The sequence below is a fragment of the Manis javanica genome, chromosome 11 (assembly GCF_040802235.1).
Source record: "Manis javanica isolate MJ-LG chromosome 11, MJ_LKY, whole genome shotgun sequence".
Taxonomy (NCBI): domain Eukaryota; kingdom Metazoa; phylum Chordata; class Mammalia; order Pholidota; family Manidae; genus Manis; species Manis javanica.
Window position 1 is genome coordinate 24,672,723 of NC_133166.1, and position 144,179 is coordinate 24,816,901.

A 144,179-nucleotide genomic window follows, 5' to 3' on the forward strand; every position below is an offset into this window, starting at 1 on the left:
ATTCCTTTTCCTTTTTAAATTGCAAATTACATTTTGTTAACAGATAGAAGACCATCCAGCTTTTCCTTTTCTTTAAGTTCTGGAGACTAGTATTTTTCAAAGAATTTGTTCATTTCATCCAAGTTATCTGTTCTACTGTAAAAAACAATGGTTGTCTGTCATATTCATTATATCTGTTTGTAGTCATTATGTCTAATGACATAATATTTATTATGTCAGTAGGTCCTATGCTGATATTACATTTTCATTATTGCTATAAATTTTGTATTTTATCTCTTTATTCTTGATTATTATTGCTTAGTTTTTTATGGATGTTCTTAAACTTTTCACAGAACCAGAATCAGCTTTGTTAATGTTCTCTATATTTATGTCACATATGTATTTCATTGATTTCTGATTTTACCATTATTACTCCTTCCTTTATACTTTGGGCTTAATGTGTCTTTACTCTTATCCTGAAATGGAAGTTGTACCTTTAGGTTTTTCACCTATTCTTGTTTCCTAATAAAAGAACTTAACTTAAAGTTGTCTGTAGAGGACTATTTAGCTGTATCCCATGCATTTTATATGTCATATTTTGATTATCTTTCAGGGTATGGGAGCCAAAGGAAACCTGGCTGACCTCTAGTATTTTTTTCTTTTGTAGGAAAAACACTTGAAATTCATGTGACAAAGTATTAAAAATTATTATATTTATTGTATTTATATGTTCTACATTTTAATATTCTTTATATTCAAATGAAACATTTATGCATTATCTTCTACAATTAAGCTTTCAAAATATATTATGTAATGAGAAAAAGACACTCTTAATATGTAAGAATTCATTTGAATATATCCTACAATTACTAAAATGTGTCCTTTTTTCTATAGCAAACATAGCAAAATGAGAACAATAATAAAGTGAAAATAGGGCATATTTTATGATACTATTTAAAAAATGCATTCATTCATTCATTCAAAAAATATTTACTAAGCTACCATATGCCATCCACTGAGCTAGTGATTAGACATAATCAAGATTAACAGAACAGATGTACTACCTGCCCTATTTTTGCTTATTTTATATCACTGTGGAATAAATTAACTCAGCCCCCAAAGTTGGGCTCTGAGCCAAAGAATGCATTACTACATTATAGCACTAAACATAGAAAACAAACCAAGGTGTATCCTGCTAGTTCTTCAATAGAAAACCTGCAAAAATCTCATGGAGAAAGTAAGAGTGGATGGGAAAGAATTGTTGACTATATAGCCAAGGTGGATGCAAACTGAAGACCATCAGCAATTAAAAGGTAATCTAAGATTTTATGGTGGAGGTTATGGTAAAACTTTGTTGTGCTTCCTTTCTTTGGTCCATTTAATAAGAGCTCCCTTACAAAGACTATGTATTGATGGAGGTGAGTATACACTTATTTTCTCCTAAAGAATTTCCTTAATATCCCCATGTTGGCATTATTTTCTTTCTCACACAAATTTTCAACCCTAAGATTAACCATGTATCTTAAGAATGAACTAGTAAATGGTTTGGAATGCTGAAAATAACACAGAATTACAACCACCTATACAGTCTGTGACGACCCAAATACTGATCAACCTTCCTGATTGAATGCAGCATTTTAGTATTGAGAATTTGAAGATCTGAGTTCCCGCCTTACCTCTACCATAAAACTCCTACACAATCCTGGAAAGACTACTTGACCTTCTTGAGAAACATTTTCTTCATCAGCAAAATGAAGAGAATAATAATACTAATTATTATTAAATATGTTAAAGGATTCAAAACCATCATGTAATAATGAATGAATCTAAGCAAGTGGAACAATTTGAGCCTTTAATAAATGTTAGCTACTACTATGTATGAAGTATGGAACAGAAAACATTAAAGGGCTCAGGTTTTTGGCTTGTGAAATGTTAAGCATAAAAATTTATTATGATTATGAGATCCTAATAAGAACCACATGTGGGAAAGGAGAAAATGGAGTTGAATTTGGACAAGTTGATTTTAAGGGCTATTTAGTTAGTGATGTCCAAGAGTAGATGAATCTGGGAGTTGGGAGCAAAGTCTAGGCCAAAAATGTGTATAATAGGGTGTTTCTTCTGCATCACTTCTTTGAATGCACAGATTTAGCTCACAGTATCTCTCTTTTGACTGCCCAGGGCAGAGGAGTAATAGCTGAGGCAAATACCCAAGAGTGTCATAGATTTTGCTCAGTGTTTACAATGCTTCTATCATACCTGGTTATTAAGGACCTGTCTCCAACCAAAGTAGTGCTTAATTCAAGATCTAGATACTTATTTCATTTCTTTGGTATTAACCATCTTTGTGGATTTACTTCATTTGCACATGCTTTTACTCTCAAAGCAGATCTAGCCTGGCTGCAATCCCCAGAGAGCTCAGTGCTCCTCAAGCAAGCGACTGGGGAAGAAAAAACAGACAAGCTTCGTATATCAGGAGGAGATTTTAATGACTTCTGGGATTTGATGCAGAAATCCTGTAGCTACGTTCAAAAGTGTTCTGCAAAATGCCCACTCTCTGGTAAGTGCCCAGATATCCCTATCAATCTGGCTTTCCCTTTACTTCTTTTTTTTAAACAATCAACCACATAGAACTTCATATAGAGCAGGAAGAAGTCTCCAAAAGTATACATCTAGGAAGCATGTTCTTTTCAGAGACTATGTAAATAGACTATTTACCTTTAGAGGGAGCAACCTTCTTCAACAGAATTCAAATTCTCCTAAATTGTGATAATGACCACATAGGTCATTATTCTGTAAACAGCTTACAAGTGGCCACAAATTGCAGGCCAGGAGAAAAATGAGACATGATCTCTCAGTAATCTCTGCCGTGAGTTCCTTTACAAATACATAAATGATTTTAAAGTTGTAGGAATTTTTAAAGGATGTTTAAATAACCAGTTTTTCAATGGCAAAGAATAGAACTAAGAACAGTTTGGTTTTGAGAAGACCATACATTTCAAGAGTTAGGAAGAAACTGAGTCTTTATTTAGCATCATTTACTTTTATTTAGTGTCACTCTAGGAATCATGTATTTCTACCCAGTATCATATCTAAGAAGTGAAACAAAACAGTAGAGGACCCAAGGGTAATTAGCTACTGTTTACTAAAACTTTTCAGGAAAAATGAATACAGATGCATATATTAATGCAAAATAAAAATCCAATATCTTTTTAGAAAAATATGGCCAGAAGTAATTTTTCTAAGTTATAATATCTGAGGATTCTAGTCTAAAGTGGCATGTATTCTTCTCTATACGTAACCAGATAAATGCTTTACTCTGTGGAGAGAGCTGAAAAAAGACAGAAACCTCAAAAGTGCTTTTTTTCTGTGATATCTCCAGATATTCCTATTTTACAAACAGAAGAATATATGTCATTGCAGAGCTTCCTAAATGCATCATGTCCATTATCAATCAACACGTCATATGTTGAAACCACCACCTTCTTCTTGGTTGGGATGCCAGGGCTGGAATAAGCACACGTCTGGATCTCGATCCCCATCTGCAGCATGTATCTTGTTGCAATCCTGGGAAACTGCACCACCCTTTTTGTCATCAAGACAGAGCCCTCTTTGCATGAGCCTATGTACTATTTCCTTTCCATGTTGGTGCTGTCTGACATGGGCTTGTCCTTATCTTCTCTGTCCACTATGTTGATGATCTTTTCATTCAATGCTCCTGAAGTTTCTGCCAGTGCCTGCTTTGCCCAGGAATTCTTCATCCATGGATTCACAGTATTTGAGTCCTCAGTGCTCCTGATCAGGTCGTTTGACCGCTTCCTAGCCATCCACAACCCTCTGAGATACAGCTCCATTCTGACGATGGTCAGAGTTGCCCAAATAGAACTAGCATTCTCCCTTAAGAGCTTCCTCCTGGTTCTTCCCTTCCCATTCATTTTGAGAATTTTGAAATAGTGTAAGAAAAGCCAATTATCCTATTCCTACTGTCTCCACCAGGATGTCATGAAGCTGGCCTGCTCTGACAACCAAATTGATGTCATCTATGGCTTTTTGGGGCACTCTGCCTTACGGCAGACTTTATGCTCATTGTCGTGTCTTACATCCTGATCCACAAGACTGTGCTGGGAATTGCCTCCCAGAAGGAGCAGCTCAAGGCCCTCAGTACGTGTGTCTCACATGTCTGTGCAGTGATCATCTTCTATCTGCCCATCCTCAGCCTTGCCATCATCCATCGCTTAGTCAGGCACGTCTCTCCTCTCTTCAACGTTCTCATGGCAGATGTTCTCTTACTTGTGCCTCCACTGATGAACCCGACTGTGTACTGTGTCAAAACTAGACAGATTAGAGTAAGAGTCGTAGCAAAATTATGTCAGCATTAGATATAGCAGTGATGCGTAATTGGGAATATAGGGTCATATTGCTTTGGGGAATATTTTGAAGGTAAGTTTCAAAGAACCCAATATTTGACAAAAAGATGCATGAACATAATTTTTCATTATCATTATCAGGGTATAGATAGAAAGGCTAAGAGGAAGTATGTACTGAGTCTGTATAGAACTGGTCCCTCCCTCAAGGGATGTAGGAAAAAATCAGTCATCAGGGTGAAAATAGATCTTTTGATGTCATCTCTGATAAAAGCAAAATATATCCATTACATAAAAATGGTAATGTAAATCCTTCTGACAGAAGTGGATTCCTCATCCCTCATGTGCAGTCCATTTGTATTAATTTCTTCCCAAAGAGACTCAAATTAGCTCATTTTTTCTTCTCATTATCTTCATTTCAGTTATCCTACTATAAGTCACCAGCATTTCTTTAGTGAAATACTGTGATAACCTCCAAATTTCTGTTTCTTGCTACTTTCTAAATGATACTTTATGCAAAACAAGAGTCATGTCTTTAAGATAAAAACTAAATAATGCAATGCCTCTTTTAACTATGACCTCTTTTACTTTTTTGAGAATAGAATTAAAAGCAATGAAGTTCATACCGTAAAATTATACATCAGCCAGATATTTTTTACTACAACATCATCAGGTAATCATTAAACTTTGGCCCTTCTGGCCTTCTGTATATTTGTAGAACTTACAGAGCTTTCTGCTTCCTGTGACCTTCGATATCTGACCCCTTTTCTTAGAATGTTCATGACTCCAATTTCACTTATTTCTATTCATTTTTTTTGTTAAATTTAGGCTTAATTTCATCAAAGAACACTTCTCTAAACCCTCTGGCCAAATTATGACCCTCTTTTTAAAGTCTTTTTTATAGCTAGTTCACCCTTTATTCCTTATTATGCTTATTACTATTTCCAGTCATATATATAATTTATGTTTATTTTGTCTCTACTTTCTGAATAGACTGTGCTCACAAATAATGGTAAATCATGTCTATTTTACTTATCTCTGTATACTTGAGGTGTAGCATATTTTCTGATACATAGTACATGCCCAATAAATAATTGTTATTAAATGAATGTGTAAGTGAGGATATGGCTGGGAGAACTAAATCGGTTTATTAAAGAACTCTGTAATAACTGCATCCAGATGGGATATTATTTTCTTAAGTTGTGTATTACAAATGTAGGCATGTCACAGATGCTAAAAGATTTTAAAGTAGGAAAAAATAGTATGGGTTAAGGAAGAATTACTGTCTTGGTTTTGATGGGTGACAAATAGTCCAACTTACCTTACTAATATAACTTCAAAACCTTGCAGATCACAGAATAAAGTTTTAGCCTTTTCTTATGCTCACTCATTGACCCAAGTCCTCTCCATGAGCCATAATTCTTGTCTTATACATTTTTTTTTAAAGGGCATCTCTCATATTTATTGATCAAATGGTTAACAGTTAACAACAATAAAATTCTGTACAGGGGACTCAATGCACAATCATTAATCCACCCCAAACCTAATTCTCATCAGTCTCCGATCTTCTGAAGCACAACGAACAAGTTCTTACATAGTGAATAAGTTCTTACATGGTGAAGAGTACAAGGGCAGTCATCACAGAAACTCAGTTTTGATCACACATTATGAACTACAAACAATCAGGTCAGATATGAATATTTGTTTGATTTTTATACTTGATTTATATGTGAATCCCACATTTCTCCATTATTATTATTATTATTATTATTATTATTTTTAATAAAATGCTGAAGTGGTAGTAGATGCAAGATTAAGGTAGATAACATAGTTTAGTGCTGTAAGAAAGCAAATGTAGATGATCAGGTGTGTGCCTATGGACTAAGTATTAATCCAAGCTAATCTTTTACATTTTTATGTCAAGGTAAATCAAGAAACAAAGTCCCTAAGTGTCAAATGCTTAACCAACAATAATTAGCCTATACCTGGAAATACATGCATCAGAATTAATGAGAAATTTTCACAAATATCAACATTAATTTTGAACTAATACATGCGACATGTCCTTCTAGGCATTTTCAGGCATATTTTTATGATCCTCACAGTAACCTAGCTTTATATAAAAATTCCTGCCTATGTTTTCAGTTGAAGATACTGAAGTTCAGAGAAACTGATTTCATGAATTTTACACAAGAAATCAATAGCTGGGGTTCAAATCTTATCTTTTGTACACCAGGATAGTAAGTATCTTTCCCACATTTCAGATTTCACATTGAGACCTGAATCTGTTTCCACAGTGCATCCTAGAGTAGGAAATCCTGTCATCAAATCAAGCAAGAAGTCTTTCTGTGTCTTGGGTGCATAACCTACACAAAAGTATCTCAGTGTACTTGTAAAGGCCGAAAATAAGTCACCTGCTTCAAAAATACAGTGGTAGGGCAGGCATTCTCCTTCTAATAAAAATAAATTGAACAGGGTCACTGGTCCTAAGCAAGTCAAGAACCTAGCATAGAAAATTCCATCAGATGTTAAGGCTTGAGAATAACCCTCTTTTGCTTGATGTCCCATCCCAGGCCCATCAGGGTGGCATCCCTGTCTTTTTGACCCACTTGAGTATGGCCTTGTCCCTCTGTTAGGGTAGGAGGTTAGACAGACATGAGCAGAGGGGAGAGAGGAGGGCAGCAGAATGGGCATCTCCACCCAGACACCACTTGCTCCCTCAGGCCAATCCCCTTTTGTCTTCAGCACAAACAGGTAAGTAAAAGATTCAGGTCCGTGGGACTTCCCCAGTTTTGGAGCATGCACACCTTGTCTGCTAATAACCCCGAGGCCATCATATCATTAAATGTCACTCTCATTTTGGTTTTGGCCCCACCAGGGTCTCACTTAGGCTCTCACAGAAAAATGAGGAGCACAGACTTGTGCCAATAGGCTGGAGGGGAGGAACCACAGAGTATCCAAGGGTGGTGTGAGAATGACAGTGAGAGGGAGGAGACCAAAGAAACCCGGTGGAAAGGCACAGCGTGACACCTGGCGGTGCGCACTGTTTGTGGGGCATTTGGAGTGTGACTTTCTTTTCGCTCTGCTAAGTAAAAAACCTTTTGCGGCTTTAACTCTTTATTGGGTTTCTCAACTGAATTCTTTCCTTTGAGAAGACAAGAGCTGAGAAGTTCCATGGTCCACCTCCAGTAACACCTCCAGCCCTGGGGATTGGCAGCCTGTTCTGCTGAAATCAAGGAGGTGGCCCCACCCTTTGAAACCAAAGAGTAAACAGTCCTCTTCCTCAAGGCTTTGCATTTTGGGCCCATGGCAGCCTCGGCAGCCCTTCTGACCTCTGAACCACCTTTCAGATCATCTCTCCTTTTTTCCCATGACGAAGGCATGTTCCCAGCCAGATAGTCCATTTGGCCTCGCCTGTAGCTTCCCAGAAGTCTGATACCCTTCCTCCATTTCACTCTATTTATGGCTCCATCAGTATAAACTGACAGCATTTCTGCTGGTGTATGATTCTCTAAAACATTGTTGGTTTCCCAGTTCACAGGGTTCCAAGCCATGAGGCAAGGGGTCCTCTACACATCTTTTCTGGATAACCTTATCTCTATTCATGGCTTTTGCTAAAATGGTTGGTTGGATCCTTGAGTCACATCCACAATCTCTAGTGAGTGGTTGTCCAATCACACCCTTGCTGTTTTTATTTTTCTTTCATTTTTTTCAATGTTGATAAGCAAGAACTTTCCAAATCTTCAAGTTCTGGCTCTTTTTTTTCTTTGACATTTCTTTCTTTTATCTCTGTTACATCTTAGTAGAAACAGCAAGGAGAAACCAGGCCATTCTTCCAATGCTTTACTTAGAAATCCCCTCAGCTAAATATCCAAGCTCAATACTTGTAAGTTCTACTTTCCACAAAACACTGGAACACAATTAATCCAAGTTCTTTACTACTTTTAGCAGGGATTGCCTTTCCTCCAGATTCCAATAATGTTTCTCATTTCCATCTGAGACTTCACCAGAGCACCTCCAGTGTTGACATTCTACCCACAATCTGTTCATAATGATATACGTATTCTCTACGGCAATGGGAGCTTTCTCTAAAGCTTTCCTCTTTTCTTTCTGAGCTCTCACCAGAATTGCCTTTATGTCCATATTTCTATGACAAGTCCCTTAAGGCAGTTTAGGCTTTATCTTGCATGGACCTCCTCAAAACTCTTCTCATTAGCCAGTTCCAAATGTACTTCTTTATTTTTTAGGTGTTCGTTACAAGAGTGTCCCACTTCTTGATATCAAAATCTGTATTAGTTTCTTAGGATTACCGTAACAAGTACTGCAAAGTGGGTAGCTTAACCACTAGACACTTATTTTCTTACAGTTCTGAAGGCTAGAAGTTTGGGATCAAAGTGTTGGCAGGGTTTGTTCTGCCTGGTGGCCTTAGGGTAGGATCTGTTCCAGGCCATTCTTCTTGGCTTGTAGATGATCATCTTCCCCCTATATATCTTCTAAAAGAAAATATCTGCAGTAAATACTTGTTAAAAATGCAAGATAGATTTTATTCAGACTGCTACAGTAGGGGAGACAGACTCAGTATAGAAGTGAGCTTACCTCCTCTGAGACAAAAGGTGAGAGGCTTTTAAAAAATACTGGGGTGTGCTAAAGGGGAAATATTGAAGGGCATGGTAGGGAGGGAGAGTTTGGCCAATGTGCTTAGGCTGCTTGTGTTTGATTAAGGGTGTTACTGACATCAGGCTTCTACACTCCCACAGGGACTAGAAGACAGGTGCCCTATCTTTCTTGATGACTGAATGTCAAAGGGATGGTTTCCAGGTCTTTAAAGAATGCATTCTTGATTATAGACAATATTTCTTAAAGGGACAGAGGAAGGATTTACAATTGCAAGTTTTCTAAAGTGAAGACTTCAAGAAAAGGCAGATCAGCGGCCTGTAGTCAGATTTCAGTTGGAATAACCAACAAATTGTTTTGGCAGGACCAGCCTTTCTCAGGCAGGCATTTCAAGGGGAGCGGGGTCATGATCCAGAGAGATAAGCCTTGAGCGGGTAAAAGCTGGACTGGTATTTGGTCAAGGAGTGAGTCCTTGGGACTCTCTTGGGATGTCTCAGTGTCTCAAGACACACTGCCTTCCTTTTGGGTATCTCTGACCAAATTTCTTCTTATAAAGACACCAGTCATATTGGATTAGGGCCCAAACTCATTACCTTATTTTATCTTAATTACTACTTTAAAGACCCTATCTCCATATATGGTCACATTCTGACATGGTGAATGGTAGAACTTCAGCATATGAATTTGGAAGTGGGGACATGGTTAAGCCCATAACAATACGCTTTCCATTTTCTTCATTAGTTAAAGAAATACTTAATGTGTTCATCTGAAAATTAAACTGTTCATTTATCTGACAAGTGGATTGGTTTGACAGTGATCAGAAGTGACTAAAGATGACCTCTTCATTTAAAATATCTGTCTTAAGACATAGTTTTGGCCTATAAGAGTTACATCTCTGCTCTCAGAGACTGAATGTGAACTAAGATAAACATGCATGTTACCATAAAACAAAACAAAAAACAAATGTTACACAAATTTACAAACATTTCATCTGTTCATTTCTGTCTATGTTTCCCTTTGGAACATTCAAATACCATCTACTAATCTGCACAGGGTAAAGTCAGCTTTTTGTGATCCTGGTTTCTGTGGGAGTTCTACTTAATGCCATACCTAGTTGATTTGTCTCTCTTTCTTATAAAGATTTAAACCAGCTTAAAGTATACTTTTCTAATAAGGTAAAGCCATGACTCTCATACATATAAATAATAAAAACCCATTAAGGGTTTTTATTATTTATGTCATTTCACTTCTTTGTTCATGAGGGAAATTGGCTAATGTTACTGTAAGATAAATTATAACCGAAATAAGCAGGCAACGAGAGGCAACAAAGGACCAGGTAGTTTATTTGAGCGCCATCCCGGGTGATGTTCCCCAGTCTTGTTAGTTACAGGCCAGGGAAGTCGTGCTCAGCAGGGCAGGCAGTGAGTTTTTAAAGAAGGTAGGGGGAGGCAGAGCTTAGATTTACAGCAGCGCTTGCAGTGGTGCGAGGATTGGCTGGCCTAAGGCACACTTTTCAGGTCAGGAGGGGGCAGCAGCGGGGGACTTTGGCACATCATCGGTGTCTGATGTGCTCACCCCTCCCTCTGGTGCCTCCAACCTTACAGTTACAATCTGTTCAAAGGAGAACCCATAGAAAAGATTTACTTACAGATGAAAATGTTGACATGTATTTGTAAATGAGTACAAAAATACATTCAATCACAGTTGGGGGGGAAGTCAATGGAACTTTCACCAAACAAAATAGACTTGCATGCCTCCAAACATGAATTATTTTTATATTTATTAGTATCTCTAACTTACAGTTATAAAATAGCTCAGAGACAATGAAAGTCACAAAGTCCCACAAATCAGATAACCAAAAACGCTGTGTTCTAAACAATGCATAATTTCCCCCTATACTTTCCCTAATAAATAAAATATAATCTTAAAGAATGATTATTCTTGATCACAAAATGAAACTAACATTAGATTTTGTCTGATTATATTTAGAGATGCAGCAAGAATGTCAAATTACCATAAAGACCTTAAGTTTGGAATGCTAGAGATTTTCATAAGAAATCTCAGATTGAAAATTTGCTGATATTTGCTAGACCTAAAGTAAGAAGCAAGTTCAGGAAACAGAGCTCTCAGATAAGCACCAGAGTCAAACAAAAACTACCTATAGTTTTAAAATTGTTAAGATAACTTGATAGTTAAAGATGTTTTAAAGTGGCTATGGTTAATTTATTTCTGACACTTTTCATATGTCAAAGTCCCAAGGAAAGTTTGTAACAAGAATAATGCAACTGACAAGAGAATTTGGTTGATTTCTGTGAAATGCAAAGCAAGATAATGAAGTCATTACAAAAAATGAAGTTCTTAATAAATGTCTCAAAGAAAGATAAAACCTATTTTTAAGGACAGTGAATGTTACATTTGATGTATGAATATGAATAAGCATACATTTTGCTAAGGAAAATACTCGGACATGTAATAGTCATGAGTAACAATGTATATAGTATAAGAAGCAAATACCAAGACTACATCAAGAATATCAAGTAAAGAGATTTGGTGAGTCTGGAATAGGACTTAGGCATCTGTACTTTCTTAAAACTCTATGGTGAAGTCTGTGTGTATCATCAGTTAAGAACCTATGACCTTGAAAATGCTAGATGAAAATTAAGTATTTTCAAAATCTTTTCAACTTGTAAAAGGAAAATCTTGTAACTCTCAGAAAGTAAAATCTAGTGGAGAGGCAGACACAGAAAGGCATCATTATCATACACTGAGAAACTGCTCGAAGACTAGGCACATGGTGCTTTCGATCCTTGGTGAGGAGAGCATAATTCTGCCAACGGGAGTAGAGGAGATGTAAGGGGTGTTCTCCACAAGTGGTTAATTTGTACCTTCTATCGGATGTTTTATGACTCTCCTGGTCTCTGTGCCCTTTGAGGATTTGCCTACAGGGGTTTTTTTCCTCAGAGCACAGCCTGCTGAGCTGGAATACACAGAAGTTTCTAGGCCTCTGGGAAAGAATCAGGGAGGGATAAATTCTGTAAGTCAGGATAAATTGGTGTGGTGTGCCCTCACAGCAGTGGAACGTGTAACGGTGTGTCACCTCCTGTTCCTCTCTACTCTGACGTGTGGGCCAGTGACTTACCTGCCCACTTGCTGGTAAGTGTCTTGATACTCACAGGTGTCATTTTCTTTTAAACAACTCTGGTAAGCCATGCCCTTACTTTCTAACTGTAATTACTTAGTGCTTAGGATGAATGCCAGCAGTCCAACTTCCTATAAAGTTCAACAATGCCATAAATGTATAGGTGAAAGTTCATGGTCCTGCCAACCCATGGGCATTAACTTGTTGGTTGGTTCAAATCATACCTACAACAGAAATTCACAGAAGGTAACATTGACCTGGATCCTGAGTGATATGGTTTGCTGTGCGGTGGAGTTATTCCCTTATGTGCTAATCTACTGAGCTTCCAGTAGGCATTAGAGAAAAAATTGTGACCATCAGCATTATTTCTCCATAGTCTGACTTAACTCTACATACTTCTGCTTAGATGTAAACTTTGGCTTTACCTATGATTCCAACAAAAATATTATATATGGGTTCATGGTATTTAAGTAATCTTTTAAGAGTGTGTTTTGCATACATTTTATTTAATTTAAAGATATTGCCCTCTTAGATGAGATTATGACTTTTCATTCATTCACTGTTTGTCAGTACATTTCAAATTATATCTGATTACATGGAATTCTGTGAAGCTACAGAGAAGGAGTCAAAGCAGCGATATTCTCAATGGGAGCACACTATACACTGAGTTACTATTAATCCTTGACCAAGAATTTGAGGATTAATTTGTATTCACTAGATAGGCAGAGTTAAAACAAAACAAAACAATGATGACAACAAAAAATATCATTCCAAGCCTTGGGAATTACCGATGTTGCTCAAGTTTTATGATATTGAATTGTTGAATTCTGTCCTACGTTCACCTGTCTCAAATAATTTGTACCATTATATAAAAATGTGTCCTTTAAACAAATGACTGCTGTCCATTGATTAGCACAATCCTTCACTTCAGTCATCTTTTGAAGAAATAGTATGAAGTATGAAGCATTATGGTTTATGTTAAGAGAATAATAAGACCCATCTGGTTGAAATAAGAACTTAAGTTGGGGATATTCAGAGGCTGGAAATATGTATAGCTTGGTAAGGCAAAGGGCAGAGCTTTGCTTGTCAGTTAAGGAATTTGCCATCGAGGTATACTTCTGAGCTTCCTTAAGAGACTACTGAATGATCAAACTAGTGTTAGAGGCAGACACATTTGGTACCCAGCACAAAGGCATTTTATAACAACTGCGTATGCATATGACTTCCTTCAATTTTAGGGTTGATTGCCTTCCAAACTTCATATGATAACTATATTCAATCAACTTCTCATTGGTTTAAATTTTTGGTCTTTGTTAGTTGCATTCAGAAATCCCCGTGTCCTCTGCTAAGCATTCTATTATTCCCTTTCCTATTTCAAAAGTTCATTGTTGTGCATACGATTATCATTAAACTGCTTATCAGCAATCGATCTAAAGAAATACAGCAAACTGAGCAAGGAATTCAATGTAAGGAAATCAACTCATAAATTCAAGAAATATGATCACAGAAGTAACGTCTCAGAAATGCAGCATAATTGCATTGTTATTGATCAATTCCAAGTCTACAAGTAAGAGAAAATATATATGAGAGAAAGATACAATAAAAATATTATGTGCAGGAAAGATAGAAATGGCGAAAGGGATTGTGAGAGTCTAAGCATGTTTAGAAGAGAGTGGCAACAATAGAAAAGCTCTGCACCGATTATATACAAAAGGCATCTATAAGATTCTTGCAACATGTGTGAGGAAAAGAGGACAAGAAAAGAGAACAAAGTAGCATAATGTGACATTGCTAGATTCCATCTGATGTAAGAATATCATTTCTTTAGTGACCATGTATTATGAATGTAAGACATATTTTAATTTATCCTCTATCAATTTGAAATACATATAGTTTGTTTAAACAATGTGAATAATTTTCTTCAACATAATTGCTTTTGTATCAGAAGAAAACAACAGCCAAGCACTGGTTTGTTAATATGTACATATCCCACTTGACTTCTCATGTTTCCACTTGTAAATTAATCATGACTGGGGTTGATTATTCCCACAACAATGCAAAGCTGATACAAGCCAATGTTTGGACCACAGAGTTTGTGCCAGGAACGAGACTGTCAACCATCTGCCAGTGATTACCCTTATTTATTTTATTTCTGTTCTCTATTTCTTTAGCCTCTCTGCAAGAGTTTGCGTTTGATAGTTCCAGCAAATATTTGATGAGAACCAAATGTACCACAGAATCAAGTGACAGTGAGACAAATATAAAATATTGTCTGCTTTCAAAGAGATAAGTGAAGTCAGAGGAACAATGTCAAATAAAAGAACCATAGTTAGCAAGATAAACATGCAAAGTTACTGAGGCGGCCCCAGACCAAAGCATTTGCCATCATGCAGTGGGAAGTAGGTCAGGTTTTCTTAATATGACACCTGATCTAGGTAGGATGTGAAAAGAGACAGACAAGGAAAAAAAAAATGTTTCTCACAAACATTGGTAGCATTTGCAAGACATTTGAAAAAACATTGTATTCTGAAAATTTTTAAAAAATGGCTGGAACATAAAGAGGTGAACTGGTCATGAAGAGACAGGAGGTTGGTGATATCCTGCCTCTCTGGCCAGGGTACATTAATAACACTATTATAGGTGATTAGTCCCATATTTTCTCTATTTCTGTTCACTACATAGAGAAAAAAACCACATCATTTTCCTAAAGAAATTCAATGGTTTGTTTTGTAGAAAGCAAACTTCCTTGTGATCTAATGCTATTCTACCAGGACCATATCAGAAGAGGTATTCTATAATTGTAAAATTACATGAAATTTAAATTCTCAATTTTTGGCCCAGTTTGAATAAACATGGACAGCACTATATTCATTACCCTACACACTAAATATAATCAAGCAAACATAAAATATTCATTGTGGTTCTGCTGTAAATTTTCAATCTTTTTTCTCAAAGTGACTCATCAAACAAGATTTAAACAACTAAAGATGCAGATCTCCATCCTGCTGTCATTTAGAAATTCTTCAGTAGTAAGACTCCAGAAATAGCAGGAACCATGGGTTTTAATAAAAAAATACATGTTTATTATGTTGTCTTTTGTCAATTCTTAACTTTTAAAGTGTAGGTGGCACTTGCCTGGCTCTTTGCAGGAACTGGGCAGCTATCCTGACATTTCAGCTAAATCTTAGGTAATAGAAAGTCTTGAGGTTCACTTTAATTCTAATAAGACAATTAAAAAATTACAGCATTCAATTCACCACTTCCATCTTTAGTCAAAAGTAAGATTTCCCTCCTTTCCCAGGTTAATGTAGCTAGCACCTTCCCCAGTTGGGAAGAGGATGTGTTTATACTCCTAATTCTTCTGCCTTACCATCTCCCCTTGTCCCAGTTAGTCATCTGCTCCTTAGAGAGGGGGGTGCTGGAGCAGGACAAGAGAGAAAAGGAGGCAGAGAAGTTCCTATTTGACCATCTGGTCACAAAATGGCTTCAGATTTTCCAAGTTGGGAATACTTTTAACATCGAGTCTTTCTCTTCAGGGCACCTTAGCAATCTTCACAGACAACCCTTGCTGCTGCCTCTATATGAGCTCTGCTTCTTCACCAGCTGGAGAGGAGAGCTGAGTCCCACTGCCTCGGCTCTCCTACTGCATATCTTCACATTTGGCACCTGGCTCATGTACCCTGGGCCCTAAAGCAGCTGGGCCACCATTTCACTTTACTATGAAATTTTTCAGAATTTCCTGTATAGCAGTCAGACACTACACGATGTTGCACCTCAGTTATAGGGAAGATATTACAGTTTCCAGGTGAGTTTTCTTAATGTAAGTGACTATTTCATATTACAAATATGGTACTTAAGAGAAGCATAAAGGGAAGTATACTAGGATGCAGTTCCTTTTTTATATGTAAATGATTTACTCATATATAATCCTCATAACATGAAATTCACCCCATTACTTGTTTTTCATTTAAAAAATGTTATATTGGGGTAATACAATAAAATACACAAATTTTAGTGTACAACTCAGTGATTTTGACATGTGTATACACTGTTATAACCATCACCCAGATCAAGACATTGAACATTCTCACTAGTTTTTTTCCTCCTGCACCTATTTTACCCATCCCTCAACCCCTCTCCCCTATGTCAACCAAAATCACCCTTTTAAAGTGTATAATTCACTTTTTTTTTAGTGTATTCACAGAGTTGAGCTATCACCACTATCTAAGTTTAGAATAACTGGATCACACCAAAAATAAGTCTCATGTCCATTAACTGCCACGCTCCATTCTCCCCTCCCTTCAGCATTAATATATATTAGGTCAACATGGATTTGTGTTATGTTGGATATTTCACATAAATGGAATCATGCAATGTGTGGTCTGTTGTGTCTGGTTTCTCTTTTTTAGGGTGTTTTCAATTTTCATTCATTTGTACCATGATCAGTATTACATTACTTTTTATGACTGAATGATATTCCATGGTATGGATATATCATGTTTTGTTTATCCATTCATCAGTGATGAGTATTTGGATCGTTTTCATGTTTGGATACTATGAATTATGCTGATAGGACTATTTCTTTTCATGAGTATAGTCTTTAATGTCTCTTAGTTTTAGATCTAGGGGTGGAAATGCTAGAGCATATTGGTACTCTTATGTTTAACATTTTGAGGAACTACCAAATTGTTTCCCAAAGTGGTTGCATTTATTTTACAATCTCAGCTGTAATGTGTCAGGATTTCAAGTATTTCACATCCTTGCCAATACTAGTTATTGCCTTTCTTTTTAATTTGGTCACCATATGGATATGAAGTAGTTTATTTTTGTGGTTTGAATTTACAACCTTAATGATTAATGATGCTGAGATTCTTTTCATGTGCTTATTGACCATATATGTATCTTCTTAGGATAAATGTCTTTTTGAATCCTTTACGCATTTTTAAACAGGTTTCTTTTTGCTGTTGAGTTTGAGTATTTATATATTCTATATACAAATTCTATATAAGATACATGATTTTCAAATACTTCTCCTTTACTGTGGGTCCATTATTATGTTGACTTTTTGATGAAAAGTTTAAATATTGCTGAACTCCAAATTACAATCCTTTTTTTCTTATATTGCATGTGCTTTGGTGTAATATCAAAGAAGCTATTAATTAGTTCAATTAGTTAACTGAAGGTTATGCAGATTTCTCCCATTTTCACTGCCTTGCCAAAAAGTTTTCTCCAGTTATTAGGGTCATCTAAGGGTATTGGATTTTAGCTCTTCCATGGAAGTTTGTCTCCCATTTTCAGTTAGGAAGACAAATTGATATCCAATACTCACATTAACATTTTATGAAAAGGTTGCAGTTACTTAAAGGTTAAAATTCTTAACTAACTGCAATTCTAAATGTACTAAGTGATGTTTCTATTTTCATCTTACACTAATCTATAAAATCTAAAAACTTACAGAGCTTCTGAAATGTAAGGTAATGTACTATTGGAAACAGAGGATGAAGGATTTGCTGCTTCCTTTCTCATGGAGGAGCACCCCTGCAGGTTGCTCTTTTAGGACCCATGAACTGATTCCCTCACGTTCCTGCGATGCCAGCCCTTAACACCTCTGAAGTGGAAATCTCTACCTTCTTCCTCATTGGGATCCCAGGGATGGAGCATGCTCACATTTGGATCTCCATCCCCATTTGCCTCATGTACCTCATTGCCATCCTGGGAAACTGCACCATCCTCTTTTTCATAAAAACAGAGACCTCTCTGCATGAGCCCATGTACTATTTCCTCTCCATGCTGGCCGTTTCTGACCTGGGCCTGTCCATCTCCTCCCTTCCCACCACGCTGAGAGTCTTCCTGTTCAATGCCACTGGAATTTCCCCTGATGCCTGCTTTGCCCAAGAGTTTTTCATTCACGGATTCTCAGCTATGGAGTCATCGGTTCTTCTTATCATGTCTATTGATCGCTTTATAGCCATCTATAACCCTCTTAGATACACCTCCATCCTGACTAGTGCCAGGGTTATTAACATAGGCCTTGTATGTGCTACATTCTGTATTTTGCTTGTCCTGCCTTTCCCCTTTACTCTAAAGAGACTGAGATACTGTAAGAAAAGCTTTCTATCCCACTCCTACTGCCTCCACCAAGATGTCATGAAGCTGGCCTGTTCTGACAACAAAGTTAACATCATTTATGGACTGTGTGTGGCCCTAACGGCTATGTTAAACTTGGTCTGCATTTCTGTGTCATATATGCTGATCCTGAAAGTTGTTCTGGGCATCGCCTCTCACAAGGGCCGCCTCAAGGTCCTCAACACTTGCATCTCCCACTTCTGCGCTGTGCTCATCTTCTATGTGCCTGTTGTCACCTTGGCTATTATTCACCGTCTTGCCAAAAAGGTCTCTCCAGTTATTAGAGTCATCATAGCTGATACCTTTCTTCTGGTTCCCCCTCTAATGAACCCCATTGTGTACTCTGTGAAGAGCCAGCAGATTAGAAATCAGATCCTGGCAAAATTTTGTGAGAAACAAGGTTTATGAAAATTTCAGCTTCAATGAATGCCCAACACACTAGGCAGTTTTTGAACAAATGCACAGATCCAAGAAGGAAAAGTAAGTAATAGATTGATGCAAGTATATACTCAACAGGTTCATAATATTCAAATTACTGGTTTAGTTTACCATCAACAGCATAGTAGATGGCGTGGTATTATGGTTCCTTGATAACTACGTCATCACCTCTGTTCTGCCTCTCCACACAACCAGCTATTTAACTGTATCAACAGCCACAGAAGCACTACCATAATTTGATTAAATAAATTCTCAATGTATAATTCTAAAAAAATAAAATAAATATGTTCATTTAGGAAAGGCCTCTAACTCAGGCATGATTAGCAATGACTAAATGGACTGAAAGATGAATCACACACAAACACAGACACATAGAATGTATAGTTTTAACATAATTAAACTAATTTAAGATAATTAACCTATCTTAAAATGGTCATGCTTAATTTTATTACTAATACTATCAAATGTAAAATGTCTGACAAAGGAGGATAGCATGAATAATGCAACTGACAAGAAAACTTGTTTGATTTTATGGCATACTGCAGAAGACAATAATGGCATTTTTTACAAAAGAGTTTTTGACAAAGTATCTGTAAAAATAGTGATAAAATCTATTTTCGAGACAGTGAATTTTATATCTCATGTACCAAAATGGTTAAGCATAATTTTTCAGTAGAAAAACTATTAAAGTGTAACACGGTTATTATATATAATAATATACGTAATATACTAAGAAATATTAAGAATACCCCCAAGAATATGTAGTAAAGAGATCAGCGATTCTGGAGCAGGCCTAGAAATCTAGATTTTTATAGAACTTCATAGTGAAGTCTGATGTGCATCCCTTGTTGAAAACTACTGGCCTTGAGGATGTTAGATGAAAATGAATTTTCAAAACTTTCTCTGTTTGTAGAAGGAAACACCTACCAGTTTCAGGGAATAAAGGCTAGAGGAGGAGGCAGCCGCATAAAGGCATAGTTATCATATGCTGTGTAACTGCTCTCAGATGCTTCACGTGGTGCTCTCAGTGATAGGACAGAAGAACATAATTCTTCCTGAGGGAGCAGAAGGGGACTAAGGGACGTTTTCCTCAGAGGATTAGTTCTTCCCATTTGCAGGAGGTTGGATGAGTCTCCTTGGCTCCATCCCCTTTGAGGGCTCACCTACAGGGAATTTTCTGTTTTCCCCTGAGTACCACCTGCTGAGCTGGAATCCCCAAAGTTCTCTGGGCCAATAGGAAAGCATCAGGGAGTCAGGACTAGGTCCTGCAGGTCAGGATAAATGATTGTGCCTTCGCAGCAGGGAATTCTGGTGACTACATGTCACCTCCGTGCCTTCTTTTCTGGGATATGTGGGCCCAGTGACTTACCAACTTACTGTAAGTTCCCTGATGTTAATAGCTCCACTTGCCTTTGTACCAGTTCAAGCAAAAATTCACATAGTTCCTGTGAGCTGTGGTTGCCAGGTGATTAAGCTGGCCATGTAAGAAGCCCAGCAATTCTGTAAATGCGTGGTAGAAGCCCAGGGTCCTGCCACACAATGGCAATCAACCAAGCGTGCGGCCAAAAGCACTGACCGACACAGAAAGAAATTCAAACACAGTCAGGTACTTGGGCCGGGCTCTTGAGTGGCATGTTCGCTGAATGGTAGAATTATTGCCTTAGTGTTAGCGTAAATCATTCCTGGGTGCAGATAGCAAGACCGCTGGTTTGCAGCAGGTATCAGTGAGAAGGCAATGGTGACACACAGGAGTTCCTTTTCCATAGTCTGTCCTAACTCAGGATGCTTCTTATTAGGCTTAAGTCTTTGCTTTATGGTTTTCCTCTTTTGGTAAATAAGAACTCAACCTTATGATTTCTAACAAAAAGCCAAGAGTTCATGGATTTTAAGTAATGGTGTGAATGTGGGTTTTTTATAAATTCCATTTAATCATTTAATTTCCATGTAGAGGCTTCCAAAGTGAGGGTATAACTTTTCATTAATCCAGTGATGTTAGTGTATATCAAATGGCATCTGTTTATATGAAATACCATGAAGCTAGAGGCACCACTAAAAGTAACAATTATATCACGGAGAGCCCACTAAGCATTCAGTTACCAGAACTCTCATTCCTAAGTTAGGCTTTGACTGAGGTTTTCAGGGTTAATCTGCATTTACCATGTAGACAGAGCAGAAATAAACAATAATAAAAATAAATAAAACAGCATTCCAAGCAACTGAAACAACAGGTGTCGCCTGTGTGGTAAATATTGCGAAAGTCCAACCTGTCTTATGTTCCCCTTTATTAAAGGAAAATAATTTATGCTATTATTATAAGGTATATATCCTTCAAACACATTACTGCTTTCCACTGATGAATGTGCACTTCATTTCAGATAAAATTCTGAAATAACAGAATGGGAGCAGAATGCTATATGGTGCAGGTGTTAAGGGGCTAATACACCCTTCTGTTAGAAACCGATGACTTAAATGGGGGAATAAAGAAGTTCTGGAGGCTGAAAGTGTGCATATCCTTACAGAGGAGAGGGTGCAGATTTGTATTTCAGTCAAGGTGTTGGACAGGGGGGCATCTTTCTGATATCTCTTAAGAGAAGACAAATACTTAAGTTAATTTTACAGACAGACAAATCTTACACCTGGCACAAAAGCATTTTTTAACAAGTGAGTACACATATGGTGTCTTTTGATACAAGTGGTGAATGACTTCCAAGGTTGAATATAGTGGCTAACCAATCAACTGCTAGTAAGCTTTTTATTTTTCTTAAATATGCATCCAGAAATTCCCATATATTCTGTTAGTTATCCTATTATTTCATGTCATCGATTTCAAACTTTATTTTACTGTAGATATGTTTATCACTATGCTCCTTAGAATCAACTCAGAGACAGAAAACAAGCTAAGCAAAGAAATTAACTGATAGGGAAGGGTTTAACATAGGGAAATCAATTCAAAATCTCAACAGAGGAATGGCCACAGTAGCAGCAGCTCAGAAACACAATGGCAACCATTTATGGATTGAAAATTAGATACACGTCAAAGCATGCAAGAGAAAAAAGATTCAATCAAACAAAAATATATAACTATATATCTATTCAACATATAGTTTTTGTTATATATATAGTTTGTTTCACATATATAAGAGGAATGGAGGAAACTATTATGAACATTAAAAATGTTGTGAAAAGAATCAACAGTAGAAGAAATATGAACTAATTGTATACAAAATAAATGAATAATATATGAGGTGACAAAAGAGATCAAGGCAGTATAATGAGCAATTGACTTGAATGCCACTTTAGAGAATAATATCAATTTCCTAATATTCAGTAATTGGTATGAAAACAAAACATATTTTTTAACTTTATATTTATTTGCAGTATGTGTTTTTAACACTTTGAAATATTTATAGTTTTTTAATGATATGAAAACATTATCTTCAGTAATATTTCTTTTATGGCAGGACATGTCCAGACATACGACTTGGAAATACTGTCATTCTTGGGTTGTCTTTCCCATCACCATATCTTTGTGGTGATGCCATTTGAATCACAGAAGTTTTAAGTTTTTATGAAATCCGATTTACACATATATTTTTCTGTTTGACCTTTGGTGTCATCTAAGTATTCATTGCTTAACTCTGGGTCACAAATATTTACCACCTTGTTTCCTGCTAAGGCCTTTATTGTTAGCTCTTGACCACAGGTCTGTGATATATTTTGAGATGATTTTGGTGTAAGGTGTTAGTAGGCATCTGACTTCATTCTTTTGGATGTAGATATCCAGCTCCTTACCCCAATTTTTAAAAGAATAGTGTTTCTTAAAGGTTAACAATCTTTAAAAACAACAAATGCAAGCATAATAAGAGATATTTTTATTTGATTCCATATTTGTTCACATAAGTTTCCATCTTAAGGGCACCACACTTTAAAAAATATAGGAAATAGACATTGTGATATTGACTGGTTTCTTTTTATATGACACGTCCCAGACAAGCTTTTAAGATATATCCTTTTCCTGCTGATTACTTGTGAAGATTAATGTGCTTCCATGTTACACTTTATGTCCTACTTAAGTGGGTCCGATATTACTGCTATTTATATACTATAAAATATATTGCTTTAGACCTAAGAATTATTGTAGGAAAATAGCTACAATCCCAAGATACTTACCAACGAGATTACTAAAGTATGCACATGTAGTTACCCTATGCCATTGCAGGTATGTTCTTCTGAGACCCACGTCCTGATTTCCTCACATTCCTGCGATGCCAGTCCTGAACACCTCTGAAGTGGAAATCTCTACCTTCTTCCTCATTGGGATCCCAGGGATGGAGCATGCTCACATTTGGATCTCCATCCCCATTTGCCTCATGTACCTCATTGCCATCCTGGGAAACTGCACCATCCTCTTTTTCATAAAAACAGAGACCTCTCTGCATGAGCCCATGTACTATTTCCTCTCCATGCTGGCCGTTTCTGACCTGGGCCTGTCCATCTCCTCCCTTCCAACCACATTGAGAGTCTTCCTGTTCAATGCCACTGGAATTTCCCCTGATGCCTGCTTTGCCCAAGAGTTTTTCATTCACGGGTTCATAGGTATGGAGTCATTAGTTCTGCTTATCATGTCTATCGATCGCTTTATAGCCATCTACAACCCTCTTAGATACACCTCCATCCTGACTAGTGCCAGAATTATTAAAATCGGCCTTGCATTTGCTATACTGTGTCTTTTGCTTATCCTTCCTTTCCCCTTTACTCTAAAGAGACTGAGATACTGTAAGAAAAGCCTTCTATCCCACTCCTACTGCCTCCACCAGGATGTCATGAAGCTGGCCTGCTCTGACAACAGGCTCAATGTTATATATGGACTGTTTGTGGCTCTAATGGGTATGTTAAACTTTTTGTGCATTTCTGTGTCATATATGCTGATCCTGAAAGTTGTTCTGGGCATCACCTCTCACAAGGGCCGCCTCAAGGTCCTCAACACTTGTATCTCCCACTTCTGTGCTGTGCTCATCTTCTATGTGCCTATGATCACCTCTTCCGCCCTGCACCGCCGTGCCAAAAAGGTCTCTCCAGTTACTAAAGCCATCACAGCTGACACCTTCCTTCTGGTTCCCCCTCTGATGAACCCCATTGTGTACTCTATGAAGAGCCAGCAGATTAAAGATAGGATCTGGGCAAAATTTTGTGAGAAACAAGTTTGATGGGTAATTTCAACTTCAAGGAAAGCTTGAGTCATTTCTGACAGTTGTAGGAATCTGAAGATGGTAATGAGAGGACCGGGACGGAACACAAAAATGCACTGCATAGGCTCAATAGGCTCATCGAATGTCAAGTTACTGACTTCATTTAAAAGGAACAACAATCTAGATTAGATGGTTTAGGAGTTTGGTTTGGGATTATAATCTTCCTATAGTTAAGTTTCCCAGTTCTTCTGATTTGATCTCTATGAAACCAGCATATATCAACCTTAAAAGCAGAATCCTGCCTAATTAGGATTAAAGAAATGTTCAAAATATTAGTGTTGACAAAAATGGAAAAGAATAAAATGTTCATTTAGAGAAGAGCAATGATGGCTCTAATTTGTTCAGGCATGATCAGCAGTGACAGAGCGCGCTGAGAGGTGCAGCACGCACACTCACCCATGCACAGACTTAGCACCTCCTAGACACCCTGTGTGTGTGTGTGTGTGTGTGTGTGTGTGTGTGTGTGTGTGTGTCAGTCATCAGCAGCTCATATAAAATATTAAAAATTCCCTTGTTCAAAAATGCTGTGAAACATGTTTGGAAATACAAAGATCACATATATAAAATAAAATTAAATGTAAAAGTAATACAGAAGCAAATATTCATTTATATTTTCAATTGTTTACCATAGATTACATAAATAATCTGCTTTAAATGTTAGTATTTTGTATCCAAGTCTGTACAAAACTCTTTATTTGCCACTGTTATAATCCTAAACAACACTTTATGTTTTACAGTATGAGTGTGGTTTAAGAAGCAGATTTTAACTTCTGTTTGTCAGTACCTGGCAAAGCACTAAAATATTGATTGTTCATTGTATATTTATTAAAAACATGATGATTTTAATTAATTTTGAAGATATGAATAAAATGTGTGATAGTAAAGCCAAAAAACCAATTATGCTATGTCTAGGAAATCCTGTGTAAGTAGAGCTCACTTATTCTAGAAATTAATTGCTTTGGGTAGAAAAGAAAAGAAAATCAAGTGAAAATAGCACTTGGAAATCATTAAAAAATGCAGTGATCTCATGAATGTATAGGATCTGATCAGACTGGCACTGAAAGTTCCCTGACTGAATATATGGTCTAGAATCATAATCTACATTCACATCTGAAAACCAAAAAGTCTGTTTTAGTAAGATACATACTCCATTACAACAAGCCAAGTAATATTATCTTAAAAAACATTCTTAGTTATGATACTACAACGGTTCACAGATACAAGCTAAACTCTGTAGAGACCTTGGAGTGACAGGACATGGAGGTGCTGTGAAGAGGTCACAGCACCATCAACTCTCCTGTCTTCACCTGTCTTCCTACTTCCTCTGTATTCTGCATGATGATCACCCACATAGTGTACTAAATGACCACAGGCTGGATAAGTAGGCAGTGGGGACACTTTTTACATCTTACCTAACAGAGGAGAGAGAACTTTGACTATGAGCTCCACTTAGAGACCTAGTGAAATGACTGTATACACCTTTCTTAATATCCTAGAGCAGAACCGATCACTACCCCCAGGGATATGAATTTACTGTGATTGGCAAAATGGATCATGTGCAAATCCCTATGCCTCTACCTCAGCTATTGTGACAGCAATATATAAAGTAAGGGGATTCTCTTTCCAGAAAGATTAGTGAAATGGCATTGCGCAGGCATTGGGCAACCCCACAAAGATCAATAAATGAAAATAAAGCCAAACAATCCCAGTAGTTGTCTAAAGAAAGCAATGGAGGAATATTTTTAAATCATGAAGGAGAGAAAAGAGTTCATTATACTTTGTAACCATGTTGAGAACATGAGCTCAAGTCTGCAGACTCCTCCCTGTGTTGAGAACCACAGGTCAAGGTTTAGGGGTAGAGAAAGGGATTTAAATGACATCCTCCTGTTCTTACTAAAAAATCTAGTGAGGTTCTATCTGACATCATGGGTGATATCTGATTGCTTATTACAATTGCACAGAACTTCAGACTGAGGAAGTGTCAGTTGAAAGACAGATCCAGAAATCAGTTGAGACACACTAGAGACAGGGAGGCATCAAGAGACACTGACCTGCACACATCGCCCTGGAAGACCAAAAGAAAAGGTTTATAGGTCAGACAAAAAACACCATGGAAGAAAATATTGAATAATAAATAATATTAATAATTCTTGTATTATATTAATTTGTTATTAATGTATCACAAATAAATCAATACTATGTTATGTTATATATAATCAATAACATATTAATACTATTAAAATAAATAATACAAATATTATTTAATGTTTATTAATCTCTGGAAAACAGAATGCTTTTCCATGTTTGGAAGGAGCAGGAAAGTAAAAGAAAAAGATTTATATAATTTACTGCTTAAAATTGAATTTCAAAGCATAATGACTATAGAGAAAATTATAAGAAACAATATTAAAAATGGGTTAACTGGACTAGACCAGTACTTTTTATAATTTAGTGAACAAATATAACTAATCATCACTTAAAAAGTATGAGAAGACAGTTCACAAAAGAATGCAGGTAAGTAATCATTGTGTGAAAGAATGGTCTATTTAGCTTTAAATAAATCAAGCTGGCTTTTTTCTTTGAGGAAAAAGGGCTGAAAATAAAATTCAGTAATACCTAGAGACAATCACATATCTAAGTCAAACATGCACTGACATTGGAAAGACAGAGTGAATTCCTGGCTGATCTACTTACAAGATGTGTGATCTTGGACACATACCTCGATTCTTCTGTGTTTTCGTTTCTCTGTTTTTATTATGTTACTGTAAGTAAAATTAGATGAAGTACATATGCTCAGCAGAGGGACCAGTGCAACATTATTCAAGAAAACGTAGTTGATTTAAACACAGTATTACTATTTTATTTACATTGGTCAATAACAATCAGTACAGACTAGATGTTATTATTTGAGTCAGTGTACCTGTTTATGAAAATCCATGCTGAAGAAGCAACTTGAAATGAACAAATATTATTCACATGAAGATATTCATACATGTAAGGTGCAAAAATAATGTTCTTGAAGATGATTAAAGAGCATAGAGGCGTTACATTAGAGAAAATGTCGAAAGAGTGATATAATATTTACAGAGGTCAACAACTATATAAGCAAATAAACATACATTGGCAAATAATGTATTTGTCAAAATGAGTATAAGGCAGTGCATATCCTCCCGATTATCCATTCCACTTGGGTACAGTTTTGGAATATCAGAATTTATATTCTAGTATACCAATTCAAATTTATTGGAGAATTAAAAAAATTAATTTGGAGATTGATAAAAAAACTTGTTTATGTCAGTTGGATAACAAATAGAAAAGCTTAGTAAATTATTGCCAAATATTGGGAAACAAACAAAATTGAGAGAAAAAAATCCTGACTTAAAAATTTAATCCAACAATTATTAACATTAGATAAGGGAGAAATGTATAAGATAGGTTATTTTTGTGTGCTTTGGGCATATATAGGACTACTCAAGTCCTTGGAAAATGAAATAAATAAATGATGAATTAGAAATGAAAATTGTTTGATTTGCAGGTAGAAGAACAAGTCACTTAAATTATTTGATTTACCTGAGCATAAGTGTTTATAAATGTGAGCAATCTTTTTAAAACTGAAAAGCATTATGAACCAAGGAATGGTAAAAACAATAAAAATATTATAAATCATTATTCATATTACTAATTAAATATGCCACTAGTATTTTGTTTAATGTTAGGTTTGAATGATTGGATGCACACTTAAAGAGATTTCCATTGTAACCTTATTCCCTGAATTTTCTTTCCACGTGATGATTTACGAAATCAGTCATGGCTTCTGCTCCCACTGGAGTTTCCACGCATTGCAAAATTTCAAAAAACAGAAAGGTATCAAAATGTTAAAATTACACATAATGAATTGTTTCTCACACTCTGTGTTGCATTTTCATAGAACATGCACATAACTTTTGAAAAAGAGAAAAGTATACTGAAATCATGAGATTTAAGATATAAATGTAAATTTGAAGAACAAAAATAAAATTTAGAAATAATACACAGGCAAATTTGGAGACCAATGCAGCCCTCCTTACCTTCATTTAGATTTTGTCATATTGATGTACATAGTTACCTAAAGGTTTATGTTTCTCTGTTTTACATGTACATTAAATTTTGCCAGGAAGGCTGTGATGTAACCCTGACAGCATCCTAGGAGAGACAGTTGTGACCAGATTTCACATTCTATAAACTGTTCCTGAACTGCTGATTCAGATGCCTGGAAGTCTTTCCTCATGCCTTTCTTTGTTTTATTATTTGAAAAACACTAAAAACCGATTTTGCATGAATGTGATTAGAATTTGCTCATCAATCTGAATTGCCGTAGCACAACTTGTGACTTTGTAGGCTCTATCTCCCCGCTCACAGCAGAGGGGCTTGTGAAAGGCCGCCATGTCAGTGTGGAATCACAACGATGCTCTGGAGCCCATTTTCCTCTTGGGGGGTCTCCATGGGCTGAATTCAGGTCATGTTTGGCTCTCATTTCCATTCTGCCTTGTATACTTGGTGGCGCTTACAGGCAACGTCACCATCCTCTGTTATCTGGAGTGAGTCTTCACTCTACCAGCCCATGTATTATCTGCTGTCCATCCTGGCAGTAACTGACCTGGGCATGTTCATGTCCACACTCCCCACAGTCCTGGCCGTGTTATGGTGGAAAGCCCAGGAAATCAAAACAGGAGCTTGTTTTGCTCAGCTCTTCTTCATCCACACCTTCACATTCATGGAGTCCTCAGTGCTGTTGGCCATGGCTTTTGACCACTTCATTGCTATATGACGTCCCCTGCACTACTCAGGCATCCTCTCCCAGGACATCATAGGCAGGATCTGCTTGGGCTGCTTGCTGCAAAGTGCAGGACTGGTGATGCCTACACCCATATTACTAAGGCGCTATCGTTACTGCTGTGCCAATGTCCTCAGCCACCCTTTTTGCCTGCATCAAGATATTCTGAAATTATTCTGCTCTGATGCCAGTGTCAACAACATCTATGGATTGTGTGTGGTCATTATCACACTGGGCACAGACTCAGTCCTCATACTCCTCTCCTCTGTCCTGATTCTGCGTGCTGTGCTGCGCCTTGGATCTCGTGAGGAGCAGCTGAAGGCACTCAACACCTGTTTATCCCACGTGTGTGTGGTGCTCATCTTCTTTGTGCCTCTCATAGATGTATGCATGGTTCATCGCTCTGGGAAGCACCTGCCTTCCATTGTCCACATCCTCATGGCTGACACTTACCTGCTTCTCCCACCAGTACTTAATCCTGTCATCTACAGTGTCAGGACCAAGCAGATTCATCTAAAAATTTTCCACATGTTTGGGCTACATAGGAGACTTTAGGAAACAAAGGGCTGTCATCAATTAGCATTGATTTGGAGGAAAATCTTCTCCATCAGATGGATTCTTAACTCTGAAACTTCTTTAACATGTGATTTTGGAGAATTCCCTAAATCTTTTTCATTTCTAAGTTTCTTCTATATAAACTTGGAATTTTCTCATGCTCTGATTCTCTCCCTGAATTATATGAAGGCTATTGTAGAAAATACATTAGGAGGATTTTAATACAACAGTGCAAACATATTAATCACACTTTTTATGTTTCTGAAATACTAATATAATGGAGATGCTTAATAATCCAAAGACCCAAATCAATTTATCTTTACTTGCCCATAATTAGTTTCTAACTACCTAGTGGAACAGTTTTATGGAAACATTTGTTTTAAAAAACTAAGATTTCTTGTATTGGGCCTAAAATTTAAAGACTGCCAACCCAATCTTTACTCTGCCAAATATCTTCACTATAACGGACATCTTAACCTTATTCTTTGCCATTTACCTCAGTGTTCTCCTCACTTAATTCCTCATATAGCTATTGGAAATCATATTCACTTGCCAGTGTTTAGGTAACAAATAGGCTATGATAACTCACCCAAGGTCAACATGTAATAAATGGAAAAACTGAAGCAGGTATGTAACTACCTCACTAAGATCAAGAGGATGAGACAAAATCTGGGACATAGATAAGGTTTTAGAGTATGTTCACCCACACATGCAGATCATAACTTAGGATAAAAACAAGCATTCAAACAATTAAGACAAAGCAAACATATTATTTTGGTTTATTCCATGATAGAGTAAAAGGGATCAGATTTAGTCTCTCACCTTAAACAACCTAAACAATGGAGAAGTATATCCTAAATAGTGCTAAGAAACAGGGTCAAAGGCAGGAAAGATTGTGAACTCTAAGAGAATGGGAAATGTGAGGTGAGCCCAATTATTGCCTTAACTTACTTGCTAGAAATTGATCAAGTCACATGATATGGAGGAGAACCCAAATAGAGTCTGGTGGTGTCCCTGAATGACACAGCGGAGTACCTGTGAGGAGAGAGTTGCACGGGACAGAGGTACATGGTCTGCAGGACGTTCCTTGGAAGTTCTCAGTTTTGTTCTGATCCATGTGTGGATGTGAAGAGCCTCTGAGGCCAGAGAAAGAACCACAGGGAGGAGGAACTGAAACAATATCCAGGCCTTATGTATAAGTGAGGGGTGTTCATATTTTTACCAGCCAGAGTGGAGAAACCTGCTAATACACTGCCATCTGATTTATGCTTAAAAGATTATTGCCGTAGTGAGGCAAATTATTCCTAGGCTAACAACTGTATTTGGTCTTTCCTAATAGAACATAAAGAAAAGGCTTGAAAGGGTTGATGTATTTTGATGTGACTTTATGACACACAAGAATAAGGCTAAAATGCATATATGGAAATGTACAAATAATTTCACACAATAGCGTCCAATTCACAATTATGAAGTCCAATAAAAAATTATTTGACATAAAAAGATGTGCAAAAGTGTAACCTGCAATGAGGAGGAAATTCAGTTAATAGCAACACAGCAATAAATTATTCAAATGACAGAATAATTGGACAAATACATTAAGAAAAACTTGTAAATGTGGCCTAAATATTTAAGATGGTAAAAAACAGAATGAGCATATTAAGGAAAACAGGCTTCTTTAGAAACAGTCACAAGTCAAAAGATCAAAATGAAAATTACTCTATTTGAGGTGAAAAACATACTAAATGGAATTAATAACATTACACCCTGCATTAGGAAAGGTTAATAAAGTTAAAGACAGAGCAAAAATACATATCTAAATTTCTAACAAGAGACAATAGACCAGAAAATGAACAAAGCATTTGAGGAATGTTGGGCATCATCAAATAATCTACTGTATGCATACTTGGAATCTCAAAAAGAGGGGAATAGAAAAAAATTATATAAATGATGGCTGTTTTCCTGAATTTAATGATACTAAGCCCACAATCCAAGAAGCTCAATAAACACAGGCGGAAAAACAATATGAAGAAAACTACAGAAAGCACATCTTAATCACTTTGCTTAAAATCAGTGCTAATGGAATACTTGAAAGCAGGCAGAAAAAAGATATATTTACTATGGAACAAAGATAGGAATGAAAACAACCTTCTTGCCTGAAACCATGCATCTAAGGAGACAGTTGAGTAATACCATTAAAGTACTACAAAAACAGCCACAACAGCCAATCAACCTGAATATCTATACTTGATAAAAGTCTCTAAACTAAGGTAAAGATAAAGAAATATTAGACATATAAATGCTGAAATAATAAGTAAGTGATTTAATGGAATCATAACCATACTCAATCCAACAGAAATGAAAAAAAAAGTAGAAAAAGGGAAAAAGAACAAAAGAGAGAAACATAAAACAAACAGTGAAGTGGGTAACATATCTTTTGATATTACATTTAGAGGTTTTAAACACAGTGATTGAAAGTAAAACATTTCAGTGTCAATCAAAAAGGAAGACATGGGTGGAGCCAAGATGGCGGCGTGAGTAGAGCAGTGGAAATCTCCTCCCAAAACCATATATATTTTTGAAAATACGACAAATACAACTATTCCTAAAAGAGAGACTAGAAGACACAGGACAACAGTCAGACTACATCTACACCTGCGAGAATACAACGCCTCATGAAGGGGGTAAGATACAAACCGCAGCATGGCAGGACCCAAGTGCCCTTCACTCCAGCTCCCAGTGGGAGGAGAGGAGTGGGAGTTGGGAGGGAGAGGGAGCCCAGGACTGCTAAACACCCTGCCCCAGCCATCCGCACAGAAAGCGCACACACAGTGCGTGGTGTGCTGGATACTAGGGAAACAGGACAGTAAGAACTGTGAGTGGCTCCCCACAGACAGTGCCCCTGGGACAAGAAAAACGAGTGACCTTTGAAAATCTCAAAGGCACAGGGGCCTCATAGATGGACAGAAGCCCCCCCGTGCAATCAGCCCAGTAACTGGGAATCCTGGGGAACTCCGGGCACCCCAACCCCCTAGGTGGCAGCACAGCTCGGAGGCCCCTCACTGTGATAAACAGCCTCCTGACCATTCCCCCTCTGGCACGACTCTGCCACAGTGGCAGTGGCCACGCCCAAACCAGGCAGAGCCTATTCCACAGCGGCCGGGCAAGAATCAGACACCTTGTCTGCGCGCGGCTACCCAGAACAAGGCGCTAGGGGTCACTGTTCTCCCAGGAGAGGAAGGCCACAAACTAGCAAGAAGAAGGAACATTCTCCCAGCCAACACACGCGTCAGCTCCCCACAACTAGCTCTATTGCCATGAAAAGGCAGAAGAATTTGATCCAGACCAAAACCACAGAGTCAACCCCTTAGAAGGACATAAACCTAACGAATCTTCCTGAAAAAGAATTCAAAATAAAGGTCATACTCATGGCAAGAGCTAAAAGATGAAGTCTGGAGGGAGACTACAGAAATGAAACAATCTCTGGAAGGACTTAAGAGAAGACTGGATGAGGTGCAAAAGGCTGTTAATGGAATAAAAGTCAGAGAACAGGAACATAGAGAAGCTGATGCAGAGAGAGATAAAAGGATCTCCAGGAATGAAACAATATTAAGAGAAATGTGTGACCAATCCAAAAGGAACAATATCCGCATTGTAGAGGTACCAGAAGAAGAAGGGAGAGAAAAAGGGATAGAAAGTGTATGTGAAGAAATAATTGCTGAAAACTTCCCTAATATGGGGGAGGAAATAGTTGCTCAGACCACAGAAGTACACAGAACTCCCAACAGAAGAGACCCAAGGAGGACAATGCCAAGACACATAATAATTAAAATGGCAAAGATCAAGGATAAAGACAGAGTTTTAAAGGCAGCTAGAGAGAGGAAAAAGGTCTCCTACAAAGGAAAACCCATCAGGCTATCACCAGACTTCTCAACAGAAACCTTACAGGCCAGAAGAGAATGGCATGATATATTTAATGCAATGAAACAGAAGGGCCTTGAACCAAGGATACTGTATCCAGAACGATTATCATTTAAATATGAAGGAGGGATTAAACAATTCCCAGACAAGCAAAAGTTGAGGGAATTTGCCTCCCACAAACCATCTCTACATGGCATTTTAGAGGGACTGCTCTAGATGGGAGCACTCCTAAGACTAAATAGATGTCACTAGAGAAAATAAAAACACAGCAAAGAAAGCAGACCAACAAAATACTAACTAAAGGCAAGAAATAAAATCAACTACCAACAAAAGCAGTTAAAGGAAACACAAAAGAGCACAGAACAAAACAACCACCATATAAAGAATGGAGGAGGAGGAATAAGAAGGGGGAGAAATAAAGAATCACCAGACAGTGTTTATAATAGCCCAATAAGTGAATTAAGTTAGACAGTAAGATACTTAAGAAGCTAACCTTGAACCATTGGTAACCATGAATCTAAAGCCTGCAATGGCAATAAGTAAATACCTTTCAATAATCACCCTAAATGTAAACAGACTGAATGTACCAGTCAAATATACAGAGTACTAGAATGGATAAAAAAGCAAGACCCATCTATATGCTGCTTACAAGAGACACATTTCAAACACAAAGACATGCACTAACTAAAAGTCAAGGGATGGAAAAAGATATTTCATGCAAAAAACATGAAGAAAAAAAGCAGGTGTTGCAGTACCAGTATCAGACAAAATAGACTTCAAAACAAAGAAAGTAACGAGATAAAGAAGTACATTACATAATGATAAAGGGCTCAGTCCAAGCAAGAGGATATAACCATTCTAAATATATATGCAACCATCACAGGAGCACCAGCATATGTGAAACAAATTGTAACAAAACTAAAGGAGGAAACAGACTGCAATGCATTCATTTTAGGAGACTTCAACACACCACTCACTCCAAAGGATAGATCCACTCTACGGAAAATAAGAAAGGACAAGGAGGCACTGAACAACACACTAGAACAAATGGACCTAGTAGACATCTATAGAACTCTAAATCCAAAAGCAACAGGATATACATTCTTCTCAAGTGCACATGGAACATTCTCCAGAATAGACCACATACTAAGCCACAAAAAGAGCCTCAGTAAATTAAAAAGATTGAAATTCTACCAACCAAATTCTCAGACCACAGAGGTATAAAACTAGAACTAAACTGTACAAAGAAAGCAAAAAGGCCCACAAACACATGGAGGCTTAACAACATGCTCTTAAATAATCAATGGTACAATGACCACATTAAAATAGAGATCAAGCAATATATGGAAACAAATGACAACAACAACATAAAGCTCCAACTTCTGTGGGATGCAGCAAAAGCAGTCTTAAGAGGAAAGTATATAGCAATCCAGGCACACTTAAAGAAGGATGAACAATCCCAAATGAATAGTCCAACATCACAATTATCAAAATTGGAAAAAGAAGAACAAATGAGGCCTAAAGTCAGCAGAAGGAGGGACATAATAAAGATCAGAGAAAAAATAAACAAAATTGAGAAGAATAAACGATAGAAAAAATCAGTGAAACCAAGAGATGGTCCTTTGAGAAAATAAACAAAATATATAAGCCTCTAGCCAAACTTATTAAGAGAAAAAGAGAATCAACACACATCAACAGAATCAGAAATGAGGAAGGAAAAATCACAATGGACCCCATAGAAATACAAAGATTTATTAGAGAATACAATGAAAACCTGTATGCTAACAAGCTGAAAAACCTAGAAGAAATGGACAACTTCCTAGAAAAATACAACCTTCCAAGACTGACAAAGGAAGAAACACAAAATTTAAACAAACCAATTATGAACAAAGTAATTGAAGCGGTAATCAAAAAACTACCCAAGAACAAAACCTCTGGGCCAATTGGATTTACCTCAGAAATTATCAGACATACAGAGAAGACATAATACCCATTCTCCTTAAGGTTTTCCAAAAAATAGAAGGGGAGGGAATACTCCCAAACTCATTCTATGAAGCCAACATCACCCTAATACCAAAACCAGGCAAAGACCCCACCAAAAAAGAAAATTACAGACCAATATCCCTGATGAAAGTAGATGCGAAAATACTCAACAAAATATTAGCAAACCGAATTCAAAAACACGTCAAAAGGATCATACACCATGACCAAGTGGGATTCATCCCAGGGATGCAAGGATGGTACATTTGAAAAGCCATCAACATCATTCACCACATGAACAAAAAGAAGGACAAAAACCACATGATCATCTCCATAGATGCTGAAAAAGCATTTGACAAAATTCAACATCCATTCATGATAAAAACTCTCAGCAAAATGGGTATAGAGGGCAAGTACCTCAACATAATAAAGGCCATTTATGATAAACCCACAGCCAACATTATACTTAACAGCGAGAAGCTGAAAGCTTTTCCTCTGAGATCGGGAACTAGACAGGGATGCCCACTCTCCCTACTGTTATTTAAAATAGTACTGGAGGTCCTAGCCATGGCAATCAGACAAAACAAAGAAATACAAGGAATCCAGATTGGTAAAGAAGAAGTCAAACTGTCACTATTTGCAGATGACATGATATTGTACATAAAAAATCCTAAAGACTCCACTAAAAAACTACCAGAACTGATATCGGAATACAGCAAATTGCAGGATACAAAATTAACACACAGAAATCTGTGACTTTCCTATACACTAACAATGAACCAATAGACAGAGAAATCAGGAAAACAATTCCATTCACAATTGCATCAAAAGGAATAAAATACCTAGGAACAAACCTAACCAAAGAGGTGAAAGACCTATACCCTGAAAACTATAAGACACTCTTAAGAGAAATTAAAGAGGACACTAACAAATGGAAACTCATCCCATGCTCTTGGCTAGGAAGAATCAATATAGTCAAAATGGCCATCCTGCCCAAAGCAATATACAGATTTGATGTAATTAATCCCTATCAAATTACCAACAACATTCTTCAATGAACTGCAACAAATAGTTCAAAAATTCATATGGAAACACCAAAGACCCCAAATAGCCAAAGCAATCCTGAGAAGGAAGAATAAAGTGGGGGGATTTGACTCCCCAAATTCAAGCTCTACTACAAAGCCATAGTAATGAAGACAATTGGGTACTGGCACAAGAACATAGCCACAGACCAGTGAAACAGATTAGACACTCAAGACATTAACCCAAACATATATGGTCAATTAATATACGATAAAGGAGCCATGGATGTACAATGGGGAAATGACAGTCTCTTCAACAGATGGTGCTGGCAAAACTGGACAGCTACATATAAGAGAATGAAACTGGATCACTGTCTAACCCCATACATAAAAGTAAATTCAAAATGGATCAAAGACCTGAATGTAAGTCATGAAACCATAAAACTCTTAGAAAAAAACATAGGCAAAAATCTCTTGGACATAATCATGGGCGACTTCTTCATGAACATATCTCCCTGGGCAAGGAAAACAAAAGCAAAAATGAACAAGTGGGACTATATGAAGCTGAAAAGATTCTGTACAGCAAAGGACACCATCAATAGAACAAAAAGGCATCCTACAGTATGGGAGAATATATTCTTAAATGACAGAGCCGATAAAGGCTTGACATCTAGAATATATAAAGAGCTCATGAACCTCAACAAACAAAAACAAATAATCCAATTAAAAAATTGGAAGAGGAGCTCAACAGACAGTTCTCCAAAGAAGAAATTCAGATGGCCAACAGACACATGAAAAGATGCTGCACTTCGCTAGTTATCAGGGAAATGCAAATTAAAACCACAATGAGATATCACCTCACACCAGTAAGGATGGCTACCATCCAAAAGACAAACAAAAACAAATGTTGTCAAGGTTGTGGAGAGAGGGACCCCCCTACACTGCTGGTGGGAATGTAAATTAGTTCAACCACTATGGAAAGCATTATGGAGGTTCCTCAAAAAGCTCAAAATAGGAATATCATTTGACCCAGGAATTCCACTTCTAAGAATTTACCCTAAGAATGCAGCAGCCCAGTTTGAAAAAGACAGATACACCCCTATGTTTATCACAGCACTTTTTACAATAGCCAAGAAATGGAAGCTACCTAAGTGTCCATCAGTAGATGAATGGATAAAGAAGATGTGGTACATATACACAATGGAATATTATTCAGCCATAAGAAGAAAGAAAATCCTACCATTTGCAACAATATAGATGGAGCTAGAGTGTATTATGCTCAGTGAAATAAGCCAGGCAGAGAAAGACAAATACCAAATGATTTCACTCATATGTAGAGTATAAGAACAAAGGAAAACTGAAGGAACAAAACAGCAGCAGACTGACAAAAGCCAAGAATGGACTAACAGTTACCAAAGGGAAAGGGACTGGGGAGGATGAGAGGGAAGGGAGGGAAAAGGGTGGAGAAAAAGAAAGAGCGTATTACGATTAGCATGTATAATGTGGGGGACGCATAGGGAGGTCTGAACAACACAGAGAAGACAGAGAAGACAAGTAGTGATTCTACAACATCTTCTATGCTGATGGACAGTGACTGTAATGGGGTTTGTGGGGGGGACTTGGTGAAAGGGGGACCCTAGGAAACATAATTTTCTTCATGTAATTGTAGATTAATGATAACAAAATAAAAAAAAGGAACACATGACGTCAGGCTGTCTTTAAGGAACACATGGCAAATATAAGGATATAGGTAGATAAAAGTAAAAATTAAAATTAAAATGGTATAACCTGCCAATAATAATCAAAAGTAAGCTGAGTAGATATATTAATGTCATAAATAGTTAAATGTCATATATAATGATGAAAGAATGAATGCCTTTCCCCTAAAATCAGGAACCAGGCAAAGGTGTCTTCTTCCAAATTCTACTATCCAGGTGCTATAGACTGAATGTTTATGTTCTCCCCAAAATTTGCATGCTGAAACCTAATCCCCAATGTGATGGCATTTGAGAGATGAATAGGATTAGTGTCCTTATAAAATCAATCCCAGAGAGCTCCCTCGCCCCTTCTGTCATGGGAAGATACAGGGAGAAGGTGGCATTTATGAACCGGAAAATTAGTCTTCCCCAAACACTGAATCTACAGTGCCTTGATGTTGGACTTCTAGTCGCCAGAATTGTGAGAAATCAATTTCTGTTTTCAAACCACTCAGTCTATGATATTCTGGTATAGCAGCCCAAATAGGCTAAGGCACTACTGTAACAAAGGTCCAGGTAAGGTCAATAAGGCAAAGATACTAAAGGCATACAGTTTGGAATGAAGTTTCCAAGGTTTATCATAAAGTTACCATAATCAAAACAGTGCAGTATTGGATAAACATAGAACACAGTGCCCAGAAATAGATCTATATGGTCAGTTGGTTTAGGACAGATATGTCAAAGAAATTAATGCCAAAAGATAACAGTTTCAACAAATTTTTCTGGAAGATTAGATCATTATCATGCAAGAAACTGCACTTTGACTCTGATCATGCACCATATGCAGAACATTAACTCAAAATGAATCATAAAACTTTAATGTAAGAGCTAAAATTATAAAACTTCTAGAAAATGTAAGATAAATATTGAACCTGAGCTTGGCAAAGATTTCCACAAGTATTAGACAAATATGAAAAAATGTAAAAAAATTAACAGATCACACATAACCGATTTTAAATGTTCTGTTCTTCAAAAGTCACTTATGCAAATGAAAGGCATGCTAGTGTCAGAGACAAAAATCTTACAAAAATTATCTCCATCAGAGGACTTGAATCTAGTATATACAAAAACCTTTACAACTCAGTCATTCAGTTGGAAGTGAAACAAAATAGATTTGGGCAAAATATTTCAATATTTCAATTGTGTTTTCATCAAGAAAGATAAAAAGATATCAGATAAGCACATGAAAGGATGTTCACCATCAACAGTTATTAGGTATATGAACATTTAGAAAACAATGTGGTAAGAGTGCACACACCTAGGAGGGTGGCTAACATGAGAGAGACTGAACATACCAAGTGTTGGCAACCATGTGGAGGATCTGGGGCTCTCATTCACTGTATGTAGGAGTGTAATATGACACAGCTACTTTGGAAAACAGATGAACTGTAAGTTCAAAAGTTAAATATATAGCCCAGCCATTCCACCTCTCAGTATTTATCCAAGAAAATGAAAACATATATCCACATACAGAAAAAATACAAATGACTTTGGTAGCTTTGTGAGTGGAAACAAAGTAAGTAGACAACAACAGGTAAATGGTTAAGTAAGTAGTGGTATGTCCATGTACTGGAGTACAGGTCATCAGGAAAACGGGATGGTGTACTGATGCACATGCCAGCATAGATAAATATAAAAGTAGTTATCCTGAGTAAAAGAAGCCAGATGACAAAAACAAAATTTATATAAAACCCAAGAAATTGCAAACCAACTTATGGTGACATGCAAATCAGTGATTGGCTGATGATAGGGAAAGGGCAAGGAAACATGAAAAGTGAATATATGAGATTAATAAGGTATTAGGAAACTGAGGAAATTGCTGTCCTTTGCCTCCTGCCTTGTTTTTGGTGTTTTGCTTCCACTCTTGGGCACTCCTTTGCTTCTAGAACCATCATCTCAATTTCTGCCGTTATCTTCACACAGTGCTATCCCCATGCACACGTCTGTTTCTTTGATATCATTTTTTGTAAGGACACTAGTCAGATTGGATAAGGGGCCCACCCTATTCCACCATGACCTAATTCTTACTTAATTTATCACATCTGCAATGACTCTGTTTCCAAATAAGTTCACATTCTGAGGTACAGGAGACTAGGACTTCAGCATAATTTTGGGTGACACAATTCATCTGAGAATGACTAAACCCAAAATGTCATTCATAGTTGAGGGCAGAGAATTTTTCAGTCATATGAAGATTTTGAAACTATACTGCTTACTCATCCTACCTTTAGAACTTAAAATGGACGTGTTCCAGGAAAACTATGGCTCTATCTGAAATGGGAAGACTTGAGGAATGAGGAATAGTGTATCCCAAACAGGAGAGTAGTAAAAAGTATTCTCAGTGAGGCACAGGAAAAACAACCAGTTCAGATAGGAGATGCAAAGTTGGAGCCACTGGGAGGGAGGTCTCCTGGAAAAGTAATTAAATCTGTATCTGTTGTGATATTTTACATAGAACATTGCTGAAAAGATAATCCAATGTCTTAGTTATTAAAGGGCATTTGCTGCCTCTTACAGCAATAAAAATATTGGTTTGGTTTTATAAGAGTTGTTAAAAGAGTGTCACTAAAGACAAAGTTTGTTTTTATATTTGCTGTTGAGATTTGTGTCTCATCTTGACCCTAAACCCTCCATACACCTAAGATATCTTTTTGCAGTTCTCAAGGTCAGATGTGTCCTGGTTCATAATCACAGACAACGAAAGGTGTCTTTAAGCAAATGTCTTAAGACTGAAATAGATTATGTGTAAAGACCTGATTGGACCAAAGGGAATATTTCATTGTACATGTACAGGGAAACAAAAACTGTGAATCTGCAGGAAATAGCTTTAATGATTGTTTACAATGATGGAGAAGATTGGCAAGGCCACATGAAAAAGGCCACTATTTCTCATACTTTGTATTCAATGCTTCATTTCTTAAACCTAACTGCTGTCTTCAGGAAGTTTCAGAAAACTTCACACTGTAGTAAAGTAATAAAATTCTTACAATCCAAAAATAATCACATTCTTATAGAATCCATATGACATATGCATTATTGATTATAAAATTAGTGACAAGACTATTATACATCATTAGTGATTTCAGAAGAAAAATAGCCATAGAGTTGGTAGTGATTGGTGATTCATAAATCTGCTTTGCATGAGTATCTATGGAGTTATTCTTGTGAGCTGAATCTAAATAGTAATAATAAGAAAACAAGCTATAATTGACTACTTACTATGTACAAGACAGTGTTCTAAATGCCTCAGAGACCTTCAATTTACATTTCGAATCTACCCAATAAGGAAAGTCCTACTTTGATTCCCATTTTATAGTTAAGGAAACTGAAGCATAGAAATGACACCGTAAGTCACCCAGTCACACAGCTAGCATGTGGCAAAGCCAGGACTTTGAACACAAGAAGTCTGACTGAAGAACTGAAATTTAGTCACTCATCAACAGGACTGAAAATTTGGACATGTGAAATTGTGGTGCTGGTGGTAGGGAATTCACTTACAAAATGTACAAAACTGTGTGCAAAAAGGGTCCTGGATCTATGTCCTTTGTACTAATCAGGGGTCATAGCAAGTATATGTTTTGAAACTTGCATTTGAACAATTATTGAGTAGCTGATAACCAACTAGCCTCTTGATAGAAATGTCTAAACAACTAAACAAAATACTCCCTTGGGATTTTTCTGTTTCTGGAGTAGAATCTAAAAGTTTGTGAGCAGTCTCTGAGGACTCAATCCTAGAGCTCTGTGTAAATTGAGATTAAAGTGGAATGTATTCTTAGAAATATCCCTGAGGTACTCGAGCCTAATATAAACGTGCCCTCTGTGCACTGCTCAGAAACAGGAATAGGTGCTGCTCTGCTTGATGCTATGTGTGCATCTTGATTCCTGTGGAAGAAAGAGGTGAATTAGCTGCTGATTTCTGCTGGAGAGGTGTGGCATACAATGGAGAGAAACACGGACAGAGCAGGCTGACAGCTGGACCATGTGGCCAGCCTGCAACATTCAGGAAAAAGAAGTATGTTTTAAAATGGTGATTAGGTTATCTTTAAAATCTCTCAGAAAGATCCAAGGCATTTAATATCATCCTGTCCATTACATTGGATGAAATAAGTTTCTGTGGCAGTAGGAAGGAATGAGGTAGCTGAGACCTACTACTGAGACTGGGCTCCTAGTGTTACTCCAAAATAGGTGCCAGGGACTCTGCAGGCTTGGCACCGGCCATCAGCTTTCTACTAGGCAACGTTTTTTTTTTTTTTAGCTGGACAGGGCATCTATGTTTTTCTAGAACACAAATAAATGCACCTTGTAGACATTGTCCCCTCTCTTGGACTGAACTCACAAACAATAGAGTTCATTTTTTTCATCTTGGTATGTTTTCTATAGTGGAAGGTAAAGATAATTTAAAAATGGTAAGAAACTGAAGCTAAGACAAGGACAAAACCAGGATTTCTGTGCTTTAGATTTTATCACCACTGCTGTACCACCAACCCCACGGTAAGTGTCTTTACCTCATCCTGCATGTTTTGATCCATTCTGTAGCATTTTGAAGGCATTCCCTAGGTATCTTTCTCCATTCCCTTTATATCAGTAGAAAAGTCTCTATTGAGACACTGCTATCCCAGACAGCTATAAAAATACTCTCTAGTTCCAAAACCATCTGAGGCTTTTAGGGTTTCCTACCTAGATTTCCTGTGTCTTGAACTGGTAGGAGGAGTAACCAAGCAAGTGCTGGCTCCATAGCAGTGGTAAAATTAACTCGGGTGAATTAACAGGTGATCTGAGAATACCTGATGTGCTGTGAAAAGTGAACAAAAGTGTGTTTTAAACATTATGATTGTCTAAGTACGCATTAGACAACTCTCTTTTTCCCTTTCCCAATGGATGCTCTATGCAGCCTGTAAAACATGAACAGTGGCTGTTTCTGCTCCTGGCCAGGCACCTCCAGGGGCCAATGCTTGTCTGGAACACGTGACTCTGCCTGATAATCTTATTTGGTGTCTGTGAGAAGCTACTGAGCTTAGTCAGAGCTTTTACATACTTATGGCTAAGTCAGTGAATTAGTCAGAAGAATTCAGGATTTGATTGTGATTGCTTGTGCACCTGCCTCTATGATTTATTCTCATGGATTTCCTAATGGTAGTTCTGACTGCCTCTGTAGTATATCATCTTTATCCCATGTGTAATCTGGACGTTTCCACATCACTCCCCAGAGAGTGTATGAACTTGGCTTGGTCAAACTCTGAGTGTGACGTTGGTTTGGTCTATCAAATGGTATAGTGATGATTCAATATATGTCCCTCAATAACAGGTGCCCTCATTAGCAAACATGATATCAACTCTGATGGAACATAGAACTAGCAGCTGACATACCATCTCCTCCCTGACATCTCTTCTGAGCACCCCCTGCCCCTCTCTCACTCTTCACTCTACAGGAGAAGCAGCTTCACTTCATTTGACCAGTGACAGGATGATACACCACAACAGGAGCAGTTTACACCCAACCACGTTTTTCCTCATTGGAATCCCAGGTCTGGAACGTATCCACGCCTGGATCTCCCTGCCTTTCTGCTCTGTTTACCTTGTGGCTTTAGTGGGAAATGCCACAATTCTGCTAGTCATCAAGACGGAGCAGACCCTCCGGGAGCCCATGTTCTACTTTCTGGCCCTCCTTTCCACGACTGATCTGGCCCTTTGTACAACCGCTGTGCCCCGCATGCTGGGCATCCTCTGGTTTGATGCCCATGAGATTAACTTTGGAGCTTGTGTGGCCCAGATGTTTCTGATCCATGCGTTCACTGGCATGGAGGCTGAGGTCTTACTGGCCATGGCTTTTGACCGGTATGTGGCCATCTGCGCTCCTCTCCACTACACGACTATCTTGACGTCCCGGGTGCTGTTGGGCGTCACCATGTGCATTGTAATTCGTCCAGTCCTGCTTACATTTCCCATGATTTATCTCATCTACCGGCTACCCTTCTGCCAGGCTCGCATAATAGCTCATTCTTACTGTGAGCACATGGGCATTGCAAAACTGTCCTGTGGAAACATCCGTATCAATGCCATCTATGGGCTCTTTGTGGTCTCTCTCTTCCTTCTGAATCTGGTCTTTATCGGCATCTCCTACATTTACATTCTCTGCTCTGTCTTTCGCCTCCCGTCGTGGGAAGCCCGGCTCAAAGCCCTGAACACGTGTGGCTCCCATGTTGGGGTCATGTGTGTTTTCTATGTTCCCTCGGTCTTCTCCTTCCTCACCCACCGATTTGGGCACAACATACCACGCTATATTCACATTCTTGTCGCCAACCTGTACCTGGTGATCCCCCCTTCACTGAACCCCGTCATTTATGGTGTACGGACCAAGCAGATACAAGAGCAAGTGCTCCGTGTCTTTTCTAAAAAATAAGACACCTACCCTATTCTTTATTCAGGATTTTGATCCATCTAGGAAGACTGGTGTGTTCTTGCCTTTACAAATATCTTGTGGTCCTAACCTGTTGCTGCCAGATTGCAATGCAAGTGTATTTGTTCCAAGCTCCTAGGTAATGGATTTGGATTTGGGGACTTGGGGCAACATCTTTGGATCTCAAGTTCAAAGGCTGTTGGCCTGTACTGCAAGGGGTTTGTGTGACCTGTGTCTGCCTGTCTGCATTCAGAATCCTTGATAGCATTAGGCTGTTTCTTTTCTGGTGAAAGAATATATTATATTGGGTCTGTGTGCTAGGCAATTTAAAAAAATGTGGTACTGGTTTTGGACCCTGTACTTCAGGCATTCATTCACTCATTCACATATTCATTTAAATATTCATTTAATTTATTTTGTGTTTATTGTATGTCTTAAGTCATTCTAATTGTTAAGGATAAATCACTGAATCAAACTGACACAAATGTCTGGCCTAGCAGAGCTTGCATTCTGTTGTGCTCTTAAAAATGAGCTAAGCTCATGCATTCAAAAAAATCATTGTCAAATCTGTCACTTGAAGTGAATAACTGCCAAACATGTAAGAGTCAGTGGAATGATGGCCAAAAGAAACATATGATTTCAAAACTCTTTCTCACTAACACTGATAGTTCTCATTTTCAGGCCCACAGGATAAGTATGGTCTGTTATTGAATCACAGATAGTATACGTGATGCATGCTGGCCTTTGCCTATCACATTACTGAGTTTTGTTTTCTCAAAGTACATTTGACCCTAAAATACTCCATCCCCAAACCCAAGCTTCTCACCCTAAACCCATGATCTATCCCTAATTCCTCCACTGACTTTAATGTACAAGCTGTCAACCGACCTATAAATAGTCACGTTTTCACCTGTGACTGAAGGCTTTCAATCCGTTCAACAATGAGATTTTCCCAAAGACCAAGCAATGACCTTTTGCATCATAAAAACGGTCACATTGCTTTATGTTAAATAGTACATATTTTCTTTTTCAGACTTAAAGAAAAAAGTAAAAATATAACAAATATCTTTGTTCTACAACTCATGAATTAATGAGTTTAAACATTGTACTCATCTCACAGAGAGTGCTTAATAAAAATATGTATTAAATTAAAGTTGAAGTTATCTTCAACACTGCACCAACAGTTTCTCTTTTATTTTTCCAGGGGCAAAAATACATCATGTATTTTTCTGACATTACAGTATAGAAATTTTTATTTTACAGCCAATTGCAGTATTTTATTTAAATAACTTGTTATTAATTTGTATGGATTGACATGTTTTATATTTTATTTTATAATATTGATCATATTAGGTATTCATTTATTAATAGATTTTCATGTTATTTTTTTTAATTAGAATATTTGCTGCATAGCTCCATTTATTTCTTGGTATGTTTTTAGGTAATTTATCCTGGTTTTATAATTTGAGGTAGAATTTTTGGGTAGCAGGATTTTAATAAATCAGAACACACTTCTTGCTTTTTGATCTTTGTTTTTGATTACTTTAAAAATTTTTCACATTTACTAATATTTCCTTTTTTCTAAGTTGCATGATTTCATAACTTTACTTTGTTTCCTAACATTAGTTAGTGGAATATTAGTTTTCTAATTATACTAATTTGTAACTATCCTACTTTAAGCAAAACAACATTTTAGTCCTATTTTGCCTTTCCTTGTTTTTCTTGGACAGCTTGAGAGCAAGATGGAATTGTCTGGAACTGTATTTCAAGGTTAAAAAATTTTTTTGAAATGACCATGTTTATTTGATCATATGTATTTTCTATCATTTATTTCTGCAACAAATCTTTATGAATGTCTTCTTGCTCTGGGGTTAGCAATCTTCATGGAGAATATATGTATTCAGCCCATCCTGATGGTGACCACAACCTCATATGTTCTGGTAATAATTATATTTCATGCCTACATATGTCTTCATTTGCCCTCTTGTTTGAATATTAGATTTAAAAAATTATGGAATTTTTGGAATAGTACTGTTAATGAGCTTTCTGAACTTGTCCAGTTTTTTTTCTTGCCACTAATACTGTTAATAAAACACATGATGCCATTCATGCTTTCAATCTTTCGAAAGGAATTTTTTCTCTGTTTCTTGGAAATGGTCTTAACTTGGATATTCTGAAATTTCATTATATTGAGTCTAGTCTTATAAATTTTTTGAAAAGTCATGTTCAGCATTCAGTCAGTCCCTATATTCTTATGCTATGTATATAGACTATGCATTTATTACTTCTAGATTACAGACTTATTTCTTTAAATATTTCTCTAAAATTTTTTCCATATTCTTTTGTAAATACTTTATTGTATTTTAATTATCTTTTCTTCCATCACCTTATCTACTTTGCTGTGGTCTTGAAAATACATCCATCTATTCTTAAAAGTCACAATTTTTTATTTTCAGTAGTTTTTAGTCTATTCTTCAGTTCGCACATCTTTCAACACTTAAATTTTCAATGTTCAATCTTTTTCAAAGAAGAAAACTGTTTTCTTCATGATTGTAATTATTTCTTTCTCTTTCTCCCCTTCTCTCTCATGACTCATCTCTTTAAAGTTGCTAACTACATGTATTTATAACCCTAAAGTGGTTTAGTTTTAACTCTATTTCACGCAGTTTCTTTTTATATCATGAACTCTTTTTTTAATTTTGTAGATAATCTGAAAGTTTGGTGACTTTTTACTGTGAGTTTTTCTTTCCATTGTGATTTCTTGCTGAGCTTGTCAAAGATCCTGGCCAAGCAGCCTTTGCAGAAAGGGTTTCTTAGGCAGCACATTCTCACGTGGAGATTTGCATGCAGGAAGCTTACTCAGGTATTTATGGTAGGCAGAATAATACCTCCTTAAAGATGTCCAAATCCTAATCTCCAGAATTTGTGAATATGTTAAGTTTCTTGGCAAAGAGGAATTAAGGTTGCAGATGGAGTTAAGGTTGTTCATCACCTGACTAAGTTAGGGAGAGTATCCTGGATTATCCAGATGGGTCCAATGTAATAATAAGGGGTCCATAAGCATGGACAATGGAAGCAGAAGAATTTGAGTCAGAGTGAGGCAGGTGATAGTAGGATAGGACTCAGGCAGATAAAGTTCAGGACCCATGTAAGTTTCAAAAGCCCAGGTCCAACTCAGCCATTTAAATAGACATCAGATGCTCTGACTGGTTTTGCCCTATGGAAACGAAGCATTGTATTTCCAGCCAGTCAAAAGTGTGTTGTGATGTCATTCGTTCAGTTCTCTATTAGGTCCAAGGGAGGTAGGATTGGGATTTCTCCTCTCAGGAGTCAAAATAAACTCCAGACACCAGAGCCTTGATGGTGTCCTCTCTTGGAGCCCTTCCTGAATAGCAGTAGCTTTGTCTTTTCACTCATTAAAAGAGCTTTGCTGGTTGCTCTGTACTCTTGTCTGCTGGCTTCATTCTTCTTTGCCTCAGAAACACACAATCCTGAGAACTGTGTTCCGGCTGGTAACAAGAGAAGGAGATACGACAACAAAAACAAGGTCAGAGAAATACCATGTGAGAAGGACTCAACACTTTATTGCTGAAAATGAATGGCTTTGAAAATGAAGAGACCAAGAAGTTAAGGAAAGTGGATAGCCTATCAAAGATAGACATTCTTCCCCAGTGTCTCCAGAAAGGAATGCTGATCTGTTGGCAACTTGATTCTAGCCAGTGAAAAATTCATCAGTCTCTAATAAACATAACTGTAAGATAATAATTTTATGTTGATTTAAGGCACTAAATTTCTGGTAATTTGCTACAGCAGCATTAGAAAATTGATACAGCTTTACTCTCAAGATCCACACATGGGTGAAGTGGATGAAGAAAGGGGGAGAAAATGACTTATGGTGAAATGGCAACAAAAGTGTCAGCCAGATGTTTATACAGAGCTCTCTAGAGCTGCAGTGGCCCTTCACAGTTGTCCTGAATTGGGGTGAATTGGGTAGCTTTTATAGTGTTTCACCAACCTGTCATAATGGGGCCTTCCCCGGGCTACTGGTGGCTCATTAGGCAAGAGAAGAGCCAAAGAGGGACTCAGCTAAGGGCCTCAGTCACATTCCCAGTAGCTGGAGTAATGAGTACTTCAGATCTGAAAGGATGATATAGATGACACGCTGGCATTCACTATAAAACCCAACGAGGTTTGGAGTTTGTGTAGCGGAGACACTACTGTGTAATTCCACCTAATTCTTTAGGAATTTGCCTTCTGTTTCTCCTTGCCTCTGGCTGGAAAACCTCAAGACAGAGAAACATTCTTATCCCTTCCTGTCTTTGAAATTTAACTACCCTTTGTGTTCAGAGGCATATGCGAGGTTGCTTGTTCTTGCCCTTAAATAATTGTTCCTATTGAAGTTACATATATGTTAGTTGCTTATTTCCAATATCAATTTTAATATATCTAAAGCTTCTTTGGGGGACTGAAAATAATTACACAGACTGCCATCTTGAAAACAGAGACTGTCAACATTATTTTTTAAAAGCATGAGGAACCAAGTTTTTAGCATATCCTATTTGACGATAAATCTCTGAGGTAAATTTTTTTTGGTAAGAATTCCCTTATGATAGTTGCAACTGTTAAATTGTTGTATGGTCATTATTTAAACATGTTAAGCTCCATAAATTAGAATGAGAGGAAATAATGTTATCTGTAGTACAATGACCCCAAAACATTTTGACACTATGATGCTATTTCAAAACATGTTCTGTATGAGTACTTATTTTGTTAGACTTTTATTTTGTTTTATACATTTCATGTACATTTGTAAATAAAACTATGCACATTATGAATAGATTACTAATGCACTTTTATTGCAATGGAGCATAATAATATCTTTGAGTAAATAGACTGTTTTGTCCATTTAAGTGTTTATTTTGCTTTTGCAATCATGCAAAGCAGTTTAATACAAATGTTTGTACACAAAGCTCATTCTATGCTTTGAAAGAGATAATATAATTATTAAACATTTCCAACTATCTTTCTTCATTTAAATCCATTTAAAAATTTCTGTCATTTTCTATCAGTTCCTAATAATCCTTTAACATTTCTTGTTGTACAAGTCAGCTAACAATGAAATTTGTCAGTTTTTGTTTATCTTGAAATATTTTCTGAATAGACATTAAAAATGTAAAGAAATTGAACTACTAACCAGATATTTCCCACAGTGAATCCAGTTCCAAATATCCTCTTGTCAAATATCTTTAAAGAGGAATTCATATCTCACAACACTGCACATAAGCTTCCAAATCATATGAGTAGGAAATATGTCCCAGTTCATTTTATGAGGCTGATATTAAGCTGATATCCAAACTAGACAAAGATACTACACAAAAGATAACTATAAAGCAATTCCTCTTATGAATACAGACACAAAATACTCAATATAATACCAGCAAACTTAATCTAGCAGTGTACAGAGAATATTACATCATAATTAAGTGGAATTTATCTAAGAATTTCATCATTGATTTAACATGGTAAAATCAAGGTATTACACCAAATTAATTTTAAATAAAGGATTAAAACATGTGATCATCTTCACAGAGGCCAGGAAAAGGTTTAACAAAAATGATATGCTTTCATGATAAAACTCAGAAACTAAAATTAAAATGGACTTCCTCAACCTGAGAAAGACCATCTACAAAAATCCCAAACTTGTAGTACAATTGATGGTTGAAGATTGAATGTTTCCTCTCTTAGATTAGGGACAAGACAAGAATGTATGCTTTTGCCACTTCTATTCAACGTTGTAGCCAGGGAAAGAGATAAGAAAAAAGAAAACAAAATGAAGAGCATTCATATTGGAAAGGAATACATATAAATATATCCACTAGCATATAACATAGTTCTGTATGTAGGAGAACCCTAAAAGCCCACAATAAAACTGTTACAACTAATTAATGACATCACCAAGTTATAAGATACAAGGATAATATATAAAAATGAGCTGTATTGCTATACACTATCAGTACAATCTGAAGTTTAAATTTAAGAAAACATTTCCATTAACAGTAGAATAAAAGCAATAAAATGTTTTAAAATAAGTTTAAATAGATAAACTTAAGAATTTATCTTAAGAATTTATCTTAGGATAAACTTAAGAATTTCACACTGAAAACTACAAAGTATTATTGAAAGAAATGTAAAAGGATTTAAATAAATAGATATTCCATGTTTATAGATACGAAGGCTTAAGATTGTTAAGACTGCAATACTCACCAAACTGATCCACATAGCCAAATACAGTTCTACCTGCTATTTGTGTGTGTGTGTGTGTGTGTGTGTGTGTGTGTGTGTGTGTGTGTGTGTTTAGAAACTACAAGCTAAATCTAAAATCCATATCGAAATTTCAGGAACTAAGAGTAGCCAAACAATGTTGAAAAATAATAAAGTTGAGGGATTAACTGTCTGATCTCAAAACTTAATCCAAATCTACAATAACCAGGACATAAGTGTACTACTTACATAAGGATACTCATAGATAAAGTGTAAAATAACTGACATTCAAGAAATAAATCCTCATATTTATGGCCAATTGATTTTTGATGAGTGTGTCAAGACAGTTCAATGGAGAAAGAATAGTCTTTTCAACAAATGGTGCTGGGACAACTGAATATCCACATGTAAAGAATAAAGTTGGACCTTTACATCACATGAAAAATTGATTAAGAACTGATTAAAGTGTCATATCTTAGAGCTAACATTGTGAAATTTGTAGGAAATGAAGTAAGAGTAATCTTCATGATTCAGGAGTACACCCAAGGTGTTCCTGCTTTGCTTTGTTTTGTTTCCGGATATGACACAGAAACCACAACTAATAAAAGGAAAGCTTTGATTAATTAAACTTTTTCTAAATTGAAAGATTTCATGTTTCAAAGGACACCATTATGACACTGAAAATAGAGTACACATAATGGGAGAAGATACTTGCACATCATGTATCTGATAAGGGATTTATTAAGAATATTAATAAAGAACCTTTACAACCCAATATTTAAAAGACAAATAATCCAACTAAAATGGCCAAAGGACTTAAGCAGATATTTCTCCAAAGAACACATAAAATGGCACAGAAGCATATGAAAATACTTTCAATATCATTAGACATTAGGGGATTGCAAATACAAGTCACCATGAGATAACATTTCAAAAACACTGGACTGGCCAAGTATTTTAAAAAGCAGCCAATCACGTGTTGGTGAGGATGTGGAGAACTGGAATCCTCAACTATTTGTGGTGGGATTATAACATGGTGCAGGCACTTTGGAAAAGAGTTTGTTCCCCAAAATGTTTCAAATAGACTCACCATACTGTTACCAGGCAGCGGATTGTGGAGCTCCTCAGTTCTTGCCTTCTCAAAGGAAAGAATTCAGTTGAGAGGCCCAATAAAGAGTTAAAGCTGCAGAAGGTTTTTTATTTAGCAGAGCGAAAGGGAAGCCTCACTCCAAATGCCCCACAGACAGCGGAGTGGCTGACCCTGAGGGTGCACAGCAGCCCCCCACTCCCACACCCCCGGTGTTACGCTGTGTCTTTCCATGGGTTTATTTTGTTTCCTCCCTCTCACTTTGTCATTCTCACACCACCCTTTGGACCCTCCGTGGTTCCTCCCCTCCAGCCTCTTTGTGCAAGTTTGTGCTCCTTATTTTTCCATGAACCCCTAAGTGAGACCCTGGTGGGGCCCAAACTGCAAGGCGAATGATATGATGGCCTCAGGGTTATTAGTGGATAAGATTTTCCTTAAGTACTCATGCTCCAAAATTGGGACTGTCCCAGTGACCTGTATCTTTTGCTTATAAGTTTGTGCTGAACTGCAGAAGTGGATTCGTTTAAGAGACACAGGGCTGTCTCTGAGCCGAGACTGGGTGGTCCGACTTCTTCCTTTCTCCCCTCCTACTCAAGTCTATCTAACTGCCCGCTCCAACACTATGATCTAGCAGTTCCTCCATGAGATATGTACCCAAGAGAATTTCAAACATACTTCCAGAAAAACTTGTACATAGCATAATAGTCCATAATAGTTCCCAAATGGAAACAACCCAAATGCCCATTACTGATGAATGCATAAATGAAACACATCATATTCACACAATGGAATATCACTTGGGCATAAAAGGGATTAAGTACTGATATATGCTGCAAACTGAATGGACATTGAAAACAGTATGCTGTGTGAGAGAAATCAGACACCAAAGGCAATGTATTTTGTGATTCCATTTGTATGAAATGTCCAGGATAGGCAAATCACAGGGACAGAATGTAGATTAGTGGTTTCCATTGACTATAGGGATGGGGCACGAGGGAATGGGCAAGGGGCAAAAGGTTCCTTGGCAGCAACGAAACATTTCAGAATCATACAGTGTAATTAATGGTGTCACACCTGTATGAACATGCTGAAAATCATTGAATTGTGTACTTTAAATGGGTAATTTTCATTGTATGTGAATTCTATCTTGATAAAGCTGTTATTTAAAAAATAATACATAGTGTATGATTTTATTCACACAAATCATCTAGAATCTAAACTCATGTGTAATGACAGGAAGCAGATGACTGACTGGATATTGGGCAGGAATGGACAGGAGGGGAGGGTCACAAGTGGCATCAGAATACGCTTGTGTGTGATGGATCATCCCAACTGTGGTGATGGCTGCATAGGTATATACATACGCCAAAACTTCTCAAATTGAACAAATTATTGTATGTCAATGACACATCAGAAAGTCATTGAAAATTTCAAATATAAAAGTTTAAAAATTATTTTAAAATAAAAACACTCAGAAGAGGAAGTGCCAACTCCTCATCTATGCATTTTCAGGTACGTATGTAGTTACCTGTGTATGTATTATAATACATACCTACAAGAGGCTTATAAGAGGCTTCTGGAACCTTCAATAGGCTTGTTGAAACATAGGATAAGATCAAGATCCAAGCACAGAAAAAGACCCAAAGGAGAAAAGTCTATTTATATCATAGACTTGGAACCAGAGGTTTGGGTTCAAAATCCATCTTCGGTACTTTCTAGATGCATTGCCTTTGGGAAGTTGCTACATTTTTCAGTAGCTCAAGTTTTGCATCTGTATTATGGAAATCAGCAAAGTATCTATATCATTGGGCTGTTCTGAAGATAAAGTAGTTTAAGATGCAGGAAGACCTTTGAACTTCACCTGTGTATTCCTACTTTCATTAGCCTCTTAAAATGTGCCAGGTATTGGTTGTACTGAGTACCTGGTCGTCACTCACCTAATTTATTCCTCCAGATAGCTATGCTATTGGTACTGTTAGCATCCCTAACCTTCCAACTGAGAAAACAGAGACAGAGATGGTTAGTAAATCACTCAAGGTGGCAAAGCTAGTACATGGCAAATCCAGTATTTGAACTGTCAGGTCAACTCCAGGATTAGGTATTTTTTTACCATTTCTCCCTATGGAACTCTGGGATATAGACATGAAACACTGTCAAGAGAGATGATTGAATGGAACAACCATGGACAGAGGACAGTGGGATCAAAGACTCACAGATGTGAATTGTTACAGCTGAGGATTCAATGAACCTGGAACACATGGTCAGGGAAGGGGGACCCTGAGAGCTATGCCTCAAAATGGAGTCTCCAATGCCAGGTTATTTTTTGTTTGAATTTAAGGTACAGATTAAGTTCTATTTTGTCTTACAAAAAAACTCCACAGAATTTGACTGCAAAATTATTGAGAGGAAGATTAAATATATCTATCTTCATGCCATATACATGATGATATTTTTGTGTATTTGCCCCATCTTTGTATATTCCCTATATAAATTCCCATCCATGTCACTTTTTCTTTGGCTTCTGTTTCTCCAAATTAGAGTCTAGGGTTTTGCCAGCAGTCTCAGAGGGCTCAATCCCAGGGCACCATTTATAATAGAAAATTGATTAACTTATATTTTCCAGTGTTACCTGCAGCTAGAGCCTTAATAAAAACTGACTCTCCTTGGACTATAGTAAAAAGGACATAGAGCTTTGCTGCTTGGAGGTTTCCTCATGTCCCTGGGCTGGAGAGGAGAGAAGCACCAAGGATGAATTTTCTTTTGGTTTAGGAGCAAACTGCGGTCAAGTGAGAGAGGGATGATCAAAGGTGGCTGAGAACTGCTGGCCGGAAACCGTACACACCACGCAGCTCAGTTTCTGAATCTAAGGGGGTAGAGACCTTGCAATTTTCAACTGCAGACTGAGTATCCTTAAACACACCTAGAAGGTCCAGGCATTTCAGAGCTACCTGCCAACTGACCATGAAGTTGGTTGATAAACTATAAATTCTGCTTCTGCTGGGGTCTACAGGGAATGAACAAAATGGATTTCTGAAGTGCTGTGAAGGTTTGAGGTGAGTAGTGGCATATTACTGAGAGTTTATTTCCAGATATGAACACAAGGTAGACATCAGGGTGTTTAGGAGTCTTACTCCTGGCCAACATCCTGTTTCTGGGCACGGGTTCTCACCTGCACATTAGCCTTTTTAAAAAATCACAAATAAGGGAGGGATTGCAAAACACAGCTCTGCCCCCTCTCTCTATATATATCTGTGTCTCTTTCACCTAATCTTAGAATGTATGTAACATTTACTTCATTTTTACATCCTGGTATATTTCACATAGCAACGTGGAGCTACACAAAGGATAAAACAGGAGAACGGTGCTCTACCCTAATCTTGATCCTCTCTGCCTCAGGTTGGAGACCCAGAGAAAGGCACTTAATTTCACTAGAGTTTGTGAGTGACTCGTTGCTTCTCCATCATTTTGAAGACATTGCAAAAGCATCCTTCTCTACTTCCTCAGGCAAATACAGAAAGTAATTCTTTCTCCAATTAGAGTGTGTCATTCCATCCAGTTTTGTGCTGCTGACAACTGCCTTCCCCAGTACCATGACCACCTGAACCTTCTGGGTTGCCCTCACCCATATTTCTAGTAACCTGATCACCCAGTACATGTTAGCTCTGTAGCAGTCATAAAAGGAGCAGGTTTCCTCAGAGGCACGGATGTGGAGTGGAGAGGGAATGAAGAATCTTGCAAGTACCAGAGAAACCACCTACACCCCGACACCTAAAAGGAGCTGCTCTGAAATGGGAGATCTTGGGAGAAAAGAGATGTCAATGGAAATATACATAAAGTTTATTATTACCAATATTAATATTATTGTTATTATTGTCTCTTTCAAGCATAGAGGTATGTGACCAATCATATGTGTCCTCCTGGGCAGACATCCTGGGGTGTCTGTGCTTTTGCTTGTGATAATATGTGCCTCTGACATTAGGCTTTATCTTGGCATTTTTTCCAAGTCAATAAATGATGAGTTAAATCATCAGATAATTTCTGCATTTTATAGTTATGTAAATGTCTTGTCCACCTGTGCTTGTGACTTTAGTTTCTATCTTACCTGTCTCCTTGTCCTTTATGACTGAATTTCCACGTGCAAATCTCTGATTTTTCATTTTGCCTCTTCAAACACAAGCTTCATGAAAGGTACAAGACGTACCACTCCTCCTTAATATGAACTTCTCTGTCTTCTAACCCTGCTATGGTCTTAACAAAAAGCAATTCATTTAAAAAAAAATGAGCATTTAATCTGTATAAGAATTAAATTCTACGAAACTTGCTCATTGAAATGTTCATGCCTCAATTTCTTATTTAAAAAATACAATAGTAGGCCATTTCAAATAGCAAAGCTTATCATTTTCACTATATATGGAAATGTTTTTTTTTCTTTATATTTTTATAACCACCTCTTATTCAATATTGTTTTCTCTTTCTACCTCTAGGAATGACACATGCTCCTCTTCTCTCATTTGGAAGGATGCTTTATCAAAATGACAGCAGTTTACACCCAGCCACGTTTTTCCTCATCGGAATCCCAGGTCTGGAAGGTATCCACGCCTGGATCTCCCTGCCTTTCTGCTCTGTTTACCTTGTGGCTTTAGTGGGAAATGCCACAATTCTGCTAGTCATCAAGATGGAGCAGACCCTCCGGGAGCCCATGTTCTACTTTCTGGCCCTCCTTTCCACGACTGATCTGGCCCTTTGTACAACCGCTGTGCCCCGCATGCTGGGCATCCTCTGGTTTGATGCCCATGAGATTAACTTTGGAGCTTGTGTGGCCCAGATGTTTCTGATCCATGCGTTTACTGGCATGGAGGCTGAGGTCCTGGTGGCCATGGCTTTTGACCGTTACGTGGCCATCTGCGCTCCTCTCCACTATATGACCATCATGACGTCCCGGGTGCTGGTGGGCATCAGCTTATACATTGTAATTCGTCCAGTAGTGCTTATACTTCCTATGATTTTTCTCATCTACCGCCTACCCTTCTGCCAGGCTCATATAATAATAGCTCATTCCTACTGTGAGCACATGGGCATTGCAAAACTGTCCTGTGGAAACATCCATATCAATGCCATCTATGGGCTCTTTGTGGTCTCTCTCTTCCTTCTGAACCTGGTCCTTATCGGCATCTCCTATGTTTACATTCTACGCTCTGTCTTCCGCCTCCCGTCGCGGGACGCCCGGCTCAAAGCCCTGAACACATGTGGCTCCCATGTTGGGGTCATGTGTGTTTTCTATGTTCCCTCGGTCTTCTCCTTCCTCACTCACCGATTTGGGCACAACATACCACGCTATATTCACATTCTTGTTGCCAACCTGTACCTGGTGATCCCCCCTTCCCTTAACCCCATCATTTACGGTGTGAGGACCAAGCAGATACGCGAGCGAGTGCTCCGTGTCTTTTCTGCACAGTAGGGCTCTTGCTGGGTTTTTTTACAAAGTACTTTGATCCAGCAAGGAAGATGTGTGTTCTTTCCAGGAAGACTTTTCTCTCTCTAAATTTAGTGCTGTCTCATCACATTCCAGGGGATTTGATCTTGGCTCCTCACTGTTTCTATGATTTGAATCACCTTTGACATAGTTCACGTTCAAGGACTAATTCTCATTTTGTATGTGAGAACTGTGTGTTTTTCTGAGTGACTGGGAATGACCAAGCAATAAGCTTTCCTATAATTACATTGGTTAACATTGCTTTTTACTCCCCATTATAAGTTCTCTGTTTTCTCTCCATTTAACAAAAGCAAGACCAAGGATCATATACCAAATACATTTATTCCCACTACATGGAATTAAATACCATGATTATAATGATGAATTTACCTTAAATGTTATTCTTATTCAAACATATGAGCCATTTAAGTAGAAATGACCTGGAGCTACCATCTCAATCCACTTCCAGTTTTTCTTATCCTCAGATTTAGTAGCTCATGTTCTTGCTTTCTTATATTATGTTTCCTATTTACTGTAATTTCCTCACACCTTCTGAAATTTTCAGTCACATTATCAAAGTCTGATTACCTAAGTTATCTGAGTAATATGAAACATTAACACTTTCCAGTAAGCTCTTTATATATATATTAATTTTTTAAATCACTACTTGTCTTCTCTGTTGTACAGCCCTCCCCTTTCCCCCACACTCCACATTATACATGCTAATCATAGTACCCCCTTTCTTCTTCCCTGCCCTTATCCCTCCCTACCCTCCCATTCTTCCCAGTCTCTTTCCCTTTGGTAACTCTTAGTCCATTCTTGGGTTCTGTGGTTCTGCTGCTGTTTTGTTCCTTCAGCTTTTCTTTTGTTCTTATACTCCACAGATGAGTGAAATCATTTGGTATTTGTCTTCCTCCACTTGGCTTATTTCACTGAGCATAATACCCTCTAGCTCCATCCATGTTGTTGCAAATTGTAGGATTTGTTTTCTTCTTATGGCTGAATAATATTCCATTGTGTATATGTACCACATCTTCTTTATCCATTCATCTACTGATGGACACTTAGGTTGCTTCCATTTCTTGGCTATTGTAAATAGTGGTGTGATAAACATAGGGGTGCATCTGTCTTTTTCAAACTGGAGTGCTGCATCCTTAGGGTACATTCCTAGAAGTGGAATTCCTGGGTGAAATGGTAAGTCTATTTTGAGCATTTTGAGGAACCTCCATACTGCTTTCCACAATGGTTGAATAAATTTACATTCCCACCATCAGTGTAGGACGGTTCCCCTTTCTCCACAACCTCACAAACATTTGTTGCTGTTTGTCTTTTGGATGGCAGCCATCCTTACTGGTGTGAGGTGATATCTCATTGTGGTTTTAATTTCCATTTCTCTGATGACAAGTGATGTGGAGCATCTTTTCATGTGTCTTTTGGCCATCTGAATTTCTTCTTTAGAGAACTGTCTACTCTGCTCCTCTGCCCATTTTTTAATGGGATTATTTGCTTTTTGTTTGTTGAGGTGCATGAGCTCTTTATATATTTTGGATGTCAAGCCTTTATCGGATCTGTCATTTAAGAATATATTCTCCCATACCGTAGGATACCTTTTTGTTCTATTGATGGTGTCCTTTGCTGTACAGAAGGTTTTCAGCTTGATATAGTCTCACTTGTTCATTTTTGCTTTTGTTTTCCTTGCCCGGGGAGATATGTTCATGAAGAAGTCACTAATGTTTATGTTGAAGAGATTTTTGCCTATGTTTTTTTCTAAGAGTTTTATGGTTTCATGACTTACATTCAGGTCTTTGATCGATTTTGAATTTACTTTTGTGTATGGGATTAGACAGTGATCCCGTTTCATTCTCTTACATGTAGCTCTCCAGTTTTGCCAGCACCATCTGTTGAAGAGACTGTCATTTCCCCATTGTATTTCCATGGCTCCTTTATCGATTATTAATTGACCATATATGTTTGGGTTAATGTCTGGAGTCTCTAATCTGTTCCACTGGTCTGTGGCTCTGTTCTTGTGCCAGTACCAAATTGTCTTGATTACTATGGCTTTGTAGTAGAGCTTGAAGTTGGGAAGTGAGATCCCCCCCACTTTACTCTTCTTTCTCAGGATTTCTTTGGCTGTTCAGGGTCTTTGGTGTTTCCATGTGAATTTTTGAACTATTTGTGGCAGTTCATTGAAGAATGTTGCTGGTAATTTGATAGGGATTGCATCAAATCTGTATATTGCTTTGGGCAGGATGGCCATTTTGACGATATTAATTCTTCCTAGCCAAGAGCATGGGATGAGTTTCCATTTGTTAGTGTCCTCTTTAATTTCTCTTGAGAGTCTTATAGTTTTCATGGTATAAGTCTTTCACTTCTTTGGTGAGGTTTTATTCCTAGGTATTTTATTTCTTTTGATGCAATTGTGAATGGAATTGTTTTCCTGATTTCTTTTTCTATTGGGTCATTGTTAGTGTATAGGAAAGCCACAGATTTCCGTGTGTTAGTTTTATATCCTGCAATTTTGTTGAATTCTGATATCAGTTCTAGTAGTTTCGGAGTGGAGTCTTTAGGGTTTTTTATGTACAATATTATGTCATCCGCAAATACTGACAGTTTAACTTCTTCTTTATCAATCTAGATTCCTTGCATTTCTTTGTTTTGTCTAATTGCCATTTCTAGGACCTCCAGTACTATGTTAAATAACAGTGGGGAGAGTGGACATCCCTGTATTGTACCAGAATCAGAGGAAAAGCTTTCCATGTCTCTCTGTTCCGTATGATGTTGGCTGAGGGTTTATCATAAATGGCCTTTATTAAGTTGAGGTACTTGCCCTCTATACCCATTTTGCTGGGAGTTTTTGTCATGAATGGATATTGAATTTTGTCGTATGCTTTTTCAGCATCTATGGAGATAATCATGTGGTTTTTGTCCTTCTTTTTGTTGATGTGGTGGATGATGTTGATGGATTTTCGAATGTTGTACCATCCTTGCATCCCTGGGATGAATCCCACTTGGTCGTGGTGTATGGTCCTTTTGATATATTTTTGAATTTGGTTTGTTAATATTTTATTGAGTATATTTGCATCTATGTTCATCAAGGATATTGGTCTGTCAGTTTCTTTTTTGGTGGAGTCTTTGCCTGGTTTTGGTATTAGGGTGATGTTGGCTTCATAGAATGAGTTTGAGAGTATTCCCTCCTCTTCTATTTTTTGGAAAACTTTAAGGAGAATGGGTATTATATCTTCTCTGTATGTCTAATAAAATTCCGAGGTAAATCCATCTGGCCCGGGGGTTTTGTTCTTGGGTATTTTTTTGATTACTGCTTCAATTTCTCTGCTGGTAATTGGTTTGTTTAGGTTTTGTGTTTCTTCCTTGATCAGTCTTGGAAGGTTGTATTTTTCTAGGAAGTTGTCCATTTCTTCTAGGTTTTCCAGCTTCTTAGCATATACATTTTCATAGTATTTCTAATAATTCTTTGTATTTCTGTTGGGTCCATAGTGATGTTTCCTTTCACGTTTCTGATTCTGTTGATGTGTGTTGATTCTCTTTTTCTCTTAATAAGTCTGGCTAGAGGCTTGTCTATATCATTTATTTTCTCAAAGAACCACTCTTGGTTTCATTGATTTTTTCTATTGTTTTATTCTTCTCAATTTTGTTTATTTCCTCTCTGGTCTTTATTATGTCCCTCTTTCTGCTGGCTTTAGTCCTCATTAGTTTTTCTTTTTCCAATTTTGATAATTGTGACGTTAGACTATTCATTTGGGTTTGTTCTTCCTTCTTTAAATATGCCTGGATTACTATATACTTTCTTCTTAAGACTGCTTTTGCTGTGTCCCACAGAAGTTGGGACTTTGTGTGGTTGTTGTCATTTATTTTCATATATTGCTGGATATCCATTTTAATTTGGTCGTTGATCCATTGACTGTTTAGAAGCGTGTTGTTAAGCCTCCATGTGTTCGTGAGCCTTTTTGCTTTCTTTCTACAATTTACTTCCAGTTTTATACCTTTGTGGTCTGGAAAGTTGTTTGGTAGAATTTCAATCTTTTTGAATTTACAGAGGATCTTTTTGTGGCCCAGTATGTGGTCTATTCTGGAGAATGTTCCATGTGCACTTGAAAAGAATGTGCATCCTGTTGCTTTGGGATGTAGAGTTCTATAGATGTCTATTAGGTCCATCTTTTCTAGTGTGTTGTTCAGTGCCTCTGTGTCCTTACTTATTTTCTGTCTAGTGGATCTGTCCTTTGGAGTGAATTGTGTGTTGAAGTCTCCAAAAATGAATGCATTGCATTCTATTTCCTCCTTTAGTTCTGTTAGTATTTGTTTCACATGTGCTGGTGCTCCTGTGTTGGCTCCATATATATTTATATTGGTTATATTCTCTTGTTGGACTGACTCCTTTATCATTATGTAATGTCCTTCTTTGTGAATTTCTTTGTTTTGAAGTCTATTTTGTCTGATACTAGTACTGCAACACCTGCTTTTTTCTCCCTATTGTTTGCATGAAATATCTTTTTCCATCCCTTAAATTTTAGTCTGTGCATGTCTTTGGATTTGAGGCGAGTCTCTTGTAAGCAGCATATAGATGGGTCTTGTTTTTTATCCATTCAGTGACTCTATGTCTTTTGATTGGTGCATTCAGTCCATTTACATTTAGGGTGATCATCGATAGGTATGTAATTATTGCTATTTCAGGCTTTAGATTTGTGGTTACCAAAGATTCCAGGTTACTTTCCTTACTATCTAAGAGTCTAACTTAACTCACTTGGTATGCTGTTACAAACACAATCTAAAGGTTCTTTTCTCTTTCTCCTCCTTTTTCTTCTTCCTCCATTCTTTACATATTAGGTATCACATTCTGTACTTTTTGTCTATCCCTTGATTGACTTTGGGGATAGTCAATTTAATTTTGCATTTTCCTCGCAATCAGCTGCTCAACCCTCCCTACCATGGTTTTATACCTCTGGTGACAGACAGCTATTCAACCCTAGGAACACTTCCATCTATAGCAGTTCCTCCAAAATAGACTGCAGAGATGGTTTGTGGGAGGTAAACTCTCTCAGCTTTTGTCTATCTGGAAATTGTTTAATCCCTCCTTCAACTTTAAATGATAATCTCACCAGATAAAGTAATGTTGGTTTCAGGCCTTTCTGCTTCATGGCATTAAATACATCATGCCACTCCCTTCTGGCCTGTAAGTTTCTGCTGAGAAGTCTGATGTTAGCCTGATGGGCTTTCTTTTGTATGTGATCTTATTTCTGCCTCTGGCTGCTTTTAACAGTCTGTCCTTATTCTTCATCTTTCCCATTTTAATTACTATGTTTCTTGGTGTTGTCTTCCTTGGGTCCCTTGTGTTGGGAGATCTGTGGATCTCCATGGCCTGAGAGACTATCTCCTTCCCCAGATTGGGAAGTTTTCAGCAACTATATTCTCAAAGACACTTTCTATCCCTTTCTCTCTGTCTCCTTCTTCTGGTATCCCTGTAATGCCAATATTGTTCCGCTTGCATTGGTCACACAGTTCTCTTAATATTCTTTCATTTTTAGAGATCCTTTTTCCTGTCTGTGCCTCAGCTTTTTTGTATTCCCCTTCTCTAGTTTCTATTTCATTAATTGTTTCCTCCACCATATCCAACCTGCTTTTAATACCCTCCATTGTGTTCTTCAACAATTGGATATCTGACCTGAATTCATTCCTGAGTTATTGGATGTCTTTCCGTACCTCCATTAGAATGTTGATGATTTTTATTTTGAACTCCCTTTTAGGAGGAGTCATGAGGTCCATATCATTTAAATCTTTCTTGGGAATTGTATTAACAATTTTACTCTGGACAAGGTTCCTTTGGCATTTCATGTTTGTATATGGTGCCCTCTAGTCTCCAGAGGCTGTATTCTTGAGCTGCTCAGCCCCTGAAGCAATGTCTGGGGTGGCAGGGGAGTGGTACTGGTGCCTGGGGGGAGGAAGGAGCTGTTCCCTGCCTCCTGGCTGCTGTGCCTGTCTCCACTGCTTGAGCCAGTGCACCAGTCACACAGGTATGTTTTTGTCCCAGAACAGCCTGATATGAATCCCTGTTTTCCACAAAGAGCCGGAATCCCAGTCTCCCCAGGAACTCTGCCTGTATTAACTTTCCGACCCGGTAGTCATGTGAGTCTCATGAAAGCACCATGAAATGTAGGTTTGTGCTCCCAGTGCAGATCTCTGGAGCTAGGTATTCAGCAGTCCCAAGCCTTCCACTCCCTCCCTGCTCCTCCCACAGGTGAGCTGTGGTGGGGTAGGGGCTCGGTCCCACAGAGCCACAGCTCTGGTGTGTTACCCCATTCAGTGAGTTGTGCTCTTTTCTCCATGTGTGTGCAGTCTCACACCGTCCTCTTTCCTGTTGCTCTCTCAGGATTAGTTGCACCAATTAAATGTTCTAATTGTATCCAGTTTTAGGAGGAAGCTTCTGTCTCTCCTCTCATGCTGTCATCTTTCAAGCTCTTTATATTTTATATTCTTTCTTCATTTGGTATATTAGAGTTTTGAATGAAACCAATACTGATTATATTACCTATGGCACAACATTCTGCCTCTTCATACTCAGAGCTTGTACATAGCTTTTTGCATGTAGCAGCTCTCCACACCCACTAGCCTGCTGACCAACAGGGATCACAAGTCTACCATGTGATATTTTACTGCAAATACAGAGATGCTGTAACCTGAATGATTTTTCTATACCCACTCCTGATTCCATTGTAGAAGCTGAGTGCACCTAGTTTTCTAGAAACACCCACTTGTTCACGTGTGCCTAATTGAGTAAGTAAATTTGTTTACAGATATTTTTTTGTCTAGATCCCCCCAGAATTGTATCCAATGCTTGCAATCATTCCTTTATTCTTTCATTCTTAGAGTAATTCTGAACCTAACTGACACAAGTGTATATGTACCAATACAGATTCCTGGGTAAGAAGTCCTTAAGAAAAGGAATTTGGAATTAGTTCCTTATCTGATTAGTTTAAGAATATTAAGGGCTCGCATTATTGGTAATGGGGACACTGGTGGTGTCTAGAAGGTAGTGGCAACTGTTATGAATATTATCACCTCTAGATTTCTGGAACCATCTGCTTAAGGAAGGCAAGGATTTTAGTGTTCATGTATTTCTTCAAATGTTTCATTTAAACTTAACATATGACCCAACATTTCCACACTGAGGTATGTATCCAAGAGAATTGAGAACACACATCTACAAAACAAATTTGTCCATGAATGTTCATAGAATCATCATTCACAATCATTCCAAAGTGGGAAGATCGCAAATGTACATCACCTGAGGACTGAATAAACGGCATGCGTTATATTCACACAATGGAATATTATCTGGGTGTAAAACAGATTAAGTACTACTAACACATGATATCAAATGAATGGACTTTGAAAACATTATGCTACATGAGAGAAACCAGACACCAAAGGGCACATACTGTTTGGTTCTATTTATATGAAATGCTCGGAATAGGCAAATCCACAGTGATAGAATGTTCTGCTCCCTTTGGTTATAGAGTTGGGACACAGTTCAGTGACCAACAAAGGGCAAAGGCTTTCCTTTGTGGTGATTAAAACAGTTCAATATTGTGTTTTGAAACATGAAACATTTGAAGCCTTTCAAAATTAGTGTAATGGTTTTACGTCTGTAAAAATATGGTGAAAATCTCTCAGTTATACACTTTGTATGGGTGCCTTTCATAGTACATGAATACAATCTCAATAAAGCTGTTATTTAAAAAATAATACATGCTGTGTAGTTTTATTTATACAAATCATCTAGAAATCTAAACTCGTATAATGACAGAAAGCAGATGACTGACTGGAAATTAGGCAGAGATGGACTGGTGGGGAGGTTTATAAAGTGATATCAGAATACACTTGTGTGTGATACATCATCTTAATTGTGGTGTTGGTTGCAGAGGTACATACATATGTCAGAACTTCTCAAATTGGACTAATTATTGTACATTAAGGATACCTAAAAAATCTTTTGGTAATTTTAAATATAAAATTTTTAAAAATGAATTCAAAATAAAAACATTCAGAAAAGGCAGGGTCAGCTACCTATTTATACATTTTCAGGTGAATATGTAGTTCCATGTGAATGTATTATAAGGGAAGAACTTTCAACAGGCTTCTGGTATCTTCAAAACACTTGTGGAAACATAGCATAGGATCAAGATCCAAATTAGAAAAAGATTCCAAGCAAAAAAGTCTATTTGTATCATAGATTTTGGCAAAAGACATTTGGGTTCCAAATCCATCTTTGGCATTTTCTAGAAGCACAGCCTTTGGGAAGGTGCTATACTTTTCTATGGCTCAAATTTTCCCTCTGTATAATGCAAATCAGCAAAGTATCTAAGTCATTGGGCTGTTCTGAAGATTGAAGAGGTTAACATGCATGAAGCAATTTGAAAATAGCCTGCATATTCCTATTTTCATTAAGCACTTAAGATGTGCCAGGTATTGTATTAAGTACCTGAAAGTTATTAACTTAATTTATTCCTCCAAATATTTATGCTGTTGGTACTCTTAGCATCCCTAATTTTACAACTGAGAAAATGGAGACAGAGATGGTTAGTAAATCACTCAAGGTGACAAAGCTGGTATATAGCAAATCCAGTATTTGAACTGAGTAAGGTTAACTTCGGGATTAGATATTTTTTACCACTTCTCTCTATGGCCTTTGTGATAGAGATATGAAAAATTATCAAGAGAGATGATTTAAAGAAAAAATCATGGACAGAGGACAGTGGGACCAAAGACTCACAGATACGAACTGTCACAGCTGAGGATTCAATGATCCTGGAACACAATGTCAGTGTAGGGACACCATAAGAGCTGTGCCTCAAACTGGGGTCTCCTATGCCAGATTATTTTGTTTGACCTTACAGTGTGGATTAAATCCTATTTTATCTTAAAAACATCCCACAGAATTTAACTCCAAAATACGACTTAGAGGGAGATGAAATGTATCTCTGTTCATGCCATATACATGATAATATTTTTGTGTATTTGCCTCATCTTTGTAGTTTCCTCAACATAAATTCCCATCCATGTCACTTTTACTTTGGATTCTGTTTCTCTAAATCACAGTCTAGGGTTCTGTCAGTAATCTCAGAAGACTCAATCCCAGGGCACCATTTATAGTAGAAAACTGATTAACTCATACTTTCCAATGTCACATGTAGCTAGAGCCTTAATAAAAACTGACTCACCTTGGACTGTAGTTAAAGAAACAGAGCTTTGGTTCTTGGTGTTTTTACCATGTTCCTAATTCTGTGGAGGAATGAATCCCCAGGGATGAATTTTCTTTTGGTTTAGGTATGTACTATAGTCAAATGAAAGAGGCATGAATAAAGGTGGCCGAGAGCTGCTGGCTGAAGGTAATACTCACCATGCAGTCCAGTGTCCAAATCTACTAGAGAGTAGAAACCTTGCAATTTTTAACTGCAGACTGACTATATTAAAAAATATCTAGAAGATCTATTGCATTTTAAAGCTACCTGCCAAGTGACCATACAGTTGTTTGATAAACTATAAATTATGCTTCTGCCGGAGTCTATAGGAAATGAATGAAATGGATGTCTGAAGCACTGTGAAAGTTTGAGATGAGCAGTGGCTGCATTATTGAGTTTATATCCAGGAATGAACCTAAGCTAGGCATCAGGGTGTTTAGGAAGCTTGCTCCTGGACAGCTTCCTGCTACTAAGCAGTAGTTCTAACCTAGATGTTTACACTCTGAAAAAAAATTAGACACAGAGAAGGGAGGCATTACAAACTACTGTTCTGCCCACCCCCATCTTTCTCTCAATATATAATCTTAGAATGTATGTAACATTTATTTTATTTTTTCATCCTCACATACTTCACACAGCAATGTGGAGCTACATAAAGGATAAAACAGGAGACTGATGCTTAATCCTCATCTTGAACAACTCTGTCTCAGGTTGGAGACACAAAGAAAGTCCCTTAATTTCACTAGAGTTTATGAGCAACTCATTGCTCATACATCATTTTGAAGGCATTGCAAAAGTACCCTCCACTACTTCCTCAGGCAAATACAGAAAGTAATTCTCCAATTAGACTGTGTCATTCTGTTCAGTTTTGTGCTGCTGACAACTGCCTTCCCCAGTTCCATTATCACCTGAAGCCTTCTGGGTTGCCCTCACCCATATTTCCAGTTACCTGATCACCCAGTACATGTTAGCTCTGTAGCAGTCATAAAAGGAGCAGGTTTCCTTAGAGGCACGGATGTGGAGTGGAGAGGGAATGAAGAAGCTTGTAAGGACCAGAGAAACCACCTCCACCCTGACACCTAAAAGGAGTTTCTCTGAAATGGAGGGGGGGTCTTGGAAAAATAGAGACGTCAATGGAAATCTACTTTAGGTTTAGTATTATCATTCTTTCTGGGCTCCTTCAAACATAGAGGTATGTAACCCAGCTTGTGTGTCCTCCTGGGCAGGCGTCGCAGAGTGTCTGTGTTTTTTTTTTTTGTGATAATGTATACCTCTGACGTTAGGCTTGATCTTGGTGTTTTGTCTATGTCGATAGATGGTGAGTAAATCATTAGAAAATTTCTGCAATTTCTAACTATGGAGGTGTCTTGTCCACTGTGCCACTGACATTAGTTTCTATCTGACCTGTCTCCTTGATCATTATGGTTGCATTTCCATCTGCGAATCCTTCATTATTCGTTTGTTCCCCTTTTCACTGGGGCTTCACGAAGCTACAAGACACAATAATTATTCCTTCCTTACTATCAAGTTCTATATCTTATAGTTCTGCCATGGGTTTGACTGTTACCCCATCCAAGCCTGTGCCACTATCTGCATGACATGCCATTAAGTCGAGAGACGAGGTGTTGGGGCAAGGAAATCTACTTTCCTTAGAAAGCCAGCTGACAGAGAAGATGGGGACTCATGTCCAAAAGAACTATGTTAACTAAGTTGTTTACAAGCTTCATTTATGTTATGGGAAGGGGGAACAGGAGGTGGAGTAGGTTAAGGGGTGACTGAAGGCTGAAGACATTTGGGCATCTGCCAGGGTCCAAGGAGAACTGAGAAACTCCATATCCTTGGGTAGTTGACACTCACCATCCCAGGTCTGGTCACAGTGTTCCTTAAACTCTTTGACCAGGCACTCAGTATTTCTGTACATAAGATTCCCCTATCTCCTGGAAGAGGCAAGGTTTGGGTAAAGAGCTATTTGAGGAAATCTCAAACTAACAGTAAAATTCCTTGTGATGATCAGCAAGGCAGAATGCAGGGCTGCTGGCTGAGCAGAAGCCTCATCACTCTCCTCCATTTTGGCTCAAAGATTAGGCAGGAAAACAATACCATATTAAGGCCGAGAAAGTAATGTTTTTACTGTTACATCATGATAAGCCATTCATGTTACATGATATCCCACGTACTGGTGGACATCAGCTTATACATTTCGTCCAGTAGTGCTTATACTTCCTATGATTTTTCTCATGTTACATGATGATACCCATACAATAAGGGTAAAATCTGCATATGTATTAAGATATTTAACATTTGTTCAATTGAATGAATATGGTTCAATATAACATAAAAATGCAATAAGTCCTTCAAAATAGCAAAGCTTCTCATTTTCACTACATATGGAGGCACTAAGTTAATTATTTTTATAACCACCTCTTATTCAATATCTTTTTCTCTTTCTACCTCTAGGAGAGACACACGCTCCTCCTCCCTCATTTGGAAAAATGCTTTATCAAAATGACAGCAGTTTACACCCAGCCACGTTTTTCCTCATCGGAATCCCAGGTCTGGAAGGTATCCACGCCTGGATCTCCCTGCCTTTCTGCTCTGTTTACCTTGTGGCTTTAGTGGGAAATGCCACAATTCTGCTAGTCATCAAGACGGAGCAGACCTTCCGGGAGCCCATGTTCTACTTTCTGGCCCTCCTTTCCACGACTGATCTGGCCCTTTGTACAACCGCTGTGCCCCGCATGCTGGGCATCCTCTGGTTTGATGCCCATGAGATTAACTTTGGAGCTTGTGTGGCCCAGATGTTTCTGATCCATGCGTTCACTGGCATGGAGGATGAGGTCCTGGTGGCCATGGCATTTGACCGTTACGTGGCGATCTGTACTCCTCTCCACTACAAGTCCATCATGACATCCCGGGTGCTGGTGGGCATCAGCTTATACATTGTAATTCGTCCAGTAGTGCTTATATTTCCTATGATTTTTCTCATCTACCGCCTACCCTTCTGCCAGGCTCGTATAATAGCTCATTCCTACTGTGAGCACATGGGCATTGCAAAACTGTCCTGTGGAAACATCCGTATCAATGCCATCTATGGGCTCTTTGTGGTCTCTCTCTTCCTTATGAACCTGGTCCTTATCGGCATCTCCTATGTTTACATTCTCCGCTCTGTCTTCCGCCTCCCGTCGCGGGACGCCCGGCTCAAAGCCCTGAACACATGTGGCTCCCATGTTGGGGTCATGTGTGTTTTCTATGTCCCCTCGGTCTTCTCCTTCCTCACTCACCGATTTGGGCACAACATACCACGCTATATTCACATTCTTGTGGCCAATCTGTATCTGGTGATCCCCCCTTCCCTTAACCCCATCATTTACGGTGTGAGGACCAAGCAGATACGCGAGCGAGTGCTCCGTGTTTTTTCTGCACAGTAGGGCTCTTGCTGGGTTTTTTTACAAAGTACTTTGATCCAGCAAGGAAGACTTGTGTGTTCTTTCCAGGAAGACTTTTCTCTCTCTAAATTTAGTGCTGTCTCATCACATTCCAGGGGATTTGATCTTGGCTCCTCACTGTTTCTATGATTTGAATCACCTTTGACATAGTTCACGTTCAAGGACTAATTCTCATTTTGTATGTGAGAACTGTGTGTTTTTCTGAGTGACTGGGAATGACCAAGCGATAAGCTTTCCTATCATTACATTGGTTAACATTGCTTTTTACTCCTCCATTATATGTTCTCTTTTTTCCTTCATTATAGCAAAAGCAAAAACAAGAGAAAATGTACCAAAAGCTTTGTTCCCTCAAGTTGGAATTAAAAACCATGACTGTAATGAATTTACCTTGTATGTGATTCTTAACCAACCATAAGAGTCATTTAAGTAGAAATCTCCTGTAACTACCATCCCAATCCAGTTCCTGTTTTTTCTTATCCTCAGAGACAGGAATGACTACCACATGCCCTTTTTCTTAGAACCTAAATTTATAATTTTATATTCAGTAATTTCTGTGGGGTTTGGAATTGTAATTGTTATTTCTTGTAAGTAGTGATGCACTGTGTATCATTTCATGGACAACTATTTCATTAGTGCTATATTTAGAAATGTATCTATGTTAGTACATATGGCTATAGAAAACATTTTTATATGCAGTAGAATCTTTCATTTTATTTATCTCTTTCTCTACTGTTAATATGTATAATATTTTAGTTATTTTAAATTTACAATAAGTGTTGTAAGTATTTATGAGTAGTTTTTGTGCATATTTGGAAAATAAAGGTTCTACACTTAGAAGTAGAATTCTTGGGAACTACAATGCTGATTGAATAGATCATGTTCTTGCTTTCATGTATTATGTGTTTTATTTACTGTAAATTCCTCACTCCACTCCCCAGATTATTTGCCTTGCTATGGGAATTCTCATTGCATATGTTATCTTAGTACACATGACACATTAACACTTTCCAATAAGCCCTTTATATTTTATATTCCTTCCTCATTCGATAGATTAAAGTTTTGAATGAAACGGATACTAATTATATTATCTTAAGCACGCCATTCTATCACTTCAGGCTTAGGGCTTGTGCATAGCTTTCTGTATGTATAGCTTTCCACACTTACTAGCTTGTTGACCAACAGGGGTCACAAGTCTTCCACCACATTATTTTACTGCAAATACACAATACACAAATGCTGTAGACTGAATAATTTTTCTATACTCATTCATGTTATAATTCCTTCACAGATGCTGAATGCACCTACTTTTCTACAAACACCCATTTATTCACGCATGCCTCATTGAGTTAGTAAATTTGTTTATAGAGGAGTTATTCTAACTCCTCCCAGAATTGTACCTAATCTTGCAATAATTTTTTTATTCTTTCACACTTTGAGTAATTCTGAACCTGACATAAGTGTATGTTCCAATAGAGGTTCCTGCCTAACAAGTACTTAAGAAAAGGAATTTGGGATTAGTTCCTTATCTGATTAGCCTTAAGATACCAAGGGCTTGCATTAACAGGTAGTTGGGAAAGAAGGTTTCTAGAAGGTAGTGTCAAAATATTATGAATATTATCACCTCTAGATCTCTGCAACCACGTTCCTGAAGAAGGATTTCAGTGGTCTCATATTTCATGAAATGTTTCACATAACCTAACCATAAGATCCAACATTTCCACAATGACATATGTGTCCAAGAGATTTTAAAACACACATACATAAAAAAAAAAGTCCACGAATGTTCATGGCATCATTATTCAAGTAAGAACAACCCAAATGTACATTACGTGAGAACTGGATAAACAGCATGCATTATATTCACACAATGAAATATTACTTGGGCGTAAATCAACTAAAGTACTAACACATGATACCACATGAATGGACTTTGAAAACATTATGCTACATGAGGGAAACCAGACACCAAAGGGCACATACTGTATGGTTCTATTTGTATGAAATGCTCAGTATAGGCAAATCCACAGTGATGGAATGTTCTGCTCCCTTTGGTTATAGAGTTGGGACACAGTTCAGTGACCAACAAAGGGCAAAGGATTTCCCTTGTGGTGATGAAAACAGTTCAAAATTGTGTTTTGAAACATTTCCAATGTCATGTAATAGTTTCATGTCTGTATGAATATGGACAAATCAGTGTATAATTTGTATGGGTGACGTTCACTGTATGCGGATAATATCTCAATGAAGATGTTACTTAAAAAATAATACATACTGAATGGTTTTACTCATACAAATTATCTAGAATTTAAGATAATGTATTAATGACAAAAAACAAATCTCTGGTTTGGGTATTGGGCAGGAATGAACAGGAGGGGAGGGTTACAAAGTGACATGAGAATATACTTGTGTGTGATACATCATCTTAACTGTAGTGACAGTGGCTTAGGTTTAGTTATATTTCAAAACTTCTCAAAAGGGAAAATTTAAATTTGTATAAATTATAGTACATCAATGTTACCTCAAAAATCTATTGGGAATTTTTAATGTTAAAATTTTTTAACGAATTAAAAATAAAAATACTCAGAGGAGGTAACGCCAACCCTCATCTATGCATTTCCAAGTGTGTATATAGTTACATATGTATGTATTATAAGGAAAGACCTTACAACAGGCTTTTGGGACCTTCAATAGACTTGTTGAAACAGCATAGGCTCAACATCCAAAAACAAAAAAAGATTCCAAAGCAGAAAATTCTATTTATATCAAAGATTTTCAAACCAAACATTTGGGTTAAAAATACATCTTTAATACTTCCTAGATGCACAGCCATTGGGAACTTGCTACATTTTTCTGTGGCTCTAGTTTTCCACCTATATAATGCAGGTCAGCCAAGTATCTATTTTATTAGTTATTCTGAAGATTAAAGAGGTTAACAAGTAGAAAACCTTTGGAACACAGCCAGCATATCCTTATTTTCACTAACCACTTAAAATATGCCAGGTATTGTACTGAGTGCCTGAGAGTTACTACCTAATTTATTCCTCCAAATATTTATGCTCTTGGTACTCTTAGCATCCCTAACTTTCCAAATGAGCAAACAGAGACAGAGATGACTAGTAAATCAATCAAGGTGATAAAGCTGAAGTATGGCAAGTCCAGTATTTTAATTCAGTCAGAGCAACTACAGGATTAGATATTTTTTATCACTTCTATCAATGGCCTTTGTGATACAGAAATGAAAAACTGTAAAGAGAGATGATTGAAAGAAACAACCATGGACAGAGGACAGTGAGACCAAAGACTCACAGATGTGAATTATCACAGCTGGGATCCAATGAACCTAGAACACACGGTCCATGCAGGTACACCATGAGAGCGATGGCTCAAATTGGGTCTCTTAAGCCAGGTCATTTTGTTTGAGCTTAAAATATGTATTAAGCCCTTTTTGTCTTAAAAAAAGAAACTCTACAGAATTTGACTGTAAAATATTACTGAGAGGAAGATGAAATATATCCCTTTTCATGCCACACATATGAGAGATAATAGTTTTGTGTATTTGCTGCATCTTTGCAGTTTTCTCTACAAAAGTTTCCATCCACATCACTTTTTCTCTGGCTTCTGTTTCTACAAATTAGAGTCTAAGGTTTTGTCAATAACCTCAGAGGACTCGATCCCAGGGCACCATTTATATTAGAAAATGGAATTAACTCATTTCTTCCAATGTTACATGCAGCTAGAGCCTTAATAAAAACCAAATCTCCTTGGATTGTCGTGAAAAAGGGTGTAGAGCTTTGCTGCTTGGAGATTTCCTCATGTCCCTGGGCTGTAGAGGAGCGAAGCACCAAGGATGAATTTTCTTTTGGTTTAGGTGCAAACTGCGGTCAAGTGAAAGAGGGATGATCAAAGGTGGCTGAGAACTGCTGGCCGGAAACCATACACACCCCACAGCCCAGTTTCTGAATCTAAGGGGGTAGAAACCTTGCAATTTTTAATTGCAGACTGAGTATCCTTAAACACACCTAGAAGATCCAGGCATTTCAAAGCTACCCGCCAATTAACTGTATAGTTGGTTGATAAACTATAAATTCTGCTTCTACTGGGGCCTATAGAGAATGATCGAAATGGATTTCTGAAGTGCTGTGAAGGTTTGAGGTGAGCAGTGGGGTGTTATTGAGAGTTTATTTCCAGATATGAACCCAAGGTAGACATCAGGTGGTTAGGGGTCTTGCTCCTGGTCAACATCCTGTTTCTGGGCAGTGGTCCTCAATGGGACATTTGCCTTCCTAAAAAATCACACAAAAGCGATGCATTGCAAAATGCAGCTCCGCCCCTCCCATCCCTCTCTGTCTCATCTAGTCTTAGAGTGTATATAATATTTATGTGATTTTTTCATCTTGGTATATTTTATACAGCAATGTGGAGCTTTATAAAGGATAAAACAGGAGACTAGTTCTCTACCCTCAACTTGAAGTACTCTGCCTCAGGTTGGAGACACAAAGAAAGTCTGTTATTTTATTAGAGTTTATGAGTGACTGGCTGCTTCTCCATCATTTTGAAGACATTGCAAGGCATCCTTCTCTACTTTTTCAGGCAAATACAGAAAGTAATTCTCTCTCCAAATTCCATTCAGTTTTGTGCTGCTGACAACTGCCTTCCCCAGTTCCATTATCACCTGAAGCCTTCTGGGTTGCCCTCACCCATATTTCCAGTTACCTGATCACCCAGTACATGTTAGCTCTGTAGCAGTCATAAAAGGAGCAGGTTTCCTTAGAGGCACGGATGTGGAGTGGAGAGGGAATGAAGAAGCTTGTAAGGACCAGAGAAACCACCTCCACCCTGACACCTAAAAGGAGCTGCTCTGAAATGGGGGGGTCTTGGGAGAATAGAGATGTTAATGGAAATCTACCTTAGGTTTAGTATTATCATTCTCTCTGAGCTCCTTCAAACATAGAGGTATGTAAACCAGCTGGGTGTCCTCCTGGGAAGGCGTCCCCGAGTGTCCGTGCTTTTGTTTGTGATAATGTATGCCTGTGACACTTGGCTTGATCTTGGTGTTTTGTCTATGTCAGTAAATGGTGAGTAAATCATTAGATAATTTCTGCAATTTCTTACCATGGATGTGTCTTGTCCACTGTGCCAGTGACTTTAGTTTCTATCTGACCTGTCTCCTTGATCATTATGGTTGCATTTCCATCTGCGACTCCTTGATTTTTTGTTTGTTCCCCTTTTCACTGTGGCTTCACAAAGCTACAGGATACAATAATTATTCCTTCCTTACTATCAACTTCTATATTTTGTAGGTCTGCCATGGGCTTGACTGTTACCCAGTCCAAGCCCGTGCCACTTGCTGCATGACATGCCATTAAGTTGATAGATGAGATGTTGGGGCAAGGAAGTCTAATTTCCTCAGAAAGCCAGCTGACAGAGAAGATGGGGACTCACGTCCAAAAAAACTATGTTAACTAAGTTGTTTACAAGCTTCATTTATTTTATGGGAAGGGGGAACAGGAGGTGGAGTAGGTTAAGGGGTGACTGAAGGCTGAAGACATTTGGGCATCTGCCAGGGTCTGAGGAGAACTGAGAAACTCCATATCCTTGGGGAGTTGACTCTCACTAGCCCAGGTCTGGTCACAGTGTTCCTTAAACTCTTTGACCAGGCACTCAGTATTTCTGAACTTAAGATTCCCCTATCTCCTGGAAGAGGCAAGGTTTGTGTAAAGAGCTATTTGAGGAAATCTCAAACTGTCAGCAAAGTTCCTTTTGATATTCAACAAGGCAGAATGCAGGGCTGCTGGCTGAGCAGAAGCCTGTTTCCTTTCCTTTTCATTTCTGCCCGAGGATAGGCAGGAAACAAATACCATATGAAGACCGAGATGCCAACGTTTTCACCAGGTTACATGACAATATGTCTTTTATGTAAAATTATTAGGTTATTTAAAGCTGACATTTGTTCAACTGAATGAGCATGGCTGAATTTAACATAAAAAATGCATTAATAGGTCATTCCAAATAGCAAACTTTACTATTTTCACTACATATAGAGGCATTAAGTTAATTATTTTTATAACCACCTCTTATTCAATATGTTTTTCTCTTTCTACATCTAGGAGTGACACATCCTCTTCCTCTCTCATTTGGAAGGATGCTTTATCAAAATGGCAGCAGTTTACACCCAGCCACGTTTTTCCTCATCGGAATCCCAGGTCTGGAAGGTATCCACACCTGGATCTCCCTGCCTTTCTGCTCTGTTTACCTTGTGGCTTTAGTGGGAAATGCCACAATTCTGCTAGTCATCAAGACAGAGCAGACCCTCCGGGAGCCCATGTTCTACTTTCTGGCCCTCCTTTCCATGACTGATTTGGCCCTTTGTACAACCGCTGTGCCCCGCATGCTGGGCATCCTCTGGTTTGATGCCCATGAGATTAACTTTGGAGCTTGTGTGGCCCAGATGTTTCTGATCCATGCGTTCACTGGCATGGAGGATGATGTCCTTGTGGCCATGGCATTTGACCGTTACGTGGCGATCTGTACTCCTCTCCACTACAAGTCCATCATGACATTCCGGGTGCTGGTGGCCATCACCATGTGCATTGTAATTCATCCAGTCCTGCTCGTACTTCCAATGGTTTATCTCATCTACCGCCTACCCTTCTGCCAGGCTCGTATAATAGCTCATTCCTACTGTGAGCACATGGGCATTGCAAAACTGTCCTGTGGAAACATCCGTATCAATGCCATCTATGGGCTCTTTGTGGTCTCTCTCTTCATTCTGAACCTGGTCCTTATTGGCATCTCCTACGTTTACATTCTCCGCTCTGTCTTCTGTCTTCGGTCGCGGGACGCCCGGCTCAAAGCCCTGAACACGTGCGGCTCTCATGTTGGGGTCATCTGTGTTTTCTATGTCCCCTCGGTTTTCTCCTTCCTCACTCACCGATTTGGGCACAACATACCACGCTATATTCACATTCTTGTCGCCAACCTGTACCTGGTGATCCCCCCTTCTCTCAACCCCATCATTTACGGCGTGAGGACCAAGCAGATACGAGAGCGAGTGCTCCGTGTCTTTTCTGCACAGTAGGGCTCTTGCTGGGTTTCTTTACCAAGTACTTTGATACAACTAGGAAGACTGGTGTGTTCTTTCCAGAAAGATTATTTTCTCTCCAAATTTAGTGTTGCCAAATTATATTCCATAGAATTTGATCTTGGCTCCTCACTGTTTCTATGATTTGAATAATCTTTGACAAAGTTCAAGGAGTAATTCTCATTTTGTATGTGAGAACTGTTTGTTTGTTTTTCTGAGTGAGTGGGAATGACCAAGTAATAAGCTGTCCTATCATTAGGTTGGTTAACATTTTACTCCCCCGTTATATGTTCTCTTCTCTCCTTTCTTATAGCAAAAGCAAAAACAAGAGAACATATACCAAAAGCTTTTTTCCCTCAATTTGTAGTTTAAAACCATGACTACAATGATGAATTTACCTTGAATGTAATTTTTAACCAGCCATAAGAGTCATTTAAGTAGAAATCACTTGCAACTACCACCCCAATCCAGTTTCTGTTTTCTCTTATTGTCAGAAACCGGAGTGACTACCACATGCCCTTTTTCTTTCTTAGAACCTATATTTATCATTTTAAATTCAATAATTTCTGTGGGGTTTGGAATTGTAGTTGTTATTTCTTCTAAGTGCTAATGCACTGTGTATCATTGCATGGACAACTAAATTTAATGCTAAATTTAGAAATGTATCGATGTTAGTACATACTGCTATAGAAAATCATTTTTAAATGCAGTAGAATCTTTCATTTTATTTATCTCTTTCTCTTTCGATAATATGTATAGTATTTTAGTTATTTTAAATTTACAATCAGTGTTGTAAGTATTTATGAGTAGTTTTGTGCATATTTGTAAAATAAAGGTTCTACACTTAGAAGTAGAATTCTTGGAAACTACAATGCTGATTGAATAGATCATGTTCTTGCTTTCATGTATTATGTGTTCTATTTACTGCAATTTCCTCACTCCACTCCCCAAATTATCTGCCTTGCTATGGGAATTCTCATTGCATATGTTATCTTAGTACACATGACACATTAACACTTTCCAATAAGCCCTTTATATTTTATATTCTTTCCTCATTCGGTAGATTAAAGTTTTGAATGAAACCGATACTGATTATATTATCTCTCGCACAACATTCTATCACTTCAGACTTAGGACTTGTGCATAACTTTCTGTATGTATAGCTTTCCACACTTACTAGCTTGCTGACCAACAGGGGTCACAAGTCGGCCACCACAGTATTTTACTGCAAATACACAAATGCTGTAGCCTGAGTAATTTTTCTATACTCATTCATGTTATAATTCCTTCACAGATGCTGAATGCACCTAGTTTTCTACAAACACCCATTTATTCACGCATGCCTCATTGAGTTAGTAAATTTGTTTATAGAGGAGTTATTCTAACTCCTCCCAGAATTGTACCTAATCTTGCAATAAATTTTTTATTCTTTCACACTTTGAGTAATTCTGAACCTGACATAAGTGTATGTTCCAATAGAGGTTCCTGCCTAACAAGTACTTAAGAAAAGGAATTTGGGATTAGTTCCTTATCTGATTAGCCTTAAGATACCAAGGGCTTGCATTAACAGGTAGTTGGGAAAGAAGGTTTCTAGAAGGTAGTGTCAAAATATTATGAATATTATCACCTCTAGATCTCTGCAACCACGTTCCTGAAGAAGGATTTCAGTGGTCTCATATTTCATGAAATGTTTCACATAACCTAACCATAAGATCCAACATTTCCACAATGACATATGTGTCCAAGAGATTTTAAAACACACATACATAAAAAAAAAAGTCCACGAATGTTCATGGCATCATTATTCAAGTAAGAACAACCCAAATGTACATTACGTGAGAACTGGATAAACAGCATGCATTATATTCACACAATGAAATATTACTTGGGCGTAAATCAACTAAAGTACTAACACATGATACCACATGAATGGACTTTGAAAACATTATGCTACATGAGGGAAACCAGACACCAAAGGGCACATACTGTATGGTTCTATTTGTATGAAATGCTCAGTATAGGCAAATCCACAGTGATGGAATGTTCTGCTCCCTTTGGTTATAGAGTTGGGACACAGTTCAGTGACCAACAAAGGGCAAAGGATTTCCCTTGTGGTGATGAAAACAGTTCAAAATTGTGTTTTGAAACATTTCCAATGTCATGTAATAGTTTCATGTCTGTATGAATATGGACAAATCAGTGTATAATTTGTATGGGTGACGTTCACTGTATGCGGATAATATCTCAATGAAGATGTTACTTAAAAAATAATACATACTGAATGGTTTTACTCATACAAATTATCTAGAATTTAAGATAATGTATTAATGACAAAAAACAAATCTCTGGTTTGGGTATTGGGCAGGGATGAACAGGAGGGGAGGGTTACAAAGTGACATGAGAATATACTTGTGTGTGATACATCATCTTAACTGTAGTGACAGTGGGGCTTAGGTTTAGTTATATTTCAAAACTTCTCAAAAGGGAAAATTTAAATTTGTATAAATTATAGTACATCAATGTTACCTCAAAAATCTATTGGGAATTTTTAATGTTAAATTTTTTTAACGAATTAAAAATAAAAATACTCAGAGGAGGTAACGCCAACCCTCATCTATGCATTTCCAAGTGTGTATATAGTTACATATGTATGTATTATAAGGAAAGACCTTACAACAGGCTTTTGGGACCTTCAATAGACTTGTTGAAACAGCATAGGCTCAACATCCAAAAACAAAAAAAGATTCCAAAGCAGAAAATTCTATTTATATCAAAGATTTTCAAACCAAACATTTGGGTTAAAAATACATCTTTAATACTTCCTAGATGCACAGCCATTGGGAACTTGCTACATTTTTCTGTGGCTCTAGTTTTCCACCTATATAATGCAGATCAGCCAAGTATCTATTTTATTAGTTATTCTGAAGATTAAAGAGGTTAACAAGTAGAAAACCTTTGGAACACAGCCAGCATATCCTTATTTTCACTAACCACTTAAAATATGTCAGGTATTGTACTGAGTGCCTGAGAGTTACTACCTAATTTATTCCTCCAAATATTTATGCTCTTGGTACTCTTAGCATCCCTAACTTTCCAAATGAGCAAACAGAGACAGATATGACTAGTAAATCAATCAAGGTGATAAAGCTGAAGTATGGCAAGTCCAGTATTTTAATTCAGTCAGAGCAACTACAGGATTAGATATTTTTTATCACTTCTATCAATGGCCTTTGTGATACAGAAATGAAAAACTGTAAAGAGAGATGATTGAAAGAAACAACCATGGACAGAGGACAGTGAGACCAAAGACTCACAGATGTGAATTATCACAGCTGGGATCCAATGAACCTAGAACACACGGTCCATGCAGGTACACCATGAGAGCGATGGCTCAAATTGGGTCTCTTAAGCCAGGTCATTTTGTTTGAGCTTAAAATATGTATTAAGCCCTTTTTGTCTTAAAAAAAGAAACTCTACAGAATTTGACTGTAAAATATTACTGAGAGGAAGATGAAATATATCCCTTTTCATGCCACACATATGAGAGATAATAGTTTTGTGTATTTGCTGCATCTTTGCAGTTTTCTCTACAAAAGTTTCCATCCACATCACTTTTTCTCTGGCTTCTGTTTCTACAAATTAGAGTCTAAGGTTTTGTCAATAACCTCAGAGGACTCGATCCCAGGGCACCATTTATATTAGAAAATGGAATTAACTCATTTCTTCCAATGTTACATGCAGCTAGAGCCTTAATAAAAACCAAATCTCCTTGGATTGTCGTGAAAAAGGGTGTAGAGCTTTGCTGCTTGGAGATTTCCTCATGTCCCTGGGCTGTAGAGGAGCGAAGCACCAAGGATGAATTTTCTTTTGGTTTAGGTGCAAACTGCGGTCAAGTGAAAGAGGGATGATCAAAGGTGGCTGAGAACTGCTGGCCGGAAACCATACACACCCCACAGCCCAGTTTCTGAATCTAAGGGGGTAGAAACCTTGCAATTTTTAATTGCAGACTGAGTATCCTTAAACACACCTAGAAGATCCAGGCATTTCAAAGCTACCCGCCAATTAACTGTATAGTTGGTTGATAAACTATAAATTCTGCTTCTACTGGGGCCTATAGAGAATGATCGAAATGGATTTCTGAAGTGCTGTGAAGGTTTGAGGTGAGCAGTGGGGTGTTATTGAGAGTTTATTTCCAGATATGAACCCAAGGTAGACATCAGGTGGTTAGGGGTCTTGCTCCTGGTCAACATCCTGTTTCTGGGCAGTGGTCCTCAATGGGACATTTGCCTTCCTAAAAAATCACACAAAAGCGATGCATTGCAAAATGCAGCTCCGCCCCTCCCATCCCTCTCTGTCTCATCTAGTCTTAGAGTGTATATAATATTTATGTGATTTTTTCATCTTGGTATATTTTATACAGCAATGTGGAGCTTTATAAAGGATAAAACAGGAGACTAGTTCTCTACCCTCAACTTGAAGTACTCTGCCTCAGGTTGGAGACACAAAGAAAGTCTGTTATTTTATTAGAGTTTATGAGTGACTGGCTGCTTCTCCATCATTTTGAAGACATTGCAAGGCATCCTTCTCTACTTTTTCAGGCAAATACAGAAAGTAATTCTCTCTCCAAATTCCATTCAGTTTTGTGCTGCTGACAACTGCCTTCCCCAGTTCCATTATCACCTGAAGCCTTCTGGGTTGCCCTCACCCATATTTCCAGTTACCTGATCACCCAGTACATGTTAGCTCTGTAGCAGTCATAAAAGGAGCAGGTTTCCTTAGAGGCACGGATGTGGAGTGGAGAGGGAATGAAGAAGCTTGTAAGGACCAGAGAAACCACCTCCACCCTGACACCTAAAAGGAGCTGCTCTGAAATGGGGGGGTCTTGGGAGAATAGTGATGTTAATGGAAATCTACCTTAGGTTTAGTATTATCATTCTCTCTGAGCTCCTTCAAACATAGAGGTATGTAAACCAGCTGGGTGTCCTCCTGGGAAGGCGTCCCCGAGTGTCCGTGCTTTTGTTTGTGATAATGTATGCCTGTGACACTTGGCTTGATCTTGCTGTTTTGTCTATGTCAGTAAATGGTGAGTAAATCATTAGATAATTTCTGCAATTTCTTACCATGGATGTGTCTTGTCCACTGTGCCAGTGACTTTAGTTTCTATCTGACCTGTCTCCTTGATCATTATGGTTGCATTTCCATCTGCGAATCCTTGATTTTTGTTTGTTCCCCTTTTCACTGTGGCTTCACAAAGCTACAGGATACAATAATTATTCCTTCCTTACTATCAACTTCTATATTTTGTAGGTCTGCCATGGGCTTGACTGTTACCCAGTCCAAGCCCGTGCCACTTGCTGCATGACATGCCATTAAGTTGATAGATGAGATGTTGGGGCAAGGAAGTCTAATTTCCTCAGAAATCCAGCTGACAGAGAAGATGGGGACTCACGTCCAAAAAAACTATGTTAACTAAGTTGTTTACAAGCTTCATTTATTTTATGGGAAGGGGGAACAGGAGGTGGAGTAGGTTAAGGGGTGACTGAAGGCTGAAGACATTTGGGCATCTGCCAGGGTCTGAGGAGAACTGAGAAACTCCATATCCTTGGGGAGTTGACTCTCACCAGCCCAGGTCTGGTCACAGTGTTCCTTAAACTCTTTGACCAGGCACTCAGTATTTCTGAACTTAAGATTCCCCTATCTCCTGGAAGAGGCAAGGTTTGGGTAAAGAGCTATTTGAGGAAATCTCAAACTGTCAGCAAAGTTCGTTTTGATATTCAACAAGGCAGAATGCAGGGCTGCTGGCTGAGCAGAAGCCTGTTTCCTTTCCTTTTCATTTCTGCCCGAGGATAGGCAGGAAACAAATACCATATGAAGACCGAGATGCCAACGTTTTCACCAGGTTACATGACAATATGTCTTTTATGTAAAATTATTAGGTTATTTAAAGCTGACATTTGTTCAACTGAATGAGCATGGCTGAATTTAACATAAAAAATGCATTAATAGGTCATTCCAAATAGCAAACTTTACTATTTTCACTACATATAGAGGCATTAAGTTAATTATTTTTATAACCACCTCTTATTCAATATCTCTTTCTCTTTCTACCTCTAGGAGTGACACATCCTCTTCCTCTCTCATTTGGAAGGATGCTTTATCAAAATGGCAGCAGTTTACACCCAGCCACGTTTTTCCTCATCGGAATCCCAGGTCTGGAAGGTATCCACACCTGGATCTCCCTGCCTTTCTGCTCTGTTTACCTTGTGGCTTTAGTGGGAAATGCCACAATTCTGCTAGTCATCAAGACAGAGCAGACCCTCCGGGAGCCCATGTTCTACTTTCTGGCCCTCCTTTCCATGACTGATTTGGCCCTTTGTACAACCGCTGTGCCCCGCATGCTGGGCATCCTCTGGTTTGATGCCCATGAGATTAACTTTGGAGCTTGTGTGGCCCAGATGTTTCTGATCCATGCGTTCACTGGCATGGAGGATGATGTCCTTGTGGCCATGGCATTTGACCGTTACGTGGCGATCTGTACTCCTCTCCACTACAAGTCCATCATGACATTCCGGGTGCTGGTGGCCATCACCATGTGCATTGTAATTCATCCAGTCCTGCTCGTACTTCCAATGGTTTATCTCATCTACCGCCTACCCTTCTGCCAGGCTCGTATAATAGCTCATTCCTACTGTGAGCACATGGGCATTGCAAAACTGTCCTGTGGAAACATCCGTATCAATGCCATCTATGGGCTCTTTGTGGTCTCTCTCTTCATTCTGAACCTGGTCCTTATTGGCATCTCCTACGTTTACATTCTCCGCTCTGTCTTCTGTCTTCGGTCGCGGGACGCCCGGCTCAAAGCCCTGAACACGTGCGGCTCTCATGTTGGGGTCATCTGTGTTTTCTATGTCCCCTCGGTTTTCTCCTTCCTCACTCACCGATTTGGGCACAACATACCACGCTATATTCACATTCTTGTCGCCAACCTGTACCTGGTGATCCCCCCTTCTCTCAACCCCATCATTTACGGCGTGAGGACCAAGCAGATACGAGAGCGAGTGCTCCGTGTCTTTTCTGCACAGTAGGGCTCTTTGTGGGTTTCTTTACCAAGTACTTTGATACAACTAGGAAGACTGCTGTGTTCTTTCCAGAAAGATTATTTTCTCTCCAAATTTAGTGTTGCCAAATTATATTCCATAGAATTTGATCTTGGCTCCTCACTGTTTCTATGATTTGAATAATCTTTGACAAAGTTCAAGGAGTAATTCTCATTTTGTATGTGAGAACTGTTTGTTTGTTTTTCTGAGTGAGTGGGAATGACCAAGTAATAAGCTGTCCTATCATTAGGTTGGTTAACATTTTACTCCCCCGTTATATGTTCTCTTCTCTCCTTTCTTATAGCAAAAGCAAAAACAAGAGAACATATACCAAAAGCTTTTTTCCCTCAATTTGTAGTTTAAAACCATGACTACAATGATGAATTTACCTTGAATGTAATTTTTAACCAGCCATAAGAGTCATTTAAGTAGAAATCACTTGCAACTACCACCCCAATCCAGTTTCTGTTTTCTCTTATTGTCAGAAACCGGAGTGACTACCACATGCCCTTTTTCTTTCTTAGAACCTATATTTATCATTTTAAATTCAATAATTTCTGTGGGGTTTGGAATTGTAGTTGTTATTTCTTCTAAGTGCTAATGCACTGTGTATCATTGCATGGACAACTAAATTTAATGCTAAATTTAGAAATGTATCGATGTTAGTACATACTGCTATAGAAAATCATTTTTAAATGCAGTAGAATCTTTCATTTTATTTATCTCTTTCTCTTTCGATAATATGTATAGTATTTTAGTTATTTTAAATTTACAATCAGTGTTGTAAGTATTTATGAGTAGTTTTGTGCATATTTGTAAAATAAAGGTTCTACACTTAGAAGTAGAATTCTTGGAAACTACAATGCTGATTGAATAGATCATGTTCTTGCTTTCATGTATTATGTGTTCTATTTACTGCAATTTCCTCACTCCACTCCCCAAATTATCTGCCTTGCTATGGGAATTCTCATTGCATATGTTATCTTAGTACACATGACACATTAACACTTTCCAATAAGCCCTTTATATTTTATATTCTTTCCTCATTCGGTAGATTAAAGTTTTGAATGAAACCGATACTGATTATATTATCTCTCGCACAACATTCTATCACTTCAGACTTAGGACTTGTGCATAACTTTCTGTATGTATAGCTTTCCACACTTACTAGCTTGCTGACCAACAGGGGTCACAAGTCGGCCACCACAGTATTTTACTGCAAATACACAAATGCTGTAGCCTGAGTAATTTTTCTATACTCATTCATGTTATAATTCCTTCACAGATGCTGAATGCACCTAGTTTTCTACAAACACCCATTTATTCACGCATGCCTCATTGAGTTAGTAAATTTGTTTATAGAGGAGTTATTCTAACTCCTCCCAGAATTGTACCTAATCTTGCAATAAATTTTTTATTCTTTCACACTTTGAGTAATTCTGAACCTGACATAAGTGTATGTTCCAATAGAGGTTCCTGCCTAACAAGTACTTAAGAAAAGGAATTTGGGATTAGTTCCTTATCTGATTAGCCTTAAGATACCAAGGGCTTGCATTAACAGGTAGTTGGGAAAGAAGATTTCTAGAAGGTAGTGTCAAAATATTATGAATATTATCACCTCTAGATATCTGCAACCATGTGCCTGAAGAAGGCAAGGATCTCAGTGGTCTCATATTTCATGAAATGATTCACATAAACTAACCGTATTATCCAACATCTCCACAATGAAATATGTGTCCAAGAGATTTTAAAACCCACAAACATACAAAAAATGTCAATGATGTTCATGGTATCATTATTCAAGTAGGAACAACCCAAATGTACATTACCTGAGGACTGGATAAACAGCATGCATATTATTCACACAATGGAATATTACTTGGGCATAGATCAACTAAAGTACTAACACATGATACCACGTGAATGGACTTTGAAAACATTATGCTACATGAGGGAAACCAGACACCAAATGGCATATACTGTATGGTTCTATTTGTATGAAATGGTCAGTATAGGCAAATCCACAGTGATGGAATGTTCTGCTCCCTTTGGTTATAGAGTTGGGACACAGTTCAGTGACCAACTAAGGGCAAAGGCTTTCCCTTGTGGTGATGAAAACAGTTCAAAATTGTGTTTTGAAATATATGAAACATTTCAAATGTCATGTAATGGTTTCATGTCTGTATGTATATGGTCAAATCAGTGTATAATTTGTATGGGTGATAATATGTGTATAATACTTTCACTGTATGTGGATAATAACTTAATAAAGTTATCACTTAAAAATAATACATACTGCATGGTTTTACTCATACAAATTATCTAGAATTTAACATAATGTATCAATGACAGAAAACAGATCTCTAGTTGTGGAATTGGGCAGGGATGAACAGGAGGGGAGGGTTACAAAGTGACATCTGAATACACTTGTGTGTGATACATCATCTTAACTGTGGTGATAGTTGCTTAGGTTAAATTATATTTCAAAACTTCTCAAAAGGGAAAATTTAAGTTTGTATAAATTACAGTACATCAGTGGAACCTCAAAAAAGCTATTGGGAATTTTCTTTTTTTTTTTTTGACGTTACCAAAATGTTGTCTTTGCTATATATATATGTGTGTATATATATATATACACTTTTTACATTTTTTTATTTTTTATTTTTTATTTTGTTATCATTAATGTACAATTACATGAAGAACATTATGTTTAATAGGCTCTCCCCTACCCCAAGTCCCCCCCACAAGCTCCATTACTGTCACTGTCCATCAGCATAGGAAGATGCTGTAGAATCACTACTTGTCTTCTCTGTGTTGTACAGACCTCCCTATGCACCCCCCACATTATACATGCTAATCGTAATACCCCCTTTCTTTTCCACACCCTTATCCCTCCCTTCCCTCCCATCCTCCCCAGTCCCTTGCCCTTTGGTAATTGTTAGTCCATTCTTGGGTTCTGTGTTTCTGCTGCTGTTTTGTTCCTTCAGTTTTTCAATCTTTTTGAATTTACTGAGGCTCTTTTTGTGGCCTAGTGTGTGGTCTATTCTGGAGAATGTTCCATGTGCACTTGAGAGGAATGTGTATCCTGTTCTTATACTCCACAGATGAGTGAAATCATTTCGTATTTGTTTTTCTCTTCTTGGCTTATTTCACTGAGCATAATACCCTCTAGCTACATCCATGTTGTTGCAAATTGTAGGATTTGTTTTCTTCTTATGACTGAATAATATTCCATTGTGTATATGTACCACATCTTCCTTATCCATTCATCTACTGATGGACACTTCGGTTGCTTCTGTTTCTTGGCTGTAGTATAATAGTGCTGCGATAAACATAGGGGTGCATCTGTCTTTTTCAAATGAGTGCTGCATCCTTAGGGTAAATTCCTAGAAGTGGAATTCCTGGGTGAAATGCTCTATTTTTGAGCATTTTGAGGAACCTCCATATTGCTTTTCACAATGGTTGAACTAATTTACATTCCCACCAGCAGTGTAGGAGGGTTCCCCTTTCTTCACAACCTTACCAACATTTGTTTTTGTTTGTCTTTTGGATGGTGGCCATCTTTACTGGTGTGAGGTGATATCTCATTGTGGTTTTAATTTTCATTTCTCTGGTCACTAGCAATGTGCAGCATCTTTTCATGTGTCTGTTGGCCATCTGAATTTCTTCTTTGGAGAACTGTCTGTTCCGCTCCTCTGCCCATTTTTTAATTGGATTATTTGCTCTTTGTTTGTTGAGGTGCATGAGCTCTTCATACATTTTGGATGTCAAGCCTTTATCAGATCTGTCATTTACGAATATATTCTCCCACACTGTAGGGTGCCTTTTTGTTCTACTGATGGTGTCCTTTGCTGTACAGAAGCTTTTCAGCTTGATATAGTCTCACTTGTTCATTTTTGCTTTTGTTTTCCTTGCCCGGGAGATATGTTCAAGAAGAAGTCACTAATGTTTATGTCGAAGAGATTTTTGCCTATGTTTTTTTCTAAGAGTTTTATGGTGTCATGACTTACATTCAGGTCTTTGATCCATTTTGAATTTACTTTTGTGTATGGGGTTAGACAGTGATACAGTTTCATTCTCTTACATGTAGCTCTCCAGTTCTGCCAGTGCCATCTGTTGAAGAGACTGTCATTTCCCCATTGTATGTCCATGGCTCCTTTATCGTATATTAATTGACCATATATGTTTGGGTTAATGTCTGGAGTCTCTAATCTGTTCCACTGGTCTGTGGCTCTGTTCTTGTGCCAGTACCAAATTGTCTTGATTACTATGGCTTTGTAGAACAGCTTGAAGTTGGGGAATGAGATCCCCCCCACTTTACTCTTCTTTCTCAGGATTGCTTTGGCTATTCGGGGTCTTTGGTGTTTCCATATGAATTTTTGAACTATTTGTTCCAGTTCATTGAAGAATGTTGTTGGTAATTAGAGATTGCTTCAAATCTGTATATTACTTTGGGCAGGATGGCCATTTTGATGATATTAATTCTTCCTAGCCACGAGCATGGGATGAGTTTCCATTTGTTAGTGTCTTCTTTAATTTCTTTTAAGAGTGTCTTATAGTTTTCAGGGTATAAGTCTTTCACTTCTTTGGCGAAGTTTATTCCTAGGTATTTTATTCTTTTTGATGCAATTTGAATGGAATTGTTTTCCTGATTTCTCTATTAGTTAATTGTTAGTATATAGGAAAGCCACAGATTTCTGTGTGTTAATTTTGTATCCTGCAACATTACTGTATTCCGATATCAGTTCTAGTAGTTTTGGAGTGGAGTCTTTAGGGTTTTTTATGTACAATATCATGTCATCTGCAAATAGTGACAGTTTAACTTCTTCTTTACTGGTCTGGATTCCTTGTATTTCTTTGTTTTGTGTAATTGCCACAGCTAGGACTTCCAGTACTATTTTAAATAGCAGTGGGGAGAGTGGGCATCCCTGTCTTGTCCCGATCTCAGACGAAAAGCTTTCAGTGTCTCGTTGTTCAATATGATGTTGACTGAGGGTACATCATAAATGGCCTTTATTATGTTGAGGTACTTGCCCTCTATACCCATTTTGCTAGGAGTTTTTGTCATGAATGGATGCTGAATTTTGTCGAATGCTTTTTCAGCGTCTATGGAGATGATCATGTGGTTTTTGTCCTTCCTTTTGTTGATGTGGTGGCTGATGTTGATGGATTTTCGAATGTTGTACCATCCTTGCATCCCTGGGATGAATCCCATTTGGTCGTGGTGTATGATCCATCCTTTTGATATATTTTTGAATTGCTAATATTTTTTGAGTATTTTTGCATCTATGTTCATTAGGAATATTGGTCTGTCATTTAGTTTTTTTGGTGGGGTGTTTGCCTGATTTTGGTATTAGGGTGATGTTGGCTTCATAGAATGAGTTTCGGTGTATTCCCTCTTTTTCTATTTTTTGGAAATCTTTAAGGAGAATGGGTATTATATCTTCTCTGTATGTCTGATAAAATTCTGAGGTAAATCCGTCTGGCCTGGGGTTTTTTTTCTTGGGTAGTTTTTTTATTACCACTTCAATTTCTTTGCTGGTAATTGGTTTGTTTCGATTTTGTGTTTCTTCCTTGGTCAGTCTTAGAAGGTTGTGTTTTTCTAGGAAGTTGTCCATTTCTTCTACGTTTTCCAGATTCTTAGCATATAGGTTTTCATAGTAGTCTCTATTAATTCTTTGTATTTTTATTGGGTCTGTCATAATGTTTCCTTTCTCATTTCTGATTCTGTTGATGTGTGTTGATTCTTTTTGTCTCTTTGTAAGTCTGGCTAGAGGTTTATCTATTTTTATTTTCTCAAAGAACCAGCTCTTGGTTTCATTGATTTTTTCTATGGCTTTATTCTTCTCAATCTTGTTTATTTCTTCTCTGATCTTTATTACGTCCCTCCTTCTGCTGGCTTTAGTCCTCATTTGATCTTCTTTTTCCAATTTTGATAATTGTGACATTAGACTATTCATTTGGGTTTGTTCTTCCTTCTTTAAATATGCCTGAATTGCTGTATACTTTCCTCTTAAGACTGCTTTCACTGTGTCCCACAGAAGGTGGGGCTTTGTGTTGTTGTTGTCACTTATTTTCATATATTGCTGGATCCCGATTTTAATTTGGTCATTGATCCATTGACTGCTTAGAAGCATGTTGTTAAGCCCTCATATGTTCGTCAGCCTTTTTGCTTTCTTCGTACAATTTACTTCTAGTTTTATACCTTTGTTGTCTGGAAAGTTGTTTGGAAGAATTTCAATCTTTTTGAATTTACTGATGCTCTTTTTGTGGCCTAGTATGTGGTCTATTCTGGAGAATGTTCCATGTGCACTTGAAAAGAATGTGTATCCTGTTGCTTTGGGATGTAGAGTTCTATAGATGAGTGTTAGGTCCATCTGTTCTAGTGTGTTGTTCAGTGCCTCTGTATCCTTACTTATTTCTGTCTGGTGGATCTGTCCTTTGGAGTGAATTGTGTGTTGAAGTCTCCTAAAATGAATGCATTGCCTTCTGTTTCCTCCTTTAGTTCTGTTAGTATTTGTTTCACATATGCTGGTGTTCCTGTGTATTTATTTTTAATATTTATAATGGTTTATAATGTGTAATATTTATCATGTATAATATTTATAATACATATATATTTGTAATGGTTATATCCTCTTGTTGGTCTGACCCCTTTATCATTATGTAATGTCCTTCTTTGTGACTTTCTTTGTTTTGAAATCTATTTCGTCCAATACAAGTACTGCAACACCTGCTTTTTTCTCCCTATTGTTTGCATGAAATATCTTTTTCCATTCCTTAAATTTTAGTCCTTGAAGAGCTTTGGGTTTGAGGTGAGTCTCTTGTAAGCAGCATACAGAAGGGTCTTGCTTTTTTATCCATTCAGTGACTCTTTGTCTTTTGATTGGTCCATTCAGTCCATTTACATTTAGGGTGATTATCGATAGGTATGTGATTATTGCTATTTCAGGCTTTAGATTCGTGGTTACCAAAGATTCCAGGTTACTTTCCTTACTATCTAAGAATCTAACTTAACTCACTTGGTATGCTGTTACAAACACAATCTAAAGGTTCTTTTCTCTTTCTCCTCCTTTTTCTTCTTCCTCCATTCTTTATATATTACATATCACATTCTGTACTTTTTGTCTATCCCTTGATTGACTTTGGGGATAGTCAATTTAATTTTGCATTTTCCTCGCAATCAGCTGCTCAACCCTCCCTACCATGGTTTTACTACCTCTGGTGACAGACAGCTATTCAACCCTAGGAACACTTCCATCTATAGCAGTTCCTCCAAAATAGACTGCAGAGATGGTTTGTGGGAGGTAAACTCTCTCAGCTTTTGTTTACCTGGAAATTGTTTAATCCCTCCTTCAGCTGTAAATGATAATCTTACCAGGTAAAGTAATGTCGGTTCCAGGCCCTTCTACTTCATGGCATTCAATACATCATGCCACTCCCTTCTGGCCTGTAACTTTCTGCTGAGAAGTCTGATGTTAGCCTGATGGACTTTCCTTTGTATGTGATCTTATTTCTGCCTCTGGCTGCTTTTAACAGTCTGTCCTTATCCTTCGTCTTTCCCATTTTAATTACTATGTTTCTTGGTGTTGTCTTCCTTGGGTCCCTTGTGTTGGGAGATCTGTGGATCTCCATGGCCTGAGAGACTATCTCCTTCCCCAGACTGGGGAAGTTTTCAGCAACTACCTCCTCAAAGACACCTTCTATCCCTTTCTCTCTGTGTCCTTCTTCTGTTATCCCTTTAATGCCAATATTGTTCTGCTTGCATTGGTCACACAGTTCTCTTAATATTCTTTCATTTTTAGAGATCCTTTTTCCTGTCTGTGCCTCAGCTTTTTTGTATTCCTCTTCTCTAGTTTCTATTTCATTTATTGTCACCTCCACCGTATCCAACCTGCTTTTAATACCCTCCATTGTGTTCTTCAACGATTGGATATCTGACCTGAATTCATTCCTGAGTTCTTGGATGTCTTTCCGTACCTCCATTAGAATGTTGATGATTTTTATTTTGAACTCCCTTTCAGGAAGAGTCATGAGGTCCATATCATTAAATCTTTCTCGGGAGTTGTATCAACAATTTTACTCTGGACAAAGTTCCTTTGGCATTTCATGTTTGTATATGGCACCCTCTAGTCTCCAGAAGCTCTATTCTGGAGCTGCTCAGCCCCTGAAGCAATGTCTGGGGTTGCAGGAGAGGGGTACCAGTGCATGAGGGGAGGAAGGAGCTGTTCCCCGCCTCCCGGCTGCTGTCCGTATCTCCACTGCCTGAGCCAGTGGACCAGTCACACAGGTATGTTTTTGTCCCACAACAGCCTGATATGAATCCCTGTTTTCCACAAGGAGCTGAAATCCCAGTCTCCCCAGGAACTCTGCCTGTATTAACTTTCCAACCCGGTAGTCATGCGAGTCTCATGAAAGCACCATGAAATGTAGGTTTGTGCTCCCAGAGTAGATCTCTGGAGCCAGGTATTCAGCAGTCCCAAGCCTTCCACTCCCTCCCTGCTCTGTTTCTCTTCCTCCCTCCGGTGAGCTGGGGTGGAGGAAGGGCTCAGGTCCCACAAAACCACAGCTCTGGTATGTTACCCCTTTCAGTGAGGTCTGCTCTTTTCTTCAGGTGTGTGCAGTCTGATGCCATCCTGTTTCCTGTTTCTCTCTCAGGATTAGTTCTGCCACTTAAATTTTCTAATTGTATCCAGTTTAACAGGAAGCCTCTGTCTCTTCTCTCAGCCCACCAGCTTTAATCCTTTCAATCAGCTATTGGGAATTTTAAATGTATAAATGTATAAATTTTCTAAGGAATTAAAAATAAAAACACACAGAGAACGTAGTGCCAACCCTCATCTATGCATTTCCTGGTGTGTATATAGTTACATATGTATGTGTTATAAGGGAATACGTTACAACAGGCTTTTGGGACCTTCAATAGACTTGTTGAAACAGCATAGGTTCAACATCCAAAAACAAAAAAAGATTCCAAAGCAGAAAATTCTATTTATATCATAGATTTCCAAACCAGATATTTAGGTTTAAAATTCATCTTTGATACCTCCTAGACGCACAGCCATTGGGAAGTTGCTACATTTTTCTGTGGCTCTAGTTTTCCACCTATATAATGCAGATCAGCCAAGCATCTATTTTATTAGCTGTTCCGATGACTAAAGAGGTTAACAAGTAGAAAACCTTTGGAACACAGCCAGCATATCCTTATTTTCACTAACCACTTAAAATGTGCCAGGTATTGTACTGAGTGCCTGAGAGTTACTACCTAATTTATTCCTCCAAATATTTATGCTCTTGGTACTCTTAGCATCCCTAACTTTCCAAATGAGCAAACAGAGACAGAGATGACTAGTAAATCAATCAAGGTGATAAAGCTGATGTATGGCAAGTCCAGTATTTTAATTCAGTCAGAGCAACTACAGGATTAGATATTTTTTATCACTTCTATCAATATCCTTTGTGATACAGACATGAAAAAACTGTAAAGAGAGATGATTGAAAGAAACAACCACAGACAGAGGACAGTGGAACCAAAGACTCACAGATGTGAATTATCACAGCTGGGGATCCAATGAACCTAGAACACACGGTCTGTGAAGGTGCACCATGAGAGCCATGGCTCAAATTGGGTCTCTTAAGCCAGGTTAGTTTGTTTGAGCATAAAATATGTATTAAGTACTATTTTGTCTTAAAAAAAGAAACACTTCAGAATTTGACTGCAAAATATTACAGAGAAGAAGATGAAATATATCTCTTTTCATGCCACACATATGAGAGATAATAGTTTTGTGTATTTGCTGCATCTTTGCAGTTTTCTCTACCAAAGTTTCCATCCACTCACTTTTTCTCCGGCTTTTTGCTTCTTCAAATTAGATTCTAAGTTTTGTCAATAATCTCAGAGGACTCAATCCCAGGGCACCATTTATATTAGAAACTGGAATTAACTCATTTCTTCCAATGTTACATGCAGCTAGAGCCTTAATAAAAACCAAATCTCCTTGGTAGTAAAAAAGGGTGTAGAGCTTTGCTGCTTGGAGATTTCCTCATGTCCCTGGGCTGTAGAGGAGCCAAGCACCAAGGATGAATTTTCTTTTGGTTTAGGTGCAAACTGCAGTCAAGTGAGAGAGGGATGATCAAAGGTGGCTGAGAACTGCTGGCCGGAAACCATACACACCCCACAGCCCAGTTTCTGAATCTAAGGGGGTAGAAACCTTGCAATTTTTAATTGCAGACTGAGTATCCTTAAACACACCTAGAAGGTCCAGGCATTTCAAAGCTATCTGCCAATTAACCGTATAGTTGGTTGATAAACTATAAATTCTGCTTCTACTGGGGCCTATAGAGAATGACCGAAATGGACTTCTGAAGTGCTGTGAAGGTTTGAGGTGAGCAGTGGGGTGTTATTGAGAGTTTATTTCCAGATACGAACCCAAGGTAGACATCAGGTGGTTAGGGGTCTTGCTCCTGGTCAACATCCTGTTTCTGGGCAGTGGTCCTCAATGGGACATTTGCCTTCCTAAAAAATCACACAAAAGCGATGCATTGCAAAATGCAGCTCCGCCCCTTCCATCCCTCTCTGTCTCATCTAGTCTTAGAGTGTATATAATATGATTTTTCATCTTGGTATATTTTATACAGCAATGTGGAGCTTTATAAAGGATAAAACAGGAGACTAGTTCTCTACCCTCAACTTGAAGTACTCTGCCTCAGGTTGGAGACACAAAGAAAGTCTGTTATTTTATTAGAGTTTATGAGTGACTGGCTGCTTCTCCATCATTTTGAAGACATTGCAAAGCATCCTTCTCTACTTTTTCAGGCAAATACAGAAAGTAATTCTCTTTCCAAATAGACTGTGTCATTCCATTCAGTTTTGTGCTGCTGACAACTGCCTTCCCCAGTTCCATTATCACCTGAAGCCTTCTGGGTTGCCCTCACCCATATTTCCAGTTACCTGATCACCCAGTACATTTTAGCTCTGTAGCAGTCATAAAAGGAGCAGGTTTCCTTAGAGGCACGGATGTGGAGTGGAGAGGGAATGAAGAAGCTTGTAAGGACCAGAGAAACCACCTCCACCCTGACACCTAAAAGGAGCTGCTCTGAAATGGGGGGGTCTTGGGAGAACAGAGATGTCAATGGAAATCTACTTTAGGTTTAGTATTATCATTCTCTCTGAGCTCCTTCAAACATAGAGGTATGTAAACCAGCTGTGTGTCCTCCACGGCAGGTGTCCTGGAGTGTCTGTGCTTTTGTTTGTGATAATGTATGCCTGTGACACTTGGCTTGATCTTGGTGCTTTGTCTATGTCAATAAATGGTGAGTAAATCATTAGATAATTTCTGCAATTCCTTACCATGGAGGTGTCTTGTCCATTGTGCCAGTGACTTTAATTTCTATCTGACCTGTCTCCTGGCTGCATTTCCATCTGCGAATCCTTGGATTTTTGTTTGTTCCCCTTTTCACTGTGGACACAATAATTATTTCTTCCTTACTATCAACTTCTATATTTTGTAGTTCTGCCATGGGCTTGACTGTTACCCCATCCAAGCCCGTGACACTCGCTGCATGACATGCCATTAAGTCGAGAGACGAGGTGTTGGGGCAAGGAAATCTAATTTCCTCAGAAAGCCAGCTGACAGAGAAGATGGTGATTCACGTCCAAAAGAACTATGTTAACTAAATTGTTTACAAGCTTCATTTATGTTATGGGAAGGGGGAACAGGAGGTGAAGTAGTTTAAGGGGTGACTGAAGGCTGAAGACATTTGGGCATCTGCCAGGGTCTGAGGAGAACTGAGAAACTCCATATCCTTGGGGAGTTGACTCATACCATCCCAGGTCTGTTCACAGTGTTCCTTAAACTCTTTGACCAGGCACTCACTATTTCTGTACATAATATTCCCCTATCTCCTGGAAGAGGCAAGGTTTGGGTAAAGAGCTATTTGAGGAAATCTCAAACTAACAGCAAAATTCCTTGTGATGATCAACAAGGCAGAATGCAGGGCTGCTGGCTGAGCAGAAGCCTGTTTCCTTTCCTTTCCAGTTCTGTCCGAGGAAAGGCAGGAAACAAATACCATATGAAGACAGAGATGCTAACATTTTCACCAGGTTACATGACAATATGTACTTCATGTAAAATAATTAGGTTTAAAGCTCACATTTGTTCAACTGAATGAGCATGGCTCAATTTAACATAAAAAATGCATTAATAGGCCATTCCAAATAGCAAACTTTATCATTCTCAGTACATATGGAAGCACAAAGTTAATTATTTTTATAACCACCTCTTATTCAACTTCTTTTTCTTTTTATACCTCTAGGAGTGACACATCCTCTTCCTCTCTCATTTGGAAGGATGCTTTATCAAAATGGCAGCAGTTTACACCCAGCCACGTTTTTCCTCATCGGAATCCCAGGTCTGGAAGGTATCCACACCTGGATCTCCCTGCCTTTCTGCTCTGTTTACCTTGTGGCTTTAGTGGGAAATGCCACAATTCTGCTAGTCATCAAGACGGAGCAGACCCTCCGGGAGCCCATGTTCTACTTTCTGGCCCTCCTTTCCATAACTGATTTGGCCCTTTGTACAAGCTCTGTGCCCCGCATGCTGGGCATCCTCTGGTTTGATGCCCATGAGATTAACTTTGGAGCTTGTGTGGCCCAGATGTTTCTGATCCATGCGTTCACTGGCATGGAGGATGATGTCCTTGTGGCCATGGCATTTGACCGTTACGTGGCGATCTGTACTCCTCTCCACTACAAGTCCATCATGACATCCCGAGTGCTGGTGGGCATCACCATGGGCATTGTAGTTCGTCCAATCCTGCTCATACTTCCCATGGTTTATCTCATCTACCGCCTACCCTTCTGCCAGGCTCGTGTAATAGCTCATTCCTACTGTGAGCACATGGGCATTGCAAAACTGTCCTGTGGAAACATCCGTATCAATGCCATCTATGGGCTCTTTGTGGTCTCTCTCTTCCTTCTGAACCTGGTCCTTATCGGCATCTCCTATGTTTACATTCTCCGCTCTGTCTTTCATCTCCCATCGCGGGATGCTAGACTGAAAGCCCTGAACACATGTGGCTCGCATGTTGGAGTCATCTGTGTTTTCTATGTCCCCTCGGTTTTCTCCTTCCTCACTCACCGATTTGGGCACAACATACCACGCTATATTCACATTCTTGTCGCCAACCTGTACCTGGTGATCCCCCCTTCCCTCATCCCCATTATTTATGGTGTGAGGACCAAGCAGATACGAGAGCAAGTGCTCCGTGTCTTTTCTGCACACTAGGGCTCTTGCTCAGTTTCTTTACCAAGTACTTTGATCCAGCAAGGAAGACTGGTTTGTTCTCTCCAGGAAGACTTTTCTCTCTCTAAATTTAGTGCTGCATCATCGCATTCCAGGGGATTTTAGCATGGCTCCTCATTGTTTCTACAATTTGAATAATCTTCAACATAGTTCAATTTCAAAGACTAATTCTCCTTATGGACGTGAGAACTGTTTGCATTACTTCTGATTGAGAGTGAATAGTCAAGGAATGACCTTTCTTTCATTGCACTGGTTAGCACTGTTTTTTTCTCCCCGATTTTTCAGTTCTTTATTTTTCTCTCAGGAAAGCAAGACAAGGGAAGTATACTAAATACCTTTGTTCCCATACTTTGGAAATAAAAACCATTACTATAATGGTGAATTTAACTTAAATGTTCTTCTTATCCAACCATATGAGACATTTAAGTAGAAATGACCTGTAACTACCCCTCAATCTTGTTCCAGTTTTTTCTTATGCTCTGTGACAGGAATGACTACAACATGCTCTTTGTCTTTCTTAGAATCTAAATTCATCTTTTAAATTCAATAATTTCTGTTGGGTTTATAAGTTAATTGTTAATAGTTGTAAATTATGCACTGTGTATCATTTCATGGACAACTGCTTCACTTAATGCTAAGTTTAGAGAAGTATCTATGTGGTACATGTGGCCTATAATATCATTTATAAATGTAATAGAATCTTTCATTTTCTCTCTCCCTCTTTTGGTGATATGTATAATATTTTAATTATTTTAAATTTACAATCAATGTTGTGATAATTTATGAATAGTTTTTGTGCATATTTGGAAAATACCTTAATGTTTCTACACTAAGAAGTAGAATTTTTATGTACTACATTGCTGATTGAGTAGGTCATGTTTGTGCTTTCTTGTATTATGTGTTCTACTTTCTGTAATTTCTGCATTCCCCTCCCCAAATTATCTGCCTTGCTATGAAAAGTTTCATTGCATAAGTTATTTGAGTACACATGACACATTAACACCTTCCAATAAACCCTTGTATTTTATATTCTTGCTTCACTCAGTAGATTAGTTTTGAATGAAATCAGTACTGATTATTTACCTCCAGTACAACATTCTATCTTGTCAGACTGAGTGCTTCTGGATAGCTTTCTGCACATAGCAGCTCTCCACACCTACGAGCCTGCTGACCAACAGCAATCACAAGTCCACCACCAGATATTGTACTGCAAATTCGCAAAGACTGTTGCCCTAAATAATAGCATTCATTTCTATACCCACTCCTGTTATGATTCCATTGCAGAAGCTGAATGCACCTGGTTATCTGCAAATACTCGCTTATTCATACATGCCTAATCAAGTTAGTAAATTTGTTTGCATTTCTTTGTCTAGCTCCTCCCAGAATTGTATCTAATTCTTGCAAAAATTCTTTATTCTTTTATAGTAATTCTGCATAAGTACATGCACCAATACATGTTCCTGTGTAACAAATTCTTAAGAAAAGGAATTTGGAATTAGTTTTTTATCTATTTAACTTTAAGAATATTAAGGGCCCACATTGCACAGTAAAATGGACACTGGTGTATACAAAAGGCAGTGTCAAAATGTTAGAATATTATCTCCTCTAGAACTCTGTAGCCACATGCTTATAGAAAGCATAGGTTTCAGTGGTCAAGTATTTCATCCAAAGATGATTCTAATGAAATAAAGAGTTGGAATTTTGGCATAATTAACCTGGAGAACCTGAGTAAAAGTAATAATGAGCTGAGGGCTTTAAATACCCAGTACAAGGACCAGGTAAGGAAATGGAAATCATTTTTTATTCTCCCAAAGAAATATTCATCTCCTACTAAGCCTTTTATTGGCCTGAAAATGAAATTCTAAAACTTTGAATGAGGTTATGTGAGTAGACTCCAGTGAAACAAATTCTGAGTTCTCCCAAGTTTCCATTACTCTTAGAGAAGCTCTTCTCTTGTCTGAGTAGAAAGTCTTCTCTTGCCATAGAAAATCTAATACCCCTCAACTAGCCAACTTAAACTGGCTTCCTGGTCTACCCCTTGAGTGATTCCCACCACTTTGGAAGAATGGTGTTTAATAGAAATAATGTGGGTTATCTAAGTAACTGAAATTTTCTAGTAACCATATATGGAAGCTAAAAAGAAACAGTGACGTTAATTTAGTTCGATATTTATCTAAGTTAATGTATTCAAATTTATCTAAACATAAAACCAACAAATGATCAATTAAATATTTTATATCCTTTAAATGGTCAGAGTTCTCCTAATGGAGTATCTTAAGCTACAAACACATCTCATTTTGTGTACTAAATCTTAAATAATTTCAATGGCTGAAATGAACGCAGCTTTCCAAAAAACCAAAACAAATCATTGGGTTGAACTGAAAAATATTTTATACTGCTTCAAAATTTAAACTTAAATAAATTAAAATAAATATCAAAATTCATTTCCTCAGTGGCATTAGCTACACTTCAGATGTCCAATAGTTGTGCATGGGTAGTGTCTACTGCACAGTAAAGTAAAATTCTAGATCTGTGACTGAACTCACATGCCAGCAGGCTCCAGTGGGTAAAATATACTAACAAAACAATTGCAAGATTTTGCCACTTTATCCAGATGGAGTGGAACAAGTGTAATATGAAATTCTAAGAGTACTGGATATGAGTTTGAGGAAGATGACCGTGATGAGGCTAAATCTGAGCTTGAAGATAGTAAAGAGGGATTCTGGACTCCATGTTGGTTGGTTGACTGAATCTGGGACTTAAAGGTGGCCTTCAATAAATGAAACTAAAGTGCCAGAATTTTCTTGCAAAAACTGTAAAGGAATATTTCCAAAGACTTCACAGAGCAAAAAATATTACCATGGATTTATCATGACAAACCTGCTCAGTCAGCCCAAACTCTATCCTTAAGGGAATCTGGAAAATACTCCCTTCTTCATGGCTGATACATATTTGGTGAGGAGAACCTAGGAAGCCAGAGAAAGATCCATTTTGGCTATTCTCTGTAGACCAGGGATGATGTCAGGAATGTGTGCTGTCCATCTGTGTTTCCTGAATTCGGTCTTGACACTATTCTGCAACCTAGAGCCCACTGAGGTTCCTTGAGGCAGGATTCTGCTAAACAGCCAAATATATACTGGTCTTCCAGAAAGGAACGTGAGATCACTTATCATCAAGACTATGCTTTGGGAAAAGGAAGAGCTAATTTGGGGGGATTAGAGGACAGCAGTTCTGGACCAACATTAATATCTGGAGAAACAAAATGCTGCTGTGATTCAGTAGTCAGTGTAGGGGCAGGTTAAGGTCAGAAGTAATGGAGTTTGGACATTTGTCTATGTCCAGTTGGCCCTTAGGGTCTCTGAACCTATCACAGAAAGCAATGTCACATTCATGGAATAATTGCAGAGATTAGCTCTACCATTAAGAACAGATTTGTTCCTACCACATCTCCACTGACCTTTCCTCTATGTGGAGGACAGACTGATCTTGGGTACTGACTGCATCATCATAAACTTAATCTAGTATTTTTCCATTTGTGATTTTTGCAGGTGTTTTTCAGAGATGGATCAGATTAATATATTCCAATTACCACCAAAAAACAGATACAAAATCTAGTTGGCCCCCTTTTTATTTCTAAGACAAAATATAGTTGCCTGTACTCAGTCTGGATGAAAAACAGGATGGTGAAGTTTCCTATGAGTGCAATCAGATACACAATACAACAGAGAAAGCCAATCCAGATGTACACAATTAGTTACATTCACCACACAATTTAGTGAAGACATAAAATTTATCATATATCCTTTTACATAGTAAGCTTGTCATTCTATCAAGTCATATACAGGAATTATGCCGTGTAAACTGGGAGGATGATAGAAAGATTCCTGAAAGGACTGGATATAAAATTTTTCATGAATAATACATATGATAAATGAAAAAGGGCCAGATTTCTTGGCCTTTTCTTCCCTGTAAATGTAAATTCTAACACGCAGATTACATGACATCTTGCCAATGTTATCAGAAGATCAAAAAAGTGGTTGAATTCCCATCCACCAATTAGAGAACATGCCCTCAGATGGCTCTCCTCCTTCCCCTTGTCTTTCCCTTGTCCTTCACTCATGCTTCCTGGGGTTTTGCTTCATGGAATTTTACTGACTTAGGACTTGTCTTCTGGACAAACTCCTACTAAGGCACTTGGGGTCATAGTGGCCCAGGGAAGTGAGCCCTCAGAATGAGGCTTTGCTTTTAGCAGCCAGGACCCTATTGCTGGTGGCAAGATGGACAGTGATAACCACTGGTCTGCAACAGCATCATACTTGCTAAGGGTTCCCTGTGGCTAATTGGGAAAAGGTGTAGGTTAACAAGGAGACTTTAATATATATATTTTTGAAGTGGATGTTCACAATAACGATTCTAACAATCATGAGTGGTCTAGTTTCTTCAAACTGCATTATAAGGCATTATGAACAATAAAATTTGAAACAGTAAAGGACAACAACAGTTAATTCAAGGCATTTTGTGAGAATAAGTTTGCCATTATAATAGGTTTTATAAGATTATCTCTTTAACCTCAACAGACTTCTAATGAGGAAACATCATTATTGCTTTGGGGTAAAAGAATTAAACAGAAAAGTATTTCACACTAAGTTAATGTTTACTGAAAGGAGGAAAGAAAGTATATATCAATGTTGTGGTGTCATGAAAGACTGATGAAATACAAGGATTAATATTGGATAATTTGTTACCAACATTTGAAATTTCAGGTTCTTTTGAAGATGATCACATAATTTGTTTAACACCATCTTAGAATAACTGAAACAGCTGCATATTAGAAATTAAAATCACATTTGAAGGGATCAGAAAGCTTGCAAGGCTGTGAAAGTGATACAGGACAAAGGCTGAAGAGAAAGCAGAATCTAAAAATACTGCTTGGCATATATGCTCACTTTCCTTAAAAAGGCCTGCTGACTCTTGAATAAGATTACTAAGAAGAAGAGATTTTCTTCAGATTGCTCTGCCAGTTGTGCAGGATTTTGCTGGAGTTTGGTGTTTAGAGCATATTAACATGGACTAGTCAATGCCCAGCAATGACTGCCACTTCTTAATTAAATAAAGAATGCATAATCAAGTTAAGCAAGAAGGCTGATAATGGAAAACACTAAAGTCAAGATGTAGCTGTCACATTTGATGAGGGCACAAGAGATAGAAGTAGGCAGGTACATGCTTCAGCTGAAATCCATGTTTTATTATCTGTGCTGAGGAGTGAGCGTGCTGCTTTTTATTTGTATCACATACCATGTAAGAAATATTTTGTAGCAAGAATTATTAAATACCAACATTTTACAGAAAGGTGAGCACACTTATGATGAGTCCATTAGATGCTGGAGATTATGAAGGCCCTGATAAGGAGTACAAGATGAAGTGCACGCTAAACGGAGAGGGCAGCAAGGAAGTACTTGGCGGGACCTTAAGCTACATTTGGGAGCACAAGTCTGTTTTGATTCTGTGAAGAAACATGAGAGAATTCATTTGAAATAATGTAAATGAGCAGCACCCACAAAGTGAGTGGAGTTTACTGGTTATTAACATGTGTGAAACACTCACTGAGTAAAAGACATACTATCAGGGAGACTATATGCTAGCTCTCATTTAAACTCTACCTGAAGCATATGATAGAGACACTATTTTGTTTTCTCTTTTTCCTATAATAATATGAGGTCTTGATGAAGTAAGTATTGCTCAACATCACAGAGCGAGTAAGTGGAGGAGCTGGTGTCGGGACACAGGCAGTTAGGATCCACTGTGCTTGGGCTCAGTCCATTTAGCATCCTGGCCTTGAGGGAGTTAGGAATTTTGTGCAGGGGCCTATCTGTCAGGCAAGGGGTGCAGTGGGTTCACATAGGCTCAGCGCACATCACTGCTTCTGAGAAGTGGGCCTCCTTGTCCCTGGAGGAGGGCAGAACTCCCCAGTGGATTTCCTACCTGACATAGTACCCAGCTCAGAAGAGCGATCAGGGGTCCTTCTGTCCTGTGCAAACATGGTCCTAAGGGAGTTTCATTTGCAGGCTCTCTTCTGGGGAGTTTCGCATAAAGGATAAAACCTCCATTCCATGTTTGAGTTTGCAAGAAATCACAGAGATCAAGACAGGCTCAGAAGTTCTTATGGTGTACAGTTCGGTGAGTCTACCACACCTTTCCCAGCTGCAGACAGGATGGCAGACAGAGGGGAGGAGAGGAGAAAGGGTAGAAGGGTCATGTGGCTGAGAGGAGCAGGGGGTAGCTCCTGGTGCGGGGCCTGGGGACATTCCTCTTACATGTAATAGGAGAACTATCGCCACTGACTCCTGTGGGTCACCTGTTCACTCAGTGTAAGGTCAGATGTCTTAACCTAGGAAGATTTGCCCTGTATTTCTTATCAGGGTGATGTTAACAAAATAAAATAAAATGAATCCTACATGTGTCCTCTCACATCCCAAGTCTAGGATGATTACAAGTAAAAGCACACAGTGGTTCAGATTTTTAATTCACCAGCAGATATCGATTGTCATTTGTATATATGGGGGAAGCTGAAAGAGAAGGTTACTAAGCACTAGGGGACTGTTTCAGATTTATAATCCCAGTTATGTGGAAAAGGAGTAGAAAGAAGCTGATGAAGAATGTAATGAGTGTTTGTGTTTGTGTATATACATATGCGTGTGTGTGTATTATCTTCATTCTGTCATTACACTCTACGTTTATGTGTGTAAATATACATGTATGCATACATTTCTGCATGTACATATATATTTCTATATCTGTATGTATATATATAAACATGTATATATATAAATAAATACATACAGTAATACATGGCTGTGCATAGAATAAATAAAATGCATTGTGAAACAAATATTTAGAGTAATAATATGTACCAGTTTCTGTAACTAAATTGCAGTTATAAAAGTTTGACTAAGAAAGAGGATTTCATTATTCTGGCAACAGGCTATTGATGATGTTTTTGATAAGGGGATGCACAGGTTAAGATATCTGCTTTTTTTGCAGCACCAAAAAACATGGTAACAGACTGGTGCCTCCTGATACATGTCAGCACACATCTGCAATGAACATGTTGATAGGAAATCACAAGCAAGATGCCATTTTCCAATGACACCCAACTCCATCCCTCCTCCTTCCTGCTGCTGGGAATCCCAGGACTGGAAAACATGCACATGTGGACTGGCTTTCCCTTTTGTGCTGTGTATCTGATTGCCCTCGTGGGAAACCTCACTATCCTGTTTGTCATCCTGACTGAGCACAGCCTCCACCAACCCATGTTCTACTTCCTGGCTATGTTGGCTACCACCGACCTGGGACTGTCCACAGCCACCATCCCTAAGATGCTGGCTATATTCTGGTTCAGCCTCAGGGAGATCAGTTTTGGTGCCTGCCTCACCCAGATGTTTTTCATTCACATCTTTACTGGCATGGAGTCAGTACTGCTCCTTGCCATGGCTTATGACCGCTATGTGGCTATCTGTAACCCTCTCCATTATAACATAATCCTTACTAAGAAGACAGTGTTTATTATTGGTTTTGGGGTGGTTGGGAGATCTTTCCTCTGTGTATTCCCCTTTGTATTCCTCATCCTGCGGCTGCCCTTCTGTGGACACCATGACATCCCCCACACATACTGCGAACACATGGGTCTTGCTCGTCTGGCCTGTGCAAGCATCAAGGCCAACATCATATATGGTCTGGGGACCATAGCCATCCTGGGATTTGACATCATGGCCGTTGCTCTCTCCTACATCCAAATTCTCCGGGCTGTTTTCCAGCTACCATCCCGTGAGGCCAGGCTCAAGACTCTCAGCACCTGTGGTTCCCACGTCTGTGTAATTTTGGCCTTTTACACTCCAGCCCTCTTCTCTTTTATGACACATCGCTTTGGCCGAAATGTTCCTCGCTACATCCATATTCTCCTGGCCAATCTGTATGTGGTTATTCCACCAATGCTCAACCCCGTCATCTACGGAGTTAGGACCAAGCAGATCCGTGAACAGGTGCTCAGAATATTCACCCAGAAATAATTAGTGGGCGAATGCCTCCAGTTTTGTCCAAAGGGTTAAATGTTACCATGTATGCATCTGACAAGTGAGGCAGATCCTTGAGTGTGGTAAGGTCAGGGTCACGTGATGGGAAGGATGTTTTCCTCGGTGAACATCCATTATTCAAGATACAAGAATGGAAGCTTTGAATTCAAGTATCAAGGTGGGTGAGCAACTACTCTACATAATTGTTTTGAAGATGATTATGAGATATGCCCATGATTCCCAGGGACCTAAGTTGTCTAGCTACAGAAGGCATTGTTCCACCTCCACTGTGGGTGCTGGGTCTTCCCTCTCCTTTCTCTGTCTTTCTCCCTCTCTCTCTCTCTCCCTCTCCTTTGCCTCCTCTTCCTCCTCTTCATCTGCATCCTCTCCCTTGTTCGGTTACTCACCCTTTTCCTGTCTCTTGCTCTCCCCTCCACAAGTCTGGCAGCTTCTTGTGTCTTATTATGGCTTCCTGTGCCTCCTGCCCTCCTCTCTGCCCACCCTCATTAGTACTCCATATGATTTAGCCTCGAAGTGCACACACCTTCCTTCTTATCGGTTTTACTGAGTAGTGAGTTACTTCATGAATGAAGGGAAGGGATTAAGTCTCCGAGGTAGTGAGCCTGCCACAGACCCAGCATGTGGCAGGGGGAAAGGAGACATTTCATGAAAAAGTATTAATCCAAGAGCCTCATCAGGAGCAATTAAGAACAGGGAAGTATAAGTAAATGCAGGAGGCCAGGGAATAGCAGAAGTAAAATGAATTCTTACAGATACTAGAAAATCATTTGCCTAAAACTAAATACATAACCATCTCACTAAAAATGTCCCCCATATGGCTTATAGAAGCACTGCTCATTCAGAGCCAATGATGGATTTACTTTGGTGGTATCAAATATGTCTCTTGCTCCTCTTTAAGGACAACTTCTTAATTGCCTGATACTATTTGTACACTTTGTCTATTAAAAAAAACATGCTTTACAAAACTGGCTTTGTGTTTGCTGAGAAAACCTAGGATCTCCACAGCAAAGTATGTGGAGACAGAAACATGTAGTGCCAGAGACAGAAACATGTAGTGCCACAGACTCTTACTAAGTCTCTAAACAGGAAGAGATTATTTCTATTCAGGAAGTGAACACACACTCATTATCATGTATAAGGTACCAGCTGGTATGGGCTCTCAGGGAGATTTTCTTATGAGGTACACGCAGGCATTTCAAGATAACAGCATGTGGAACATCACAGAGATTGATCAAGCCTAAGTTTTGCAGATTCATGGGTCAGGTACAGCAATATTGTTGACACAAGGAGTGAAACAGGGACCAAGCCTCGTAGGGTAAAACTTACATCAGATCATGGGACACCTATTTTCTATGTTGAAGGGCTCTCATTTAACTTATAATAACTATCTCTATAGCACTGGATGTTTTTGCTTGTGTAAGCTGGTGACAAATTATATTGTTTATGGGAAAAAGAGATGATATGGACAACAAGTTAACACTGGGTTTGACACATACCATGGACTTAAATAATAAGAGATATCATTATTTTAATTGTCTCTGACCACTGCTATTTTGGGACTTGATTTAAAATGATTGTTTTCACATTATTCTCAAAAGCAATTAGAAAATCTATTTTTGCTGTATTTTTATTTATGACCGTAAGTACGTACTCCAAGGGACTCAGAATGATGTACCTGAAGGTTACTGTTCAAGAGTAAAAGAGAAGTGTCCACAAATATGCGTATGGGCATCAAGTTTTAGTATGAAATCAGTATGATCTTAAACATAGAAATATAATAAAGAAACAAATAAATTACTGAAGATCATATAGCTACTTCATCAAAAGCTGCTATTGTGCATGAGATATATTTTCACATAGTTTACACATATTATTTGCTTCTATTTTTACAGCAATGCTATTTTTCTAGTGTAATTTTTACCCTTCAACAACAAAAGGAAATGAGACATTACTCTGCCAAAGGTCTCACAACTAGTATGACATGGAACCTGGATTCCGAATGAGCCAGTGTGAGTCTGCAGTTCCATTTTTATAACTCTGCTGCAATGTAATGATATGCATAATATATAATGAATTACTTTAAGATATTTTATTTGCATTGGACTCTTTCACTGAGTCAGTGTTAAGGAATCAAATACAAGTTATAAAATTGCATACAGTATACAAAATATCAAAAAAATATAATTTTCACAAAGAAATTTACCAGATTTTAAGTTATTTAGTCCTAAACAATAAGATTTATTCTTGGGGAAGTTCTGTTAATTATACGAAATGTTTTATGTTGCATTTTTATTATCATAACATACTATTGAGCCATGAAAAAATAAAGGAAGAAGGTTAAAAGGAGTAAAATTGAGTATCTACTGTGTAACCATTTCTTCTACTCCACACTGGTCTGGTCACTTTTTAACTTCACTTTTAAATGAAAGCCTTTCATTGACAATGTCCTTAAAAACACATAACACTCCTGTAGTTCACATCTTAACTACTGATCATTACTATTTCATTTCTAATGTCCTAAGAAAAATAAAACATGGATTCATCCTTGGCCCCTGTCTCTCTCTCACAATCTGCATGTTCCATCAAGTTCAGGATTGTGGTTATACCTAGAAAAGAAGGGAGCGTTATGGGTATAGAAATGGTCCTGATTTTGCAAGCAATTCTTTTTTTTTTATGTTGGCTGGAAGGTACACAAGTTTTCACATATTCTTCTATGATTTTCTGAACTTAAAAATGTTTTCAGTAATATAATAAACATATGCAAGATATCATAGGTTGTTCATTATGATAAATGTAGTAGGGGCTGTCCTTCCTGGTTACAGGAAATGAATAAAGCATCACAGGCAATAGAAGTAATTATTGTATAAATCCCTGACACATGAGTTTGGATTTCAATGCGGTTTTCCTGTGTGAGAAGGGGAGAACGTGGGGCAAGACAACTGTGGTTTTGAATTTATAATGATCAGAACCACTGTTTACTGACTTCTTGTTTTGTTTATACAGGCTTTATATCTCTTTGTTACATGTAAAAGCAATATTCAAAACAACTCAGTGATGTGGCAGATACCACAACCCTCTTTACTGGATTGCTTAGGTAGGTTCAGTAAGTGGTTTGACCTTCTATAGGTTAAGTGGCTTGTGCAGAGACACATAGCTAGGAATAGGCAGAGACTGGTGTGGAACACCAGCATCCCAACTCCACTGTGCTTAGTCGTAATCTCTTCACTATAATAGCTTTGGTACAGGCATTATGGAAAATAATATGGAGTTTCTTCCAAAAAATTTAAAATAGAACTACCATATGATCCAGAAATCTCACTGTTGGTCAAAGGATATGAAATCAGTAGCTGCAAGAAATACATACCCTCCAATCTTCATTGCATCATATCTCACACATCAGATATGGAAACAACCTAAGTGTCATTGACAGATGAATGGATAAAGAAAATGTGTTATATATAAATAATGAAATATTGTTCAGTCATAAAAAGAAGTTAATCCTTTCTAGGGGTCATTATATTGTATAACATAAGCCAGAATCAGAATGACAAATACTGTAAGATCTTACGTTTATGTGGATTTTGGAAAAGTCAAACTCATAGAACCGAAGAGTAGAATGGTGGCTGGAGAGTGGGGTAAATGGGAGATGTCAGTAAGGGGTACAAACTTTTAATTATAAGATGAATAAGTTCTGGTGATCTAACTACAACATGGTGATTATATTTAATAACATTGTTTCGTACACTTGAAATTTACTGAAAAGAGTAGATCTTAAGTGTTCTCACCACAAAAAAGCAAAAGATAAACTATGTGAGGTGATGAATGTGTTAATTAGCTTGACTGTGGTAATCATTTCATAATGCATATTAAATCATCACATGTACACCTTTAAAAAAACATTGTACAAGTTAGCTATAGACAACTGTTATTTGTCAATCATACTTCCACATGGATTTTAAAGCTGGAAAAGCCTCAATTATTTTAAAATTCTATATTCCTTAAGTAATCTTAAAATGAAGATGAAACAAAATTATTTTGGGCAAAGAAATACAGAAAACTCACCACCAACATAATTGCATCAAGGAAATAGTTAAGTTTATTCTTCAAACATGAGTAAAATCATGTGTGAGAAGTGTAGAACATGGAGCAAGACAAATGTGGTTTTGAATTTATAATGATCAGAACCACAGTTTACTGATTTCTCATTTTGTTTATACAGGCTTTATATCTCTTTGTTACATGTAAAAGCAACATTCAAAACAACTCAGTGAATTTATATCTCTTTGTTACATGTAAAAGCAATATTCAAAACAACTCAGGTGGAATTTTGAAGATGCGAGGAGGGATGAATAGCAATAGAAATAGCATGTATTTGAGGACATTTAAAAAATATTGACTACCAAAACCAGTAACCATATGTGTATAAGTTTTAGAATTTATAAGATGTAAATTAAACCAACAATAGCATGTAAGTCAGAAAACAGGCAAACTGACTACAATTTTTCTAAGATCCTTTATTAACAGAAAACAGTAAGACAATGCTAATTTATATTAAAATTTGAGAAGTTGTATGGGTGCCTGTAGGCCAATGGCTAAAGTAATTATAAAATTATGTATAAAATCAAAGCAAATGGGACTTAAGTAATAATGAAAATTTTAAAAGAAGAAAATCTTCATTGTGAAACATGTATAGCTCAGGTTGAAGGAAAAGATCATAAAGTAAAATAGTACATTTAATAGAAAAAATAACAATAGTTTTGCTAAATGTTGCATGTAATTAGTCATGTATATAAATTATTAAAATTGTCAGATTGCATTAAGTATAAATTATTTGATGCTTGTAAATGAAGGCAAATTTAATTATCAAGATATTAAAAGGTTGAAAGAAAAAGGATGGATGTTTATAAGTTGAGTTTGCTGAGTAATTTTAAACTTTATAAATTCCACAGTCAGGGAGAGTGGTATAGCCACCATTTTATACCCAAAATTCTGAAGTCATGAAAATGCACACTCAGAAAATAATTATAATTGTATTTGTAGAAAAAGAATCTCCATGAAACATCAGTTAGTCTGGCAAAAGTGGAAGCATTCAAAAATTTTGATATAAAATTGTCAAACAGATTTTGAAACCAAAAGAAAAATGACATAATCTGCTAAATGAAATTATAAAGGACAAAGAAATGTAGCAATCGATAATAACAAGTGCTCTGAAAAGCAGGTGGAAATTCAACGAATTTGAATACTTACAGAGAAGGTCAATACAGATACACAATTTACATAATTTTTATGAGAAGGCATTTTTCTTAAGTTTCATAAATTGCATATTGAACCTTATATGTATGTATTAGGTGTCATTGTTTTTCCTTTTCTTGTATTTGTAATAACATTTCCTTCACATGGTCATAGATCTGCTTGGTTCTGATTCCATATATGACAGGGTTGAACATTGGTGGCACTACAACATAAAGATTAGCTAAAAGTATGTGGATATAGTGGGGGACATTTCGGCCAAAGCGATGTGTCATAAAGGAAAAGAGGGCTGGTGTGTAGAAGGCAAGGATCACACAAACATGAGAACCACAGGTGCTGAGGGACTTGAATCGGGCTTCATAGGAAGGAAGACGGAAAACAGCACTGAGTATCTGAACATAAGAAAGGGCAATGGCTATGATGTCAAAAACGAGATTACAAATTGCACATAAACCATAGATTATATTGACCTTGATGCTGGCACAAGATAGGCGAGCAATACCCATGTGTTCACAGTAGGTGTGGGGAATGACTTGATTCCCACAGAAGGGCAATCGCAAAACAAGAAATACAAATGGAATCACAAAAGTAAAAGCCCTCACTGACACACCAAGTCCGATCACAGAAACCATCTTGTTGGTGAGAATGGTGCTATACTGGAGTGGGTTGCAGATAGCCACATAGCGGTCATAAGCCATTGCCAGCAGGACTGCTGACTCCATGAGTGTGAATTTGTGGATGAAAAACATCTGTGTGAGGCAAGCTTCAAAGAGGATCTCTCTGAGATTGAACCAGAAGATCCCAAGCATCTTGGGGATGGTAGCTGTGGAAAGACCTAAGTCAATGGTGGCCAACATAGCCAGGAAGTAGAACATGGGCTGGTGTAGGCTTCTCTCAGCAAAGATCACAAACAGAATAGCGAGGTTCCCTATGAGAGCAATCATATACACAACACAGAAGGGGAAACCAATCCAGATCTGGAGTGTTTCCAATCCTGGGATTCCCACCAGCAGAAAGGAGGAGGGGTGAAACTGGGTATCATTGGGAAAGAACATCCTATTTGGTAAAGCATTAGTCTTCAGAAGTGGATGCTTATGCAATCTACTGGTCACCAGACTTTGGAGTCCTAAAGATAATGTGAGAACACTCAATTAACTACTTTCATTATCACCACCATCATCAACTGAACCCTTCTTCAATTTTGACCAATTTAGGATATATGGTTTTGGCAATTAATTTCAGTTAATTGAAAGGTAACACACACAGGGATTAACACACAGAATGGATAATAACTGTTCAATTAACACATAGATTAATCAAAGTGCATGCCAAAATATTTAAAAACTGCTTTAAAATGTTAAAACTGGTTCGTCTGTTAGTATTTAGTCATTATCATCACAAAATAAGATAAAGAGTGAAAATAGCAACATCAACTACCAATTATTGGGGTTCTGCTTATTTGCCAGGCTCTTCTTTTTAGACTCTTGCCAAAAATCATCTCTAATATTCAAAAAAATCCTTTAAGGAGAATAATAATTTTACATATTGTACATATAATCCAAGGATCAAGAGTTTACGAGCCTTACTAGAAGTTTAAAATGCTTTCAATGGAATGTCTGGGAAATTCAGCTAGGGAGGAAAGTAGTGAATGGACATGGGAAGAAAATATAAATAAAAGAAAAGACAGTGTGCACTTTGCCTATGTTATATATACAGGTACTGCACACACATACACATACACAATCTTGTTTAAAACTCAGAACATCCATCTGAATAAAATATGTTAGTATTTCTAGTTATGGCTGAGGCAATTGTGACTTTAGGAGTTTTAAGATATGTCAAAATGTCAGTAAAAGACTAGAGAAAGGCAAAAACTTAGGGGTACTGGTGGGACAGGGACCACAGGCTTAGACAGAGTAGGGTGAGGGCCTCTGGAAAAAAACAAAGCAAGATAATCCATTGTGGGATTTGCTTTGGCCTGCTGGGGGACCCAGCTTATTTTTCTAACTTTACCCAGGTGCTGCTTTTCTTCCTCCAGCCCTAAACAAATGATTTGCAACTTGAGCAATGTAGCAAGCAAGCCCAAAACAACATAGTAAAAACAGGAAGGATTCCATCTTGAAAATAAGATTGCATCTTAAAACCCAATTAGTTAAAAAGTAAGTTTCTTAACAAAATAACTCAGCCCACCTTGGGAGCAAAGTAGGCAGTCTTAAGTGATATGTTCCCACATGGGAAGCTACTATCCTGGGAGGAAATCAGATCGGTAAATTTCTTGTAAATAAACAGGAAAACTAATAAGAAACTTAATAATGTCTCTTCAAAGATAAACATTTTGGGACCACTTAGCAGGTGTACATCCCTAGCCCTTTGTCTCTCAACCACCTATAAAACCCCTCCTACACAGCACCCCTATGTTTAGTGCAGCACTATTTACAATATCCAAGAAATGGAAGCAACCTAAGTGTCCATCAGTAGGTGAATGGATAAAGAAGGTGTGGTACACATACACAATGGAATGCTATTCAGCCATAAGAAGAAAACAAATTCTACCATTTGCAACAACATGGATGGAGCTAGAGGGTATTAAGCTCAGTGAAATAAGCCAGGCGGAGAAAGACAAGTATCAAATGTTTCACTCTTCTGTGGAGTATAAGAACAAAGAAAAACTAAAGGAACAAAACAGCAGCACAATCACAGAACCCAAGAATGGACTAACAGTTACCAAAGGGAAAGGGACTGTGGAGGATGGGTGGGAAGGGAGGGATAAGGGGAAAAAAAGGGGCATTACTATTAGCAGACATAATGTAGGGGGGAGCACAGGGTGGGCTGTACAACACAGAGAAGACAAGTAGTGATTCTATAGCATCTTACTACACTGATGGACGGTGACTGTAATGGGGCATGTAGGAGGGACATGAGAATAGGAGGAGTCTAGTAACCATAATGTTGTTAAAGTAATTGTACATTAATGACACCAAAATAAAAATAAAATAAAATGAAATAAACCTAGACAATGCACCACCCTGGGACTCTCTTGTCCCTTCCTGGCATGAGCCAGGAGCTCTGTCCTCTCACTTTATCTCTAAGTAAAATCTCTCACTTGCTCTCCCACCTTGAGTGTTTGTGAAGTTCATTCTTTGACTCTGCAAACAAGAACCCTGGCATCCCTGGGAAATTAGGGGCATGATAATTTAATTGCTTTCAAAGTTCCCTAAGCCCTTATTACATGTCATCATGTAGTTTGCTTATAACATTTCATATGGGAGTATTTCCACAGCATTTACTCCTTCCCATGTGCAGTTATTGTGTAGTAAAAAGTCTCTCTTCTGATCATTTAAAGATTCCATGGCAGCAATTCTAATTATGACCTCATTTTCAGAAAGAAAATCAGGGTATTATCTACACATTGATATAAGAAGGAAAAACACCAAGAAGCATGTGATAAATAGGTTATAGAAGCTAGGAGCAGGAGACACTGTAGCAGGAGACATTCTGTGGCAGTTCTGATAGGAATGGAGGCTATTTCCATAAGGTTCTGTCATTGCAATGGAACTGTGAGTACTTTTAAAAGGTATGACAATGGATAACAAGAGGGTGGAAATAGAATTCAGTCATGGAGGCAAGTTCTTCTGTGAATCCCATGGGTGGAAATCAGCAAAAAACCATCAGTTTGCCATTTTCCAGACATATATACACCAGTTTCTCAGTTAATGGGCAATTTACTTTAAGTACTAATTGCATATTAGTACTTAAAGTACTAAAAGTACTTTTTACTGCTAAAGAGTAAAAAGAAGCTGCTTCTCTGTCTTTTCTAAGTGGGAGAGATTGGTATATTCTGTGATTACAAATAAAGTAAGTGGAGATTTTGTCTCTGTGGTCACACAATCATTTTATACAATGAAGGAGAGGGTAAATATGCACTATGTAAATGGCCAGAAAGTGGTATGAATAAACCAAGTGGAAGGTAAATATAGACAGAACAAAAAAATTAGAGTGGAAATAGGGAATACGAAGAAAGGAACAAAATCTGATTTTTCAGATAGATAAAACTTCATGACAGTAAAGATTTTCTTAGATGACTGTTAAAGAGCAAAATATGTAAAAATCCCAAGACCAGCATATAACCTCTACAGATATATGAAGGTGGGAAGGAATGGTAAGGACAGCCTCACACCTACAACAACGCCCGCAGGAATTACAGGTTAGAGGGGCCAAAGCTGCAGTGAGAGGATGTCTTAAAGGAAGGGTTGTCAGTAACCTTGGTTCTTGACTTCTAAGTCAGGGATCCCTACAGTCTTGTGCTTAAAACATCCTCACCTTTACTCCCTTTACTCCTTCCCAGAGATATTCTATCCACTTAATGTTCCCACAGAGGCACTCTGATATTTTCTCCTTGACTTCCTTGTGTTTGAATTAGTAAAAATAGCGGTGTTATGTCCAAGCTTCTAATGGACAAAATTGTGTGAACAGTAATGTTCATCAAACAGGAAAGTTCCATCAAACAAAAATTTTAAAGCATCTTTTAGCACATAAGTCAGACATATACATAAGGCACTGGTAAGTATTTCATGCATGTATGCATTACTTCACTCATTAAATAAATATTACTGAATGTGTTCCATGTGTCAGAAACTGTTCTGAGACATTTAAAATTGTGGCCTGTACAACTACGTAAAATAAAAAATGTTATGTATAATCTGAGGGAGTGTTTATCAGCAAGGATATTCAAGAAAAACAAATTTCTAAAAATAAATTGATGGAATAAACCATCAATAGTGAAATAAGAGCTATATCAGTATTTGAATTTAATCATGCAAACTATTCTTAAAATTAATAAAGAATAGAATTTCTAACAGTTATAAGATATTTTGATTCATACATACTTCTCAATAACAAGATCAAATGCTTCCCTATGAATGTCATCATTGCCTTGTATCCTAGCAACTGTAACTGTAAAATGTTTTTCTAATAACTGCATTTTGTAAGCTCTAGCAGAATAAATTCTATGATATTCAACATTTCTGATTATCTTTCCATCTGTCTGGTTTCACCTTCTCATTCTCCTTTAAAGACAATTAGTTCTTTTGACCATTCATTAAATGTTGGTGATTCTTAATCCTCAGCTTCAGTTCCCATTATTTCTCATTCAATTTAGACTCTGAACCATCTCATCCACATCCATTGCTTTAATAGCTGTCTTTATAATGAAGACCCCTAAAGGTCACCAGCCCTTAGAGTTGTAACAAATTCATATTCACATAAACAAATTCCTGTGTAATTATGTTCATTACAAATAAAACATTTCTGAAACTGATCCCCAACTCTGCTTTTACCAAACTCCAAATGTAGCTTATTTGTCTATCCCAAAATATGTCATTACCTTTCAGTGATTTGGCCAATTCAGAAATATGATCATCATCACTTTCTCTTCTCCAACTATTTAAAGAAAAACACTTGACTCATTTCCAAAAATATCATTAAAATCAGTACACTTGTCTCCATCTTAACTGGGATGGTTCAAACCATCATCATTTCTTGGCTTAAATACACTGCATTGTTTTCCACTGCTTATGAACATGAGCTCGGCAGTCAGACTAGTTGTGTTAACACATTGAATGGATTCAGGCTGAAATTCAAATGCTTTCCCTAGAATTGTAAGGCCCTTCCTAATTATGATGCTATTCTTTCCCTAAGCTTCATCATTAGTATTTCCACAAAACTAATTCTGTGTCATCTTTTCCTCTCCTATTCCCCTTCCTTCCCTTTGCCTGTCCTGGGAAGTAAGTATGCCCTGGGATCTGGGGGAGAGAAAGACTCACCACACTGAGCACCAGGATGGAATTCTGTCCCCGTTTGTGTCAGTCGGTTCAGTCTTTATTAGGGCACTGTTTTGTTTGTTTGTTTGTTTTCTCCTGGAAGAAGCTTGTCATAGGAAATCCCCTAGAACCAATTTTGTAAAGGACACCAGGTCTCTGAGGATTCTAGTTTCTGATCTGGCACTCAGTCAGGAATAGAAAGCCTTGACTTCTATGGAAATGAAGGCAGGAAAAAGTGATTTTTTTTTTATTACCTTGTGAGTTTCCATTAACCTTTTATTACCTTGCTCTGTATTAGAGTACACAATGATTAATAGAGCTCATTATCTCTCCATCTCAGATTATAATTTAGGGAGACAGTATAACTTTGTGTTCAAGAACAGGGGATCTCAAGTCAGAATATTTCTGTTCTACTTGTAGCTGTATAAGTTTTCCAAGAAAAGTAACATTGGACACTCTATTGTTTTTTCAATTGCTCTATTTTACTGCACCAACCCATTTCTCATTCACAGTTCATCTTAAATGGAATCATTTACTCTTTCAGTTCTATTTGTTGATATTTAACATTGTGAAAGTTGTATCCAATAGGCAAAGTCAACATAAAATTTTGTAATGGAACCCTGTAAACTTAGCAATGACTAAGCAGATGCTAATATTATGTCTTAGATATTTCAAGTAAGTCTACTTATTCTATGAAAAATAAAATCTATATTGGTACAGGTAGTAGTCCTACACACTTCTTTTGCCTTCTTTCTTCCCCCAAAATACTAACCAATATATCTCAAAAGTTGGACTTGTAGATGCTCAGTTAATGTCAATAGACTCATGAGTGTGTGATCAGTGCAGTACTTAGGCCTCTGCTTTCAAAAGAAAGCTCTATTCCTGGGATTTAATGCTGTGTTGTACTTGGGGTTCAGTGCTATCTTGAATTTTTTAAAATAATTTTACCCTTGAATTTATGTTCTGTAATTGAAATCTGATAGGAAAACGGGCAGGTGTTGAAGATTGGAGCCCAACTCTATATTTGAGCCTAACGCGTGTATTCACATGTGCTGTACCCTCCACATTTCCCCGGGATGATTTCTTGGCTGCTTGCTATACAATCCTGCCCAGAGATTGCTGTCCCTGCTTGGTGGGGCAGGGGAAGCCTTCAAGCCTGTGCTCAGTGAGGCATCCCCAGGTCCAGGCCGGGCTTGTTAGGCCGCCATTCCTCTCTGCCCCACCCCGCAGCACCCCCGCCTGTGCCTGCTTTGTACCCCCTTTGCTTGAACTGCAGTGTCTCTGCATGACCTTCCCTTTTGTCTTCACCCCATCTTTTGTTCTCCCACCCCAGCACCTATGGGGGCTTGGCTCCAAGGCTGTGAACTCCTTGGGGGCAGGCATGAAATGTGTAATGCCTCTGCACACCCATACTACCAAAAAGGCTTCTTGAAGGAAATAACAGCCATGGGCTCTCCTGATTGCTGGCCACAATGTGAGGATCGCCTTTGGTGTTTTCTCTGTTGGAAAAACCATCTGAGTTGTAAGTTTGTGGAAGTCTGAGGGTTCCCAATTCTGCCCCACCTTTGAGGCTGTGATTTTGTGGGAGCCTGCTTTTTCCTGACCACCCCACACGTGCTTCAGTTTGTTGTGTTTACATTTGCTGTTCTCTCTGCCCGGAACACTCTCCCCAGCCTTCCCTCCCAACTCCCACTTCCACAAGGCTTGTTCCCTCATCCCCTAACCTTTACTTAAACATCACATTCTTAGTGATAGTTCCCATGACAATGTCAGAATTGCTGACCTTTACCGAAACCATCTCCCCCATCCCCAGCTCTGTGTTTCCACAAAGTCCGTGTGGTCCTCTATGCACCTCCTCATGTGCGTGTGGTCCTGCTCTTCCTAGAGGGAAGGCATTTTGCATCTTCTGTTTGCTATTATATGGACAGTGCCTAAAACAGTGCTTGTTTTAGGAGATGGTCAGTATATATTTGTTGAATTTATCAGTGAATGAATTATGAAATTTATGTGTCCTTCTGAATATCCAACATCAGTCCCATCACTCATGGAAAAGCTTAAAAACTCAGCTCACCCCACTACGTGAACTTCCCTTCTCTATTCCTGTCTCTTTATTAGTAAAATGAGAAAGTATCCACACATAATGTTAGGACTAAAGGAGACTAAAACTCTCTTGACAAACATCATCACTTTACAGATTTCAAATTGAGATCTGTAAGAGGGTAAGGCAATCTGTGCATGGTTTATACAGATGGTCAGTGGGAGACTGAGAACAAAATAATAGTCTCTGCCCTCGGATTTTCATCACTGCTTTCCAGCCTGACAGGAAACGCCTGTTGAATGGCATCATAGAGTTCAGTATGATGCAAACCTGTGGCATTTCTTCAATTCAACGTAGTGTTATTATGCTATATAGTGAGTCATTATGATGAAATTTTAGTATACTTCTATACTGTTTAGCACTTCAATTATACTAAATATCAAGTCAATATGATAGTTGCACAATACCAAGAACATACTCAGATTAAATACAGAGTGTGTTTATATATGTTTGGGGCCTGGACTAGCCCACTCCCTTACAGGAGTTCAAAATTAGGAGTTCAGAACTAATTCCAGGAACCCTGTTGAAAAAAAATATTTAACGATTTTATAAGATTAAAAAAGTAATAATTTTTCCCCTAGAAATACACTAATCCTAAATTTGGGAGTCTGGGTGCAAAGTCAGGACATGGGTTATCTGTGTCTGCAGACATCCTACTGTCTTAGAAAGGGAGTTAATTCAGATTTCAGGGCTTTGTAGCTCCCAGTCTCCCCAGGGTATTCCAAGACATGCAAAGTTCTCACTCTGCAGCCTGTAGCAACAGGATAAAAAATCCTCCCATCTAAGCAAATGGAGCTCAGCAGGATGCTAAGAGAGATTTGCTAATTTCTCCAGGTATCCCTGCTAGTAAGTAATATTTTAGAAGTATGGATCCTTTTCTGTGGTGAGCTGAGCACAAGAAAAAGAGTGGTAGGTGACAAGGAAGGTAGGAAGAAAAGGAAACTAACTTCCTGATGAAGGGAAGAGGAGAGGGGACTGACTGTGAGAACATGTCAGCATCATTTCATACACACTTGAACTACTGCTGCCTTCATTCTTTCTACTCTACTCTTATACAGTCTCTGTGTGCAACTTGGGACATCTTTGCTCTTCTTTCCCTGTATAGAGCTCGTCACTGACCCAGGTCTGGTCTTTTCATTGAACTATCAAAGTTCTTTCACTGCATGATTTCTGCGTCTTTCTCATTACTATTTCTTCTTCAATCTTTTCTAATCTAATTTAAAGGTTGGATAAGTGCTCCCTCTTGAGCCCTCTTATTCTACACAGAGGGAGAACAATAACTGAAATTACTTTAAACTATTCCGGAATTAATGTGGGGGAGGGCACGGGGAGGGCTGTACATAACAGAGAAGACAAGTAGTAATTCTACAGCATTTTACTATGCTGATGGACAGTGACTGTAATGGGGATTGTTGGGGGGGGGATCTTGGTGAAGGGGGGAGCCTAGAATTAATGTTCTGCATGTAATTGTAGATTAATGATAACAACAACAAAAAAAACTATTCAGGAATTATCTCTGACCAATCACAACCTAGTAAAATATAACCAAAGCACATGTTACTTTCCTCCAACCAGAAGATAGCCCTGATCATTTTGGAACAGTTTAGTCTCCAAGTGTGTAATACAAATGTCTGTGAAAACATCTAAGAATAAGGTACTCCAATATACTTGATTATAAACTCCATAAAAATATTTATATGCATATAAAGTGAGGATCAGAATAATCAAGTTCACGCTATGGCTCTCCACTTTATCATGTTCTTATGAGCAGGTTTACCAGCAACTGTTACCCCTCCACTTTTTTTGATGACCCAGCTTGGGTCACACAAACCTTGCAAGAATCCTTCTGCATAGGCATTTGTGCCTCTTTTCATGGGTGAGGAATCTGAGGCTCAATAAAGGGAAATCATTTTAGCAAAATCACATGGCAATGAGCAACAGACTTTGGCTTCAATTCCTAGTGTCTGCTTCTAAACATGATGCCATTTTACATTACACTAAACTCTAAACCAGCTGAACCCAAGTCACAAAAAGGAAATCTGATAAGATTCTAATTCATCCCCTCCCCAAATCCTCTCTATTTAAATGTCATTCCTTGCATAAGTCATTCCTGCTCAAACTAAGGATAGTTTTCCACATAGTTCTTGTTTCTTTCTTGAAATACCTCTTATTTTTTCCCAATAGTAAGTTGTTTGCCTTTGATTAATTATCTTAACTAAGGTGTGTTGTCTCCTTCCTGTATCTGTGGTCAAATTCTTCTTTCTAGGACTTCTTAAACAGTTTGTCTAAGCCCCAAGCTGCAATGTACCCTTCCAAGACAACCACACACACATGCACTTTCTTCCTTAGAAATACGGTTCTAATACAGTTTATCTGTTTCATACAGCTTATTCCTGCTTTGCATAGTACTGTGAAATCTCAGAATGCTGAGCAAAGGAACAAAGAAAAACCCTTTTTCTATCTGTAAGGGAATAGAAGATGACATTGAAGATGACATCACAGTGACATATTGTACTTCGGCCCTCCCTGTGAATTCTTCTAATCTCATGTCAGTAAGGAGATAGCCTGGTGGTATGAATTAGATTTACTTTCCTGATTGTGGTAATTCTCCCCAAATTGGTAATTATATATTATATCTACTGAGCACTTCTAAGTGTCAGATGCTCTTTTACAACTGTGTAGATAATCTATAAATATTACATAGATACATATATACGTACATCTACATACATACCTATAGAAATGTCTATCAATCTGTATCTATCTATTCATCTACTGAGTATATGAAAGAGAAAGAGCTCTTGGTCACAATGTTTTTAGAGTTATTAAAGTGCTACACATTGGTGACAGCTTAGAGAGGAAAAGGGATTCAGTTTCAAGGAGTGGTGTGTATAAATTAAGTCATTTTACCTGACACTACTGCAGTATTTTATAAACTTGAACATTAATATTTATGGGCCCATGTGCAAATCTGTGTTTCCTTCTGGATCGTCATCAGCAGGGAGACACTTCAATGGCAAGGGGTATTTGCCTATCATCAGAACAGAAATGAAGAGAGGTAAGTGCATTCCATTCTAAGCAGACCCAGATTAAGAGCATTATCCTGAGACGAATGTTGGCTTCATTAATAAAACCTCAAGGCAGATATGATGTCAGCACCAGCAGGAAAAGAGTGGGTCAGAAGATGACTAAGGCCTGAGAAACGGTTCTTGGGGACTTAAGCAGTAGGGAGCCTGCACAGATACAAAACTGTCTTGGGAAGTTGGTTTGCTGCCTTAACAGTTTCCTTGAAGACTGTTATACATGTTCAGCTCAGTGTGTGCAGAATCATAGTGGCTGTCATGTTAAGTCATGTTCTTACTTTGCACATACAGTATAGTGTAATAAATCAAATTTTTATCTATAAAATAATGAGGAACAATTTTTCAGGAAAATATTTGTGTACTCAATTAACAAGGGGACAACTTTATTATAACTATTATTTTATTAATTTCAATGGATGATTCATGTAACTGTTTCAACCACTAAAACTTTAAGTTCCCTGAGGAAAAGAACCTTCTTTAACTCATCTTTTGCAATTTAGCACAGAACTTGGCACATATAGAGTAAAAAATCAGTGTTGTTTGGACAAAAATATTCAATTGAATTGAATGGATCTGATAAAGTACATTGAAATCAAGTGGTTTAATTTTTCCATTCAGTTTTGCATACTAGCCTCTAAGATGCAGTTAATATGGGTGGACATGATAGACATTTCTCTGATTTCTTCATTTTCTTTGTATCTTAAGCAAGAATCATACCTACACAATGAATAAGAGATACTTGGTCTATGAAATATTTCACTATAAGAATGTCTCAAAGGATGGCCTCAGTTAGTATCACCTTGTTATATCCCTATTCTTTCTTCCTTCAGGAGATTCCCTGGGCTGGAACATAGGCTTATCTAGATTGCTTTGCCTTTCTTGGCTGTGTACCTGACAGCTGTACTTGGGAATAGCAGCATCCTTTCTTTGATTAAGAGTGAGAGTAGCCTCCATCAGCCCATGTTCTACTTCCTGGCTATTCTGTTGTCTATTGACCTGGGTCTGTCCATATCCATGATCCCCAAGATGCTTGGTATCTTCTGCTTCAACCTGAGAGAAATTTCCTTTGAGGGGTGTCTCATCCAGACGTTCTTCATCCTCTTATGCACTGGCATGGAGTCATCTGTGCTCATGGACATAGCCTATAGTCACTATATGGCCATCTGTAACCCTCTCTGCTGTACATTGGTGCTGAAAAACAAGGCAATATTCATCATTGCACTGGTAATCCTATAGAGATCTTTGTTTTTTGCTATGCCATTTGTTCTACTCATCCTACAGTTACCATTTTGTGGACAGCAAATTATCCCTCACACTTATTGTGAGCACATGGGCACTGCCTGCCTGGCTTGTGCCAACATCAGAGTCAACATGATTTTTGGCTTATGTTCCATTTCTATCCTAGTCCTTGACATCATAGCTATTGTCATTTCCTAACTCCAGATGCTTTGAATTGTCTTTTGACTCCCTTCACATGACACCTGGCTCAAAGCACTCAGCACCTGTGGCTCTCATGTGCATGTCATGCTCACTTTTTACACCCCTGTGTTTTTTTCATTCATGGTCCACGGGTTTGGCCAGAATATACCACGCTACATCCACATCCTTCTGGCCAGTGTCTATGCAGTCATTCCACCTGCTCTCAACCCTCTAATCTATGGTGTTACAACCAAACAGATTAGAGAATGGGTGCTGAAAGAATTTTCCAAGGAAAATACATAGCTGATACAGAATCTGATACAGAATTTAAGAAGGGAGTGGCACTAATTTTCTATGTTCAGAATGGAAAGAGGATTTTTTGGATGGTGTGCAGGCCTATCTCAGGGGAGGCCTGTCAGCCTCCTTTTCAAACAAGAAATAGAAAGTTAGGCCCATGTCAAATGCATGAATAAGAGTGTTTTATAATTTTCTATTGTTTGGAATTCAGATCCCTCACAGGGAAGAAGACCGACACTTGGTTCTACCTCCATTATCGCTGGTGAATCACACTTCACAGTCAGTTTAAAGAAAAACAATAGAAACGGTCAAAAACTATCAAGCCCCTCGTATCCTGATTTAAAAAAATAGTGTTGATCCCCACAATAATGGATGCTGCAGTACTTCCCATATGCCTACATTTGCTAGCAAAAAGGATGTTATTCTTGACTTTGCCATATTAATGTCAGGAGACATGAAACTGATGCTATGAATATGATAATCATGTGAGAAGGGAGGAGATTTTCCATCATGAAAAGAACTGCAGAAAGTTGGCAATCTGGGTAAATGGGTCAACCTTTTTGTTTTCAAGCTGTGTTGTGTTATTTGTTTGATGAAAGAGTTCTTATAGGGTCTGACATACTGATACCTCTTTTCAAACAAACAATTCTTTTTCTGAAAGTTTTGTCTCTGTGCCTTCTTTGGCCACTCCACAGAAGGGTTTCACAGCTCTGGAATGTTGAAAGTCTTGTGATATCCCAAGTCCAGCATTGCCCAAGTGTTTGTTTTTGGTTTTGTTTTTTAAGGTAGGACCCTAATTCCATATGAGATCACTCAGTGTTCTCTAGTTCTACGTGACATTATTGACATTTTTCTGTGTAGAATTATCTACAATTCTGTGCAGACAGAATTCAAGGGAAAGTATGTTTGTAAATCCTGGCTAAGAAAACTCAATTTTTAACTATATTTTTATTGCAGGGATTGTCAGAGCTCTTAAATAACAATTATTTATTTGGTGCTTTAAGATATTAGTTTAAGAATGCTTCTTAGACCATCCCATGACATTGATATTCTGTATAAGGCACCTTAGAAAAAAATCCCATTTATTCTTATTGCAATAGAATACACTATGTTATAAATTCTTAGAGGAAGTTTGTATTAACATCACACTCTGAACTTGAAATTGTTTGAAAATAATCAGTTTTTTCCTATAATGCTGTGTTATTATAGGCACAGGTGGCTCTTTCCCAGAGCTCTGTTAGGAGATGGAACTCATCCCTTATCTATCCATTTATTCCACTCATGAATGTCCTCTAATATAAATGGCCCTAATTGTGTCTTGCATGAGCTGGCAAGTGTTCACTCTTTCTTTATGTTTTGGCTTATTTGTGGAGAATTGATATTTAGCCTCTTAAAAGTTTGGTACAATTCACCAAAGCAGCATCTGGGCATGGAATTTTCTGTGTTAGAAGGTTGCTAACTACAGATTCAAGTTCTCTAATAGGTAGAAGGCTCTTCAGGTCATCTGTTTCTTTTCACTGTTGCTGTGAATGTCCCCAGTGAACGCAGCACAGCCCTCACATTTCTCTATCTTTGCCCAGTGTTCCAGGCATGGGCTAATGAGTCAGAGAATGTTTCTCAGTGCTACCTCACTATCAGCCCGAGCTCTTCCCTTTGTTCCTGTGCCACAGATGAGGTCCCTTTCCATGATTTCCATACTCCCTCAGGAGCAGAACACTGTATGTGTTACTTGAACCCTGCAAGTATGGTGGTGGGAACTGGTGGATATACTCTAACTGTGCTGGTTCAGCCTCAAACTTAGGCAGGTGTTGTGTTCTTGGGTCTTGAAAGCGGAGCCTTTTTAGTGAATCTGCTCCTCCCCTGGTACAGCAGGAGGCTTCTGTTGCACCTGCCTTACTAGGTGAGGTGTTGCTCCCACCTTCTAGTAGCTGCTGCTCCCCTCTAGCAGGTGCTCCCCTCTCCGTGATGGAGTCCTTCTCTCAGGCTTTCTCAAGTACCTGCTCCAAAACCCCAAGTGGGTATGAATTCCCCTTTGTGTCATACAGATGATTCCCAGCCATTCAGCATTCTGATACAGGCGCACACTCAGCTTTAGGGAATTAGTTTAAATATTTTTGTAAGTTCTCTTTATTGGCTTGCATGGCACCTGGCTCTACCCTTGGTAAGCACACAATCCTGTTCCACCTCTCTTTGGAGTTGCCTGTCTTTCCTTAGATTTTTGGGTTAATTTGTTGTTCTGTGATTTCAGCTCTATATCAGGTCCAAGAAAATTGTGACTTTCAAAATTATGTGGCATATTTTTATATTTTTGAGTGATGCTGTTTCCAACTTTCTATATTCCAAATGAAAACTGTAAGCCCTGGCAGGAATTTTAAATCATGTTGTAAACTCTGAGTCAAAGGATATCTTTGTGTACATTCTTAGTTTTCTACAGCTGTTGTTTCTCAGAGCACGGAGTGTGGACCACTGAATCATAGATATCTAATATGATTGATGAAAAGCAAATGTTATGGGATCCACCAAAAATGTTTGGGATCTGATAGACTTACAGTGGGTCTGAGCAACTGTATTTTAAGAGGCTTCAAGCTTTCTAACTTTTGAAAACTATCATTTTAGTAAGTTGATTATTAATCAAATTAGTTGAATGTCTGAGAAAGTGGGATAATCTTTAAGAAGTGATATGGCTGAATGCAGAATTGGCTAACCCAAAACTGAATACAAGCCCTCCTCCAACACATACACACACACACACACACACACACACACACACACACACACCCTCTGGCTTGACATCATCTAGAGAGAACTTTGTTTAATTATCTATCTGATATTCCTGATTTCCTATTTTTGGGGTACTCTTTTCTGACTTTCTTAATTCTATAGCCTTGGCTGATGATATATTTTCTGCTTTTATCATAGCACCTGTCACACTGATAAATCACAGTGCAATGTAACTAAATATATGTAGTGTTAACAGTGTAAACCTACTGCCAAATACCCTCAGTTCAGATCCTGGCTTGACCATTTTGCAAACATAGGAAACCCAACTAATTTCTCTATACCTCAGTTTCCTTATTTGTAAAATGAGGACATTAATATTACAAATGTTGTCAAGTTAGCATGAGAATTTAATGGATTAGTGTCTGTAAAGAACTCAGAAGGGACTGAGAATGTACACACTATGTAAGTGTTAGATGTATTATACTGAAAAGAAACTTAAATGTCTGAATCAGTTTTATCAAATAGAGCAAAATGTTTCTCCCATACTCTGATACTCATGTATTATAAAACCCATTATTCACTCTGATAGGGAGTATATTTCAAAATTTGGTAAGAATAAACTGAGTAAGTTTAATTAAGATTCTTACTCCCCTCCCTCAAGTCCCATGGGGACACTTCCTGGGGAGTCTTTCTAAAGAAGTCATGTGTTCTTTTATGTTCCTCCATGTGTAAGTCTTCTGTTCTGATCAGAAACATAGGCCTAACTCTGGGGTTTAGTCAGAGTGTTCACTGACTCTCAACCCAGATTCCGAAAGTACCTTCATCCCTAATGAAGATATCTTGAACTCACCTCTATCATGCCATTTTTAAATCTCAATCTTTTCAGAAATCGTATGGGAAAGAAAGGATATATTTATTGTCTGCACCTCTGAGACCGGAAACTGATTACAAACCTTGCCTTACACATTTCTGTGACCCTGTGAGTTCTGGTCACTAATTAAACATTGGCTAAATGGACCTAAACTGAGGGTGGTTACGGAAGATGGAATTAAGAGTAGCAACAATGTTGACACCTAAGCCTGTGAGAAGCTATGTTCCTGAGAGTCCCATTCAATGGTTTAGTTACATACGGTATCATCATTAGATTATAGGAAAATCACGGCTTTAGAGCTAAACAGATGTCAAATCCTAGCTCCTCTACTCACTAGTCCATTGCATATGAGCTTGTTGAGCTATTTGTTGTATAATATTTATGATAATTAGCTCTAAAAATTGTGAGGGTTAAGTGATCATGCATGCAAAGCACTCAATAAAGAGATTGGAATGTAAATGCTTAGCAAATGTTGATTCTCTTTACACTTTTACTTGAAGGGTGAAATACTCAAGTAAATTATTTTCAACTAATTTTTCTGAGCCTCAATTTGCACAGCTGCAGCTCAGTTTTAACTGCATCTAGGAATTCCTACCCTCACTAAAGTTTGCCTTCTATAGCATTTCATTTAAATAAAAGACATATAGTGTTTTTGTGTCTGACTTTTATCATAAATGCGAGATTTATCTAAGTAGAACTACAGAACATCAAAGAAAGCAATAGGATTTAATGACAGTCAGCAAGAAAAGATAATTACCTACAAATTAATCACAACTTGTCCAAGAACAGATTTTTTTCAAAGTAATAATGGATTCCAGAAGAATGTAAGATAATGACTTCAAAAGGATAAGAAGATGTATTAACTGGAGAATGGAATCGTGTAGCTAGAAAAGTGTCATCTTAGAAAGGGGTGAAATAAAGAAAACTTTGGATGAATAGATAACAATGAAGCTAACACCAGGAGACTCTCACTAAGAAGGTGGTGGAGAGGTACCTGAGAAAGGACATTTATTTAGTCAAGAAGGAAGGACTGGGGCAAAAGAGGGAAATTTTTAAATCTGGTAGTAAGTTAAATGGTAAACCAAAGATATGTGACAATATATCTATTGATTTTAAATATTTCTTGTTTTTAGCATCAGATGATTCTTCATAGCTTTATGTTTGTTTTGTGTTTTTCTAGAAAACAATATTTTAATATTTCAATAGAGTCCTACGTGGTAATATATCTTCCTCGGTGTACTGATTTTTACAACATAGATGTTATCTTTGCATGAGTTACTCCCCACAGAAAACCCCACCCTCTGACCAGTAAAAAAGGATCTTGATGAAGAAGGTATACATTCCAAGATAGATAAGGTTCATTCATATATTACTCAACAAAAATAAATTAGTTCAGAGGCTTTGAAAACCTGAAAAATTTAAGAAACCTGTCACGTATCTTCTTGGTCCTTACCCCATAGATGATAGGGTTCACCATGGGTGGGATCAGAAGATAGATGTTGGCCACAAATATGTGGATGTGAGGAGCCACATGGTGCCCAAACCTGTGGGTGAGAAAAGAAAAGAAGGCTGGAGTATAGGAAACTAAAATAACGCAGATATGGGAGCCACAGGTACCCAGCGTCTTGAGTCGAGCATCCTTGGATGGGAGGTGGAAGACAGCGTGGAGTATGAGGACATAAGAACAGATGATCAATATGAAGTCCACCCCTCCTGTAAGGAAGGCAACAATGAGGCTGTAGGCTCTGCGGATCCTTGTGTCAGCGCAGGCAATCTTGATGAGGGCCATGAACTCACAGTAGGTGTGGGAAATGATATTGGTTCTGCAGTAGGGGAGCCAGCGGAGCAGGAAGGGGTGAGGACTAAGCAGTGCCATGCCCCGGAATACGATAGCCAGGCCCATTCCCCCGATTACAGTATGTGTCAGAATAGCTGAGTGTCTCAATGGTTTACAAACAGCTACATAGCGGTCAAAAGCCATGGCTAGGAAGAAGCCAGACTCCATGGTGGAGCAAGAGTGAATCAGGAACACCTGGGTGAGGCAGGCTTCGAAGCGGATCTCTCCATCATGGAACCAGAAGAGGCTGAGAAGTTTGGGCACAGCTGTAGTACACACAATAAGGTCAGCCACAGCTAGCATGCAGAGGAAGAGGTACATTGGCTCTTGGAGGCTGGAGTCTGTCTTGATGATAAACAGAAGAGAGCAGTTTCCCAGTAGGGCCAAAAGGTAGACCACACAGAAGGGGATGGAGACCCAGATATGAGCAGCCTCCAGTCCAGGAATGCCAATGAGAATGAAGGTTGATGGATAGACATCAGTCTTATTGTATGCTGACATAACAATCATCGATTATTTTAACTTTCTCTTCATAGATTTTCCTCTAAAGCAAACAAATAATAGCATAAATTTTGAAATCTCTGCTGGGTTAAGTAAGCCAAAATGCAAGGAATTGCAGTTCATGGAGTAATTACAATGTCTGTATATATTTAGATAGAAATTATCTCATCTGTGTTTCAGATATTATTTCAGAGTTATAATTTGCAACAGGGCTGATCTATAGATGCTACATGAGGGAAAACAGCTAAATACCAAGAATTGGAGTGAAATCTATGAAAATCCAAAATCTTGTATCCAATGAGAAGAAAGTGCCATCAAGTAAAAACTGAAGAATGTGTAAGTCACAGGTTTGGAGGGCTCAGTAAGAAATAGCAGACTTGTAAGACACAAATTAGAATGAGATGGGAGGGATGATAGGACGTTCTGAATAGAATATAGATTTCCTTTTTTTTAAGGTTTTAGTCATAACAGTTTTGCGATGTGGCAGTTTACAGGGTTTAGCTTTGAGACTATAATTCCAAAATTTGTTTCGTGGTGTGGAATGACCAGAACGAGATTCTTTCACGTGAACATGGGACTCCTTCGGGATGATGATGAGAGTGGGCCTGATGACAGAGTGTCGGCAAGTAAACAGCTCCTTGACTCTCCACTGGCCCCAGAATTCATGTTTGCTCCTGATCTTAGCAGGCAAGAACTATATTATAATTATAACCTCTGTTCTGAGCTCCATTCACTTTTTACATATATCCTCTTAGTCAACCAACTTTGTGAGTTGCTGTTTAAGTTCACTCACAAGCAGTCTACTTCCCCCAAGTTTTCCTTCATAATTTTTCATTTGCACTGCATACTTCCCTGCATTAGCTGATCCCATACATACAGCATCCCAGCCCGTACTGTGATTTGCTGATTTTGCTTGTTCCATTTCTTAAGACAATTAGAACATTTTGAAAGTCATACTGCTTCCCTAATGGACTCTTTTTCATTTTGTTATTTTTAGACACACAGTTGATACTGTTTCAGAGCCACTCCTTTTATTCTACCCACTATTGTAGATATTTGCAGATAATGGAGTCTTTGTGATCAGGAAAAATAACCCTTAAATCAGTGTGCATTGAAATAGGATTTGAATATATATTGCAGAGTGGACATCAATACTGATTTACAATGATGACATGTATTTTTACCTTTTAATTTCTTGTTGAAGTTTTAGGCCCAAAATTTCTTCTTCCTTTGGCTATTTGGCCTTCAAGTTCCCTAGGGATGGTTGTTCTCTTTTGAGCATGTGAACAGCTGGATACATAGTTCAGAGAACTTTGGAAAACCTTCTGAATTTCTTTCTGAATCATGATACAAATTGGGATGTAAGAGGAATGCAGGGAAACCAGATTACTGGCAATTTATGTAATAATTCAATAGGTAAATTTTTATAGAAGCTTAATGTGAGTCAGTTGTTTTCTTGAGAACATTCATGTATTACCTCATAAATTCTATCCCTATTTTAAGGAGAATTTAAATAAATTCTGTAAGCTTAAACAGCTGCTGATAGACTTGGTTTCTAGCCTACACACTGATTCTAGGGCCCCATTCTTAACTGTTGTGATAAACTGCCCTACTAATGTGAAGTCTACTTCAAAGAGGTGCAGGATGGTTCTGTATCTAACATTAAAAAATGCCATCATCATTACTTTGATTATGAATACTGAGTGAAAAGCCCCTGTATTTTAAAATTCTGTAAAGGAGCTGGTCTGAATCTAAGCCTTTCTCTTCCAAATGAACCCTCCTGCAATGCACTTTACTCTCAGCCAATAAGCTCCTACCTCAGAGAGAAAATTACCATTTGTTATCAGAGAAAAGCTCCCCCAATTTTACCCTGCCCTACTATTACGTTTATGTATATATCCACTGAGATAATGCATTTTTACATACTTTCTTTTTTTTGTCCTAAAATGAATCTTTATAACCATTTTCTATATTCTCCAGTCCATCAGTATTCTCATTTTTCTCATACTCTTTAACCTAACTTTCACTCTATTTGCTCTATCCCATAGCACAATTTAAATATATTTTACCAATCACATAAACTAGATCTTATCCTTACTTGCACTTAGAAAATTAAAAATTAAAATGAATATGATACAATTCATGCATTATATTTTTAAGCAACAGAGTACCAAGATTGTTGATAACAAGTGTTAATGAGATTTGGGTTAAACTCATTATGCACAACCGAATGGAGAAAATCGAACTACCTTTTAGAGGAAAATCCTACAGTAGCCCTTACTACTAAAAAAAAAAGGCAGAACATTTTAACTACTTGCCATCCTAGGGAGTAATGTTCACATGGAAGTAGATACAGTGATTCTTATTGCAAAACTGTCAATAATAGAATAAAAATTGAAGGATTAAAAAATTTTGGACATCCAAAATGGCTAAAGGCACTATTAAATTTAAAAATCTGTGACATATTTTTATTATGGAATACTCAGAAGTGCTTACAGTAAAGTAGATTCATATAAATTGACATAGAAAAACATCCAAATGAGAAAATGAAGGAGAAATTGATTTTTCCATTAATATTGAAACACATGCAAAAATAAAACATATATTCACATTTATACTTAGAATTTTATAAACACAAGAAACAATCTAAATACATACACACCCAACTTAGGAGAGTCTAAAATAGATGGATGGAAAGGAATACAGATAGTGTAACTGAGCTGTATTACTATGGTTCGACTTTTTTAACAGTGCCAATTTATTCTATATATTCATGTGTTACCTGTATAGTTTAAGGTAAGCAAATAATGCAGAATTATAATTCTATTCATCAGAAACAAATGAAAACTAAGAAACTGCAAATGAGAAATGAGATGTGGCCTTCCATGTCTTGTTAAATATTGGTAAATTTTTCAACCTCTTGAAATGCCTTTTCCCATATTTCTCTGCATAGAGAATTGGTCATCTATTCAATTCATGAAGGAAGTAATGCCTCACACATAAAAAGCCTCAGTAACTTGGTTAGAAATGAAGACTCTATTCACCTCTCAGCTTCGCCAAGATTATTTTTCTGGGAACTTCTTTGAACCATCATTGACAGCCCTCGTCAGCATCCCCATGGTATGTGCACTTACCTGTCTTCTTTCTCTTGTCAGATAGTATTTTATATTTTTGCTTATCTATCTCCTTTGTTATATTACAAATTCTTATTTAGAAAAGGCCTTGTATTTTTATATATTTGCTTGGGAAAGGGAGAAGATAACAGGGTGTTATTATTTTTCTGGTAAATAATTTCCACATAAATTGAAGACAACCAGTGGAGTCACTATATATTTATTATAGCCCACACTATCCCCAAATGCTGTGGTGCATTAGCAGTTTCCTAATTATAATACCGAATCTTTCAGACATACCCAGGGATTTATCTCCAACAAAATGGATCTCTCTCAGCATTTTGTTCCTTGTCTGACTATAAAACGGAGAGAAAGAAACTCACATATACTTTTGGGGAGGAATAAAATAAAAAATCTATAACATCTTTTGGCTAAATTCTACATCTATATCCATCTCTTTACAAAAATAAAACAAATCAACATGAATTGGCATATATTAGGTACTGTATTATTCACATTGCAGGCATTATCCCATTTAACCCATGAGGGAGTTTCTGGGTAGATAATCACACTTGGAGCACAAATGTTTAAAAAACAAGCTAAGAATGTTCATTTAAGTTCCCCAAAGCTATGAATTCCAGGAGCTGGAATTTGAATCCAACTGTATTCTGTATATTACAAAGTTTGTAATCTTTACACTAACCCTTAGGAGATGAGTACTACACAGGGTTTTGCAAATGTAAAATGGTAGTGCATTTAAGACTGCTTAAAGTAGCATGACATTGCCCAAATATCATAGATCTGCTTAGAATACAGGACTGATAAACCTGTACTCCCATCCTTTCCTTCGTCAGCTTGCCTCTGATGGACTGAACCAAGCAGAGACACCCATGCATAAATTTATTCTCAAGGAAAGTTGCAGCCTCATCCCTACCAATAACTGAATAAAACAAAGGCAGTTTTTATAGGGACCACAAACCCAAATGGGCTCACTTGCTCCAGGAAGTCTTACACAAGCCTGTTTTTGAGCCTGTGTGCTCTGACTAGAGCTTGAAACCTTCTCTGGGGATACTACCCACCAAGCTAGAGTGTCCACGAAGGAGAGTGGCTGCATGTTGCCTCACCTCACCAGGTGTGCTGTGGGAGGGGGATCGGCGCCTACCTGGTCTGAGGAAGACCGGTTCTCTTAAAAGTGACAGCTTTCCAAATGAGCTCAGTTATAGGCGTGTCTAAGGCTCCCATGGGCCTGGAGGGGAAGTAGGCTCCCTGTGGTGTCAGAGAAAGAAGCTATTGCAAGCTGGTGATTTGAGTTCAGAACTCAGGGCTGGAGTCTCAGAATTGTTGGTTCTTAAATTATCATACATATGTATACAAAAAGGAAAGACATTGTCTAAGTCCTTCATTTAAAATAATGCTATAATAATGAAGAAAATAATAATAATAATAATAATAATGAAGAAAAACTAACATCAACTGTGTGACCTTGATATTTGGTTTAATTTTATTCCATGATTTTTATATTATATGATTTTGAATATTTGAATATTAGGCTTTATAAGTTGATATCATAATCTAAGTTTCATGTTGTGATGTATACCTTATCTTTTAATAATTCATCAGAATTTCATAGAAAATCTATTTAATTATATGAAATAAAGTGGGATTTGGTGAAAACTGACTTGCATCTAAACACTAATGTGGAAAACCTGCCATCTTTAAACAGTCAAACCTTTCAGCCATCTAGATTAACTGTGCTTTTACAAGTATTCCAGAGCCCTTTGAGAGTGTTTAACAATTTTTAAATCATTTTTGTGCCAATTTCAGCAAGTTTTTAATTGTATAATTTGGAATTTTATTTTTATATTTAATTACAATTGACCCTTGAATGATCTAACAGTTAGACACACTGATCCCCATGACATGGAACATCTATGTATAACTTTTGACTTCCCCAAAAACTTACCTACTAATAGCCTAGTGTATTTAAAATGGGTCAATTAACTTCAGATGCAACAGAGTAGAAAAGTGGAACAGAAATGGGGTGGTTTGTCTAAGGTCCAACAGAGAAAGAGAGCAAGCAGAGTGTGAATTAGCTGCTCTACTGGCCTGTGCCAGAACTGACCTGTGCCTGCAGGGGAGCGGGCCCCAGCTGGGAGGGGAGCTGACACAACCCTCTCCCTGCCTTTGCTTCCGGTATATCCATGTCTGCATAATACCCTGATTGTCTTACAGAAACTATGATCATGATCAGTATTGCTCCTCTGGAATCCTCCAATGATACAATTTGATAAGACACTTTTAACTACAAAACAATTGCATGTAATGAATGAATGAATGTTTTGAAAATATTCTATCAGATGCCTTAAATAAGGTACATGAGAATATATAAGAACAGTTTAGGTAACTGAAAATAAGAGACTCAGTTTGCTCAGAATATAATTTCTATCTAGTCTTCGACATGTTTGCCATGCGTCTTAAACTCTTAAAATCATGAGTGCCTCAGATTTATAATGAGGAGATATTATCTCTTATTCAGACAGATGTAAGGTTTATGTGTTGTTACATATGTGTGTGCAGGAGGGGAAGCTGTTTATATATGACGTGAGTAAGACATGCATTATCTTTTCCTTATTTCCATTCTCTTTCCATTTCAACTTACTTAGCTCCCCTATAATGATGTCAAATATAATATATACTATGTAATATATATACATTACATGTACACACACAACATACTAATACACAACTAATTTGTTGAGATTTTATAAAAACTTGATTGTTTCAAAATTCTTAAGGGGAATTGAAAAATAATTTCCCCTAAGCCCATTACAAATTGTGTCCATATTTTTCATGTATATGTTTAGCATTACCTCTTAGTCTTTAAAACGGGAATTGTTAAATGTGGAAATAATTCTCAACATAATTTTTTCTTCTCTTCCTCCATGTGTAATGTGAGGAAAGTTATCTCCACAATCTTTTGTCTTCTCAGCTCATATTCTCCCAATCTTAGTCATATGTTCCTGTCCTAACTTTCCTCATTCTAATTTCTTGCATCAGCTATGTGATAACACCATCTCTGAAGTGCCTTTATTATCAGCTATTTCAGTCTTCCAGATGAGTTAATTTTATTTCTTAAATAGCTCTGAGGTATTTTCCTTTCTGTCTCTGATGCTACCATCTTGTTTAGTATTTGTAATGACCAGCGATATTGTATGTGGACTTTTGCTGCATTCTCCATGACAAACACCTTTCCCCCCTTCAGTTTTCCTACTAAACATCCTTCTTGGTCTTTGCTTTGTAGAGATATGCCTATTCCTTGGTAAACTCCTTTACAATACAATTATAATACTTTATAAGAGTACTTTTCTCTCCCTTCCCCATTCACTAAATATTAATTCCACATCAATTTTCTGGCATTTGTATTTTAATTTTTAAAATCTACCATTCAAAGGCATCTCATTTCAGAAAAAGAAAAATATTGATTCACATGGGAGTTAATTTCTGTTCATCAGCAAATTCTAGGGTAATTTTCCTCACACAAATACTCACTTTTCTTGTTTCCTGTGCACTTATGCTTAGTTCTTTTACTTACAACTTAATATTATGTACTAGTAATAATAACATAACTTATAATAACTTATAATAATGTTATAATATTATTCCTTGTCCTCCAGACCATATGAAATTTGATACTCCTTTATTCATTTAGTAACTCACAGTGTGACTAACACAGCTACTCAATAAATGTCTGCTGAATAAATCAACCTAAGGAAGGATGGAAAACTCAAGTGCCTATTATTAGACATGTTCAAGAAAGTCAGCATTAGGTGTAATTATTGGTTTGCCTTATTGTTGCCAAAGAAATGATATAGAAACAGGCTGTAGAAAGGATATTATATTGCATCAAGATTTGAATAAATGATTTAATTCTAAATATAGTGAGTAAATGTGCAGAGCACATCTTCCCAACCCAATCAATTTATTCATGAAATATGGAATATAAATTGGCAGATTATTTGTGACAAGTGGTTTTAACATTACATAACAATTGTCTTAAACATGTTTACAATCAGCATCCTGGCTAGGATGTCTGTTTGCAAGCAAAAGAAAATTGTAATATGAATTTACTTAAACTATAATGAAATACGTGATTTTACATAACAATAATCCCAGTAGAAGGACAGGATCCAAAGGTGGTTCTTTCAGTGGCCCAAAGTGTAATTCAGTTTTTCTTTAGGTTCATAGGAATCTTCTTGCATCATGGACATCAGACTCTTCCTGTCATGACTGGTTGTCCAGAATTAGGCCTTATGCCTATTTTTAAACACACCAGTGATAAAGGGATTAGATTTACTATTACTGCTTTACAATAATTATCTTAAGTGGAATAAATAGTTAGTATTCAAGATAATACCCAACTTATGAATTGACAGTTTCTAATGAAGGCATAGTCTTCATTAACTGTAATTTACTTATTAAACAAATAATTATAAAGAGCATACACAATGACAGGTATCTGAGGATGAAGATGCAAATGTAATAAGATAAATATGGTTCCTCTAATAAACAAAAACTTACCGTGTAAACTTACAGAGAGTTACATATAATTACAGTTATGTACTTATTAGTATCATATACATAGTACTACTTGCAATTGTAAAATATTAGGGAAATATGTAGTAATGGGGATGATTAAGTGAGCATATATTATATGCATTAATAAAATTTGATACAGAAAGGTTTCAATATTTTATATTGAGTGAAAATAGAAAAGTATAGTCACAATTCTTTTTTGTATGGGAAAACATTTTAGTTCTTAGTGATTTTTTACAAACATATATGTATTTTGTTTTTATTAATATATTTTTTATTTTTCAAATTGACTAAAATGAGAGGTATCATTTTAAGATAAAAATTATAAAAGCAAAATTAAGTGTAAGTATAAAACTGAAGTTGACTGCTGAGGAGTAAAAGTGGTGTAATTTAATGGAACAATATTTGTCCTATGAATTTTACAATCTGGTGTATAAAATTCAATCACCATTTCCTTAAAATGGTTTCCATTGAGTGTCCTTCCTCTATTACTCTCAAGCCCCATATTTCTGTTTTCTTCCTGGTAATTTTTTTTTTTTGTAAAGGGAAAATAAATGTCTCTGCCTTTCACTTCATTATTTTATCAATCCAATTATGACATTAAATGAACTATTTAATGGACTTCACCTCATTGCACTGCCAGTTCTCATCTGTTGCACATTTATGTAATCTATTTTTAAAAACTGGATTCCAAAGATATATTCAAACTCTCAGTCTTAGAGATCATGACAGACTTGTCTGCTTCCTTTCCATCCTCTCTGTTCCCTGCCTCCGTACTCCTCTGTCTCCCAACTTTTTAATTACTCCCACTCTCTTTTCTCCTCGTCACCTTCTCTTTTACTCATTGCACTATTTTTTTGAAACCTACATACATCCCTTAACATGTGTTTGCACGCACACAAATATTATGTCTCATCTGCAGATTGGACTGTCAAACACACACGCGTATGTATATGTATATATGCATATCTCATGCAAGCATACATTTATACCCACAATGTTGAGAGAATTTACAAAATAGAAACTATTTCTGGCTTGTAACTTCTTCCAACATGGCCAGTTTTAAGTTACCAGCAGTTTAACAAACCAGATTCAAAATTCCTTAACCTTGAGAGCCTTTAAACAAAAGGCTGTGACACCTTTACAATTGCATAATTAGGGCCATGACTATTTACTCAATATGTATAAGCTATGAACACATAAAAATCCTTCCCCATTGAGAATGTAAATTGGAATGGAATATTATAATCTCAAACATAATTACCCTTTATCCTACATACTAGTCTACTTTTTTCCTTTGAAATGACTTATTTTGTTCAAATCAATAAGTCATTTTTTCAACAAATATTTAATAAGAAACATTTCTCAGTATCTTGTGTCTGATACTAAGGTACATGTAAGGATTGGTGAGGGTTTGAGGATTTTGCTCTCTAGCAGATAAGGCATGTCAGCATTCCACTGTTTCATGTTCCAAATGAAAGAGGAAAGAGGGCACAGTCAAGCTGTACATAAAGATACATTGATTCCTCTAGGCATAGAATAACTGAGTACATTCTAGGAAAATAGAAAGAAAATATTATAAACATTATATGTTTCATTTGGCTTCAGTGAATTTGCCATGTGCATTTTAACAAGACTCAACATAATCTGGTAGGTAGACAGAAATCATTTTTTCTCCTGATGGTGCTGACACCTCTTGTGCCATTATGATTTTTTTCCATGTTTTCAGTCGTCACTCATTTCTTGGCTTAAATACTCACTTCACCCCTTTCTATTCTCATCTTCTGATTCATGCAGATAGAGTATAGTTTTTTTTGGTCTTGTTTCCTGTCTCCAAAATTCCACATAAAATCAGTCAAGTATGAAAATCTTAGGAACACAACGTGATGTCTCTTAGGAAAACACTGTGATGTCTCTGCTTTTTGTTTTACAATATTTCTGTTAGGTTAATCCATTTTGCATGTCATTATAGTTCAGTTGTATTTGCTTGTTAGTGTTTTATTATGTGTTGTTTTATTTTTTCATAGATAGTATTTTCTTTAAGGAATAAACCCAATTAATTTATGTATTCTTCTGTTGTTGGAGTTTGAGTTTTTTCACTACTGTGATTAAAATCACTATGAATATTCTCGTGTATGTGTTTTGGTGAACATAAGCACTTATTTCCTTTGGATAATTACTCAAGAGTGATTTCTGGTTCACAGGGAATATTTTGAATAGACACATTCAGTTCCTAAACTAGTAAGTAGATGCTGTCTATCTTTATGGAAACTTGGAATTAGCAGTCCTATTTTCAGCCATACTGGATAGGTTGGAGAGTGTCCAACTGTGGTTTGAATTAGCATTTTCCTGATGAAAAAAGTGAGGAAAAAAATTTTCTTATATTCATCAGATATTCCTTCCTTTGAGGTACCAGATCAAGTTTTTGTCCTTACCTTTTATATTGAGTTGCTTGTCATTTCATTATAGATTTGTAGTAAATTCAACACACTACTTTAATGCATTAATAATGTAAGTGCTTCAGTTGATATATGCAACTGAAATATCATATTGCAGCCTGTGAATTTCCTGCTGGTTCACGACCTTAAGCTTTTATAAGCAGTGTTCTTGTATTTTTCTATGATTAAGTAATATAATCTTTTTATTTTTTTATTCATTACATTGAAAAATACATTTGATTTGTTACTTTGTAATATTTGGACAAGACACATCTTTCCTTTCTTTGGCTTCCATATAGTTCATATCTCTAAATATACTTCATATTATTTTTTATGTTAAATTAATGTTTATTAACTTACATTTAAAGCACTGTATGGAAAAGAAATGAGAGACTTTGTCTTATTTGATAGCCATGATATATTAATAAATTATTGATGACTGCTAAGACATGGATGTGGGAAGGGGAGATACAGGTATTGGTAATTAATGCCCTAGACATGCATTGCTATAATATCTAAAAAAAAAAACAGGAGGCAAAATTCACCCAATAAGAGATTCTGTTCACTTCATATAAAGGTCTGGTATGATTAGTTTTATATCTTTGACTTCTGATTGACAGTACATGTTGGGGGAGGGGCCTGGAGTGGGGGGTGAAATGGAGGGGATGTCTTCCTCCACATCAGTTCTGTCCTGGGAGCAGATAATGGGATCTTTCTTAGGAGACTCTGAGGTATTAGTCCTGGTACATACAGGGGATTTGCGTTGGCTTTGTTTTCAGACAGACCCCCCTCTCTGAAGGATTGAGTATAATTAGTATAAAACTTCACTCCCTTTAGTAGACACACAAGAGCTTTCCAGCCCTAGACCTGCTGGAGGTGAGTTCCTTATTACATGTGTAATGTGGATGGACAGTGATCAGACATTCTTGTCTAACAGGCAACAGACTACAAATAAATTTACTAAGCTAATATACACTGTCTCACTAGTGTAGAAAGATTTTCCGACTGAAAGAGGTCTTTACTGTATCATGCTATGGCATCTTCAATTAAAAAAAATCTATAAACGGAATTCAAGTAGGGGTATAAATGATTATCTCCACTTTCAGTGGTAATTGTGTATTATGAAATGTACCTCTTAAAAAATAAGTCATCATTGGCCCAGAGTGAAGTACAGGTTTATAAAGTTGGTTACAAAGAGGGAAGGAGAGAAGTAAGAAGACAGGAGATGGACATTAACCACAGTCTTGCAGGATTTACAGGCTGGGATCTTTATTTTTTTCAATGCCATTAAAAAATATTTCTCAGAATTTGGACATTTGTCTCTTGGGAGTCAATTAGAGCTGAGATGACCTTCCTTCCTTCTTTCCTTCACTCCTTCACCTCTTCTCAGGAATAAAAGAGGGAGACCTTTCATAAAATTAATGTTCCTTCCACTTGAAGAGAACTGCTCCGTCTATGCCTACATCTGATTTTGAACTCATGTTAGCATCAGCTTTTGTAATAAGAAAAATACAGATTAAAATTAAGCCTATTAGAGAAGTTTTGAGCGGTGCATTTATAACTCTTATTTTTCCTCCTAGAGGTGGTCAACTACCTCTCTCTTCTCATTAATGGCAAGATGCTCCATACCAACACTTCCACTTTCCACCCTGACACTTTTTTCTGACTGGTATCCCAGGGCTTGAGAATTCACATGGCTGGATCTCCCTGCCTTTTTGCTTGATTGACTTAGTGGCTCTGCTGAGCAATGCTACCTTTTTGACGATCATCTGTCTGACCATACTCTGCAGGATCCTATGCTCCACTTTCTAGCCATCTTATCAGCCATAGATCCAGCCCTCTCCACATCCTCAGTGCCCCGAATGCTGGGTATCTTCTGGTGTGATGCACATGAAATCAACTTTGGAGCCTGTGCGGCCCAGATGTTTTTGATACACACCTTCACAAGAATGGAGTCTGCTCTTCTGCTGGCAATGGCTTTTGACCACTATCTGTGTACCGCTCCAGTACACAACTGTCCTGACACCCACAGTGCTAGCAGGCACTGCTGTGGGTATTATAATGTGCCCAGTCCTGCTCATGTTGCACATTCTCTACCTAACCCACTGTTTGCCCTTCTGCGAGGCTCAAATTATTGACTGCTCCTACTGTGAACACATAGGCATTGTCAAGCTGGCCTGTGCCAGCATTCAAATTAATGCCGTTTATGGGCTTTTTGTGGCTTCTTTTCTTATTTCGGATGTGGCACTGGTTGGAATCTCTTATGCCTACATCCTCCGTGCAGGTTTCCGTCTCCCATCTCAAGATGCTCGTCACAAAGCCCTGAGCACATGTGGGTTACATGTTGGGGTATATGTGTTTTCTATACAACCTCTTTTTCCCCTTTCTCACCCATCAATTTGGCAAAAAAATTCCTCATTATGTCCACATCCTCACTGCCAACCTCTACGTGGTTTTCCCACCTGCCCTCAATCCTATTATCTGTGGTGTGAGGACAAAGCAGATTGGTGAGCATGTGATTCAGGTTTTCACCTCAAAGGAGGGTCTCTTGTTTCCTGAGTTCTTGAGGGTGTGGGTAATGGAAAGAAGTTAACTTAGACTCTACTCTAGGTTGATTAACTTTTTAGATGTTCTTCATATAAAAAGATCCTGCAGATCCTAAAAGAACAAACTTTGGAGAATGCCTTTTGGTCTTTAATCCCAATGTTTCCTCTCCCTAGTGGTGTGGAGTGTTTATTCTTCTGAATGTAGGGTTCCACTGCAGTAGGGGAAAGCATCCCACTGGAAGCCCTTTCATTATTAACTGTGGAGATTTAGTGAACCTCCCACTCTCTTTATTAAATCGTAGGACAGTATTCCAGCTAGACACAATTAGTTTATTCCAGCTAGACACAATTGCCTTGTTTTCTCTGAAAAAATAACCAAATATGAAAGTAAAATGAGAAAGATCTTGGTAAATTTCTCAGTTATAAATTTAAATGTATCTGATTACTCTGAGGACAATACTGGGATATCCAGTGAAGTTTTTAAAAAAAGTCTTCATTTCTTCTCTTTTTTTTTAAGCACCATCTTCCTTACTCTTCCTAAAAAAAAACCTATGGGCACTATGTGCCTTCACTGTACCACCTTCCTTTCTAGAGAAGGTTGAAGTAAAGCTCAGTGAAAACAATACTGTGTCAAAGACAGAAAATCTTGTTTATAAGAAAAGCTTGAACACACAGAATTCTAACAATGGGATTTCAAGTCATGTTTATTCAGCTTTTTTTCTCTCTCTCTGTGTGTGTGTGTGTGTGTGTGTGTGTGTGTGTGTGTTAAATGTATTTAGGCAAATTTCTTTTTGTGTGGGCCATTTCTTCTCCGAAGGGTCTCTTTATTTGTGGAATGCCATATACATCCACCTTCTGGGACTTGAGGCTTTGCAAAAATAGATGAATCTCAGACAAGTTGAGGTGGAAAATAACTTTTCAGTCAGCTACTTCCACAGGAATTTGCTGAATATTCTTACAAGTGTATTTTGTGCAACCTTATAAGGACATTATCTCCACCATGATCAATGAAATGTTTTGATCAATCTTGAATTTGAGATTGGCAGGAACTGATGTACATGTAAAAATAATGAAATAGAAACATAAGAATGACTGCTCAAGAGCCTAGGAACTAATTTCCTGATAGCATGTTCACCATCTGATGGTACAAAAATGACATATTTTGCAAAGTTTACAATTTTGCATTGTGACTAAATGTGCTAGAACACGTATCTTTAGGATTAGTATGAAAGCTGTTATCTTTCATGCCAGGAGTATGGGCGGGCTATAACCTTCAGTAAAAGCTTTCTGAAAGGAATTAATGGAAGTTGACATAAGGGATATCTAAATATTATCTGAAGAATTTATTTCCTGTGAACCCTTAAGCACATTAAATATTCCTTTCTGTTAGAGATAAGAAGATGCATGTCATGAATTTTTGATAAACTCTTGTTAAAAGTGCATCCAATAGTATTCTTTCCAGTGTTTTTTTTTTTAATTTGGACATTGTGTTTCATTTTAAGCACAATTCAAATTTAATAATATTTAAGAATAAAGCACATAAAATAAAGACTGATTTTTCACAATAATAAATTATTTATTTTTATGAATTGATTTTAAGCCTCCATTCAAAATGTGACCCCACTTTTAATGCTACACAGGACTAGCAACATTATTACTCACAGAACTTAAATTCACGGTGCCCTACCTTAAGAGAGAAAGGGATTTTCATTTGGCCTGAGTGATAGGATTTGGATATGTTAACCTCTAAGTAAAGACATTTTCTATTAAAATGTGAAGGTCTACCTTACACTGTGTTCTAACATTGCAGTCATAATGCTCCTTGTCTCCAACCATCCCCTTTCCTTTGTTTCCATGCCCTACCACTAAAAGCCAATGCACTGGAAATACATTTTAGTCGATATCTCACAGAAGGAAATTTGCATTCTGAATATCTAAAAATCTCCACATTTATTAAATAAAGTGCATTACTATTTAATATTCTTCCCTTCCCCCCTAAAAAAAATCAGATCCTGATAGTTTCACTGGTGAATTCAAGCAGACAGCAAAAAGAAGGAAATTTTATCAGGTCTCTAAAATCACTTCGAGAAAACACAAGCACTACCTTGTCATTCATTTCTTGAAGCCAGAAATACCCTAACACCAAAGCCAG

General features: G+C 37.7%; 11 protein-coding genes and 4 pseudogenes across 11 annotated transcripts; 13 read left to right on the forward strand and 2 right to left on the reverse strand.

Annotated features, from left to right (window-relative positions):
* The first annotated feature begins 3,429 nt into the window (after window positions 1-3,429).
* Window positions 3,430-4,355, forward strand: LOC118968833 (olfactory receptor 51A4-like). The gene is given in 2 exon segments (XM_037000995.2): window positions 3,430-4,027; window positions 4,030-4,355. Coding segments are annotated over 2 exon segments (828 nt in total). The 5' UTR covers window positions 3,430-3,525.
* A 13,327-nt stretch (window positions 4,356-17,682) lies between these two features.
* Window positions 17,683-18,627, forward strand: LOC118968834 (olfactory receptor 51A4-like). Its single transcript, XM_037000996.1, has one exon. It carries the CDS (start codon window positions 17,683-17,685, stop codon window positions 18,625-18,627), a length of 945 nt encoding a protein of 314 aa, XP_036856891.1.
* A 4,295-nt stretch (window positions 18,628-22,922) lies between these two features.
* On the forward strand, window positions 22,923-23,864 carry LOC118968829 (olfactory receptor 51A4-like). Its single transcript, XM_037000965.2, has one exon. The coding sequence runs from the start codon at window positions 22,923-22,925 to the stop codon at window positions 23,862-23,864; it is 942 nt and encodes a 313-aa protein (XP_036856860.2).
* Window positions 23,865-28,328: 4,464 nt separating this feature from the next.
* LOC108385983 (olfactory receptor 51L1-like) lies at window positions 28,329-29,274 on the forward strand (annotated as a pseudogene).
* A 14,141-nt stretch (window positions 29,275-43,415) lies between these two features.
* Window positions 43,416-44,351, forward strand: LOC108402749 (olfactory receptor 52J3). The gene has a single exon (XM_037000989.2). It carries the CDS (start codon window positions 43,416-43,418, stop codon window positions 44,349-44,351), a length of 936 nt encoding a protein of 311 aa, XP_036856884.2.
* Window positions 44,352-56,215: 11,864 nt separating this feature from the next.
* LOC140844200 (olfactory receptor 52J3-like) lies at window positions 56,216-57,154 on the forward strand. Its single transcript, XM_073215677.1, has one exon. The coding sequence runs from the start codon at window positions 56,216-56,218 to the stop codon at window positions 57,152-57,154; it is 939 nt and encodes a 312-aa protein (XP_073071778.1).
* An 11,761-nt stretch (window positions 57,155-68,915) lies between these two features.
* On the forward strand, window positions 68,916-69,851 carry LOC140844201 (olfactory receptor 52J3-like). Its single transcript, XM_073215678.1, has one exon. It carries the CDS (start codon window positions 68,916-68,918, stop codon window positions 69,849-69,851), a length of 936 nt encoding a protein of 311 aa, XP_073071779.1.
* A 6,160-nt stretch (window positions 69,852-76,011) lies between these two features.
* Window positions 76,012-76,947, forward strand: LOC140844202 (olfactory receptor 52J3-like). Its single transcript, XM_073215679.1, has one exon. The coding sequence runs from the start codon at window positions 76,012-76,014 to the stop codon at window positions 76,945-76,947; it is 936 nt and encodes a 311-aa protein (XP_073071780.1).
* Window positions 76,948-83,099: 6,152 nt separating this feature from the next.
* LOC108383676 (olfactory receptor 52J3-like) lies at window positions 83,100-84,035 on the forward strand. The gene has a single exon (XM_037000990.1). The coding sequence runs from the start codon at window positions 83,100-83,102 to the stop codon at window positions 84,033-84,035; it is 936 nt and encodes a 311-aa protein (XP_036856885.1).
* Window positions 84,036-96,397: 12,362 nt separating this feature from the next.
* LOC108383673 (olfactory receptor 52J3-like) lies at window positions 96,398-97,333 on the forward strand. The gene has a single exon (XM_037000988.2). It carries the CDS (start codon window positions 96,398-96,400, stop codon window positions 97,331-97,333), a length of 936 nt encoding a protein of 311 aa, XP_036856883.2.
* Window positions 97,334-104,475: 7,142 nt separating this feature from the next.
* On the forward strand, window positions 104,476-105,417 carry LOC108383677 (olfactory receptor 52E2-like). The gene has a single exon (XM_017640276.3). The coding sequence runs from the start codon at window positions 104,482-104,484 to the stop codon at window positions 105,415-105,417; it is 936 nt and encodes a 311-aa protein (XP_017495765.2). The 5' UTR covers window positions 104,476-104,481.
* Window positions 105,418-110,792: 5,375 nt separating this feature from the next.
* On the reverse strand, window positions 110,793-111,746 carry LOC108383679 (olfactory receptor 52E2). Its single transcript, XM_017640278.2, has one exon. The coding sequence runs from the start codon at window positions 111,744-111,746 to the stop codon at window positions 110,793-110,795; it is 954 nt and encodes a 317-aa protein (XP_017495767.2).
* A 10,724-nt stretch (window positions 111,747-122,470) lies between these two features.
* LOC108383672 (olfactory receptor 52E1-like) lies at window positions 122,471-123,413 on the forward strand (annotated as a pseudogene).
* Window positions 123,414-128,386: 4,973 nt separating this feature from the next.
* On the reverse strand, window positions 128,387-129,370 carry LOC108383663 (olfactory receptor 52D1-like; annotated as a pseudogene).
* Window positions 129,371-141,099: 11,729 nt separating this feature from the next.
* Window positions 141,100-142,074, forward strand: LOC108383671 (olfactory receptor 52J3-like; annotated as a pseudogene).
* Window positions 142,075-144,179: the final 2,105 nt, after the last annotated feature.

Bases quoted from the DNA above. Each gene is read 5' to 3' on its own strand.
- LOC108383673 (XM_037000988.2), top strand. From the start codon at position 96,398: ATGCTTTATCAAAATGGCAGCAGTTTACACCCAGCCACGTTTTTCCTC.
- LOC118968829 (XM_037000965.2), top strand. From the start codon at position 22,923: ATGCCAGTCCTGAACACCTCTGAAGTGGAAATCTCTACCTTCTTCCTC.
- LOC108402749 (XM_037000989.2), top strand. From the start codon at position 43,416: ATGATACACCACAACAGGAGCAGTTTACACCCAACCACGTTTTTCCTC.
- LOC140844200 (XM_073215677.1), top strand. From the start codon at position 56,216: ATGCTTTATCAAAATGACAGCAGTTTACACCCAGCCACGTTTTTCCTC.
- LOC108383677 (XM_017640276.3), top strand. From the start codon at position 104,482: ATGCCATTTTCCAATGACACCCAACTCCATCCCTCCTCCTTCCTGCTG.
- LOC108383676 (XM_037000990.1), top strand. From the start codon at position 83,100: ATGCTTTATCAAAATGGCAGCAGTTTACACCCAGCCACGTTTTTCCTC.
- LOC140844201 (XM_073215678.1), top strand. From the start codon at position 68,916: ATGCTTTATCAAAATGACAGCAGTTTACACCCAGCCACGTTTTTCCTC.
- LOC118968834 (XM_037000996.1), top strand. From the start codon at position 17,683: ATGCCAGCCCTTAACACCTCTGAAGTGGAAATCTCTACCTTCTTCCTC.
- LOC140844202 (XM_073215679.1), top strand. From the start codon at position 76,012: ATGCTTTATCAAAATGGCAGCAGTTTACACCCAGCCACGTTTTTCCTC.
- LOC108383679 (XM_017640278.2), bottom strand. From the start codon at position 111,746: ATGTTCTTTCCCAATGATACCCAGTTTCACCCCTCCTCCTTTCTGCTG.